The following is a 141,685-nucleotide window of genomic DNA, read 5'->3' on the forward strand; positions in this document are numbered from 1 at the left end:
CTACTACCGGTATATGAAATTTAAGTATAAAAGGTTTGTGTCCTGTTCTGTTGGATAAAACACTCTTGTGTTTGGAAGTGTCTCAGATTTAACAGGATGTGATTTTAGATGGGACCGTCTTTTCCTGTCAGGCCTGATAACCCTGATGGGGGCAGAGAACAGACAGGCAGACAGCAGGAAATCAATAGAGGCCCAGCTGAGCAGACTCACGTAGCCATGTAGCAAGAGGAGTGACTTAAATCAGCAATAAGGAGTTCTGTTTCAAAACTACCAAGCTAACCGCTTAAAAGGCATGCAAAAATGTTGCAAACACCACCAACGGCCCAATTGACACTGATAGAAGCTTGCCAACACACTAACTGGTGTCTTTTGGCAGTGTAGCTGGCATTGTTTTCTTCCATTTTTAGCAAGGTGTTCCAGCCAGGAAACACAGAATTACATGCATATCCTGGATGGCTAGTGGGAAAGACTCAGGTGTTTAGCAGTCCTTCACATGACATGCTATCAAAATGAATTTCAGGATGGCACCAAAACTAGTTGCCATATCTCAAAAAGTGTCAAATTGTTGCATAGTGTAACTTGACTCCATGATGGAATATTCAAGGAATGGAAGGATGTTAGATAAGCTTAGAAAATTGGGTCCCCACTGTGAGCAAAGTTTGTAGCTTTCTGTTGTGTTGGTATTTCATTTTTTCAGCACAAACATCTGACACAGTGGTTTGTTGAATACAAAAAGTAAAATGGATATCTCTGGATGAAATGATTTAGTGAGACGGCACTTTCTTCAGAAAGGAATTTAGATGATCAGCCAGTCACAATTCTGTTGTTGTTCTGCTGTCCTTTGTAGGATCCGACATCAGGATGAATGGAGATTCAGGTGCAGGGGTGGTGACGGCCCCCCCGCCCACCAACCCTCCCCACAAGGAGCGCTACTTCGACCGCGTTGATGAGAGCAACCCAGAGTATCAGCGCGAGAGGAACATGGCACCTGACCTACGGCAGGACTTCAACATGATGGAGCAGAGGAAGAGGGTTTCCATGATTCTGCAGAGTCCGGTAGGTTACACACATACTCACACACACACACACACACACACACACACATACCTGTACAAACAAGCCCACAGTCCTCTTGTCTCTCGTAGACAGAATTGATGGATATAGATAGGGCTGTCAAAAAATGAATCTAATTAGTTATATGGTTTGTGCATTTTATCTAAATTAATCGCATGTATCAATTTGCCGTGAGAAGCATTTAAAGGTCTGTCAGATTTGCCATTGAAGTGCCAAAGTAAATAAGTAGGGGCGGTGTGGTGTGTTCACCACACAGAAATGGTGAAATAAGTAGGGGCAGTTTGGTATGATCACCACACAGAAATGGCAAACAACCGATACTTCAATTGACACATTTTCTTTATTACTGATTAACTAATCTCATACTTTGTCTAAAACAAGCGAGCTAACTAATTTAAGTAACGTCAGACTGCACTAAAAAAAACAAAGCACTGATCGAAACTTGCTAGCTTGTTACCTTAAACCAGTGGTTCTCAAAGTGGGGGGCGCGCCCCCCTGGGGGGGCGCGAACACTCTCCAGGGGGGGCGCGATGTCTCAGACGGAGAAAAAAAAAAACTAAGTCCGACCTGTCACTGGTTAGTGAAAGCTCCCTCAGTGGCGAAATGCAAGGGGCTGGACTGACCCAAACAAATCAAATACGGTTTTGCTCCTGATCCACCAATCAAAACGGAGTTTTATCATTTGAACGCGAGTTGCACCTAAGTTTCCGAGTATAAAAAAAAACCGCAGGCATTGGTAAGCGCTCACCCTGAGACGACTCTGCAGTTTGTTCAATTTCTCTTGTTTCCTGTATCATTCAGATATTCATTGCTTTATAAACAGTCTTTTTAAAGACTCACTCCTTCCTTAGTAATACCTTACTGCGCTTGCAGTAGGTCTATTCGTAGCCTATTCTAAGGAGTAATTTGCTCCAGTCTTTTGAAAAAGCTCGTAGCCCCGAGAGCTAGCCTAGCTAGCTACCTTTTTCCAACTGCAGCTAGCCCTTTTCTCCTTAACACCTACCTTTACATTTTTGTATCATCCACCGTGTTGCAACAAATAAAACACCAGCACTTGAATACTATTTTGTGCTGTCCCTGTCTACATTGTGTACAGTTAGTTTTGTTTGGAATCATTGCCTAGCACAGCCTTATCCTTATCCATGTCGTTCACAACCACACATACAAGAACACGACGTTGAAATTAGAACCTTATTAACTTCACACACACTGTATCAGCAAACAAACACAACTATGGACACGTTTCTGATTCGTAAAAGTCAGAAAGAGAAGCCTGTGGACTTCTTTAAACATGAACGTGATGGCCTCCAGCAACAACGAACCACCATCTCCAAGCAGTGTCTGGAGGCATCTTATGTAGTTGCTCATAGAATTGCTAAGCTTGGCCAACCCCATACAATTGCCGAAACACGGATTTTGCCGGCCGCGCAAGACGTGTAGAATAGGAGCTAAACTCAGCGCAATACTTATGTCAAATGACATTGTATCACCCCGAATATCAGAAATCAGTTTGGGTCCTATTTCAAAGAGGACTACCGTTCATTCGCCTAAGTTCGGGATCCATTTCTCTGCTCAGCAGACGAGCTGTCAATAGACATGAAAGAGCAGCTGAAGAGTGACAGTAGACTTAAGCATCTCCCCTATTTCGTCATTCTGGATAGCAATGATCAGCTTTGCGACATAGCCTTAAAAATGCGCCTCCTTTTCGCGTCGACATATTTGTGCCAGGCAGGCTTTTCAAGACTGACTGCGCTCAAAACTAAATACCGCAACCGCGGACAGATCGAGGATGACCTGAGGATATGTTTGTCAAACATTGCCCCAAGATTTGAGAACCTTTGCAGTGCAAAGCAGGCTCATGTCTCACATTGACAGACCTGTAGGATTTTTTTTGTAAAGATCACAAGAGGCCCATAATAATAACAGTATCCAAATGATAGCAATAATAACACTAATTATTATTATGATAATAATACAATAATAATAATTGGTCGATAATCATTAATTATAATAATAATAACATAATGATGGTGATAATAATGAATAGCCTACTAATAGGCCTACTATTACTGATGATAATAATAATAATAATAATAATAATAATAATAATAATAATAATAATAAATAGTTGAATATAATATAAAAATAATAATTTTCTGTATGGGCCTAACAATAGCCTAACCTTGACATGTCAGGCCTATCAATAACAATATGCTATCTATCTATCTATCTATCTATCTATCTATCTATCTATCTATCTATCTATCTATCTATCTATATATGGTGGTGTAGTTGAGGGTGGTGGCGGCGGGCCGCGCGCTGGGGGGGCCCCAACTACCCCTAACCAGCTTTGGGGGGGCCCAGCTTGCAAAAGTTTGAGAACCCCTGCCTTAAACCAAAAAATCCACACCTATATCCACAGAAATTGCAAATGACCTTATTCACATATAGGGTCAGGGGGGCATCATAGAGTGTGACTAATCTGCATAAATACATCTTTCATGCATTAGTTTGATGCTTTTTACATTTGTTATATATTTGAGCATTATATTTAAGATTTTTCCACTGTGGAAATTTTAGAAAATAAAACCTCAAGATGTTTTTTTTTCTTTCGTTTTTTAGTCGCTGTATCTGGCACAAATCTCCAAAAAAAGTGTCAAATCTGGCAGATGCTTGTACACAAAGTGCCCCCTCCCCCTTCTCTAAAAGTGGCTGTAATAAGAGTAGAATCCCAGATGGCTGTAATATTTGGGATTTCTCCATCGTGTATGTAAGCCTTTCAACAAGAAAACGTGAATAAAATAAAGATTTGAGGTTGATTTGACACTAGGGTATTTTGCTCTAATGTCAAATTAAAAACTAAGTTTAGATTTAGTACAAATCTAGACTTACTAGATATACGTATATAACACAGCCCCCACAGTAAGAACTCCGTAATGAAAGGTGTACTGACTTTTTGAGATTCAAATCTTTTTATATATTTTCAATACTTCGTATGCCCACCTTCACCCCTATTTTTGATGGCGGACTAAATCTTGCATAGAGGATACCAGTGTTGCACAGATTTCTGCCATTATGAGACTATTTCTTTCAGCTGCTCTTTGCAGTCATCAAATGCCATCATGGGGCTTGTCTGTTTATTGTGTGTGCTGCTCATTTACTGAGTATGCAGCTCGTCTCTTCATTAGTTTCCTCCCAGAACCCCAGCCTTCACAGTGTCTCCATTGATCAGAGACATGCTCGACCTGTTAGTGGCAGACACTGTTTAAACTATGGATAAGAAGCCCCCGGCAGCAAACACTGTGGTCCGTGTCATGCATGCACTGCTCTCTGCTTTAGCACACTTAATGTGTGTATGGAACCACAGCATTGCAGTCAATCAGCCCAGTACAATGATACACTGAAACAGTCTGTGGTATAATCTGACAGAAAGAGGGCAGATGAGGTGCTGTACTGATGTATCTCTCTCACATGGCTACCTGCATGCTGTACCATCTTACAATTATTTCAGCTCATTAGGAACATGGATTTGAGAGACAGTGTTCTTAAAGAAAATAAATTAGGTCATGTCAAAGGAATTGGCCATGTCACAGTGGGTGGAACACAAGGGTGGCCCAGCTGGGAGACACCCAATCTGCTGCAGCTCAGACCCCTCCTTCCACACATCTGCTCCCTCCACACAGCAGTCTTGAGACCAGACCTGGTCCCTATCAGGGATGATGGCCTTTGCAGAGTATTGCTTGAGGTATTAGAGGCTCTATCTATGAGAGTCTTTGCCATGCCCCCTGCAGGAGCGTTATCAAACTGTCCTTAAAGCCCCCAGCCCTCCAGTCTCAGATTGCATGGTATAAGGCTGATGCTGTTCATGTGATTAGGAAAGAGGGAGAAATGAAGAGCTTTGATTTCATCCAGTGTGTAGCCCTATTCTCAGTATCCATGGTAATGTGGAGTGTGGAGTGTGCCATTGGCAGAATCACAAGATGGCGAATTATTAGTGGTGGCCAGGAGAGGTGAAAGAATCCAACTTTTCTCATGTCCACATTTCTAAAGAGGCTTACATTTAAAAAAAAAAACAATTGTCTGAAATATATTTTTAAATCTAATTATACTATTCACAGAAATACTTTAAAAGAATTTAATCGGCAACAAAATATCGTAGTAATATTGAATCGAGAGGTCTCTAGACATTTTTCTTCCCCTAGTGGCCAGTCCACCCCCAAACAGACCAATTCCCACAGGGATAAGCATTTTCATTTTAAAGGAAAACATCAGGGTTAAGTCCAATACCAGTTGATCTTAATCATCACAGTACTGATTAAATGTGGCCAAAAAAACTGCAGCTGCTAAGGCCTACAACAGCCCATTCTAAAAAAGTGTGGACAATCATGGCCTATATACCCTGCAACAATTGACATTTTAGTAAGATGAAGTATCTTAAATCAAGGCAATATATGCTTGTTTTTAGTTTGGCCAGCCTAGTTTTAAGATATATTTGGATTTTCTTTATTTTTTTTTTATAAATCTTGGTAAGTCAAATGTTCCTGTTCTGTTGACAGATCATTTTGCTCAATTTAAGTAATACATCCCCAATTTTATTAATGTTTTCCATTTCTCTGTTATTTTGGACAAACTGACTTAGTCCTCAGTGGGCCTCGGGCATTTGGGAGGGTTTAGTGTTTGTGCCAATTGAACCTTGGGACAAACACATGCACCCACTCCTGATACTCTATTCTCTTTAGTCACTGATTCACCAACAAGGATGCAAACTGAAACTGGTTGGTTACTGTTACTGTAACTGGCCTTGCCCCTTGAACTCCTTATATTTCTGCAGGCCTTTTGTGATGAGTTGGAGACAATGATCCAGGACCAGCTGAAGAAGGGGAAGACACCCACCAGTCTGCTGGCACTGCAGCAGATCGCTGATTTCATGACGACCAGCGTGCCCACCATGTATCCAGCTGCGCCACAGGGCGGCATGGCTGCCCTCAACATGAGTAAGTTCAACCCTAGTACTTCTGCCCCATTTCAGTGACCATTGCTTCTCCAACTATTGTTGTCTCCAAAGACCCTGTCAAAGTAAAACTCCACAAAATCTCCTAGTTCCCTGTGTGAGTGCCACTAGTAAGTATTAGGCCTGGTCAGCATTAATACTTCCACACTGATCCTGCAAATGCTTCGGCGCTGTCCTTCAGTGTGACCTCATAACGGCTCATAACATGTGACTGGATTAGGCCGTCATCTCAGGGCAGGGGACTGATACAGCCCCAGCTCAGTCACATAACACAAAGAATGAGTCCTATTATCTGTTTAATATCAAACCACTCACAACCTGATTTCTTAACACAAATCAGCCTGTCATAGAGGTTCTACACAACTGCACTAAACTATGATTGCTAGATGTTAGGAAGAGTGAGAGAAACACACAGGTTTTGGTCAAGAGCAGAATTCATATTTATTTTGGAGAATTTATATTTGTTTATTTTGCACATACATTTAATGAGATTTACTGTACAGGCAGGGAATGCAATTATTATTATTATTATTATTATTATTATTATTATTATTATTATTATTATATGTGCCTCTTGGGAAACAAACCTACAATCTTGGTATTATTAATACTTAATTTGACCATGTAATGTACATGAACATGCTGTTTACGACGTTGAACGTTGAAACATACTGTATGTATTCTCTTGCCCACCCTTTCTGCTGCAGAGAAACGATGCATTATTCTCATAATCTTTTTTACCAGGTCCACAGCAGTAGTCTTCGAATGTTTGGGAAATAGTTTTCATTGATAATATGATTAAAGTTTGTGTAATTGCTTAGTAATCGTGAGTATGACCTTTGTGTGTAGGCCTGGAGATGGTGACTCATGTGTGTGATGTGTGTGTAGGTCTGGGGATGGTGACTCCAGTGAATGACCTGTGTGTGTGTGTATGTGTGTGTAGGTCTGGGGATGGTGACTCCAGTGAATGACCTGTGTATGTGTGTGTAGGTCTGGGGATGGTGACTCCAGTGAATGACCTGCGGGGCTCAGACTCCATCGCCTATGAGAAAGGGGAGAAGCTCCTGCGCTGTAAGCTGGCAGCTTTCTACCGGCTGGCTGACCTGTTTGGATGGTCTCAGCTCATCTATAACCACTTGACTGTGAGTACCATGAGGAAATCAGCCCAACGGCCTCGTATGACCTATACATAAACATATCTATACATATACATATCTATACATGAAGCATGGAGATAGCATACAGATCTGAGACCAGTTATTCTTCCGTCGTTGGACAAATATGCAACAAGATTACTAATTCTTCTAATTCTGAAAATAAACCTCATGTTGTTTGATTAAGGTCATATGTATTGAGATGTGGAACTGATAACGGTAAGATGTGAATAGGGCCCTGGAGGGAATGAGTTAGACTTGAATTAGACATTTGCCCTAATAGTCATTGATCACTTATGACTAGGGCCTATTTTGACAGCCAAAATGGCTGGTGGAAACGGTCCAGAAACCATGGTGATATTGGCATCTTCTTGCGTTCTTGCGATCACACCTTTAGAGTGCGCATGCGCTGCCGTTTCCACCAGCCGCTTTCACTGTCAAAATAAGGCCCTTGGAGAACAGAACAAAAAATACCAGTCTCATACCTGAGACATACATGTCTTTTGACTGGTCTACAACTGGCAACAAATATCCTGTCACATGAAAAATTACTAAATTCTGCAGACAAAAAGACCCTTACAAGGAATTTAATTATAGTATTTGACCAGAGGAGAGAGCCCAGCTGACACTAACTAGCCAAACCCTACTGGCCCTACTCCCTTGAGTAGGGTAAACCTGACAGTACTTGTCCTATTCCCTTGAGTAGGGTGGTACCTGTGACAGTCATGCCTGTATCCCTACTCATCCTACTCCCATGAGTAGGGTAAACCTGTGACAGTCAAACCCTACTCATACCTGTATCGATGGTATCCTGGAGACACCTCTACTGTTGCAGATTTTAGAATTTTGCCAAGGGCATTCAGTGAGACATCCTACTAGGTATCTTTGAGCTCCTGAGTGAGTCAGCAGTCATATGTTGCTTGTATAGCTGGATGTGCAGAGTAGACACTTGACTTTTGCAGTTATACATTTCTTGAATGCAGAAGATGCAGTGAAGAACATTTAACTGAAGGATTAACTTTAGTGTTTGGCTCCCCATGTCGGTGCTGTCTAGGTGTGGTGTTCTCTCTGTCTCACTGCTCGGCTCTTGTCCCACAGGTCCGGCTGAATTCGGATCAGGAGCGGTTTCTGATTGTCCCATTTGGGCTTCTGTACAGTGAGGTGTCAGCCTCCAGTCTGGTAAGAGCGATCTTCCTCATTTATTTCTTTTAGCAGACAGCTGTTAAATATTTCACCTTGAATCACTACCACAAGTTGTTAACATTTATTTTTATCTTATGTTTATTTTTATGTTTAGCAAAAAAGTTGTATTTTTCAGCCACTACTCTTGTTTAATTGTTAGATCACAAGCTTAATATTCGAAATGTCCACCTAAATCACAACTGAATAGTTGAACAAACTAAATATTCAAATAGCCTTAAAGCTTATAGAAGCATTTTTGACATATTTTAAACTCCAGTTAAAGTATTAAAAATGGCCCATACTGAGTTCTTGTCATAATGTATTGATTTTTAGACTCTAAAATTCACTTGTATGTGTGCATCCACCAATATAATGTGACGGTCCCTGGGCTACTCAGTCATAAATTCAAATTATGGAGTGAAATAGTAGAGAAATAGGTAGTCTTTGTTTTCAAATGTAAGGCCAGCCATGTGTCAAAAACTGACTAAATATACATTTTGCCAATATGAACAAATCCGATGCCTTCTGCTGTGTCATCCTGTTGTCTCTGTAACCCCTACACAGGTCAAGATCAACATACAGGGGGAGATTGTGGACAGAGGAAGCACCAACCTTGGAGTGAACCAGGCTGGGTTCATGCTCCACTCTGCCATCTATGCTGCGCGACCCGATATCAAGTGCATTGTGCACATCCACACGCCCGCTGGAGCCGCTGTACGCATCGCACTCCACACTCCCCTTTCCTCCACTGTTTACTAAAACACTTAATGTTCATGACCATTGTTAATATCTGACTAGAAGTGGTTGCCCCCACTGTAGAGTTCACTGTCAGATATGGCAGCTTGTGAGATGTAACATGTAGTATGGAGAATCATGTCCCTGAGAGAAGTCCAAGCCCCTTCTGTCTGCTGTCCTCTAGGTGTCGGCCATGAAGTGTGGCCTGTTGCCCATATCTCCCGAGGCACTGGCCCTGGGGGAGGTCACCTACCATGACTACCATGGGATCCTGGTGGATGAGGAGGAGAACGTCCTCATTCAGAAGAACTTGGGTCCCACAAGCAAGGTACTGGTCAGAGCGCACACCTTTCTGCTGCCATCAAGTTGATATCCACCGACGGTGAAATCCATAATCGAGTATAAACCTTTAGCACAGACCACAGAGAAAGGGCAGGGCAAAGATAATCCTGCGTAGGAAAACTTTGGAAGATGTCTGTGGGTGAGGAAAAGAAGCTTGCATGAGGTCTGGTAACGGGGAGACACAATGGCGCTTTCATGACTAGTAACCACTTTGGGTTTTCTCTACTTGGTTGAACTTGGGTATTCATATTTTTGAAAGACTACCGGTAAAAGCTGTGCTGTGCTGTTTCTCTATCATAGGTGTTAATCCTTAGAAACCATGGGCTGGTAACTGTTGGAGAAACTGTCGAAGAAGCCTTTTACTATATTCACAACCTGGTAACAGCTTGTGAAATTCAGGTATGTTGGTAGACTGTGTGTGTGTGTGTGTGTGTGTGTGAGAAAGAGAGAGAAACTGACTGTATGTGTCATGGAACACGGTACATTTGTTGTTGTGTCACCCAGCTTTTGTCTCTTGTCATAGGTGCGTACTCTGGCTAGCGCAGGAGGGCCTGATAACCTCGTGATGTTGGATCCGGCGAAGTACAAGGCCCGACCCCGGCACCTGGAGCCAGCCTCTGACAGTGCCAGCACACACCCCAAGTGGCTGGTCGGGGAGCAGGAGTTTGAGGCACTTATGCGGATGCTGGATAATCTGGTAGGATGAGCATGTCTCTGTTCTGATGCGCGGTTGGGAATCATTCAGTAGCAGGGGATTTATCTGGGCTGGGACTTTGAGGGTGACGGATTTTCATTTCGCACAGAGAATTTGTATGATTATTTTTGTTCTCTTTCATCAGTTCTCACATATGAACTCTTTGTCTCCCTATTTCCCTCTGTCCATCGCACTGTGCATCTCTCTCTCTGTCTCTCTCTCCTCTCCTCTCCTTCATCCCCTCCTGTTTACCTCCACAGGGCTACCGAACTGGTTACCCGTACCGCTGCCCGTCACTGCGTGACAAAACCAAAAAGTACAGTGACGTAGAGATCCCCCCCTCTGCCACGGGCTACTCGTACGCTGAGGACAGTGACTCGGGGGCGCGCTCTCCCCTCAAGCACAGCTTTCAGCGGCAGCAGCGGGACAAAACCCGCTGGCTGAGCTCCAGCCGGCCTGACGAAGCCTGCGAAGATGGGCCGGATGGCGGAAGCCCAAAGGCGAAGACTAAGGTGTGGACGAACATTTCACACGATCACGTCAAACCCTTGCTGCAGTCTCTCTCGTCCGGTGTCTGCGTGCCAAGCTGTATTACCAACTGCTTGGTCTGTGCCTACCTTACTGTTCATAGTTAGATGTACTGCTACTATTCAGACAGCTGGCGGGCACCACGAGGCCATATTGATCTGATGTACTGTCCTCTTCTCCTCTTCTCCTCTCCCCTGTGTCTCCTTCACTAGAGATGTGCGGGCCTCTGGTCTCAAAGCATACCCATTTCTCCCACTAGTGTGTAAGAATAAGGCTGAGGTGGATTACAGATTTCAGTGTATATTCTAACATGTAGGCCTTTGGCACAGAGTTTTTTAGATGAAATTCCTATGGTGATTCATCCAATGATTACATGAAATCTGCAATCTAATCTGTTTCCCTCTGTGTCTCTGCTTCCTTTGACCTCCTTCAGGCAGCTTGTTCTGTCTGATCCCACCCTCTAGAGCCTTAACAACCCTGACACAGTTAGTGACCTCATGGTGCCCCCCAGCTGCCTAATGCATGCTGTGTTGCATGGATATTCAGATGCGTTGTGGGTAGCATCCTGGAGGGCCGACAGGTTGTCGCATGTGCCTGTTTGGACATGGCTGGATGGTGTTGCTAACCACTGCTGCTTTTTACAGATTCCCTCTTCTTTCAGTTGATGGTGTGTGTTTGTTTTCGGGGTTGTTTTGTTTTGTGTTTACTCCGTGTGACTGACGTTTCTAACACTCGATGGTTCCCTCAAAGGGTTGGTGGAGAGTTCTGACTCCAGTGTTCTAGGTGTTTCCATCATGTGTATGGAACTCATCTGATAGGAGCTGTGGAACAGTGTCTCTGAATTCCCAGGAAGCACTCATCCAAAGGGGGCATTGAGCATTTATTACACATGATGAAAAAAGATGCTCATAAACCCCACAAATTTCAGCATGCAATTATGTTTTGGAATCTAGGAATGACCAGAAAGTCCTCCATAGTTGTAGTAATTCCAGTCTCCTGCCCTGGGTAGTGTAAAGGAATTAAGTTTAAGTGTAAGGACTCGGTGTTCCAAATGATCTAGCTTCGTGACTCAAAGCCCTTAAAAGCAAGAAAAGCATGCTTTTAGTCCAAAGCTTAACTGACTCCAGGAGGTAGCTGGCTGTCTTTGCAGCTGGTCCTTCTGCCCCTGAGCTCTGAAGCTTTAACTATAAAGCCACAGAGTAAAGGTAGGCGTGAAAGTCTCCAGAGGTTCTGCTAGAGGGTATGAACTGAAGTTCTAGGAGTCACTGCCTGCTTTCTACTGACTATAGGGTTGTTCCCCAGTCTACCCTCCTGTTTCCCTACCTCTCTTGTGTTCTTTATCAATTTCATTGGCAAGTTGTGTTGACTTATTTTGGTGGTTATATATTTTTTTCTTTGGTTGAACGAAGATTTTTTTTATCACTGGAGTGTTCTCGAGCATGAGTGTTTTGTTGAAATTTAGGGGAAAGAAACAGCGAAAACCAAAACATCTGTCCCTTAACTCTATTCAAACTTTATTCAAATGACTATCTCTAGTGGGAGAGTGCGAGTGTTGTGTTGTGAGACTCGTGAGCAGTGAGTATTTCATGTTTACCTGTTCATTCCATCCAAAGCCCCTTCCATAGACACCTATTCATTGAGTTCAAATGCCAAATGCCAAGTGACAGATAATACACCATACTCATGCTTAGCTCTTACCCCACCCTCTGCTAGCTTTATAATTCAGACCGCATATTCAAATAGCGCTTACATGCATGACGGGTGATGCTAGACGCACATGCGGTTCATTCCCTCATTTGAACAATAAAATGTTTGTTGAGCATTATGTCGTTTCACTAAGAGGAGTATTCCATGGAATGAGAGAATTCCAAGGATAACATCTGTCCCCTGGATAACATCAGTCATAATGGAATGGTTCGGAAGGACTCCCATTCACTTTTATTGTTTCAGTAGGAGTACATTTGCTCTAGGTAGCAGTACATTTTAGACAGATCATGAAGGCTGAGTTGACATGAATCTCCTAGTTCTGTCCTCTGCCTGCTGAGCAGCCTCTAGGACAGTCAACAAAGGGAGCCTGTGTGTATCTGTTTCACTGTGTGTGTGTGTGTGTGTGTGTGTGTGTTTGTTTCACTGTGTGTGTATCTGTTTCACTGTGTGTGTGTGTGTGTGTGTGTGTGTGTGTGTGTCTGATGTCTGATGTATGGTGATGTCCACTTTAATGCCACGCGCCACTCAGCTTCAACACTCCGCTTCGTAAGGCAGCCATCATTGTCTCACTCACCACCTCTCTCACCCCTCCTCCTCCTCCTCCTCCTCCTCCTCCTCCTCCTCCTCCCCTCACGCTTTCTCATCCTGTGATGCCTTCAGTTCCTCCTCTTGTCTTTCTGTTACCTTATGGTCTACAGCACGAGTATCAATGATGATGACGATGAGGAGGGGAAAGCGATAACGCCTCACTAAGTTGCTTTGTCATTTTCAGTCTATTAAATACACTAGGACTGCCCTCCTGTAGCATACAGAACTCCGTAGAGATTGCAACTGATTTCTCACGTACTGTCAGTCCATCAGGAGATGGTGAACGAATGATAATGATGTGGATAGTGTAGCACCAGAAGTTTAGCCCATGCCGAATGGGAATGAGATTATACACTGAAATGTCATTAGATCGTATTTGAAACAGTAGACAGGAAGGCAAGGTACAGCTCTGTTCTGTTGTACTCTGTCCCACTCCAGGGATATTTCCTGACTAACTGTATCACTTGGTACCAGACTATTTGAGTGTCTGATTAAACAACAGACTGCCAACACGTTGGATTTAGGGGTTTTAATAACTGCATCATCATTGGTTCACTGCTCTATGATGTGTTTTTAGATGTTTTAAATATTTTGGTTCTGTTATTTTTATTATTATTATTATTATTATTATTATGAGAAGCATGCTGTTAGATCTTTATTTCTCTGCGTGTTTTTTTTGTTCTTTTGTAAGACTGGGGTGTTTATCAGTTAATTTTAATGTTTAATTTGAACCTTACAGTGGACCAAGGAGGAAGGGCTTCGGCAGGCTGCAGTGGCCAATCAGTTTGTCCCGATGAACACAAATCCCAAAGAAGTCCAGGAGATGCGTAACAAGGTATGGAATCCACGAGACGCAGCCACTCGGCTATTCACAATGAAGTAGATATGTCCCCGTTGCTACTTGGCTCGGGTAATACTGTGGGTTTGGACTGCAAATGGATTTAAACAAATCTGATTAAAGCAATTTGTATAGTATCTCCAACTCAAAAATCTTTAGAGCCTAGTTTATCTGTAAGAAGATTCTAACTTGATTGTAGTTTGAGGCTCGTTGATGGAAACTGTGTTTGTCAGCTCAGTGCATTACTAAATTGATCTTGTCATGTGGTCTGTGCAGATCCGGGATCAGAATCTACAGGACATAAAGACAGCCGGACCGCAGTCGCAGGTGCTGACTGGATCTGTAATGGACCGCTCCTTTACCCAGGTTAGTGTGCAGTCATCCGTATCCCATTCTCCCTGTGTTGTGCCTCTCTCCCTTACTGCCTATGCCTCCAGCCAGTGGGTGATGTTTAACTGTGACGTTATTTTCTGATCACAGAGGGTGACTCTCTGGCAGGTAAGTACAGGCGGAGGTGACCCACAGCTCCCTTCAGACTGAGGGGTTGTGCTCATGGCCGCTGAGTCAGCTTTCGTTTGGTTTTGTTTGCTGTGATTTTTACCCTTTGAGTTTTCGTTTGACTTTAATCGGCTTGAGGGCAACTCAAGCGTCTTACGTTAGCACAGATCACCTCCATGTCTCCGTGTAAGATGAGTTTGCATGGCTCTCAGGGAGCTGTTTCCGCTCCTCTGTTCTCTGTCTTGTGTGTGGCCTCCATGTTTGAGTTCAGCCCAGTGAGAGTAGTTTTGTAGGGCAGTGGTTGGACCAGTGTTCAATCATGTAGCACATTTACTGAAAAGGGTTCACTTGCCCTACTTGTGCAACATACCTTTTGGTTCGTCCACTACTGCTATACTGTTTAGTAGCCTGATTTGTCTTGCCCATGGACAAATGTTAGTAAGATAAAATTACCTCAAAATTATTCTATTATTATAGATAGTCTGTTAGCATGTTGGTCTAGACCTTAGCTCAATATTCAGGGATTATACACATTATTCACATTCACACACATTGTGGTAAAAGAGGTTATTTAGCTATATATTGTCATAAATTATGAATTATATATTGGTTGAATGTATGCGTATGTAGGGGCGATAGTGGTTCTGGAGGTAGAGGGGTGGAGCAATCAGAGGGTTGCTAGTTTGATCCTGACTCCTCCTCACCAAGTGTCGGAGTGTCCTTAAGCAAGACACTGAACCCCAAACCACTCCCGATGTGCCGGTTGGCAACTTAGTAGTAGTAGAATAGTAGCCTCAGCCATCGGTGTGTGAATGGGTAGATGTCTGAGGCATTTATCTGTAAAGCGCTTTGAGTGCACTATGAGTAGAAAAGCACCATAAATGCAGTCCATATGTATGCTTCTTTTAAAATGGCTCTATTGTGGATAAGCGGTTCATGAGTTGGTAATTATGGTAGCAATAATAATAATACAAATAATAATAATAATAATAATAATATTAAATCTATCCTCAGTCCTCAAAAAACAGTCCTCAAAATGTTACTCATTGGAAAAATAACAAAGATTCAAAAGGTGTATAAAATACAAGACAATATGCTGTGTCAAGCTGTAGTGCATGATGCAGAACTAATCATTTCCTTGCCTGTGATGCTCAAGTTCGTTCCATTCGCTTATCTGCAGCATGCCCCTTTGACTGTGTGAGTGTGTGTTTGTGTGTGTGTGTGCGTGGTGGCATGCTTGTGTGTTCAATTGTTGGTTATTTAGGGTCTGTAATGTGTACAAAATCCTCTGCTTGGATGGTGTGTGAGTGTGAGCTAGTATGATTGCATGCGTGCATGTTTGAGCACCAGTGACTATTGGATGGTCTGGGGGTGAATATCACTGTGTGTGTGTGTGTGTGTGTGTGTGTGTGTGTGTGTGTGTGTGTGTGTGTGTGTGTGTGTGTGTGTGTGTGTGTGTGTGTGTGTGTGTGTGTGTGTGTGTGTGTGTGTGTGTGTGTGTGTGTGTGTGTGTGTGTGTGTGTGTGTGTGTGTGTGTGTGTGTGTGTGTGTGTGTGTGTGTGTGGAAAGGGGAGGGAGAGTACGTCCGGTGGGAATATCACAGTGTGTGTGGAGAGGAGAGGGAGAGTATGTCTGGGGTGAACATCACAGTGTGTGTGTGGAGAGGGGAGGGAGAGTACGTCCGGTGGGAATATCACAGTGTGTGTGTGGAAAGGAGAGGGAGAGTACGTCCGGTGGGAATATCACAGTGTGTGTGTGGAGAGGGGAGGGAGACTACGTCCGGAGTGCTTGTGTGCTGAGATGCCGGGTGATTGGGTTCTGTACTCCTCACCCGGTTTACTGTTGCAGGACGCCCCTCTGTCTGACTGTACGGACTCAATCGATGGCCTTGATCTGCCTGAGCAGGTCTATAGCCCTGCTAGGTCTATTAGAAAGGTACAGAAACAGACATAACTAGCTGCTAACCCACACTGTGTTTGCCTCCTTCTTCGCTACTTTTGTCTTGTCTTCTCTGATTTTTTTTCTATGCAGGGTGACCACTCAACAAGCTACACACTCATTATCGATGCATATACTTATTGATTATTGATTGATTGATTGATTGCTTGTATGTTGTTTTGGTACTCTATGCTAACTTTCAAATGGTTGCATCTAGAGTTAAATATCATCCATTATATCCATCATGGTGACTCCTGATATGAATGCTGACTCTGTTGACTGAGGGAAGCACTGTTTAGTGACTGTAATTGCTTTTTGCAGGACTTAAATTCACAAGGATTTTATCTTAGAATCAGAAGTCAGAATATCTCGGTCCGTAACTTCATAAATACATCAACTGACCTAGTTGGTCCTCACACAAACATCATTGTTGCATGGAGGATTTTGTACGGATTACATTCTTATTGGTTATAAAACATCTCCATCTGTTATTCTGGCCATAGTCATATGTGGACTGGACAGCACTGATCCTCAAGAGCATGAGCTTTGTATCTTAAAGATTTTTTGTGAATTTCTTTTCTAATGGTGAAGATTTCACAAAGAGTCTCCAATTTATTCCATATGTTCATATTTGAAATGTCCAGATTTAGTTTAGTGATAAATTGAATAATGTTATGATAATGATATAATGATAATGTTAAATTGAGCATACACAGAAGAAATGCTATTAAAGATTTTGCTCTACCAGAAAGAAGAAGGCTAATTGTTGTCCTCTGGCTTTAAGTCTGTATTTGTGAGGTGAATGTGGACAGTGGCTTTCCATGTTCACTTGAAAGTGACACTGTGTCACGCTCTGTTCTACACTTTTGTTCTCTGTCTTGAGACTTTGCTTCCTTTCTGCCTCTGCTTGTCTGTGTAGGGGGAACTGGTGACTGCTTCCAAAGCCATTATTGAGAAGGAGTACCAGCCACGAGTTATCGTCAGCAAGACTGGACCCAACCCATTCACCAAGCAGACAGACCAGGAGTTGGATGAATACCGCAAGGAGGTGGAGCTCAAGCAGAAAGCAGAAGGTAGGGCTGTGTAATGAAGAAAGTTCGTGTTTTTTTTTTTCTCCCCCTGATGAAAACACCAGCAATAGCACAAGAGCTAAAATGGACGATTTAAGTGATTCTTTTTCCAGGACCATAGGAAAAGATATTAAAAATAAGTAAATAGACCAATTTAATGGTGCTTTCTTTTGATGTGTTGCCGTGAGCTGTTTCCCTTCCTCTCCTAATGTTTTGGTCCTGCCACACCAGCACCTTGCACTTGTAATCTCATCACAGAGCTTTGGGAGAACCTGTTGTGTTGCATCCAGTACAGGTTGAGAGTGGGAGTCCTTCCCAGCCCAGGCTCCCTGGAGAGAGGAGTCCCTTACCTCCCCCTGCTGGGGACAGCTTGAGCTTGTCCCTCAGTGAGGCAGGGGCAGATGAAGAGTGCCAGGAGTCCGCCATCTTAGCTGCCCCGCCCTGCTCCTTCGCTCCCAGCCGAGACAGGGACCGGAGCTCAGACTCCACTGAGAGGACCGGCCCCTCCCCAGGGGCCACAGCAGCGTCCCCACACTCCCCCCACAAGGACTTTCACTATGCTGTGCTGCGAGCGCTGTGCACCAAGACACAGGTGGAGGTTGAGAGTGAGTCTCCAGGTACTGGGGAGCTCCGTCTGCCTGCCTGCCTCATCTCCGTCCTGCCCCCACTGGAGCCACTGTCTGTGGGCCCTGAGTCTGCTCTTCTCCCCTCCCTCCCCCTTCCTCCTCTGTCTGTCCTCCCCAGTAATCCAGTGCCCTCCTCTCCCCCAAACCCCAACCCAAACCCAACCCAACCTGGATCATCTCTTTCCCCACTCCCTTTCCCGCCTCTTTAAAATAATTATGCTTTGCGATGATTAGCTATGAATTATTATCATCCATGGGCTCTCTGATCTCACTCTTTATTGTGGTCTACACGGAGGACTCTGACAATGATGCAGTCTTTTGGCATTTGAGGCAAAGTGGGCAAAGGGACTCCTCTTCTAACCTGGATTTGTCGTGTGCTCGGGTTTCGTTGTTTTTGTGGCATTTGTACTAATAAAAGCAACTTGTGGCGTAATGGGCCCTGGGCCCATGCTGGAGATGGTGGTGTTCTGTGAGGTGGAGGTGTGAGGGTCTACTCCGCTGGGTTCTCCTGTGGGTGGATTCCTTTGACTCTTCTGCTCATCCCGCTCTAATCATTCCCTGCATTCCTTTCTGGTTGGTGTGCTCATGTCAGTGTTTTTGATTCTAGAGCGATTTATGGCCGTAGCAACTGATGATGAAATGTCCCTGGCATGAAAATGAGGCAATGCCAAATTGTTCTTGATGGTTTCAATATCTTAGTAATGCACAATTTTTTAAGTGGTGACATTTAATCAACATTTTGAAGTGATTTGTTGACTGAATTGAAGAAATGACTTACAACACAAATGATTGCTGATTTCTCTGGAATAACAAAACAATGTAAGCCTGTAAACCATAAGGTACCTACATTGACTGAAATGTTGCTAAGCACTACAAATCCAACCAGTAGATGATGTATACTTAAAAACTTTTCTGTCGGTCCTCAGACGTGCCACTGGAGCCCGAGGAGGGAGAGGTGAAAGAGCAGAGCCCCACCTGCACCCCCCCCAGTACCCCAGTCCAGCCAGAAGAAGGTGGGTTTCCCCAGACAGGCGGCTCACTTCCAAGCATGGCTTCTCCCGAGTTGTGTTTATTGTGTGTCTCAGGGATGCAAGGAATGCTTTCAAACTCGTCTTTGTCTTTTACATGTATGTTCTTAACCATAGGTGTATATTACTGTTTCATATTGGTAATAACAGACCAAGAGGTTTGCTGCATACCAGAAATAATGAATACTTTTAGACAATAATGAGTTGATAATATATCAGTTTCAATCATTATAAAGGTATGTTAAAAGCAAGGGATTAACTAAACTATGAAGAGCAGTGGTCCTTAGAGTAATTTCAACAGGGTCTTCACCTCATACAAATTATTGACTAGATACAGAACTTCCGGTTCACCTTCAGGCCTGTTGTTAACTGTTTTATTCAATGCAGAGAAACAGTGTTTGTCTTTCTTTGCATTGAATAAAATGCTAATGTGAATTCTCTTTCTCTCCAAGTAAATCGATTTAACTGTTTGAAACGAGGCATGACTAAGCCATTTTAGTCATCTTGATTGGCCTAATAGCATCTCTGTAGCACTGCTCAGGCTAACTACAGTACTGCATTTAAAAATCGTCAGCCTCAGGCACTGATGAAAGGCTATGGAAGTTAACTATGGAAGTTAACTATGGAACCAGGTTAAAGAATTCATTTTACATACATTACATAGTGTGCCACAGACCTTGATATTAACTGAAATAAGATAAAGTTATGTTGAATAAGAAATGAGTCAATCAGTTAAACTTAGAAACTAAGAATACAATAATTCATACTTTTCTTGAACTCCAGATGTTTATATCTACCTTCCTTTTTCTTTTTGATTTGTTTTATTTCTCCTCTTGGTCTTTATTACCTTTGGATTACACATATACCTGTTACTGTTTCCCATGGATCCTGAAATAACAATTACAACAGATTGACAAATTAGTCATTTTGTGAAATAGTACCGGTAGTATCTTTTGTAATATGGATAGCTAGCTATTTGTGAGAGGGGATTTAGAAATAAAGAAGAGATATGGATTCTATAAGAATTCCCCTGAGCTGTTTTCACATGCCCTCTAAGGCTGACAGCTGACTGACTCAGTGGTCCTCTGACTGTCACTGGGCTTCTACACATTTTAAACAAGTGCAATTTCCAATTAGATTAACGAAATGAAATTAATGTTTTAACGAAGCCCGTTAAAGGACCACTCAAAGATATTATTCAAATCAGCTTGCTGTATTTGACAGGTATAATCTAATCCACTGCTGTTCAAGGATGTGCCACTTGTCTGTAAACCTTCCACATCCATCTTTTCATACTCATCTTTCTGGGGTCTTGTAAGAATGGCTTCTGTCCATTCTTTTTTTCCCTGGTGGTCTGTGTTTTTGTATTTCATTTAACTCTTTTTGTTTTAACACGGTGGCTGTGGTTTTGACTTGCATAGACATGGTTTTCCACTTGTGCTCTTTCTTCTTTGTGGCTGCGTTACAATCAGGAGAAGGAAATGCAAAAGAATACCTGTTGCCCTAGTAAGTATGGTTCCCCAGTCCCCCCATGCTTGTGCTCTGGTTGTAACCTCTCTTTGCATGGCTTCATTCACATACCTCTCTGTGGTCTTACTCATCCGCTGGGATTGATTCTCTCCTTTTTACACTTTCTCCTGCTCTTTCTTTCTTTCTTTCTCTCTCTCTCCCTCACTCTGGTCCTTGACCCTCTATGTTTCTATATTTCCTGATGTTGACTGGTGTCACTCTAGAAGCCCTCTAAATCAGTCAGTTTGTATTTTGTTGTTTGTAGTTGTCCTCAACACATGGACTTGTATGAACAGGTAACTGAAGTTCCATAAACATGAGCATTAGCATCATTAGCTAGCAGCCAGTGAAAGCAAAAGCCTGCTTGTTAAACTGACTAGAGTGCTTGAAGATGGACCCAGCAACATTTTTCCTATAAACTTTTAGATTTTACCTCCTGACCTTTTCCTCTTGAGTTACATTGTTGTGATCTTAAAGAAAACACTTGTAGTATGCTGAGTAAAGGTGTCTAATTTGAATTTGAAAAGAACTGTCATGACCCAGGTAATGTAAGTGGTCGATGTTGTTATGTTTCTGTTCCAGACAAGGCATCCTTCAGGTACATGGTTTCCTTTTCTTGCTGGAGTGTAGCCATTTCCTAGTGCATAGGCCTTTGCTTTGCAGCGTGTGAAGTTTTGAGCACTGCATAACATTTGTATTTCACAGTATTGATCAGGAAAGCTTGTTTGCTACACATCTTGATATAATAGGAGCTCCCAGTTTAGCATCAGTTTCAAATAATAGATGTCAGACTAAATATCAGATTCTACTTGATCATCCATCTCTAAACAGAGCTAAAGGGTGATGGCAGCCATTTATCTGCAATGTGGCTGGTTGCACAGCTACAGCTGAATGAATGATTGCCATGTTTAATTGTTTATATTCTGACATAAAGCACAGTACATTCAAGAAATGTAGCTACACCACGCTGCGTTGTGTTGAATGTCTAGCATATAAATAGAATGAGGAACTGAATATATTAATATATTCCAAACAACTTTGAGAGCATATGCTGCATTCTGTTCATGCACAAGACTGATGCAGTTAAGATCCTTCTTTTAAATGACAAGATTAGCTACTGTGAGTCTAGTCTTCTAATGTAATTCTGGCCTCTTACAACTTTCTCCAATTATTCTAAAGGGGAAAGTAGGGCATAGAAAATTGTTTCTTTTTGTAGTCTGTTTCCCAGGCAACATGGCAAATAAGCTAATTTTAAGATTACTCTGAGAAATTATTTATTTTGGTATAGGGTCAAATACCTCTGCGCTGCTTGTTTTTCCATAGTGAAGTAGCTTGCTATTCATAAATGGTTGTGTGTGGAAATTTCACGAGTAAGTCTTCAACTTGGATTGGTAGTAGGTCCCGAAGGCTGCACAGCGTGTGCCTTGTCTAAGATCCACTCTCTCTTCCCCCAACCCCCCAGAGTCCCAGCTAGATCAGACCTTTAAGGACGAGAGTGACGCCGCCACACTGAGACAGACCCTCCCTGACCTGACCCCAGATGACCCCTCCGAAGCTCCCCCACTTCCAGCCGAAGACTCCGGCCCAGCCCAGGCAGACCTTACTCCACAGACAGAGGGGGAGGAGCCAGGTGGCCCTGATGATGCCGCAGACCAAGGCAGCGACGAGTCCCCCAGCAAATCCCCCTCCAAGAAAAAGAAGAAGTTTCGAACCCCATCCTTCCTGAAGAAAAACAAAAAGAAGACAGAGACCTAGATGTCTGGTTTGGGGAAAAGGCCTCATCTTTCCTTTGTTTTAGTTGAATCTTTTATATGTCTGTTCAACATATTTTGTGTTCACCTACAGTACAGTGTGTGTGCCAATTCTTCTTTTTTAGAACAAAGGGTCAAAATGGCTTTAGGTTCGTTCGTTAGCAGCTTTTATTGATGAATGACCATTACGTCTGGTCCAGTATGGTTGTGTGGCTTCCTTTGCATGTTTGTTTTGGCCCACGTGTTTATAATATTATATATACACAATATTTTTAAGAAAAGATGGCTGAACCCAGTTAATCACTAGAATGTATTGGGATTGTATGAACTTGTACTCAAGTGTCTTTAAAAAAAAATGAATGCAAAATTGAGCTTTTAATCATGGTAGATATGGTATAAAATAACCATCACCAGACTACTAACTGCACGGTGCTAAATTAAGATGTCTATTACATACAGTTCTGTCAGTCTTAGCCATTTGCATTGTCTGATGAGGCACCTGCTTCTTGACTGCTTGTAAGTGACAAATATAATCACAATCTCAACAATACATTATGGAAAAAGGACACAAGAATGGCAGAAGTCATGCTCAAGTGTATTGGGCCTTTACAGGCTTTCATACTAAAATGGGAACCATGAAAATGCAGTCGTCATAGTACTTTTACTGGTCTGAAGTTTAAAGGATACTAGTTTAAAGTAAGGTTTTATCACAGCTCTGTTTTAATTATTGAAACATGGCTACCGTTTGTAGTTAGTAACCTTTGAGTAAACGATATGCAGTTCTTTCTATTTTTTATTTTATTTTATTTTTTTATTTGTCAAATTATTCTTGCATTTCCTGAATGAAACCATCAGGCCCATCTCATCATAAGACATGTCTGGTGTTAGGCTTACCAAGGACAATGAAGTCCTCAAGACACCAAATCTAACTCTACCAAAAGAATCTTACACTGTTGAGAAATCACTTTGTCAGTAATGGACAAATACTCATGAATTATCATTTTACACTTGGAGTTTTGATTTGGGCCCACTTTTGACATATATTACACTCACACTGTAGGAAGAAATGTGTAGGCTAGCTATATTCCCTGTAAGAATTCAGTTAATGTACTGGAGCGTCAAACGAGCGTGGATCAGACAGGAGAACTGAACAGCCACTCATGTCCTCAGTCCTCCCACTCTTCCCTCTTGTGTTCTATTCCACTCAAACAAATGATCTGGGAATGTGTCAGATTTGAGGATAAGAATATTAAAACAGAACCACCAGACCTGGATTTTTGTGTGCTTTTCAAAAGAATAAGCATCTGAGCCATTCTTCGACCGCATTATGTGTGCAAAAACCACTGTGAAAACCCTCAGAGAACCACTGCCTGACACTTCTCAGAGCTCTGTGGCTTCCCTCTCAACAGGCAGGAGTGTTTGTGTAGTACCACTCTCGTGTTTTATGTTCAGGGCAAAACAAAAGATAATTAGGACACCATGGTACCGTGGCAATTGTAAGTAGGGTACTTGATGCAAACTGACATTTTGGCTTGAATGTAGGTTGGCTGAGAGACTGGACCAATTATTATCACACTAATAAGGCTTGGTTAGACCACTTTTAAATCAGTATGTGTTTTGTGCAAACTGACAACATAGGTGTTTTTAAAAGGACTGCATGGCATTAAAAGCTTAAGCCTGTATTGTTTATCCTCTGTACATTTAACGCTGTATCACGTTTCCTTCATAATGTGCCCAACTGGCATTTTACATTATAACAGTACTAAGTTAGTTATGGAATTTGTTTTGAGCCTTTACAATTACGTTGTTCTATTATAAACATGCAGCTATGTTAAACCTGCCGTGTTCTGGTTTATTTCAGTGTTGTACCATTTTGAGAGAACATCTCCGTTTCCATGGAACTGTTTAATTTGTATCCATGATTAAAACGTCCTCCTAGCAATCCCACTTTTTTGAAAATGTGCATGGACTGGTATATTAATTAAATAACATTCCCAATCACACCTGAGTAGGTTATATCCCCTACTTCTATCTAAATAGTGCTATGGCCCTGGTTTCAAAAGGGGTAGCTTACATATGAGCTAGTTGGGATCTCATAATTATGTTGTAGCCACATATATAATAATTATCTTTAGGGGCAGACATCTGGGCACACAAATGTTAGCACGCCTACATCCCATGTCTACATATCATAATTTCTATAGCAACCAAAGGATGCGTGCCAAATGATACTGCCAGCAGCAAAGAGAATTCCCTCATACCAGGAAAGGAAGTGGGCTCCATCAATCTGATGCTGGCTGGGGTCAGGTAGGAACATGAAGGGCAGAGTTTGGGACAGAGAATAAGTAAACAAAGGAGAGAGCAGGTAGAAAGAGAAACATGTCTGCGTGTTATGCTACGAGTCCATGTTAAACGATTTATAAGTAGAGCTTAATCTGTTCAGAACGATTTATCAGTGCACAGGAGGACCATCACTAGATGGCGACAAAGGAAATGTATCCACCTCGTTATTCACTGCCCTCTCACCTTCAGCCTTCGACCTGTTTACTACACAGAGGTAGCAACGTGGGTGAAGACTGATCAGTGCGCTGATCCAAACTAGCTAATTGAACAGTCCATCAACCACTATAAGAGTATTTCTCCGTCCTGATGACATAACCGGTAAATTGTTACAAAATCTCGCCTATGTTTTAGCATTTTAACAGATTGGAATTGTCATGTATTGGGTTACATTTGCAACTAACTAAAGCTAAGCTAACGCCAGTGCTATGAGTTTAACTAATACAATGTATCGCTGTAAAATCAACGAGATGTTTTAATGCACCAACCACATGAACATGGATATTCGGCTTTAGACGATCTTACTGTTTGACTGTAATTCAGATAAGACGTTACATTTGAATGTTCACAAGAGTGTTTGGGTTCAATGCTGCCTCTCATCCCTGTGCATTTATAGCGTGAAGATGGGTAAACCACAGAAGAAAAAGAATGTCGCGGATAAAGTCCGCAAGACCAAAACATCAACAGAGATCAAGAACAACCCGTTCGAAGTAAAAGTCAATAGGAAAAAGTTTGACATCCTCGGCAGGAAGGGTAAACATGATGTTGGACTCCCTGGTGTGTCCAGATCCAAGGCTATCAATAAAGTACGTTAAGAGATCATATTGCCCGTTAATGAATGCATGCATTCACACAGTTGTTCTCTACATTGTAGAATTTGCTGAAATGTTCAACCCGTGATGAATCAACATTTCAGTACTGCCTGGATTTTCATTTCTCCATGAACTTTTTTTCAGCGCAAAAATACACTCCTGAAGGAGTATAAACAGAAAGGTAAGGCAAACAAGTTTATCGACAGACGATTTGGTGAATATGACACCAAGATGGCACCGGAGGACAAAATTCTACAGAGATTTTCAATGGAGAGACAGGTATGCTACCTATCTTTGCTAGAATGTTTAGTTTTTGCTCCTGCTGAAAGATGTAAGCCAGTTAATGCAGCTGCATATGAGCAAGCGGACAATGCCATAAGACGTACTGTATGTGTGTGAAATTCTTTCTTGGCTTAACACATGTGTGGTCCTGTGTGATGTTGTCATCTTGTAGCGGACTCTGGAAAAGAAGGACATGTATAACCTGAACGAGGATGAGGAGCTGACTCACTATGGCCAATCTTTGGCTGAGATGGAGAAGCTCAATGACATTGTGGACAGTGACAGTGACTCAGAGGAGAAAGGACTGTTGTCTGGTATGAATTGCATTCAGATCAAACATCAATTGTCTTTAGAATTGCGAAGAATATTTTTTTCCAACAGAGCACACTTGTAAATTTCTTTCCAGCTCAGACGCACTGTTGTTTATCAACAAAATAATTTGGCAGACTGACTCTGGATCTATGTATCGATGTATTTGGATCTATGTAAATGAAAAAAAAAAAAAACATTTACTTGTGAGACAATAAATTTGCCTGTGTGGTAGAAACGTTTTCATGGAATAATTGTGCGTTCTCTTTGGGATTTGTGCCTGTCACCTCTGCGTTCCACTCCAGCGGAACTCACGGCCTCACATTTTGGAGGGGGTGGTGGTCTCCTACGAAAGAAGGGCCCGGGCGAGAAAGGGGACAAAGGAAGATCCCGCCAGGAACTTATTGATGAGCTCATCATCAAGTCCAAACAGGAGAAGGTTAGTTCCTGCTTCTCTATGAGAGTGATTGTATTGATCCCTGTCTTTATTAGAATTGCTGTGTCTGCATCTGTGGAGTATCTATAATATGGATTTCTTACTGTGCTTATTTCCATAAATGCATTGAAAATATAAAAGCAGAGATCCCTCAGTCAGCTTTTCAGTTGGTTATTTTTTGCAGTGTGTAAGACCTGTTGTCTTCATTTGTTTTGCTTAGAGAGAGCGTCAGACTCAGAAAGAAGAGTCCCATGTTCTGACGGAGAAGCTGGACCAGGAGTGGAAGTCCATCCAAGGTCTGCTGTCCCACAAAGGCTCCAGAGCCCAAAGCCAGGACCAGACGGAAAAGCCTAAGGTGGAGCTCAACCAGATTCATTTGTGTCGATAGACTACTAACATTGATGGAGAGGTTTGCTTCTGGAGAAGTTGAGATTGCATTCCTCAATGCACATAAGTATTATTAAGCTGCCTTCGGAAGTCGCTTGGGATAAAAGTATCTGCTAAATTCCAGACATTTACCTTTACCGTGACCATATTACTGTAGTCTTTTGTGTCATTTGATGTCTTTTTGGTCTCTCCTTGCTTTCTGCAATGTCCCGAAAGCTTGACTGATGTGTGTGTGTGTGTGTGTGTGTGTGTGTGTGTGTGTGTGTGTCCTACAGCTGGATGATTATGATATGATGGTGAGGGAGCTTGGCTTTGAGATGAAGGCTCAGCCGTCAGAGAAGCTGAAGAGTGAAGAGGAGCTGGCCCGGGAGGAGCGCGAGAGGCTGCAGAACCTGGAGGTACGTGAACCCCCTCAGCGTCTCCTTTTCTTCAGTGCAGCGGTCCTGTAAGGGCACAGTTCTACTGAACTCCAAAGAAAGGCGATGTTGAGCGTGATCTGTGTCTGTTCCATAAAGGCAGACAGATTACGCAGGATGAGAGGCGAGGCGGCAGAGTCGTCCAAGAAAAAAGCGGTTCACTTCTCTGCCGATGACCTGAATGACGGCTTCATTTTGGACAAAGAGGACAAGAAGATGCTTGCTTATAAGGTAACAATGCAACACAGCATTCCTTCTGTTTTTCTGAAGACGGAGTTCCTTCTGTCACAAATACTTATTTCAAATATTTCTTTACTTCTACACTTGATTCATAGGATGGAAAGTGGAGTGTGGGAGAAGAAAAGGAGGAGAAGGAGGATGTTGAAGGTGAAGAGGGAGAAAGTGGAGAAGAGGAGGAGGTGGAGGAGGATGATGAAGAGGCAGAGGAAGATTCCGAGGATGGTGATGACAGTGACGACGACGAAGAGGACAGCGACGAAGATGCTCACTCAGACCTGGAATCAGAGCAGGGCAGCGCACGGGAGGAAGAAGAGCTGGAAAAAGATGAAGAGGAATTACCCGCAGCGAGCGCTTCATGCCAGCTCAGTGAGGAAGAGCTCAAAGCTCAGCAGGAGGCTGCAAAGGCCGAGCTCCCCTACACCTTCAAAGGTAAACCTCCCAGCATGCTGCTAGATGCTATCACTCTCACGTAACCAGATGCGTTTTAACATAATACATCTGCAGACAACCATACTGAAATATGGACTACATGTCTGTTGGGAAGGATTACAACAACAACAGCATTTGGAATTTCTTAAGACTCAAAAGCCTGCAGAAAGGGTGATTGGAAGTGTGTGCTAAAAGAAAATGGAGATGGAGAGGTTAGGGGTGTCTTACTGCGTGGATAAGCCAGTAGCCTGGTTTGCATAGACCACAGGCTGTCTCCAGACACTGTGAAGTACCTAAGACCCACCTGGCACTTAAAGACCTGGCATGACTAACACCAGGTGTTCAAAAGTACAGTTCACTGAAAAGGAAGTCATGAGTATCATTGCCCTCTTTATTTCCTGGTCTCTCTGTCTCCCTCTCTCAGCCCCAGACAACACAGAGGAGCTGAAGGACATGCTGCAGGGCCACTCCCCACTGATACAGCGCCTCATACTGGAGAGGACTCTGAAGTCTAACCACCCAAGTTTAGCCGTGGGCAACAAACTGAAACTGCAGGTGAGTGTGTGAGAGCACAGGGTTAATCACTCATGCATGCAGTGATATTTGACTGCACATATGACCAATTGTACATATACAGTATATACCTTACATATAACTTTATGTATGCACTCCCTACTTCTTCAAATTCTGTCCACTACACCTCTTTGTATAAAATATATAATGTATCTTAATATAACTTGCATATTATATGTCGCACTCCACTGTTCACAACACATTGTAGGTATTGTAAGATATAGCATCACATATACTGTAACACTTACTCATACCTGCAGTCATCTGTAAGTAACACTTTTGCACTTCTGGTTAGATGCAAACTGTAAGCCACTTCATTGGCTTTTCATCTGTACTGTAGAACAATGAAGATTAATTTAATCTAATCTAAAATGATGCAACTGTGATTAATCCCTCCTAGAAAATGTTTGGTTTTCTGCTGGAGTACATGGGAGAGCTGGCCAGCAGTAAGCCTCCGGAGCTGAACACCGTAAACATTCTCACTCCGTAAGTTGGGAACAGGGGGAGGGTGGGGGGTGCACACTGCACTCTTGTGATCAGAATTTAAAAATACTTGCCTTTGGAAGCAGTCACCTGAACCTGCTGCTGCAGCCACCCTTTTATTTTAATTGACCTGACTCACTCACTCTCTCTCTCTCTCTCTCTCTCTCTCTCTCTCTCTCTCTCTCTCTCTCTCTCTCTCTCTCTCTTTCTCCCCTCTCTCAGGCAGCTCTATGGACTCTGTCAGCTCTTTCCGGCTGCAGCCTGCAAGGCCATGCAGACGTTGCTTGGTGACAGCGCGCATGGCATTGAAGAAACAGTCGAGGTTACAGGACGCGCTCCCTTTCCTGGATTAGACACGGTACTTGACTTTGAGCCCACGTTTTGATTTTGTTTATATGATTGACTTGTAGTAGGTCACGAAACTGACAATGCATGTACATATCCTTTCATGTATATTATTGTGAGGGTGAGTTCACATGGCCTGCATGAGAAGGGAGTTGTTGTGATGAGCAGCTTTGTGGAATTGACATTTTGGGTGAATTTAAACCAATGTTTGACGTTTTTGTACTGTTTTCATTTCAGCTCATTTATCTGAAGATAACAGCCCTGCTGTTCCCCACCTCTGATTTTAGACACCCTGTCACCATACCAGCATTCCTCTGCATCAGCCAGGCCCTTACCCAGGTGTGTGTGTGTGTGTGTGTTTATTTTTTATTTTTGTATGTATTTTTTTTTCTTCCTCCACTTTTGTTTGTGCGTGTGGCCACACTTGTGCGCGTACTCGTGGCCGTTTGTGGGTTCATGTACGTTCATTGATGTGCTTATTATGTGAGTCTTGGTTGGTATGGAAATGACCCAGATACTTGTGTGTGTGTGTGTGGGGTGGGGTGGGGGGTGCAGTGTATGCCAGAAAAAAAAGCTATCTTCAATCACTTTGTTTATGTGGATGGGCGGACAGCCAGATGTAAACACTTATTTTAGGCAGAGTAGCTGTGGGGTAGCTCTGCTTCAACATGTTCAACAACTGTGTTTGTGTGTGTATGTGCACGCTTCTCTGCTCAAATACAAGCGGGGTTGTCAAAGCAAAGCGATTCCCATCTAGGGAGGGGAAAAAATGATCCGTCACCTTACGTAACACAACCACTCAAAACAGTGTAATGAGTTTGTAACCATGAGGAAGGTGCTTGAAGGTCATGGCGTTTATATATGTGGTGTGGCTAATGATATTTACGTTGTTGCTCAATGCATGAGAACGGAAACTCAACACTGGGTGTGTAGGAAAAATTGACAACGCAAGCCCTGGAGGTATTAAGTGTATTTGAGTGTATTTGAGTGTGTTTGAGATTTCCTTGTGTGTGTGCATTGCAAAACTGACCTTTTGATGTCGCGTTTTTTGTGTCCAATGTATATGTGTGTGTATGTGTTTAAATAGGCATTTGTTAACCTTAGCCTTCTGCCCTGTGCCCCAGTGTCCAGTGACTTCTCTCCAGGATGTGACATGTGGCTTGGTCCTGTGCTGCCTGGCTCTGGAGTATGTGACCCTTTCTCGCCGCCTCTTCCCTGAGGTCGTCAACTTTCTGTTGGGCGTGCTACATCTCGCCGTGCCTGACAAGACAACCCTCGGTACGGTGCAGATTCCACTCCCTGCTTGTCATTGGCTCCTCTCTGTCAAGAGTACATTTGTATGAAGTGCCTGTAGGGGGCAGTCATGTAGTATGAATGAATCCACAGACTGTCAGGGACGAATTAGTTTCCCAAACTTTTTCACTAGTGTTTCATGATGGAGTGTTCCTACTGTTTGAAGTACTTCTAGTAAAGATGAAGGCTGTTTATAAATGTTTTGCTTTTAGCTTAAATACTCTCCAGCACCTAGACTGCCCCATAACTAGAACAGCTGTTTAGTCGTGTGTGGTTATTCTCCATTGTGTCATTCATGGATATTATATATTGAAGTCAATTAATCGCATGGGGAAATGGTGTAAAAAGTTTACTTTTTGTCAACTCACATTCCATCAGGTTGAAAGCCGGCTACTATGTGAGGAAAAGGTTTATGTGCATGACCTTATGTTTGAGGAACTAGCTATGCATCAATAGTCTTCGCTAATATATTCTCCCTGTCAGACTCTGAAACCAGTCCAACTTGATGGTGTTTGTCGGCAGTTATATTGTCATCCCAAGAAAGTGCTAGTTTTGGTTGCTTGTTGAAAGATCAGTAGTTCTAGAGTTAGTCCTCTTGATGTTTGTCTAATGTGAACTGTGATATTTACGGCTGTGTTGTGGCCAGGACAATTGAAATGGGATTGTTGAAGCAGTTTGGTCATTTAGTGCTATCCTCATTGACGTAGTGTTTATTGCCTCATTGACTGCTGCCAGCTTGGTGTGTGAGTATGTGAGAGAGAGGGAGGGAGAGAGAGAGTACACCAAGCCCCAACCATTAGCAGTCTCACCAGTCACACACTCGGGGGAAATACCTTCTCTGCCCTGTCAACGGCCTTTGCTGAATGCAGTAGCGCTGGGGCTGTTAGGCGTAAAACCTGCAGGGAGGGCTGCCTATGCCACGAGCCGCACAGCCTGTGTGGAGGACAAGAATGCAAGGCGTGGGCAGGCGTGTCAGATATGCTCGTGCTTCATCATGACTTTCTCAAGTTTTTTGATGTTGATGAAATTTCACATGGGTGACTAATGGAGATATAAATAGGGATTTCAGCTGTGATGAAGGCATGCATATCTCTGTTGTTACGCTCATTTTGTTAACCGTTATGCCACTCCTGTTTTTGTTCTGTAATGACCTTCCCTGCCTGAACTGTTTCACTTATTCCTGAAATTGTAATCTTAGCTGTGTATATTCTGTCCTATCTGCGTCTACTCTGATCTGGGTGCACCCATTCCAGGCAGATTCCTATCCGTTCTCTCCCATGCCAGATCTGGATGTGTGTGCTCTGTTTCATCTTCGGCCATTTTGGGCCCGTCTTTACTCGTCTGTGTTCATGTTCTATTGTTCTCCCTTCTAGTCCTTCCTCCAGCTGCTCTAACGTTACCTTTCTAGTTTGGCTTGTTTTGACCTGCCTTTTCCTGTTTCTGCCCTTCTCACATTTCCTGATATAATTCCCGCCTGTGGCTCCCGTTAGCCGTTAACGTGTCCCCTGTGTGCTCTTCTGTAGGGTTCTCAGTGGTGTCGCCATTCAAGCAGGTGGGGCGGAACGCTGAGCTGCTGGTGCTCAACACCCCTGAGGCCACGGAGGGCTGGAGCAGAACGCCCCTGCGTCTGTCAGCAGTCCAAGGGCTCCAGCTCCACAGCGACCTGGAGAAGGATCACTACAGGTGAGACTGGTCGAGTGGCCCCGTGGCCCCGGGGGAGGAGAAGGGGGCAAGAGCACCAGATTTTCCACGTTAGTATGGTGCCTGCTGATATGCTAGTCACTGGAGAATTCACCTTATAGGTAACCGTGCTGTCAGTAAAGTAGGATATGCCGAATGGGTTAATTGGTTGTGCAGTGTGAAATGCTGCCGAACCAGTTTGTTCAAACCATTTATTACTTCTTTCTTCAGCTACTAAGGGTGGAGCGTACCACGTCCATTTTGATTGCAGTGTTTACTTTTGGGGATGAGCGTTTTATTGACTTTTGATTTCACCAGCATTATTATCCCCAACACAGTGGATGAAATTAAGGGACCTTGTGCTGCATCACACAGACACACACACAGACACACAGACACACACACACACACAGACACAAACACCCACCTCTTGTAAGTGCTGCCAGGGAGGTGATGTGGGTTATAGTATGGCGCATGCTCAGTATTAGTCAGCTGATACTTCACACAGCATCTGATGTGTGGGCAACACTTAGTCAGATGGAATTCATTAGGCGGGCCTTGGCTTTAAAATGACATGATTTACACAGACGTGTTGCCTTCATATTCATCCACCCTGGGTGTGTGTGTGTGTGTGTGTGTGTGTGTGTGTGTGTGTGTGTGTGTGTGTGTGTGTGTGTGTGTGTGTGTGTGTAAAGGAAAGGTGTACAGCTACTGTCTAACTTGCATGTGAGGGTCAAGGGTTCCCCCGCTCTGCTGGTGAGGGGAGTCTGCTGGTGAGGGAGTTATTACTTTCATGAGGAGACGCCAAAGCTGTAGGCTCCGTTTTCACGGTGCCACCGCCCCATTCTCAGATCTGCTGTAATGCTCTCCCATTACAGCCCTTCATCATCACTGTGTCACAGAGCCTGACCTCAGGGCAGTACTGATGAGTTTAATTAGATGGCCAGAGACATAGTGGGATCACAATTACATGACTGTCATCTCTACTCTCGTCATTCGTATGTGGAAGATGTATGTGTCAGTAGTTTGAAATGGATGTGTGTCGATGTTTTGTGTATACAACTTTGCGTCTGTTTTAGAACGGAAGAAAAAGACGGTCCAATCAGCAAATCTGTGACCGATGCTTTGACCGCACACGTCTGCCCAGTGCAGTTGTAGTCACGTAGCATCAATAACATTAGCATCAATAGCATTGTCTCAAGGCGCCTTACAGCAAACAAGGTCTAAATCTCTCAAGAGCAGGCTCTTGGCAACAGGACACGGAAAATCTTTGAACAGGAAGTTACTTCAAGCGCTGTGTGTGTATCTGTAGTGTCGTCACTAGCCTCTTTGACGAGTTCCTGTGGGATAAATTACCTGTAACCCAGCTAGACCTAACGTTTCATTCCAGTATGATCACAGTTGTGAGGAATGGCTTTGGGTCTTCACATATAGGTGTGCAGTCTCATCCTAATTGCTCAGATTTTTCAGGGGCTTACAAAGACGGATGCAGAGCAGCGTGTGTGTGCAAAGTGTCCCACCGTAGCGATAATGATCCCACCCGAGCTGGCCTCAGGGGAGAGGGCCACAATGCTCCGGGCCGTGGGCTTGTGTCTGTAGAGCCACTTACTGGGCTTGTGTCTGTAGAGCCACTTACTGGGCTTGTGTCTGTAGAGCCACTTACTGGGCTTGTGTCTGTAGACCCACTTACTGGGCTTGTGTCTGTAGAGCCACTTACTGGGCTTGTGTCTGTAGACCCACTTACTGGGCTTGTGTCTGTAGAGCCACTTACTGGGCTTGTGTCTGTAGACCCACTTACTGGGCTTGTGTCTGTAGGCCCACTTACTGGGCTTGTGTCTGTAGAGCCACTTACTGGGCTTGTGTCTGTAGAGCCACTTACTGGGCTTGTGTCTGTAGAGCCACTTACTGGGCTTGTGTCTGTAGAGCCACTTACTGGGCTTGTGTCTGTAGACCCACTTACTGGGCTTGTGTCTGTAGACCCACTTACTGGGCTTGTGTCTGTAGAGCCACTTACTGGGCTTGTCTGTAGAGCCACTTACTGGGCTTGTGTCTGTAGAGCCACTTACTGAGCTTGTGTCTGTAGAGCCACTTACTGTAAAAGCCTACATTTACGTTTTACATTTAGTCATTTAGCAGACGCGTAAAAAGGAGAAATGTTTGATGCAGAAGTCCCACTGATCATGACTGTATTCTCATTATTAGATTGTAATGTGATTGTGTAATGAAGTGTTTGCTGCCGTGGAGCCCTGTGTCTTGGCTCTCTGGGCCCTGTGTCATTCCACACAGTGCAAGAACGGAATGACACTTTTGGCAGCTGATTTGATTGAGCTTTGTTTTGCAATTATTGTGTTTGTTTGGAAGTTTGTTAATTACTTTAAGTCATAGCATTATTATGGTAAGACTGTGGTTGTTAGGATTTTGTTGCCTATTGTGTTTGCCAGTACTGCCGAAATGCCTGGGTTTTGTTATTATTTCTGTTAGTGCATATGTAACGGTGAAAATATCTGGGGGCATCCAACATATACTTGACACGGAGCTTAGTTTTATTCACAGGCTTGCAAGTTCATTGAGCACTTCAACTAACAACTAACCCTCTATCTCCCTCCCTGTCTCTCAGAAGCTCTGCTTCTCTGTGTCTCAAACCCCCATTTCAAAATAAAAGTCACTTTCACTAAACATATAATATGCCTTTCAAGCTGAGAGTCATTTTTGACAGGCTTTGATGGTTTTATTAGAAATCTATAGTTCACCGGAGGGTATCTATGCAAAAGATGCTATTGAACAATAGCATTTCAATTTACATATACTTCCTTTGTGTTGATTCTTCATCAATTCTGTGATTTTACATTTAAATAGCTTCAGCTTCAGTCGTAAAAAGAAAAAAAACGATTAATCGTGATTATCACAGCAAATTGTGTGATTAATTATTAATAATTAATTTATTATATATAATATATTATCTAGTATAAACATAGGGAGAGAAACATGAGATTTACACAATGCTCCATTCACCTCAGGTAGTCAGGAACAGGTCATGCTTCATACCCCAGTGTTTTATTAAATGTATGATTTCCGTGTTAAATTAAGGGTAAGCCTTTCAGCAGTATGCTTTTGAGCACTTACTCAATTAATATTTAGTTTCATCAGTCTGACTTGAATTCACACTCTGCTATATAATTCCTTTTATCTTTGCAGACTGTCTTTGCTGAACACCTGTTTAGACCTTGTGAAGAGGTGTGCAGTTTTATATAAGGACACCACTTCCATCTTCCACATCTTTCAGCCAATCAGGGCTGCACTGGCCCACCTCCCTCTGAAGAACTACCCCGCCCCCTTACAGGTGAGTTTGAGTCTGGCTGTACATGATCCGGCCCCATTCCACTCAGTTGAGTCTGGCTGTACATGATCTGGCCCCATTCCACTCAGTTGGAATTTGCTCCCCAGGTGAAAACAAAGATACATAAAAAATAAAATAAAATAAATCAAATGTGGCTGTTTCAGCCCAGCCCCCTTCTTTTGCTCACTGAAGACTGGCGCAGGACACCTGGACGTGATCACATTATTGTTTCAAATGTATCAGTTTAATCATAGATATTTCTCCTCAGTCTCCCACAGCCTTGTTGATTTGGTTAGGATTAGCATCGCCAATGTCACGAAACATTAGCCCAAATTCTGCAAGTGCCAATAGAAGTACAGAAGGCTTGTTCTCGGAATAGGCAACCAACTCTCCTTTGTACCAAACTGGAGGAGGAATGCACTATAAAATAGCACTGTGGAGGAATGCACTATAACCTCCTATAACCTCCTGTCCACTTGCCTCCTCTGCAGGAGCTTCACAGGGAGGTTCTGGAGGCTCTACCAGAAACTCCTGCACAGCAACTGCCCCTTGTTTTTGACAAGAAGAAGCCCATTCCTCTCAAACTTCTTACACCCAAAATTGTTCAAGTGTAAGTCTGTGTTTCATGACATACAAACATGATGTTAGACATTGCAGTTCATTTCAAATTGAAATCCAACTCCAAATGAATTTCAGAATGTTCTGTGTTCCCCATCCCACTGTCCATGTCTTCCTCTCACGTGTAGGCTGGACTATGGCAAGAAGCGAGGCAACACCAAGGAGCAGCGTGAGCAGGAGCGCTTGAAACACAAGTACAAGAAAGAGTTCAAGGGCGCTCTGAGAGAGATCAGGAAGGACACGCGCTTCCTGGCAAGGGAGAAGCTGTCTGATGTCATGAAAAGGTTTGTTACTGCGGCTCCAGTTGGTCCTCTGTTCTACATCCACAGGGCGGTACCAGAAGACACAGCAGCTTTTGTAATATATGTGAATCTGGATAGACTGTTAGCATCTTCATTATCAGGTTTTTTTTTGGGGGGGGTTGATTTTGTTTGTTTTTCGATGAAAATATTTACTAGAGAGAACATCCATACAGCTGTATGCCTTTTTTAATGCTGTGTGTTTTGCATGTTCCAGGGATTCAGAGAGGAAGAGGAAGGTGAAGGAACTCATGGGCAGTTTATCCACTCAGGAGGGAGAGTGGAAGGCCCTAAAGAAAATGAAGAGGAAGTGAGCAGGAATGGGAACTTTTTTTCCCTCATCCTATGCCCTGTACATGGAACACAGATTAGCGAGCGCCATAGAACACGAGCTCCATAGAACACTGTTCTTCATTGCCATGACGCCGGTGTAACTATGGAACTAAGCACCTTCATTTCATATGGTGTCATGAAGCTGGATGCTGGCTCACAAAACAGCTTCAGACACATACAGCTATGTGGGTGGACTGAGAGTTTTTATGGCTGAGATAATATCTGGACACTGGGTCATTTAATTATAACTGGCCATCTAGTCTGGCCGTGTGTGTGTTCAAATGTTTTCATTATTTTATATATGTATGTTTTGTGAAGAATGCTTTTTTTCTGAAATATATGAAATGAAAAATTCTTATGTGTTGAAGGTATTGCTTCTAGTAAAGTCGAGTAGACTGGTGTAACCTAGCCTCTCAAGGCTTCAGCACTTTGTGCCAAGAGTTCACTGTCTGAAAGCAACTCTGTGCAGCTTCACACTTGAAGCATGTCAAAAACAAACAGTAAGCCACCTATGGCTTACAGCTTTCCCTGTAAATCCTACCTTTATCTTCGTCATTTTCCTGTATGTTTAGACAAAGACATTCCAACCTCCTTCAAACTCTGCTTTCAGGAGGAATTTTGATGGGTTCTGAAATTTCAAATGCCAGTATTTTCTTGAATTGCTTTCACACACATTTAGTCCACATGTTATCACAGAGAGACTAGACGGACGTTCGTAAGACCAGTGAGGTGGGATCAGTTGGTACGCTATCAGCTGAGAGCTTTTCAGATATTTTAGCAATAATAGGCATGGTCTTATCTTTACTGAATTATACTGCTCTTCAGAATGTTCCAAAAAGTTCCGTTGATTTGAATGGGCCACCCCAACGTTCGCAAGTCTGTTATTTCTGTATAATGACCGCTGCGAAAAATGTATGACCACTGTCATTGGCAACGGGTTTTGTGCTTCTAATTCAAATCTTTCATATCATTCCGCAAGTAGTCAGGTCATTTAACGTAACGGAAAGTCATTGTAAAGCTTAATTTATGGTCAGCCTTTTACGCAGACACGCAAGAGCCCCTTGCGTCGTTGCGAACCCCCTCCAAGCACCTCTTGAGTGCTTGCGTGCTTCCAAATTTTGTAACTATCCAACAAGGCTACGCAAGCCGCAGGGCTGTGATTGGTCCAACCCATTGCTGTTTACCTAGTTGGCAGTAGCATGCTAACATTAGATAGCTGGCTCAGACACCTCGCAAATCCCCTCAGATGTATTTTTCAGTTACAATAACAGGGTTTTTACATTGCACAGTGTATTTCTCGGTAACTTAAAAAAAATCTAAGGAAAAAAAAGTCAAACAAACAACTTTTAAATCGCTGTTTACCTTGTGGGTAGTAGCATGCTAACATTAGATAACTGGCTCAGATACATCGCAAATCCCCTCAGATGTATTTTTCAGTTACAATAATGGGGTTTTTACATTGCACAACCGTCGGAGAACCATAAAGGTTCACAAGTCCGTCGATGCAACTGTGTGGCCATGCTGTCGCAGAAGCATATATCGGCCTTCACTTGAAGTCAGCTACGCAACACCTGGAACTTTAAAGTTCTATTTGCGTGAAGAACAATTTTTTCTCAGCGGAGATCTCGAAACTGCAACAAAATCATTATAAAGAGGTATTTTGGAGGAATGTCTTCTATCATTTTGGCAAGCAACCGTATAATAAGTGGGATAAATGTATAGTCCGACGGTCATTATCGAAAAACAAATCCCTTCAGGACGAAACCAGACCCCTGTGCTGCGCATTAGGGTCCGGTTCGTCCCGTCAGGATTTATTTTTCGATAATGACCACCGGACTATACATTATCCCTTACTTGAGTTTCTGTTTGCTGTATAGTGTCAGCAAGTTCTACTGTGCAATACCAATAATTGTATGCAAATCCAGTTTAGACATGGTTGCAGAGGGATATGTTGATTGTGTTCAGAAGTTAATTTGAAATATGTGAAAGTGACTGCAGATCCACTAAATCAGCAACCCTGCTATAATGTCCTGTTTGTCCTGCGACACCCAAGCACGAAAACACTGTAGAAACTGTAGGAGTGCACTCAAGTCCAGCTTTATTTTAAGTAGCACCTGGGAACACCTTCACATCAAACTCATCTTAGCTGTTACACAAAATGGCGTAAGGAATGTGGGTTCCCCAGACGGGTGAGTTAGCCAGGGCATAGCAGGACATGGGTGCGGTGCAGTGTTGGGTCTCTGGGAATGACAGACAGGCATGGAGTGTCCTGGGAGGGGTGGAGGTCCTTAGGCTCATTCTTGGATGGCTGGGTGGCTCCCGCCTGTGGAGGCAATAAGCACAGTAGCATTATTATTTCATGCCATGCTGATTCTAATCATGTCTGGAGCACAACAGAAGTGGTAATGGGAAAGACTGTCCTCTGCACAATTCACTTTGAATATAGGTGACCAAAAGAGTAAATTGGTTCTGTGGCCATTCAAAATAGCTTTTCCAGAGGAGTTCTGGTTTGAAGCTGTAGCTCAGTTCAGGTCGTCAAAAATATTTGTCCATTATATGGGAGTGGGAAAATGGTAAGATCCTAAAATACAGACCCTAAGCATGGAAGTCAAAAATGCTTCTATGCCAAACAGTAATGTTGGATGTAGTTAAGTATGGGTGCCTTACCTTCTGTAGAGATTCCCAGTCTCTTCTCCTCGCTTTCCAGCAGCTTCCTGTAGGTGGCGATCTCAGCATCGAGCTTCAGCTTGATGTGCAGCAGCTCTTGATAGTCCTGCATGTATTTGCTCATCTCCATCTTGGTCTCACAGAGCTGGTTCTCCAGTTGATCAATGATGTCCTCCAGTCCTGCCACCTTGTCTTGGTGATTTGCCTCCATGTCTTCCAGCTGTGCTTCCAGAGCAGAATTACTGGCTCTCAGGCCATCAATCTGATTCTGCAGTTCAGTCACCTGACTGTGGAAGGTGGTGATCTCGTCCTTCATGGTCTTCATCTGGTCCTCATGTTTGCCAGCTGTTTGTTTCAGTGTGTCGAATTTGCCCTTGTACCACTTCTCTGCTTCCTGGACATTGCGAGCAGCCACTGCCTCAATCTCAGCACGCATGTTGCGCAGGTAGGCAGCCAGGTCAGGCCGGTCTGAGTCTAGCTCCACAGTGACCTTGGATTCCTCAATCTGCTTCATGAGATAAGCCACCTCTTCATCATGCAGCTTCTTCAATAACTCAATCTCGGCCAGCAGCTGTTCCACACACCTCTCCAGGTCGGCTTTCTGCAGCGTGGCATTATCCACATCCTGACGGAACTCTAGCAGGATCATCTCTGCCTCCTCTGGAATTACAGATTGGGTAAGAGATAGTCAGCATTGCACTGCATTGTTGTAGGGCTGGCAACTCTAGACACTAGAGGAGCTATAAGACCTCACATCTTAGTTGCTCTTGGCTTACTACCTCGTAATATCACTTGAACTATTGCTTCATTGTTTTCTAGTTGTAGCAGCCAAAGACCAAAGTATATACTGAATGGTGCTAGGTAACAGTATTGATGGGTATGACCCATTTGCTATAATACTGATTAATAAACCAGCAAGGTTCTAGTTCTAGCTCATCCCTCTCAGCTTACCTTTGAGGGCCATCTCCTCCTCCAGTTTGAGCCTCCACACGTCTATCTCCTCCTCGATGTAACCCCTCTCAATGTCAGCTGCGCCCTTTTGTGCAGTCAGGGCCTCAATCAGGTCCCTCATCTCCTTGAATTTGATCTCATACTCTTCTCCGAGACCACCAGGGCCTCCCTTGAAGCGGCCCTGCAGTGCGGCCAGCTCTGCCTGCAGCTGGGCATTCCTCAGTTCCAGGGCCTGCACCTTCCCAATGTAACCGGCAAAGCGAACATTCACCTCATGCATTTCCTCCTTCTCGTTTGCATGCTGCTGGATCTCTGTGCCAACCTCAACAGCAGACAGACCACCCTGGTACCCATTACGACCGCGGCTGTAGGAGGATCCCTTACAGCGGGAAGGAGATGGACTTTGCACCCGCACCCTGCTGGAGTTGCTCACCGATAGGGACTTCTGGGAGTATGAGGAGCCTCTCATGTTTCTGCCTTTTGTGTTGCTTGCTAGATAGTAGTTCCACCACAGAGAGAAGGGCCTCTTCTTTGCGTGTTCCCCAGGAGCTGGCCGACCTTGCTACTGACAGTCATGGTGCTGGATTCTTGGCTTATATAGGGCCACTAAGAATCTAACACCCCTCTTTGAACCCCTCACAGGGTTTTGACATGTTTTAATCTGTAGTTCACAGGAGGGTATCAAAGTATCATTGAAAAATAGCATTTTAATGTATATATACTTTGTGCTCATTTTTCTACACCTTGTTGCCACAGGGCTTTTGTATCAGTCTATTTTTTACCACTATGCACAATTGCAGTATAGTGAAAGACGGGCTAAACATGACATTTACACAATACTCCATTCACCTCAGGTACAGTCATCTTTACAGTGTGTGTTTCGTACACCAGTGTTTCATGAAAATGTATGATTTCCTTGTTGAATTTTTATAAAGGGTAAGCTTTTCAGTATTATGGTTTTTAATCACTTAACCAACTAATTATTTAGTTTCATCAGTTTGATTGATTTCTTTGAATCCATATTCTGCTATATTTTTCCTTTTGTCTTTGCTGGACACCTGTTTAAACCTCGTGAAGAGGTGTGCAGTTTTTTATAAGGACACCTCTTCACATCTTTCAGCCAATTAGGGATGCACTGAACCATCTCCCTCTGAAGAACTACTATAAATAAAAAATAAAATATGGCTGTTTCAGCCCAACCCTTCTTTTGTTCTGCCGCTCTGAAGACTGAGAATACTAGCAGCTGTGGGTGTGTGAGTGATAGCCACATAAAGAAGCCATGTCCTTGTCACAGTAGTCAATCTACATCTCGTCACTAGAGTCACTATTGGTTTCTCGGCCTCTGTGAATGTAGTAAGTGCATATTTTACTTATTGCATAGGTCCCCTCCATCAGTCATATGCAGGTTTTCCTTCTTCACACTCGAACGGCCAATTCAGATCTTCAGACTTGCACACTCAGGGGACCTCACATGTTTGTTGTTATTAAGTCTGAGACTTCTTTCATCATTATATTTGACCAATGTTGAAATTGACAAACACACTATAGGTCTAGCCTGAACACGTCTGCAGATGATTCAACAGTACTTTTATGGATCGCTTACATCATACTTGAGATGAGGAGTTAAGGAGTTGAGGCCTTGGCCTCAGTGTTCGGCCTATGACGGAATACTGGATGCCATAACGGCAGCAATCAGTATGTATGTTCATAAACTTTAGGCTATATGTCTATACAGTGGTTCTGTAGGCCAAGGGTTCGATGGATGCTGGCTCACAAAACAGCTTCAGACACATCTATACAGCTATGTGGGTGGACTTAGACATGAAGAGTTTTTTTGGCTGAGATAACTGGACACTTGTTTAGCTGGGTGTGTTTGAAAAGTTTATTATGTTTTGTGAAGAACGAAATTTTCTGAAATATATCGTGAAGGAACGAGGCGGCCACCCCACATTTTTTTGGGATGTGGCGACTGGACTTGGTGGTGAAGAACGTGCAGGAGATGGTGCCTTCTTTTATACAAAAAATATTCTTTTTATTTAACAGGGGGACTCAAGTATCGGCCCCCAAACATGTGTCCACAAAATAAACCGACATAAATCACAACGACAAACGCCCTTGAAGTGCTACATTCAACTAGGCACAATTCTACTGAACACATTTCTCTAAGCACAGATTCACTATGCACAGATTCACAAGTCACAGATTCGCTTTGCACAGATTCACTAAGCACACAAACTGGGCACACAAACCGGGCACACAAACCGGGCACACAGTGTTCATGCATCTAAACACTGTCTTTCACTTCACCTTGCAACAGGTAAGTGTTTTCTATGTGTATGCTTTCTCCAAACTCTCTCAAAAGCTCTCTCTTAATCCTTGCATGAGTCACTCTGTAAATAGGCTGGCCACTTGGCTAAATTGGTCCAATTAGCTCCACTTGGAGCCAACCACTGTTGTGGGCAGCCCGGACCCAACCATTGTGGTGGGGGAGTTCACCCCACATAAGGGCCAAACTCCTCACCAGTGCGTCACGGTGAGAAGGGGGGAAATTCACCTTCTCACATATATCAAATGAAAAATGTGTGTGTTGAAGGTATTGCTTCTAGCATGACAAATTAGTAGACTGGTGTAACCTGGTCTCTCAGGGCTTCAGCACTTTGTGCCAAGAGTTCACAGTCTGAAAGCAACTCAGTGCAGCTGCACACTAAAAGCATGTCAAATGGATCGCTTACGTTTTGACAGAATACTGGATGCCACAACAGCAGCAATCGGCATGTATGTTCATAAACTTTAGGCTATATGTTTATACAGTGGTTCTGTAGGCCAAGGGTTCGATGCCCAGGGAGCACACATGCTAGTGAAAAGGTACATCTGTATCATATCGTAAGTTGCTTTGAATTAAAGTGTCTGATAAATGAATAAACCCACATTTCAGTTCTCGACGATGAATCTTTCAAGGTGCAGGAGACCTAATTGTGATCACATTGTTGTTTCAGATGTACCAATTTAATCACAGATTTTTCTCCTAAAACAGTTTCACACAGAAATGAGATTATGAATGAGGCAGGTAAATGCACTTTATTGTGAAAATGTGTGCCTCATCCCCAAACACCAGGGTTTTCTTGAGAGAGACAGAAGAGGTAATATTGAGATGTTTAAACATTTAGTAAAAACTGAGCATGATTTGTGACCCTGTTGAGATCTCTCCTTCAACACCAAAGAAGATATTTGGTCCATATAGAAATCTGAAAAGCAGGGTATTTAAGCCTAAATCTCACGTTTAATCCCATTGATTTCTAGCAGATCTAAGGAGATGAAGACATCTCTCATTTCTTATGGGTATGTAAATATAATTCAAGCTTTTTGAGGCTGAAGCTGGTCGGATCCACAATAATGACCGATCTGAAGTGAGCGATTTAACAAGTGCAGCCCACAGTCTTGTTGATTTTGGTTAGGACTAGCATCTCCGATGTCACCAGACACAAGTACAGAAAGCTTATTTTTGGAATAGAAAACCAACTCTCCCTTGTACCAAACTGGAGGATGAATGCACTATAACCTCCTATAACCTCCTGTCCACTGAACACAGGGAGGTCCTGGAGGCTCTACCAGAGACGCCTGCACAGCAGCTGCCCCTTGTTTTTGAGAAGAAGAAGCCCATTCCTCTCAAACTTCTTACGCTCAAAATTGTAAGTCTGACATCATGTGTGTATGTCATGAAACACAGACATTGCAGTTAATTTCAAATCCAACTCCAAATACATTTCAGAATGTTCTGTGTTCCCCATCCCACTGTCCATGTCTTCCTCTCACGCCAGGCAACACCAAGGAGCTGCGTGAGCAGGAGCGCTTGAAACGCAAGTACAAGAAAGAGTTTAAGGACATGCTCTTCCTGAAGCAGGAGATGTCTGACGTCAAGAAAAGTTGTGTTAGTACGGCTCAAATCGGTTCTGTTCTATATCCACAGGGTGGTACCAGAACACACAGCAGCTTTTGTAATAGATGTGAATCTGGATACACTGGAGAGTTTGTCTGTTTTTAAAAAAAAATATTTACTAGAGCCTTTTTTAATGCTGTGTGTTTTGCAAGCTAGGCCTGAGAGCTTTTCCTTTAAAACCTACCCTTATCCTCTGCATTTCCCTGTATGTTTAGCCAAAGACATTCCAACCTCCTTCAAGGTCTGCTTTCAGGAGGAATTTTGATTGGTTCAGAAATGTCAAATGCCAGTATTTCCTGTAATTGCTCCCACACACATTTTGTCCACATGTTATCACAGAGAGACACATGTTCGCAAGACCAGTGAGTTGGTGGTACACTAGCAACTGAGTGGAGAGCTTTTCAGATATTTTAACAATAATAGGCATGGTCTTATCTTTCCTTTGAGTTTGTGTTTGCTGTGCAATACCAATAATTGTATGCAATTCCAGTTTAGACATGGTTGCAGAGGGATTTGTTAACTGTGTTCAGAAGTTCATTTTAAATATGTGGAAGTGGCCACAGATGCACTAAATCAGCAACCCTGGTATAATGTCCTGTTTGTCCTGCGACACCCAAATCACACACGAAAACACTGTAGAAACTGTAGGAGTGCACTCAAGTCCAGCTTTATTTTAAGTAGCACCTGGGAACACCTTCACATCAAACTCATCTTAGCTGTTACACAAAATGGCGTAAGGAATGTGGGTTCCCCAGACGGGTGAGTTAGCCAGGGCATAGCAGGACATGGGTGCGCTGCAGTGTTGGGTCTCTGGGAATGACAGACAGGCATGGAGTGTCCTGGGAGGGGTGGAGGTCCTTAGGCAGATTCCTGGATGGCTGGGTGGCTCTCGCCTGTGGAGGCAATAAGCACGGTAACATTATTATTTCATGCTTTGCTGATTCTAATCATGTCTGGAGCACAACAGAAGTGGTAATGGGAAAGACTGTCCTCTGCACAATTCACTTTGAATATAGGTGACCAAAAGAGTAAATTGGTTCTGTGGCCATTCAAAATAGCTTTTCCAGAGGAGTTCTGGTTTGAAGCTGTAGCTCAGTTCAGGTCATCAAAAATATTTGTCCCTTATATGTTAGAGTGGGAAATTGGTAAGATCCTAAGATACAGACGCTAAGAGTGGAACTCAAAAATGCTTCTATGCCAAACAGTAATGTTGGATGTAGTTAAGTATGGGTGCCTTACCTTCTGTAGAGATTCCCAGTCTCTTCTCTTCGCTTTCCAGCAGCTTCCTGTAGGTGGCGATCTCAGCATCGAGCTTCAGCTTGATGTGTAGCAGCTCTTGATAGTCCTGCATGTATTTGCTCATCTCCATCTTGGTCTCACAGAGCTGGTTCTCCAGTTGATCAATGATGTCCTCCAGTCCTGCCACCTTGTCTTGGTGATTTGCCTCCATGTCTTCCAGCTGCTGTTCCAGAGCAGAATTACTGGCTCTCAGGCCATCAATCTGATTCTGCAGTTCAGTCACTTGATTGTGGAAGGTGGTGATCTCGTCCTTCATGGTCTTCATCTGGTCCTCATGTTTGCCGGCTGTTTGTTTCAGTGTGTCGAATTTGCCCTTGTACCACTTCTCTGCCTCCTGGACATTGCGAGCAGCCACTGCCTCAATCTCAGCACGCATGTTGCGCAGGTAGGCCGCCAGGTCAGGCCGGTCTGAGTCCAGCTCCACAGTGACCTTGGAATCCTCAATCTGCTGCATGAGATAAGCCACCTCTTCATCATGCAGCTTCTTCAATAACTCAATCTCGGCCAGCAGCTGTTCCACACACCTCTCCAGGTCGGCTTTCTGCAGCGTGGCATTATCCACATCCTGACGGAACTCTAGCAGGATCATCTCAGCTGCCTCTGGAATTACAGATTGGGTAAGAGATAGTCAGCATTGCACTGCATTGTTGTAGGGTTGGCAACTCTAGACACTAGAAGAGCTAGTAGAACACCTCACATCTTAGTTGCTCTTGGCTCACCACCTCGTCTATCACTTGAACTATTGCTTCATTGTTTTCTAGTTGTAGCAACCAAAGACCAAAGTACTATATACTGAATGATGCTAGGTAACAGTATTGATGGGTATGACTCATTTGCTATAATACTTAAGCAATATAGTACGAGTGCGAGTGGGGTAGGTAAGGGATATTCCCACGGGTGGTGTTCGGCCGTAGCCACGAGGCCGGAGGCCGAGTGGCGCAGGCAACAACACCCGTGGGAATATCCCTTACCTACCCCACTCGCACGAGTACTATATTGCTTTTATAAAACAATTTTATAGTCAACCAATTAACATTTAAACACGAAGTTATTGATTAAAACATGTTTATTTCGCCATTGTTTCTCCGCAACAAAAAAATAGTTCCATTGTCAACGTCTTTTGGAATTATAAGAACTTTGAATTAACGGTTATCGCTTAATTGTATCAACGTGCTATAGAATGTTTCATCGCGGAGTGATTTATTATTAGCTGTGAAAAGTCCGAGTTGGGATGTCCTGGGATATTCCAACTCATGGAACGTCTCTCGTCCAATCAGAAACAGCTAAATAATTCAATAGAACCCAATTGTTTTATAATGATTAATAAACCAGCAAGGTTCTAGTTCTAACTCATCCCTCTCAGCTTACCTTTGAGGGCCATCTCCTCCTCCAGTTTGAGCCTCCACACGTCTATCTCCTCCTTGATGTAACCCCTCTCAATGTCAGCTGCGCCCTTTTGTGCAGTCAGGGCCTCAATCAGATCCCTCATCTCCTTGAACTTGAGCTCATACTCTTCTCCGAGCCCACCAGGACCTCCCTTGAAGCGGCCCTGCAGTGCGGCCAGCTCTGCCTGCAGCTGGGCATTCCTCAGTTCCAGGGCCTGCACCTTCCCAATGTAACCGGCAAAGCGTACATTCACTTCATGCATTTCCTCCTTCTCGTTTGCATGCTGCTGGTGGATCTCTGTGCCAACCTCAACAGCAGAGACACCACCCTGGTACCCATTACGACCGCGGCTGTAGGAGGATCCCTTACAGCGGGAAGGAGATGGACTTTGCACCCGCACACTGCTGGAGTTGCTCACCGATAGGGACTTCTGGGAGTGTGAGGAGCCTCTCATGTTTCTGACTGTTCCCGGGCCTTTTGTGTTGCTTGCTAGATAGTAGTTCCACCACAGAGAGAAGGGCCTCTTCTTTGCGTGTTTCCCAGGAGCTGGCCGACCTTGCTACTGACAGTCCTGGTGCCTGATCCTTGGCTTATATAGGGCCACTAAGAATCTCACACCCCTCTTTGAACCCCTCGCAGGGTTTTGACATTGTTGATTCTTCTACACCTTGTTGCCACAGGGCTTTTGTATCAATCTATTTTTACCACCATGCTTAATTGCAGTATAGCTAGAGACGGGCTAAACATGACATTTACACAATACTCCATTCACCTCAGGTACAGTCATCTTTACAGTGTGTGTTTCGTACACCAGTGTTTCATGAAAATGTATGATTTCCTTGTTGAATTTTATAAAGGGTAAGCTTTTCAGCATTATGGTTTTTAATCACTTAACCAATTAATTATTTAGTTTTATCAATCTGACTTATTTCTTTGAATCCATATTCTGCTATATGTTTCCTTTTATCTTTGCAGACTGTCTTTGTTGGACACCTGTTTAAACCTCATGAAGAGATGTGCAGTTTTATGTAAGGACACCTAATCCACATATTTCAGCCAATCAGGGTTGCACTGGATCATCTCCCTCTGAAGAACTATTATGAATAAAAAATAAAATGTGGTTGTTTCATCCCAGCCCCCTTCTTTTGCTCTGCTAGCAGCTGTGGGTGTGTGAGTGATAGCCACATGAAGAAGCCATGTCCTTGTCACAATAGTCAATCTACATCTCGTCATTAGAGTCACTATTGGTTTCTCGGCCTCTGTGAATGCAGTCCGTGCATATTTTACTTATTGGATAGGCTCCCTCCATCAGTCATATGCAGATTTTCCTTCTTCACACTCGAACAGCCAATTCAGATCTTCAGACTTGCACACTCAGGGGACCTCACATGTTTGTTGTTATTAAGTCTGAGACTTCTTACATCATTATATTTGACCAATGTTGAAATTGACAAACACACTATAGGTCTAGCCTGAACACGTCTGCAGATGATTCAACAGTACTTTTATGGATCGCTTACATCATACCTGAGAGGAGGAGTTAAGGAGTTGAAGGCCTTGGCCTCAGTGTTAGGCGTTTGACAGAATACTGGATGCCATAACAGCAGCAATCAGTATGTATGTTCATAAACTTTAGGCTATATGCCTAGACAGTGGTTCTGTAGGCCAAGGGTATGATGCCCAGGGAGCACACATGTCAGTGAAAATGAACATCTGTATCCTGCTGTAAGTTGCTTTGAATTAAAGTGTCTGATAAATGAATAAACCCACATTTCAGTTCTCTGATGGATCTTTCAAGGCGGAGGAGACCTAGTTGTGATCACATTGTTGTTTCAGATATGTACCAATTTAATCACAGATATTTCTCCTAAAACAGTTTCACACAGAAATGAGATTATGAATGAGGCAGGTAAATGCACTTTATTGTGAAAATATGTGCCTCATCCCCAAACACCAGGGTTTTCATGAGAGAGACAGAAGAGGTAATATTGAGATGTTTAAACATTTAGTAAAAACTGAGCATGATTTGTGACCCTGTTGAGATCTCGCCTTCAACACCACAGGAGATGTTTGGTCCGTATAGAAATCTGAAAAGCAGGAGATTTAAGCCTAAATCTCACGTTTAATTCCATTGATTTCTAGCAGAAACTAAGGAGATGAAGACATCTCTCATTTCTTATGGGTATGTAAATATAATTCAAGCTTTTTGAGGATGAATCTGTTAGCAGTCAAATCCACGATAACGACTGATCTGAAGTTTGCCATTTAACAAGTGCAGCCCACAGTCTTCTGGATTTGGTTAGGATTAGTGTTATGTTCACATAAATATCTACTATGGGAACTACTTTTAGTTAAAGTTATAGGAACGTCTCGGTTACTTACGTAACCTCGGTTCCTTAAGCAGGAACCAGATATAACACAATGGTACATGACGAATGTCATGGCTACAAATCGAAGCATTTATCTATTCACGCCTGAAAGGCCGCGAGATCTGTCAGCGCGCGCTCCTGGCCCCGCCTGCCAGGAGTACTATAATACCATTACGCGCGCCCAGATCTGCCTTGGAAAGAAACTGAGCAAGACAATCAGTCCAAGGTAACACTGTACACGCCAACCTTGTTATATCTGGTTCCTGCTTAAGGAACCGAGGTTACGTAAGTAACCGAGACGTTCCTTATCGCAGTTCACTGCGATATAACACAATGGGACCCTATACATTCCCGCGTGATAATACAGTGGCAGCCAATTACACACACCAGCTCTACTGAAGCCTTTGCCCTCATAGAGGTTCATACGGCCGCTGGCGGTGAACATATTAACAGGGCAACCTTTGTCATAGGCGGCAAGGATCGCGATCCTGCGCCTGTAGGAAACCACCCTGGAGTGTTTCATGTGCAACAAACATGTAGACACCGATGAACACACTTATCATATACATCGTTCTCAGGTCAGGGGATTCAGAGATCGCTCGCCTGCAGAACACCAAGAATTTAACAGGGCCACCTTTATCATAGGCGACAGGGATCCGTGATCCTGCGCCCGTAAGAAAACCCTGGGATGTTTCATGTGCAACATAACATGTAGACACTAATGAACACACTTATCATATCTATCGTTCTCAGGCCAAGGGATTCAGAGATCGCTTGCCCGCAGAACGCTATGAAGAAAACTAGGTTCAGCCACATCTAACATATAGAATCTAATGAAAGTGTGGCGAGAACTCCAGCTTGCAGCTTTGCAAATATCTTCCACTGAGACGCCCTTTAGTAAGGCCCAGGAAGACGAGACCCCCCGCGTAGAGTGCGCATGCAACTTCTCCGGGGGATCTAAAGACAAGCTCTTATAAGACAACACGATAGCCTCTACTATCCAACGGGAGAGGCTCGGTTTTGATAGAGGTCTGCCTTTTGCGCGTGCACCGAAGCACACGAATAGCTGATCTGACTGTCTGAAAGCTCTAGTGCGCTCTGCGTAACAGCGGAGAGCGCGCACTGGACAGAGTTTATTCAAACGTTCCTCCTCTGCTGACGCAAAAGGAGGAGGCGAGAAAACTGCTAATTCAATCACCTGATTGCGGAATGGGGTTACCACCACTTTAGGTGTGTAAGCAGCATTAGGTCGCATAACCACTCTGTCACCAGCGATCGAGAACTGAAGGCACGATGGACTGACTGACAGGGCTTGCATGTCACCAACGCGTTTTGCTGACGTTAACGCCAGCAGCAGCGCGGTCTTTAAAGAGACAAACTTTATGTCCACTGTCTCCAGGGGCTCGAACGGAGGCCCTGTGAGAGCACGTAACACCACTAGCAGATCCCAAGAGGGTATGAGGTGTCTCTCTGGCACCCTGAGCCGTCTCACCCCCGCCATAAAGCGTGACGCTAGCGGGTGACTGCCAGGAGAACTGCCATTAATGCCTGCGTGGCAGGCTGAAATGGCAGCCATGTACACTTTGAGAGTAGAAGCCGCCTTCCCCTCATCAAACAACTGCTGTAGGAATTCGAGAATAACGCCCAGCGCGCAGTTAACGGGGTCGTGCTGACGCGCAGCACACCACTGCTCAAAACTGCGCCACTTCAGCGTATACAGAGCCCGTGTTGATACAGCTCGGGCACTCTGTATTGTAGCCACCACCGCGTCCGACAAGCCTGACGCTATGAGCCTGCACCTTTCAGGTGCCAGGCTTTGAGACGCCACCACTCCGGATGGGGGTGCCACACCGTCCTGTGCGCCTGCGTTAGGAGGTCTCTCCGTAGAGGCAGCTCCCAAGGCTGCTGCACTGACATATTGACCAGATCTGCCACCCACGGCTGGTTGGGCCAGTGGGGGGCTATCAATATCAATTCCCTGCCCTCGCCCGCAATCCTGCACAGCACCTGCTGGAGGAGCGGGATCGGGGGAAAAGCATATAGGGGTAGGGCTGGCCACTGGTGGCCCAGCGCGTCTATGCCTAGTGGGGGATCGTCGCCCCCTAGCGAGAACCAGAGCGGGCAGCAGGTGTTCTGCCTGTTCGCGAACAGGTCCACCTGCGCCTTGAAAAAACGCACCCAGATCTGACCTATCACTTGTGGGTGAAGGCACCAGTCTGCTGCTCGAGGATCGCCCCTCGATAACAGGTCTGCACCGTAGTTGAGGTGGCCTGGTATATGAACTGCCCTGAGGGACAGGACGTGTCTCGCTGCCCACAGGAGCAGGCGAGTCGCCCAATGGTGTAATGACGGGGAGCGCACTCCGCCCTGGCGATTTATATATGCCAAGGTCGCAGTGTTGTCCGTCCTCACTAGTACATGCTGATCACTCTGTCACAGACCAGAGACCGTTCACGCCTCTCCCTTCGCAGACCGCTCCCCAGCCTTTGGTGGAAGCCTCTGTGGTCACCACCACGCGACGCGACACTATGCCCATAGTGCCTGACGCGGCGAGAAACCAGGGGGTTCTCCAGATCGCCAGGGCTTTCCTGCATCTGGAGGACACCACTACTCTGCGATGCCTGTCTGTGACTGCGTTGAGCTTCAGACAGGTACCATATTTGGAATGGCCGCATACGCAACATCCCTAACGGGAGCGCTATAGCGGCCGACGCCATCATTCCTAACAGGCGTTGGCAGCGCAGCGACGAGACTGACTGTCCCCGTCGGAACTGGCGCACGCATGCTTTGATGGCACTTATCCGTTCTTGAGACAGCCTGACCTCCATGGAGGTGGAGTCTAAGATCATACCCAGAAAATGCGTAACTTGCCTGGGGCAGAGAACGCTTTTCTCTCTGTTTACAACAAAACCCAGTCGATACAGGTGCGCCGCCACTAGATGGCCATCCTGCACCGCTGCAGCTTTTGAATGGGAAGCAATTAACCAGTCGTCCAAATAGTTGTACACGCGTAAGCCGCGTAGACGTAATGGGGCGATAGCTGCCTCTACGCACTTTGTGAATACCCTCGGCGCTAGGGACAGGCCGAATGGGAGTAATAATAATAATAATAATAATACATTTTATTTCACAGCGCCTTTCAAGTCACTCAAGGACGCTTTACAATTTAAAACAGGAGCAAACAAATAACAAAACAATTAAAATTAAAAGTGCAAGTAAAAACAGCATGGCAACTACAGTGAAAATGCAATCCTGAAAAGGTGGGTTTTGAGAGAGGATTTGAACTGAGGGAGGGAGTCAATGTTTCGGATGTCAGGTGGGAGTGAGTTCCAGAGTTTGGGAGCAGAGCGGCTGAAAGCTCTGCTCCCCATGGTGGTTAGCCGGGCAGAGGGGACAGTTAGGTGGATGGAAGAGGAGGATCTGAGGGAGCGGGTGGAGGTGGCAGTGTGAAGGAGGTCAGACAGGTAAGGAGGGGCAAGGTTGTGGATGGCTTTAAAAGTATGAAGAAGAATTTTAAAGTTGATACGGAAGTGAATTGGAAGCCAGTGGAGTTGCTGTAGGATGGGGGTGATGTGGTGGAAAGAGGGGGTGAGGGAGATGATACGGGCAGCTGAGTTCTGGACCAGTTGGAGCTTATGGAGGGATTTCTGGGGGAGACCAAAGAGGAGAGAATTACAGTAGTCGATACGGGAGGTGACAAGGCTATGTACAAGAATAGAGGTGGTGTGGGGGGTGAGGGAGGGACGGAGGCGATTTATGTTACGGAGATGGAAGTAGGCGGTGCGGGTGGTGATGTTGATATGAGATTTGAAGGAGAGTGAGCCGTCGACGATGACACCCAGACTCTTTACCTGGGGGGAGGGGGAAACTATGGAGCTGTCAATTGAGAGGGAAAAACTGTCAACTTTGAGTAGAGTGGATTTAGTACCGACTAAAAGGATTTCGGTTTTATCACTGTTAAGTTTGAGGAAGTTTGAGGTGAACCAGGTATGAAGTGCAGAAAGGCAATCTGTCAAGGATGAGGGAGGAAGAATGGAGTTGGGCTTGGTGGAGAGGTAGAGCTGGGTGTCATCCGCATAGCAATGAAAAAGAATATTGAATTTACGGAAAATAAGGCCAAGGGGAAGGAGGTAAGTAATGAAAAGGAGGGGACCCAGGACAGAGCCCTGGGGGACACCAGAGGAGACAGGGGACGGTTGGGAACGGAAGGATTTGAGTTGGATGAACTGAGTGCGGTCTGAGAGATAGGAGTGGAACCAGTCAAGGGGGATGCCAGTGATGCCGATGGAGGATAATCTGTTGAGGAGGATGGTGTGGGAGATTGTGTCGAAGGCCGCACTCAGGTCAAGGAGGATGAGGAGTGCGTTGAATTGGTACGCTATTCCTCCGAACGCAAACCTCAGATATTTCCGATGTCTGTGGTGGATCGGAATGTGGAAATAAGCGTCTTTTAAGTCTATCGTGATAAACCAATCGTTTGGCCTTATAAACTGCACAAGCCTGCGTGGGGTCAACATTCTGAACCGCAGCGGCATGAGTGCTTTGTTTAACACACGTAGATCTAATATAGGCCGATAATTCCCGTCTCTTTTGGGTACGAGGAAGTAACGGCTGTAGAAGTCTGCATTCCTTTCTTTGAAAGGAACTCTGCTTATGGCATTTTTTCTGAGCAGGGAGATAATCTCTTCCCGTAGGAAGTGAGACTGTTCTCGCTGTATTACAGACTGTATTACTCTGCTGAAAGGCGGAGGGGAACGGGCGAACTGCAGAACGTAACCCTTTGAGACCGTCTTTAGCACCCATGGTGACACTGCGCATGCGCGCCAACTTTCTGCACAACCGGGGAGGTTGTGCTCTGAGTTGAATTTGTCGGGGACTAACCCGCTCATGGTCAATGGGTCTAAGCCTAGATCTACACCCACTCCGCCTAGGGAGGGGGACGAGATCTGGGGCTGCCCCCTCATGTTTTCGAAAAAAAATTGGGGGTGCGATCGCACTGTGTGCATCGCGGGGGGAGTTGCACAAGCATGCCTGGGCACTGCGCCATCTGGGACAGGAGTTAGGACATATGATTGTGGTGCTTGTGAAAACCTGCTTACCGTGCTGGACATGATTTCCACATGTGAGCAACGGGCTGATTTCTTTGGAGGTGGTGTGGGCTCCACCGCTCCCCCCTGTGTGACGAGTGGCTGACTGTCACGGTCAGGGAGCCTGAGGTCTCCCTCTGCCTCGCCCGCGGCGAGCGGAGTGCTGCCGCGGAGCCTGGGCTGCGCCCTGGGCAGGGCGCGCAGCTGGTTGTTGTGCTGCAGGCTGCGCTGGAGGGCGGAAGGGTTGTCTCTGCCAGCCTCGCCCGGTGGATACCTTTGCTGGAGGCGCTGGCGAGCGGAACCCGCTTCTCTTCCGGCCCGGTGCGGGTGTGGTGTGTCCTGAGGAGGACGTCTCACCCGCGCCACTAGAGCGAGGCATCCAAGCCTGGAATACCTCTCTGCTCTTCTGCTGTTCTTCGAACTTGGCAGCCATTGTGACCACTGCTTCCCCGAAGGCGCCCTGAACAGAGACCGGGGCGTCGAGGAGTGGTGCTTTTTCTCTGTCTGACAGCTTAGCCAGTGATAGCCACAGAGACCTCTGGGTAGCCACCGCGGCACCCATCACCCTCCCCAGTGCCTGTGCCGTGCACCGAGTTAGTCTGAGCGACAGATCCGTCGCGCGACGGAGTTCTGCCACAGACGGGTGATCTTCCCCCAGCGACAAGGCAAGCTCAGTCAGGAGCTTTGCCTGGTAGCGCTGTAGCAATGCAGCCGTATTGGTCGTGCAGGCAGCCTGCCCTGCAGCCAAGTAGGACTTCTCTGCCAGCTGAGCCTGGTGTCTGCTCACCCGCGTGGGCAGGAGAGGCTTCTGGCCGAGACGCATCGTGGGGGATGCGGGCGAGAGGTAGCCCGCTACTGCATCCTCCACCTGAGGAAAGGAGAGGTAGCCCCTCTCCTTAGCCATGTGGAGCTGCATGTAGGGCGCGAACCCCGGCACCGGGGCTCGGCCCGAGTAGGGTATCGCCCATGTCGCCTGCAGTTCCTCGTGCACCTCCTCAAAGAAGGGGATGCTGGAGGGAACTGACGTGGCGGGGCCAGCATAGAACTCCCCGTCCAGCAGCGAGGACCGCACACTGGGAGGGGGAGGGAGAGGGAGCCCGAGGCAGCTGGCTGCTGTCAGCGCAACCTCGTGGAGTTGCTGGCCCAGGAGCCGAGACGAGGTAGGAGGTGTCTCCACCCGCAACCTGACGTCATGGCTCGTCTGCATTGCTTCCGCGATTGAGCTGTGCCCATCGGAGAAGTCTAGCAGACTATCATCATCCAGGCTGATGTCCAGCTCGAGCGCCTCGTGGGGGATTGCCTGGACACCGCTTGGTTGAAGCTCCTCCGCCTCGCTGCCCGCAGCCCCAGGGCTGACAGGCGGCGGAGACGGGGAGAGACCCGGGAGCGGAGCTGCCGCCGCAAGGCGACTGCTCACGCTCACCAAGTCCAAGGCTGAAGACGCACTCATTCTTACGGGGGCGTCAGCCCCGGATGGAACTAGTGCAGTCTCCTCGGCGTCCTTGCGCTTCCAGAACGCAAGGCGCCTGGTAGCCTTAGCTAGCGGGAGGCTAGCACAGATGGGACAGACAGGGGCTTCGCCTGAGAAGGCGCCCTCCGCGTGGTCCCTGCCTAGGCAGGTCACGCACCGACGGTGGCGGTCGCCCTTGGGACGGACGTGACCGCAGTCGGGGTAGTGTCTGGCCATCTTTATCAATCTGAAAGTAGAGAAGAATGTTAAACACAAGCACACTATCTGCAACGAACACGTTGTTAGCAAGCCAGCAGGCTAGTCAGAGACTTAGCCAGCCAGGCAGCAAGGATAGCAGCAACTACTTTCGAATGAAATTAAGCCAATGAATTAAGCCAATGAATTTCGTGGCGCCCTGAGCTAGTGAGGGTTAAGGAACCCGATAACTCACCAACCCGTAGAGAGCGAAAGCACACAAACTCTTTTGACTGTGGTAAGCGTTTGAGATATACTCAGAGATGTTCACTCCGTCTTGCGAAGTTTCAAAAGAGGCAGATCTGGGCGCGCGTAATGGTATTATAGTACTCCTGGCAGGCGGGGCCAGGAGCGCGCGCTGACAGATCTCGCGGCCTTTCAGGCGTGAATAGATAAATGCTTCGATTTGTAGCCATGACATTCGTCATGTACCATTGTGTTATATCGCAGTGAACTGCGATAAGGAACTACTTTTCTGTCATGTGATACCATTGATGTAATACTGAGAGGCGCATTGATACAGTGAACTAGAGCAGAAGGTTCATGCTTGTAAAGTGTTAAAAGAAATCCAGTAAAGACATCGTTAACTTTACTCCGGTGTTTATTTAATGTATGTTGTGCAAGTGCAAATACACAACAGAATTGGCGACGAGGATTCTAAAGAAAGACATTGCGTGTGCAGAAGCTTTAATGGAAATTTCCCGTCTGCAAATTTGTGCCTTGTCGAATGCTAGCAAGCTAGCTCCCCCTTGCAACAGTGAAACGGGTGGAACAACGGTCTCGTGAGTAACAAAAACAACTTAAGAGAGAGGAAAAGAGACTGAAATCAAAACGAAATTATGGTTGGTGTTATTGGAGGTGTGGATGCTTTTGACAGTAATGTGGAGGAATGGGACAATTCTATTGAGAGACTGGAACAATATTGCTTTGTTAACCGAATTGAAAATGACAGGAAAATGACAGTTTTGCTAATTGTAATGGGCGCTAAAACCTACCATCTGCTAAGAAGTTTAACAGCACCACAAAAGCCAGCCACTAAATCGTTTAAGAACATAACTAAACTGCTACAGGATCACTTTATCCCAAAACCCCTCTTCAGTGCGGAGAGATTCAGATTTCATAACCAAAACCAGCAAAAGAATGAGTCACTCCGAGATAGGCTTGTGTGCGGCATGCATAATGAAGGCATACAAAGACGGCTCCTGACCGAGAAAGACTTGACATTAGCAAAGGCATTGGAAAATGCCCTAGCAATGGAAACTGTGTCAAGGGATGCCATAGAATTGCAAAAGAAAGTTGCATATCAATGTAATGTCAACAAATTCACAACTTAATACCCAGTGTACTTCATACACCAAGCTGTCAGGAAGCTAAATTCTCTCCCCTCACTCCCCCCAGCCATATCCATATCCTCCAGTCTGACAGGAAGCTGAAATCCCCCCCCCCTCCCCTAAAAATCACTCAGGACTCTGCACTTTTATCACTTGTATTACGTTTAAGATTGTATTACGTATTTATAACCACTCTACGTGAATGTTTATGTTTACTTAGTATTAGGAAATGTCTTGTCCTATCTGTTGTGCCTGTTGATATAGACATGTGAAGTAATTGACAATAAAGCTACTTTGACTTTGAAAGGAGCTGCATGCTCTAGATGTGGAAAAAGCTCTCATGACCAAGCAGACTGTTGGTTTCGTGATAAGAACTGTAGACTGTGCAATCGAAAAGGACACATACAGAGAATGTGTAAAATGAAACAGAATGAGGAAAAGCACAGAGATAGGAGAAAGGATAAAAGAGTTAATGAAATGAATGACACGAAATGAATGAAGTGGATCAAAATCGGATGATGTTGACACAAGTCTGGCATACATAGAACTCCACTCCATAGCAGACAGTGACAAACAAATGATATGGTTGACCCCAGAGATTGAAGGGAAGAACTTAAAAATGGAACTTGATACTGGGTCTGCGCTTTCACTGATATCATTGAAAGATTACAAAGAAAATTTGCAAATCTGAAACTGAAACGCACCCCAGTGTTACTGAAAACATATACAGGAGAAAAAGTGGCGCAACTAGGAAAACTCAAGGTGAAGGTGAAATATGAAAACAAAAAGAAAATTCTGGATTTGTATGTGCTACCACGTGGAAGAGTACTGTTATTTGGACGTGATTGGCTGCAAATGATTCAGCTTAACTGGCAGTCCATTAAGGCAATGCAGGTCAGTCAGAATGAAAGCAGTGTAGCTACACAGGAAAAGTTGAACCTGCTATTACCACAGGCAGCGCCAGTGTTCCAAGAGGGCATTGGAACCCTCAAACAAATTAAAGCACACGAGTGGATGAACATGCATCGCCCAAGTTCATGAAAGCACTTCCTGTCCCCTATAAGACCAAGGCATTCTGACGAAAGTTGAATGGTCGGACTGGGCAACACCAATTGTACCCGTAGTCAAGAAAAATGGTGCAATACGGCTATGCAGTGACTTCAAACTTACTGTCAACCCAGTTTTACATGCAGACCAATATCCGTTGCCACGCATAGAAGACATTTTTGCATCTTTAGCTGGTGGGCAAAAATGTTCAAAGAATGACTTGGAAATGGATGATGCATCGAAGAAGTATATCAATACTCTCAAAGGTCTTTTTCGGTACAATAGGCTAGTTTTTGGCATTGTGTCTGCCCCTGCAGTGTGGCAGCGTGCTATTGATCAGGTTCTCCAGGGCATTCCCGGCACACAGTGCTACTTAGATGATATTATTGTGACAGGCCATGACGAAAGCTCTCATCTTGCTAATCTGGAAGCAGTCCTAACCAGGGATGGATTAACGAACGGGCCTACCGGGCCCAGGCCCAGGGGCCCATGAGCTCAGGGGGCCCCTGGGCTAGAGCCTCTGTGTGAAGTCGCTGTTATGTATCTCTTATTTGTGGTTGAAAAAGGTGTATTTTATTCATTTGCTAATGGCTTTAATTGAGTGTACCTGTGCTGTGCTAGAAAAAGCTAGTTTAATGCGACAGTGATCAAGCATGACTTTTTTGGGACCACTGAGGATACCTTATGCTATTTATCCCCTCAAAATGGCAAACCTGTCTCTGTCATGGTTTTCATCATTTTTAGGGGGAAATCGTCAGTAGCAATCTATAACAAAATGATATAGAAACTATTAAAAAACCGATTCAATTAAATGAATAATTTCTTATTTTCTTTGTTATTTTTGTCATATACAGATATGCAATGATGATTGCTGGGTAATATGTATCTTGTTGTCCAATGTCAAGTCTCTATTTGATCATGTGATGAGACGATACGATATAGCTAGTTTAGGCGCAGAATCTGAAAGTCAAGACCTACAAGCAGGCACAGTAGGCTACACCTGCCGAACGACGCCTTTCAAACATAAAAGTGGTGATGCATGATTTGATTTTTCAGTGGACAGGATAGCCAGCCCATTCAGCCTCTCCTGCCCCATGCTGTCCCTCAGGTAGGTCTTAATCAGTTTCAATTTGGAAAAGAATCACTCGGCTGTTGCCCTGTCACATGTAATGTCAGAAACAATAGCAGGGCAGTGCACACCTCACCGAAGGTGGATGTTACGGAGTAAACTTTTACCTGTTACAGTACAATAGCCAAAGTATCTATGTAGTTCGACCGTAAAATCCAACACATTGGTTGTGTTTGTGTGTGCGTGTGCGTGCGTGCGTGTTTTGCGGGCGCACACATTTTTTTCCGCGGAGGGTGGGGGGGGGGGGCCCTTCAACATGTCAAGGCCCAGGGGCCCGTGGTTTCTTAATCCGTCCATGGTCCTAACAAGACTAGTTGAATGTGGACTCAGAGCCAATAAGGACAAATGTGAGTTTTTCAAAGACTCCATTGAGTACTGTGGACACAGAATAGATAGAGAGGGCCTCCACAAATCACAGGACAAAATTGACGCTGTTCTGAAAGCACCTAAGCCCTGTAACGTCACCCAGGTTCGTTCCTTATTGGGTCTGATAAATTATTATCATAAATTCCTGCCAAATATAGCGACAGTACTCCATCCATTGAACAACCTCCTGCAAGCGAAGGCAACCTGGAATTGGACTAAACACTGTGACCTGGCATTCAAGACAGCAAAAGAACTGATAACGTCAGAAAAGGTCTTGACTCACTACAACCCAGACTTACCTCTTCGCTAGGCATGCGATGCATTGCCATATGGCATCGGTGCTGTCCTCTCCCACAAAATGCCAGACGGCTCAGAACGTTCTGTAACGAACCCAGCTCACGGGCACGAAACATAAAGGGGAGGCCACGCAGAATTTATGATATAATAATAATAAGTTATTTATTAAGGGTTACAAGTATATATTTATCTAATAATTATAGGAAAACGTGTGGTGAATGTCAGGGTTGTGGAGAGAAACAAAAGATGTAATGTAAAGTCAGCTAAATGGTAATATAAACAAACGACGACGATAATCCAAAACCAACGACACTCCAAAACCAACGACAATCCAAAACCAATCTCTATTCAAACACCAACGACCAATCCAACGCTCTCCCGACTGCCATCGGATCAAGGCTTTTGTAGCCATCCAATCATGGGGTACACCTGTTGTACACCTGCTCCCCATTTCCTGCTGAGGAGACAGAACAGGCATGCAAATATCATGGGGCGGGGCCTAGATCCGCCAGGGTCGTAACAGTTCTATAGCCTTGCCTCTAGGTCTTTAAGTGCTGCCGAAAAGAATTATGCACAAATTGATAGAGAGGGATTGAGCCTTGTATGGGATGTGAAGAAATTCAACCAATATTTGTATGGGAAATGCTTCACCTTGATTACAGATCACCAACCCCTAGTGGGCATTTTTAACCCAAGGAAATCCATTCCGGTTATGACTGCTGCACGCTTACAAAGATGGTCATTGTTCTTATGTGGACATGACTATGTGATAGAGTACAAGGGAACGACACAGCATGGAAATGCTGATGGACTCTCGCGCTTGCCATGTGAACCAGAGGACGATACATCTTCAGATCCAGCCGAGATGTTTCATTTGACCCATATGGAGAACTTACCTGTTACCAGTGCACAGATCAAACGAGACAAGCAGAAATCCAACTATAGCAAAGGTCCTTGAGCTAACGATGAAGGGGTGGCCTGCCAAAAACACAGTGGGCTTACCTGAATACTTCAGTCGAGGTGAGCAGCTATCTGTGTGTCATGGGTGCATCATGTGGGGCACCAGAGCCATAGTGCCACCCAAGCTGCGCTCCAGAGTCCCTGAAGCACTTCATGAAGGACATATGGGTGTTGTAAAGATGAAGAGCCTTTCCAGGAGCTACATATGGCGGCCAGGCATTGATCACCAGATTGAAGATTTAGCCAAGACATGCTCTGGATGTCAGCTGAAACAAAAGCAGCCTCCACTTGCCCCTGTCCACAGCCGGGAGTGGCCAACTGCTCCATGGCAAAGGATCCATGTAGACCAGTCGTTCTCAAAGTGTGGTCCGCGGACCACTGGTGGTCCGCAAGTGCCCCGTAGTGGTCCGCGACGGCCACAAGTAAATTATTGCGACATTTCTAACATGCAACTCAGAACGAAGAGAACACAGTCAGTAGAAGCCTAATCTATTAAAGAGTAGCCTAATCTATTAAGAAGGTCATGGATCGGTGGCTTAAGACAGGCACAATGAAAAGAAAATTAAATGAGAATGCCTCTGACATAGACAAGGAGAAGGGTCACTCCCGCTGCGGAGCTGCATTCAAACAGCATTTTTTTTCTCCCGCTGCTTGGTAGTGAATTACTGCGTTCGCGTGGTCGGTATGCGCATCGTTGTGTTTATTGGTGTTTAGTGATACATTGGCGTGTCTGAGTGTGTGATGGGAGAATGAGGCTGTGAGCGAACTATAGTTTGTAACTTAACCAAGTCACGCATGGAGCAGGGTTCCAGATTCTTTGCCTAGCGCATTGTCATATCTATAACTAGCCTACCGATAAAAAAAGGAGTGCCCACCCGCGAAAATCATGTGCCGCTAACAATTGTCTGGTGCCAGGTCTGGGTAGGAGGCCTGTTGTTCCGGGGATATACTATTTAGTTAGATGGTCCGCGAGTTTTTTTTTATTGGCTAAGTGGTCCTTGGCCTGAAAAAGTTTGAGAAACACTGATGTAGACTATGCAGGGCCTTTCCTGGACCGTATGTTTCTTGTTGTCGTTGATGCGTATTCAAAGTGGTCAGAAGTCTTCATAGTGAAAAATGCCACATCCACAAAAACAGTAGAAGTTCTCCGCACACTCTTTGCAAGAACAGGATTGCCTGAGCGACTCGTCAGTGACAATGGTCAATTCACATCAGAAGAGTTCCAGTCATTGGTCCGGTAAAATGGTATCAAACATACCACCACTGTACCTTACCATCCTGCTACTAACGGGCTTGCTGAGCGCTTTGTCCAGTCGTTTAAGCAGTCAATGAAAACAATGGGCAATACTCAGGTGTCACTGCCTGAGAAGATGGCAAAGTTCCTACATGCGTACAGAAACACTGACCATGCTAAAACAGGTCAAGCTCCAGCTGTATGGTTCATGGGAAGGCGACTGAGGTCACGTCTAGATTTGCTGAAACTTGACCTACGCAGAGATGTGACGCTGACAGTCCATCAAAGCTGGACCACTACATGTCAGAAACGTTGTAATTGGACAACAAGTGTTGGCAAGGGATTACCGACAGTCCAAGCAGAAATGGCAGCGTGGTGAGATCCTGTCCAAGACAGGGCCTCTGACATACACCGTGAAGATCGGACGTGGGGTCATCTGACGACGCCATGTTGATCAATTGCTGGATGCAACAACTCACCATGCGACCAACAAAAACACAGAGGATGACACTCCTGTTCCTGAGGATTCGGATGAATTCATGTTCCCGGATTCAGAGACTCCTCCTGATGATGGCAACAACAAACCTGACACACTTGTCAATGCGAATGGCCCCGAGGTTCCTGTTCAGGACCCATAGCCTCAAGAGAGACGCTATCCTGAAAGAGCTCACCGTCCTCAAAGGCTGGAATTATAAAAAAAAAAAAAGAGCCATGCATTGTCAATGTCTCATGTTTAATGTTTAATGTTTAATGTTTGTGTGTTAGCTTAGTGTTTTAAGTGTTCAACACATGTTAAGATGTATGTGTAACATTGGCAGTGTTTAATTGGCAGTAATGGATATGAGGTTTCCATTATATAGATACAGTGGTGGAGGAAGTACTGCAGTTTAGTACTTAAGTAAAAGTACAAGTACCCAGGAAGATAAAAGTAAAAGTAAAAGTACTACATCAACAATCCTACTTAAGTAAAAGTAAAAAGTACTTACTTTTAAATTTACTTTAAGTATTAAAAGTAAAAGTACTCACGCAATGGGTTGTCTCTCAATGTCTAGGCTGTGCCATTTTGATAAAGAAATAGCTACTGGTAATAAATGCCTCTACAGATGTCACTACTAGTACAAGCAACAACATTTGTTAATTGGAAAGGTTGGTGTACTTATTGTGCCTACCATCTGTAATACTGTTCACACTATATCTTACAATTCTGCGGATGACAAGTTATCTACCAGGGATTATTTGCAAAGTTAATACCATTAAGACAAACCAATAAAGACACCATGTGATATCTTTAAATCTTTTAATTAATTGTAAAGGTGTAAAGCAGGGAAACATGGAACATGAAAAACAAATGGACAGAACAAGGCACGCTAGCTTGACATACCTAACCTACCAGCTTTATCTTACCACTACGTTAAATATATAATGAAGGTCCAATCATGTTTTTTTGATGCTATTGCTGTATGTCAACATGCATTTCGCTAGATAACATTATAATATCATGTCAGTAAACGAATTAAATACATTTATCAATATTCAATAGTCAGGGACATTAACTTAGCATAGCAATCACTCTGCTTACCTCGATATGCTACTTTAAATTTGAGGGCGAATTATTGAAGGCTAGCAACTCCTTTTTTTGAGGGAGACAGGAAAGGCATTGAAACCTCCAGGAGTCATTCTTGGGGCCTTTGAACTCGAACATATCTTTTAAATAGGGCCAAGGGTGGCTCATATCAGAGGGCTCAGTTCAGGCCGACTCTGGATCCATGTTGAATAGGCAGTAATCAGGCTGAATGTTCAACTATAACAGGCAAAGCTACCGCTAGTGCTGCTGCCAAACGCGCACTCTGATAGCATTGGAGTTGATAGAGCCACCTGATTGGTTTAAACTTCCAAAACAGCAACGCAATCCATAGTTTTGTGTAGGCAACATTTTGGCGAAACTATGTTCATAAAATGTAACGAGTAACAGCACATATTGTAGAAATGTAGCGGAGTAAAAGTATAGATAATAGCAAAAAAATGTAATGGAGTAAAAGTAAAAAGTATGCACTATTATTTTTACTTAAGTAAAGTACAGATACGTACAAATGTACTTAAGTAAAGTAACGAAGTAAAAATACTTCGTTACATTCCACCACTGTATAGATATGGATATGATTTTTCTGTTACGGTGCAAACTAGGGATGGGCATTCGATTAAATTGTCTTAATCGATCGTCGGGAGAATTAACGATCGATTTTCGATTAATCATTAATATTTTTATATTAAAATTCACTATTTATAGGCTATATTAAAATGCAGTGAAAATAGAAAAAACACAGCGTGTTTCCTCATTGAGATCTTTATTACAAGATGAACAACTCTTGTGGCAGTTAAACTTACAAGATGGACAACTCTTGTGGCAGTTAAACGGGATCCGTTCAATGGTTACACTTGAAAATATGCACTGCTGTACTCTTAAGCAGCGGAGCCGACAGCTAGAAGCCGGTGCTCATAAACACAACTTTTTTTTTCTCTCTAACTAATTAATCTCACATTTTGAAATTCATTCATCTAGATTCATCGTGATTAAAAGTTTGTTTTATTCTAAAGACTAAATCTTATAAATTAACGAGTAATCACTTCAGACCGTGTATTTTAGACACTGTTTAATTGTATTTTTTTCGTGCTCTCTCGCCGTCATACAAGGAATGTATGCGAGACACAATGGTGCCCCTCGACGGTAAATCGTAAGAATTGTCCCCTGAAGCAATTCGAATCACCTCAGTCAGCCCACCGTCTTCAACTATGTTGATGGGCCGACAGTCACCGGCAACCTAAACTGCTACAGCGTTGGTAACCTTTTCACGGACTGGTCTAGTTCATTTCCTAGAGAAGTCGTGGAGTGTGCGTTGGCGACCAGCTAACCTGGGACTGCTTTCTGTCGGGTGCTTTGCATTAGGGTGATAACTTAAAGACGAGCTGCTTCTGTGATAGCTACATTCAGCTTGACAAATGCTACATACAACTTTAGTTTTGTCGATTGTTCTGTCATTTTGCCTCTTAAACAGAAACTTTCCGCCCAACAATCCCTCAGCTCTCTCCATCTTCAACTACCGTCTCGGTCTCTTCTATCTAACTGACTGCAGACACGCGGCGGTTTCGTGCCATGGGTCAACGCGCACCGGAAGTAAACAAAGTTGCATTCAAATATTTTATTGCATTAGTCTCGGCCAAAATAATCTCATAGAATAACGCGTTAACTTTGACAGCCCTAAAATAAATAAATTACACGCACACTACGCAACAGAACATGCATTCGTTTTAATCGATGAAAAAATAATTTCATAGAGGAAATTCTTAATGATCAATTAATCGATCGTCGATTAATTATGCCCATCCCTAGTGCAAACTAGAGCTGCAACGATTAGTCGACGAAATCGACGATGTCGATTGTGAAAAATTGTCGACGATGATTTTTATTGTCGACGCTTCATAAAATATATAAAAAATAAAAATATATATATTTTTTAATTTATTTATTTATTTATTTTTTTTGGCAGACGCTAGCAGAGCTACCGGTAATTTTCATTCGGCATTGCAATGCACTATAGGAAGTGCGAAATAGTGCATCTTTAACTAATAATAATTGACCATCATTGAGAAAAATTGAACATAATCTGCAAATAGCCTAGCATACAAATCATGCACCGTTTTCTTTGCCCTCCGTTCTCGTACCTTCATGTGCTGCATATCAGAAATGGCCGACAGAAAAGCGAATTATTCTGAGACTGCTCATGTTACCATGGAAACAATACACAAAGCTAGCTTTAGTAGCTGCTGCATATGAGATATGGCTAACAGAAAAGTTGTCATTTTTCTCAATGATGGTCAATTATTAGTAGTTAAAGAAGCACTATTCCAGTATTTCAAAGAGAATGAGCTGTGGGAGCACAAGAACAGTGAGTGTCTAGCAGAAATTACCATAGACATATATGATATATCTATAACTTATAGTAAGGTTTAACTAAGCTTACATATTGGAAAACAGAACGTCTCATGGAGGATGCTTGCTAACGCTATTTTAGTTATGTTAAGTGCAATGTAGTAAATCAGTGAATTATCAGAGTAGCCTGTATTTTCGTTTGTTCTGAATAGTTAACCTCCTCCACTTAGCATTCTTCAAACAAAAGATTGTGGGAAAAAAATATATTTCATAAGTTGAATTTGAATGTCACTTGCAGCCCAGTTATTCTTGCGTTATTTTGCACTTGCAGAGGCTTGATTGCTAATTTGAGTTACTTTTAAAACTTTATTTGCACTTTCTCTTTAGTTTTAAATGCATATTTGCACTTTAATTTGTATTACTATTTAATTTATGTATTATGATGATTACATTTGTTACTCCAACATTTTGAGTCGTTATTTTAATTTGCTATGGGAAATAATCATTAGATTAGTCGATTAATCGAAAAAATAGTCGATAGATTAATCGATTACTAAAATAATCGTTAGTTGCAGCCCTAGTGCAAACCCATGACAGCGTAGCGTTGGAATTCTAAATCCCATGCATTTCAACAGGAGGCAATCCGTTGTGACGTAGACCACCATTTTGGCCGAAGCGAGCGAAAAAAGTTGGAAAAAGTTTAATCCTATGCAAATGAGGAGCGATTAACACCACGCCCACTCAAAGCATTGGAAGCGTATCGTTACGCTGTCATGGGTTTGCACCGTTAGGCCTATATGCTATGAGATGGACATCAATGCTGCAAAGGAGGAAATGTTATGTTCACATAAATATCTATTATGGGAACTACTTTTAGTTAAAGTTATAGGAACTACTTTTCTGTTATGTGATACCATTGATGTAGTACTGAGTGGCGCACTGAACTAGAGCAGAAGGTTCATGCTTGTAACGTGTAAAGGCATTGTTAACTTTACTCTGGTGTTTATTTAATGTATGTTGTGCAAGTGCAAATACACAACAATTAGCACCTCCAATGTCACCAGACATTAGCCGAAATTCTGCAAGAGCCAACAAAAGTACAGAAGGCTTGGTTTCGGAAAAGGCAACCAACTCTCCTTTATACCAAACTGGAGGAGGAATGCACTATAAAATAGCACTGTGGAGGAATGCACTATAACCTCCTATAACCTCCTATCCACTTGCCTCCTCTGCAGGAGCTTCACAGGGAGGTTCTGGAGGCTCTACCAGAGACTCCTGCACAGCAGCTGCCCCTTGTTTTTGACAAGAAGAAGCCCATTCCTCTCAAACTTCTTACGCTCAAAATTGTTCAAGTGTAAGTCGGACATCATTTGTGTATGTCATGAAACACAGACATTGCTGCTTATTTTAAATTGAAATCCAACTCCAAATGAATTTCAGAATGTTCTGTGTTCCCCATCCCACTGTCCATGTCTTCCTCTCACGTGTAGGCTGGACTATGGCAAAAAGCGAGGCAACACCAAGGAGCAGCGTGAGCAGGAGCGTTTGAACCACAAGTACAAGAAAGAGTTCAAGGGCGCTCTGAGAGAGATCAGGAAGGACATGCACTTCCTGGCACAGGAGATGTCTGACGTCAAGAAAAGGTGTGTACGGCTCTGTCATGGACAGAAAGTTCCGCCCTGCCAGAAGTTCCGGATGACGCAACGGATGACGTTATGATCAGCTGTTTTTTGCTTTTTTACGTGAATGATGTATAATCTTCATGGCACACCGAACATTACTATGGAATTACGGCGATAAATACGATAAACATGATCAAATAATTTAATATCACCAATTCTATTTATTTAAAGCTAGCTTTGGATGTCTGGAACTTAATTTTGTATGCCATCAGTTAGCTGCACTCTTGGCACTCAGGTATAGCTAGGTGCTACTGCTAACTAAAGGTGGGGAATTGCTACGTGCCTTCTCAACTTGTAATACAGCAATTAAATATCACCGCGGTTGTTTTGAGATACTTTGTGATGTTTCTTATTAACCGAGCAGTACAAATGCATATGAAAAGTAATTGAAGTAGTGCTAAACAATGTTCAAATACAGCTAGCTTTAACCGTCTCTGCTCTGGATCTTCCAGAAGTAATAACAATTTAGCTTTCTGTTCACAACAACCTTTAAGAACCACGTCGGTATTTCATGAAAATTGTATCTATCTAATCAGAAAAAAATGGTATTGTGAACATTGTTTAGCATTACTTCAATTGCTTTTCATATGCATTTGTACTGCCGGGCTAATAAGAAACATCACAAAGTATCTCAAAACAACCGCGGTGATATTTAATTGCTGTATTACAAGTTGAAACGGCATCACAAAGTATCTCAAAATAACCGCTGTGATATTTAATTGCTGTTTTACAAGTTGAGAAGGCACGTAGCAAGTCCCCACCTCTAGTTAGCAGTAGCACCTAGATATGAAGATTCTAGCTATATCATTCACGTGAAAAAGCGAAAAACAGCTGATTGTAACGTCATCCGTTGCGTCATCCGGAACTTCTGGCAAGCCGGAACTTTCTGTCCATGACAGCTCCAATTGGTCCTCTGTTCTACATTACTTAGATTACTAAGTTGAATCCTATGCAAATGAGAAGCGATTTTTCCCGGCAGCAGCCAATCAGATTGCTAACTAGCTCACTAGTCCATGCCATGTCATGCTATTTCCACACGCTACAACACGCCCACTCAAAGCGATGGAAGAGTATCGCGTCGCTGTCATGGGTTTGCACCGTAAGTGCAAGTTAAGTACTAGTAGAAGTGCAAGTTAGGAAGGGAGGTGCTCTCTGAAGAGTTGGGTCTTCAAGAGCTTCTTAAAGGTAGAGAGGGACGCCCCTGCTCTGGTAGTGCTAGGTAGCTCGTTCCACCAACGTGGAGCTACAAATGAGCATAGCCTAGATTGCCGTACACAGCCGGCAGTGCTAAACGACGCTCATCATTAGACGAGCGCAGCATCCTGGGGGCAACATTTGCCCTTACAAGAGCTTTTAAGTAGATGGGAGCAGAACCAGCAATCGCTCTGTAGGCGAGCATAAGTGTGTGTGCCCTCTTGGGTTGGTTGTTCTTTACTAGAGAGAACATCCATACCTTTGCCTTTTTTAATGCTGTGTGTTTTGCAAGCTAGGCCGGAGAGCTTTTCCTTTAAAACCTACCCTTATCCTCTGCATTTCCCTGTATGTTTAGCCAAAGACATTCCAACCTCCTTCAAGGTCTGCTTTCAGGAGGAATTTTGATTGGTTCAGAAATTTTAAATACAGGTATTTTCTGTAATTGCTCCCGCACACATTTTGTCCACATGTTATGTGACCAGTGAGGTGGTATCAGTTGGTACGCTAGCAACTGAGTGGAGAGCTTTTCAGATATTTTAACAATAATAGGCATGGTTTTATCTTTCCTTTGAGTTTGTGTTTGCTGTACAGTTCCAGCCAGTTGTACTGTGCAATACCAATAATTGTATGCAATTCCAGTTTAGACATGGTTGCAGAAGGACATGTTGACTGTGGTGTGTTTAGAAGTTCATTTGAAATATGTGGAAGTGGCTGCAGATGCACTAAATCAGCACCCTGGTATAATGTCCTGTTTGTCCTGCGAAACCCAAATCACACACATACACCCAAGCACGAAAACACTGTAGAAACTGTAAGAGTGAACTCAAGTCCAGCTTTATTTTAAGTAGCACCTGGGAACACCTTCACATCAAACTCATCTTAGCTGTTACTCAAAATGGCGTAAGGAATGTGGGTTCCCCAGACGGGCAAGTTAGCCAGGGCATAGCAGGACGAGGGTGCAGTGCAGTGTTGGGTCTCTGGGAATGACAGACAGGCATGGAGTGTCCTGGGAGGGGTGGAGGTCCTTAGGCAGATTCCTGGATGGCTGGGTGGCTCTCGCCTGTGGAGGCAATAAGCACGGTAACATTATTATTTCATGCTTTGCTGATTCTAATCATGTCTGGAGCACAACAGAAGTGGTAATGGGAAAGACTGTCCTCTGCTCAATTCACTTTGAATATAGGTGACCAAAAGAGTAAATTGGTTCTGTGGCCATTCAAAATAGCTTTTCCAGAGGAGTTCTGGTTTGAAGCTCTAACTCAGTTCAGGTCATCAAAAATATGTGTGCATTATATATTGGAGTGGGAAAATGGTAAGATCCTAAGATACAGACGGTAAGCATGGAACTCAAAAAAGCTTCTGTGCCAAACAGTAATGTTGGATGTAGTTAAGTATGGGTGCCTTACCTTCTGTAGAGATTCCCAGTCTCTTCTCCTCGCTTTCCAGCAGTTTCCTGTAGGTGGCGATCTCAGCATCGAGCTTCAGCTTGATGTGTAGCAGCTCTTGGTAGTCCTGCATGTATTTGCTCATCTCCATCTTGGTCTCACAGAGCTGGTTCTCCAGTTGATCAATGATGTCCTCCAGTCCTGCCACCTTGTCTTGGTGAGCTGCCTCCATGCCTTCCAGCTGCGCTTCCAGAGCAGAATTACTGGCTCTCAGGCCATCAATCTGATTCTGCAGTTCAGTCACCTGACTGTGGAAGGTGGTGATCTCGTCCTTCATGGTCTTCATCTGGTCCTCATGTTTGCCGGCTGTTTGTTTCAGTGTGTCGAATTTGCCCTTGTACCACTTCTCTGCCTCCTGGACATTGCGAGCAGCCACGGCCTCAATCTCAGCACGCATGTTGCGCAGGTAGGCAGCCAGGTCAGGCCGGTCTGAGTCCAGCTCCACAGTGACCTTGGAATCCTCAATCTGCTTCATGAGAAGAGCAACCTCTTCATCATGCAGCTTCTTCAAGAACTCAATCTCGGCCAGCAGCTGTTCCACACACCTCTCCAGGTCGGCTTTCTGCAGCGTGGCATTATCCACATCCTGACGGAACTCTAGCAGGATCATCTCTGCCTCCTCTGGAATTACAGATTGGGTAAGAGATAGTCAGCATTGCACTGCATTGTTGTAGAGTTGGCAACTCTAGACATTAGAAGAGCTATAAGACCTCACATCTTAGTTGCTCTTGGCTTACCACCTCGTAATATCACTTGAACTATTGCTTCATTGTTTTCTAGTTGTAGCAGCCAAAGACCAAAGTATATGTTGAATGGTGCTAGGTAACAGTATTGATGGGTATGACCTATTTGCTATAACACTGATTAATAAACCAGCAAGGTTCTAGTTCTAACTCATCCATCTCAGCTTACCTTTGAGGGCCATCTCCTCCTCCAGTTTGAGCCTCCACACGTCTATCTCCTCCTCGATGTAACCCCTCTCAATGTCAGCTGCGCCCTTTTGTGCAGTCAGGGCCTCGATCAGATCCCTCATCTCCTTGAACTTGATCTCATACTCTTCTCCGAGCCCACCAGGGCCTCCCTTGAAGCGGCCCTGCAGTGCGTTCAGCTCTGCCTGCAGCTGGGCATTCCTCAGTTCCAGGGCCTGCACCTTCCCAATGTAACCGGCAAAGCGAACATTCACTTCATGCATTTCCTCCTTCTCGTTTGCATGCTGCTGGTGGATCTCTGTGCCAACCTCAACAGCAGACACACCACCATGGTACCCATTACGACCGCGGCTGTAGGAGGATCCCTTACAGCGGGAAGGAGATGGACTTTGCACCCGCACACTGCTGGAGTTGCTCACCGATAGGGACTTCTGGGAGTGTGAGGAGCCTCTCATGTTTCTGACTGTTCCCGGGCCTTTTGTGTTGCTTGCTAGATAGTAGTTCCACCACAGAGAGAAGGGCCTCTTCTTTGCGTGTTTCCCAGGAGCTGGCCGACCTTGCTACTGACAGTCCTGGTGCCTGATCCTTGGCTTATATAGGGCCTCTAAGAATCTCACGCCCCTCTTTGAAACCCTGGCAAGGTTTTGACATGTTTTAGACCCTGTTTACTACCGGCTCACACGATTGCGATGGAATGCGTTGATCCGTCGAGGTTGACTTTTTTTTTGCTTAGATTTTTTTTAAGTTACCGAGAAATAGAAACTGTACAATGTAGGGCTGTCAAAATTGCTCAAAAATGAAGTTCGAATATTCCCTTTTAAAAAAACACATATATTCGAACATATTCGAATATCTGGTTGTGCATTAAGGCACGTGAATAACAGTTTTAACATATTTAACAACATATTACCTACACAAAAATAAGTAAATGAACTAATGGCCAAGACCGCAGACCTTGGCCTCTCGCTCGCACACACGCACTCTTTCTTTCTCTCTCTCTCTCTCATCGTCGGGCTCTCTGAGCATATCGGTTTAAATGAACAACAACAATAAACAAATGCTGAGTGCTGATCAAGAGTTTCGTGCAAGCAATTTAAGGTTGCGATTCTTGTCCCAAATATGGCAGGCTTCATTCAGTGATCGAAACAAATATTATTAACATTAATTGAAGTTTTACAGTATAGAACCGACATTAAATGCTCCGAGCGAGCTGGGCTGTGGTAAACATGAAGCTTTTCTTTGGCATGAAACGGCAAATAATCAAACCAGTGCATGAAGCTGTTTTAGTCAGTACAGTAGCGACTAGCCCACACTAGTAATGTTTCTGTTAACGTAAAATAAAATGAGGCACACACTGTTATACAATTCTACGATTCTATTGGTGACGGATGGGAAACGGTACCTCGGTTCCAGTGCTTCACAGAACTCCCTGAAGCCTATCCCATCCACCACACTGATCGGCCTCATGTCCTTGCATATGAACAAAATACATTTTTGCGTGCAGGCCTCGTGGCTGTTTCGCTGAAGTTCCACATATTATGACATATTCACTTGGGTGCACATTTTGGAGATGTAGCCTGATAGGTGAAAATTCACCCTAGTTATCTCAGGACTCCGGAGCTGCATATAAGTACATTTATTAGACAAACAACAATTGCAATTGGGCTCACTCACAAAACAAGTATGAAAGTGAAGCCCTGATAAACACATCGCACAAGGTTTATATAGACAGAAGTTTAGCGTTCAGCGAGATAAACACCTGGTGGATTTCTGATATCCGAGGCAAGGATGGAAGTTTTGCAAGGTCGGAAGAAGCACAGTTCGAACCTTCTTATCACTTCTGGTCTAAACATGCTCTTGTACATGTACAGACTAAGTGGCACCTAATATTCTAAGTTACACACACGCAGAAACACAGAAAAGCCATGTTCCTGCTTACATAAGTACATGATTCATATAAGGTAATTAATAATACAAGGCACTTGATTATTATATTCTTAAGTCATTAACAGTGTTTGGAAATTATCTCCATCATAGCCTCAAGTTGCTAGTTGTTGAATGGTTAGCTAACTCTAGCTTGACTTAGCTTACACACTAGTTTAGCTGTAGGCTCAACAAGTTTACAATCAACTGACCAAAATCCGAAACATTTCCAGACATAACTCTTTTTAATTTTTGGGGGTTACAATCACTTTCTCTGCTGCGGTCAAGCTGGGTTCTGCACCTTACACGCAAGTCAACTGTTGCTGTGCCAGACAGTGCGACTCCTGTGACCTGTCCCTTACCTCAGGCGCGCGCCCACTTGCAAAGCAGACAGTTGCGTCGCTGCTGCCGCTGTTGTGTTTTTTAAATTAATTTTCACATTCGAAATTCAGTTTTTAATAACTATTCGAATATATATTCGAATTTAGAATATTCGTTGACAGCCCTACTACAATGTAAAAACCCCATTATTGTAACTGAAAAATACGCCTCAGAGGATTTGCGAGGTGTCTGAGCCACCTATCTAATGTTAGCATGCTACTACCCACAAGGTAATTGGAAGCTTGCTAGCAGCGTGATTGGTTTGTTGACTTGTCAATCTCACTATAACGTCTCCGTTATCAACACAACCCCATGCGCCAGACTCCTCCTCCGTCATCCGTTGGATCAACGCATTGCAACGCAATCGTCTGAGTGAACATTACGCGAACCCTAGATTGCTTGAATCCGGAGAGAAATGTGTCCAGATCGACCTTTCGTTTACACAAACCGGACAGATTGGGTCACTGAATCCGCATACTTTTGAATCGGGTCTCCAAAGTGAGTAGATTTGAATCCGCCAGTGGATTGGTGTTTGTGTAAACCCCGATCCGCACACTTTCTAACCCGATGATGTAATTGCCCCACGTGAGCACCTCGCAACCTCAGCCTGAACCCTTATTAACCCCGCTGCATCACTTCATAACAGCAACAACATAAACTAAATCGATGTTGTTTCGAAACTGGTTAGGAAATGGATGACATTAACAAGCGATACTTTAATCACTGTTTAATTTATTTGCATCAGACCATTGTTCAAAACCGGTTTTTAAAAGTGTCAGCAATAGCCTATATGAGCAAATCTGACGTGAAAAGATTTTTTATCATAGACGGAAGTTTCAAAACGATAACATACAGTGTAAGATGTACGATTCCCAGACGAGAAAACTGTCATGAATGCCAGAATTGTACCGCGAACTTCGTAAACGGAAATGTCTTCTTAGCTGCCCTCGAGAATGAGGTCCATTATTATTGCAATATACAACTATACAATAGTTATGAATACATTTTTGATTTACTATATCAGTAGGCTACTTTTTATGCACTAATTTCCCAATAGGCTACCGAGGCAAATTATATAGGTAGGCTACCCTCAAGGTCTGAAATGTACATCTGCCAAGCGCCAAATGCGTGTAGATTTTGCATTTGATGTGTAGGTTTCGGAAGCCACCCAACACTCTGACGGGTGACTTTTTTGCAATAAAATATCAGCATTGATGGCTTAGCGCTAGTAAGATGAATGTTACGTTAGCTCTAGTCCTGTCAGGCAACGATAGCTGCTTGTGTAGCCTACTAGCTAGCGTTAACGTTACTTCAGAGGTACAGTACGTGAAGGACAAAGCCCTCAACAATAGCCTACATTTGTTGTTAGTAATACAACCATGAAATTGGAAGCACTTGTAAACAATGAAACATCCAGGATACACACCACTTGCATTGTGGTCTCTCGTCCTCAAGCTCAGCTTCTCCATAAAGCACAGGCATTTAAACAACTCACAGACATGTCATGTTGCACTTTGATACACATTGCTTTGTTGCACTGTTCTATACTTGTTATTATCAATACAAAATACAATTATTTTTCGCTTAACCTACAGTCTCTGACGACTGATTTTATTAGCCACCACAATGCGTTTTCTTCAGTTGTCTGTAGCACCGTTAAAGCGCCACCAACAGGCCTGGGAGATATACTATAGTGGATTCATCCGCTACGTTTGTGTAAATGCAAATTTTCCTTGACACGGCTTTGTGTATACACGATAAAAAAAAGGTCCCAGATCCAAAAATTTGCCGGATTCAGGCAATCTAGGCTTCGTGTAAACGTGGCCTTAAGCTGTAGTTCACAGAAATCTGTATTTCACAGGAGGGTATCAAAATTCAGAAGATGCTATTGAACAATAGCAATTTAATTTACATATACTTCCTTAGTGTTGATTCTTCTACACCTTGTTGCCACAGGGCTTTTGTATCAATCTATTTTTACCACCATGCTTAATTGCAGGATAGCTACAGACCATCTTTTATCTTTGCAGACTGTCTTTGCTGGACAGCTGTTTAAACGAGATGTGCAGTTTTATATAAGGACAGCTCTTCCACATATTTCAGCCAATCAGGATTGCACTGGACCATCTCCCTCTGAAGAACTACTATAAATAAAAAATCAAATATGGTTGTTTCTGCCCAGCCCCCTTCTTTTGCTCTACCGCTCTGAAGACTGAGAATAATAACAGCTGTGGGTGTGTGAGTGATGGACACGAGAAGAAACCATGTCCTTGTCACAGTAATCTACATCTCGTCACTAGAGTCACTAATGGTTTCTCGGCCTCTGTGAATGCAGTCAGTGCATATTTTACTTATTGCATAAGTTCCCTCCGTCAGTCATATGCAGGTTTTCCTTCTTCACACTCGAACGGCCAATTCAGATCTACAGACTTGCACACTCAGGGGACCTCACATGTTTGTTGTTATTAAGTCTGAGACTTCTTACATCATTATATTTGACCAATGTTGAAATTGACAAACACACTATAGGTCTAGCCTGAACACGTCTGCAGATGATTCAACAGTACTTTTATGGATCGCTTACGTCATACCTGAGAGGAGGAGTTAAGGAGTTGAGGCCTTGGCCTCAGTGTTCAGCCTATGACGGAATACCGGATGCCATAACAGCAGCAATGAGTATGTATGTTCATAAACTTTAGGCTATATGCCTAGACAGTGGTTTTGTAGGACAAGGGCTCGATGGATGCTGGCTCACAAAACAGCTTCAGACACATACAGCTATACAGCTATGTGGGTGGACTTAGACATGAAGAGTTTTTTATGGTTGAGATGATAACTGGACACTGGGCCATCTAGTTTGGCTGGGTGTGTTGAAACGTTTTCATTATTTTTCACTATGTATTGTGGAGAACGCAATTTTCTGAAATATATTGTGAGGGACCGAGGCGGCCACCCACTTTTTTGGGGGATGTGGTGACTGGACTTGGTGGTGAAGATGGGGAAGAACGTGCACGAGATGGTGGCTTCTTATATACAAAAATATTTCTTTTTATTTAACAGGGGGACTCCAGTATTATATGCCCCAAACATATGCCCACAAAAAAAAAAAAACATAAATCACAACGACAAACACCCTTGAAGTGCTACATTCAACCAGGCACAATTCTACTGGGCACATATCTCTAGTCACAGATTCACTAAGCACAGATTCACTATGCACAGATTCACTAGTCACAGATTCACTAAGCACAGATGCACTATGCACAGATTCACTACGCACAGATTCACTAGTCACAGTACTCTCTCTTAGGCCAGGTTTACACAAACCCTAGATTGCCTGAATCCGGATTCATTTTTTATCGCGTATACACGGAGCCGTGTCAAGGAAAATTTGCGTTTACACAAACTTAGCGGATTGAATGAATCCACTGTAGTATATCTCCCAGGCCTGTTGGTGGCGCTGTAACGGTGCTACAGACAACTGAAGAAAACGGAGAAGAAGACATGGAGCATGCGTATAAAGTGACACAAGACAGAAGTCAAGATCCAACTAGCAACGTATCATACATAGCCTACATTTAATCTGCATAATAACGCATTATGGTGGTTAATAAAATCAGTCGTCAGAGACTGTAGGTTAAATTATTGTATTTTGTATTGATAATAACGAGTATAGAACAGTGCAAACAAAGCAATGTGCAACAAAGTGCAACATGACATGTCTGTGAGTCATGGACGGATTAAGAAACCACGGGCCCCTGGGCCTGGATATTTTGAAGCCCCCCCCCCCCGCGAAAAAAAAATTGTGCGCCCGCAAAACACGCACGCACGCACACGCACACACAAACACAACCAATGTGTTGGATTTTACGGTCGAATTAGATACTTTGGCTATTGTATTGGGAAAGTAAACAGGTCAAAGTTTACTCTGTAACATCCACCTTCGGTGAGGTGTGCACTGCCCTGCTATTGTTTCTGACATTACATGTGACAGGGCAACAGCCGAGTGATTCTTTTCCAACTTGAAACGGATTAAGACCTACCTGAGGGGCAGCCTGGGGCAGGAGAGGCTGAATGGGCTGGCTATCCTTTCCATTGAAAAATCAAATCATGCATCACCACTTTTATGTTTGAAAGGCGTCGTCCGGCAGGTGTAGCCTACTGTGCCTGCTTGTAGGTCTTGACTTTCAGATTCTGCGCCTAAACTAGCTATATCGTATCGTCTCATCACATGATCAAATAGAGACTTGACATTGGACAACAAGATACATATTACCCAGCAATCATCATTGCATATCTGTATATGACAAAAATAACAAAGAAAATAAGAAATTATTAATTTAATTGAATCGTTTTTTAATAGTTTCTATAGTGTATGTAAGATAAGCATACAGTATAATTTTGTTATAGATTGCTACTGACGATTCCCCCTAAAAATGATGAAAACCATGGCAGAGACAGGTTTGCCATTTTGAGGGGATATATAACATAAGGTATCCTGAGCAGTCCCAAAAAGTTATGCTTGATCACTGTCGCATTAATCTAGCTTTTTCTAACACAGCACAGGTACACTCAATTAAAGCGATTAGCAAATGAATAAAATACACCTTTTTCAACCACAAATAAGAGATACATAACAGCGACTTCACGCAGAGGCTCTGGCCTAGGGGCCCCCTGAGCTCATGGGCCCCTGGGCCTGGGCCCGGTAGGCCCGTTCGTTAATCCATCCCTGCTGTGAGTTATTTAAATGCCTGTGCTTTATGGCGAGGCTGAGCTTGAGCACAAGAGACCAAAATGCAAGTGGTGTGTATCCTGTTCATGGTTTACAATTTCTTCCAATTTCATGGTTTTATTACTAAAAACAAATGTAGGCTATTGTTGAGGGCTTTGTCCCTCACGTACTGTACCTCTGAAGTAACGTTAACGCTAGCTAGTAGGCTACACAAGCAGCTATAGTTGTCTGACAGGACTAGAGCTAACGTAACATTCATCTTACTAGCGCTAAGCCATCAATGCTGATATTTTATTGCAAAAAAGTCACCCGTCAGAGTGTTGGGTGGCTTCCGAAACCTACACATCAAATGCAAAATCTACACGCATTTGGCGCTTGGCAGATGTACATTTCAGACCTTGAGGATAGCCTACCTATATAATTTGCCTCGGTAGCCTATTGGGAAATTAGTGCATACAAAGTAGCCTACTGATATAGTAAATCAAAAATGTATTCATAACTATTGTATAGTTGTATATTGCAATAATAATGGACCTCATTCTCGAGGGCAACTAAGAAGACATTTCCGTTTACGAAGTTCGCGGTACAATTCTGGCATTCATGACAGTTTTCTCGTCTGGGAATCGTACATCTTACACTGTATGTTATCGTTTTGAAACTTCCGTCTATGATAAAAAATCTTTTCACGTCAGATTTGCTCATATAGGCTATTGCTGACACTTTTAAAAAACAGTTTTGAACAATGGTCTGATGCAAATAAATTAAACAGTGATTAAAGTATCGCTTGTTAATGTCATCCATTTTCTAACCAGCTTCTTAACCACATCGATTTAGTTTATGTTGTTGCTGTTATGAAGTGACGCAGTGGGGTTAATAAGGGTTCAGACTGAGTTTGCGAGGCGTTCACGTGGGGCAATTACATCATCAGTTTATATTAGATATTTGAACTTCTCTCCTCTTTCAAATTGTTGATTATAGAGCATCATTTTCAGATGTCCAGGTACTTTCTTCCATGTAATATACATGACCTTTGCTTTTTGAATAGAAAACTTAAAACCCCAGTCCACTCCCCATTGTTCTAGAACTTAAACATCTTTTTGAATCTGATCAATTATGTATGGAAAATTCCTTCCCCTCTTCCATATAACAGCATCTAGGGCCAGTGATTTTCCGTTTAAAAAAAATCCATTTTCCGTTTCACATTTGGTGAATTCCGTTTTTTTTTCCGTTTCAGCTCATTTTGTTCACCCTGAGGTAGATTGATGGTTTAAAATGAGTGAATAATATGTGCCCTTCTTAGATTGTTGTTTGCCAGCCATCAACAGAACAGAAGACTAAACATTTTTTGTTTTAAATGCGATTGGGAAGACGAGCGCGTGAATGTGACTGAATGTGACTTTAGCGGTGTGTGGGTCAACGGTTGAAAAGGGGGCGTGGCCGGAGCGGAGTTCAGGGCAGACGTGACATTTTCTCAGTGGTTTTGTTCTTTAATTAATGTTTGTTCATCGTTGCAATCGTTGTTGTGTTTATTTGAAAGAAATATAGCCTTGCAGCTCAAAATACAGGGGAATTTGGGCGATTTGTATGAACAAAATGATGTTTCCGTTTCAAAGGTGCAATTCCGTTTCAAAGTGTTCATTCCGCGAATTCCGTCCGTTTTCCGTTATCGTGGAAAATCATTGGCCCTAAGCATCATCAGCATAAAGCAGACCATCAATGTTATTCCCAAGTATATCATTAATCATTATATTAAACTAAATTGGATTCATCACACTCCCCTGGGGAACTCTCTTAATCCTTGCATGAGGCACCCTTTAAATAGGCTGGCCACTTGGCCAAATTTGTCCAATTAGCTCCACTTGGAGCCAACCACTGTTGTGGGGGAGGCCGGGCCCAACCATTGTGGTGGGGGAGTTAACCCCACATCAGGGCCAAACTCCTCACCAGTGTGTCACGTGAGAAGGGGGGAAATTCACCTTCTCACATATATCAAATGAAAAATGTGTGTGTTGAAGGTACACAAGCTATGCCTGAGAGCTTTTCCTTTAAATCCTATCCTTATCCTCTGCATTTCCCTGTATGTTTAGCCAAAGACATTCCAATCTCCTTCAAGGTCTGCGTTCAGAAGGAATTTTGATTGGTTCAGAAACTTCAAATGCCAGTATTTTCTGTAATTGCTCCCACACACATTTTGTCCACATGTTATCACAGAGAGACACACGTTCGTAAGACCAGTAAGGTGGGATCAGTTGGTACGCCAGCAACTGAGTGGAGAGCTATTCAGATATTTTAACCATATTAGGCATGGTCTTATCTGTCCTTTGAGTTTGTGTTTGCTGTACAGTTCCAGCAAGTTGTACTGTGCAATACCAGTAATTGTATGAAATTCCAGTTAAGACATGGTTGCAGAAGGACATGTTGACTGTGGTGTGTTTAGAAGTTCATTTGAAATATGTGGAAGTGGCTGCAGATGCACTAAATCAGCAACCCTGCTATAATGTCCTGTTTGTCCTGCGACACCCAAATCACACACATACACCCAAGCACGAAAACACTGTAGAAACTGTAGGAGTGCACTAACGTCCAGCTTTATTTTAAGTAGCACCTGGGAACACCTTCACATCAAACTCATCTTAGCTGTTACTCAAAATGGCGTAAGGAATGTGGGTTCCCCAGACAGTCGAGTTAGCCAGAGCATAACAGGACATGGGTGCGCTGCAGTGTTGGGTCTCTGGGAATGACAGACAGGCATGGAGTGTCCTGGGAGGGGTGGAGGTCCTTAGGCAGATTCCTGGATGGCTGGGTGGCTCTCGCCTGTGGAGGCAATAAGCACGGTAACATTATTATTTCATGCTTTGCTGATTCTAATCATGTCTGGAGCACAACAGAAGTGGTAATGGGAAAGACTGTCCTCTGCTCAATTCACTTTGAATATAGGTGACCAAAAGAGTAAATTGGTTCTGTGGCCATTCAAAATAGCTTTTCCAGAGGAGTTCTGGTTTGAAGCTGTAACTCAATTCAGGTCGTCAAAAATATTTGTCCATTATATATTGGAGTGGGAAAATGGTAAGATCCTAAAATACAGACCCTAAGCATGGAAGTCGAAAAAGCTTCTATGCCAAACAGTAATGTTGGATGTAGTTAAGTATGGGTGCCTTACCTTCTGTAGAGATTCCCAGTCTCTTCTCCTCGCTTTCCAGCAGTTTCCTGTAGGTGGCGATCTCAGCATCGAGCTTCAGCTTGATGTGCAGCAGCTCTTGGTAGTCCTGCATGTATTTGCTCATCTCCATCTTGGTCTCACAGAGCTGGTTCTCCAGTTGATCAATGATGTCCTCCAGTCCTGCCACCTTGTCTTGGTGATTTGCCTCCATGCCTTCCAGCTGCGCTTCCAGAGCAGAATTACTGGCTCTCAGGCCATCAATCTGATTCTGCAGTTCAGTCACCTGACTGTGGAAGGTGGTGATCTCGTCCTTCATGGTCTTCATCTGGTCCTCATGTTTGCCAGCTGTTTGTTTCAGTGTGTCGAATTTGCCCTTGTACAACTTCTCTGCCTCCTGGACATTGCGAGCAGCCACGGCCTCAATCTCAGCACGCATGTTGCGCAGGTAGGCAGCCAGGTCAGGCCGGTTTGAGTCCAGCTCCACAGTGACCTTGGAATCCTCAATCTGCTTCATGAGAAGAGCCACCTCTTCCTCATGCAGCTTCTTCAAGAACTCAATCTCGGCCAGCAGCTGTTCCACACACCTCTCCAGGTCGGCTTTCTGCAGCGTGGCATTATCCACATCCTGACGGAACTCTAGCAGGATCATCTCAGCCGCCTCTGGAATTACAGATTGGGTAAGAGATAGTCAGCATTGCACTGCATCGTTGTAGAGCTGGCAACTCTAGACACTAGAAAAGCTATAACACCTCACATCTTAGTTGCTCTTGGCTTACCACCTCGTAATATCACTTGGACTATTGCTTCATTGTTTTCTAATTTTAGCAGCCAAAGACCAAAGTATATACTGAATGATGCTAGGTAACAGTATTGATGGGTATGACCCATTTGCTATTATACTGATTAATAAACCAGCAAGGTTCTAGTTCTAGCTCATCCATCTCAGCTTACCTTTGAGGGCCATCTCCTCCTCCAGTTTGAGCCTCCACACGTCTATCTCCTCCTCGATGTAACCCCTCTCAATGTCAGCTGCGCCCTTTTGTGCAGTCAGGGCCTCAATCAGGTCCCTCATCTCCTTGAACTTGATCTCATACTCTTCTCCGAGACCACCAGGGCCTCCCTTGAAGCGGCCCTGCAGTGCGGCCAGCTCTGCCTGCAGCTGGCCATTCCTCAGTTCCAGGGCCTGCACCTTCCCAATGTAACCGGCAAAGCGAACATTCACCTCATGCATTTCCTCCTTCTCGTTTGCATGCTGCTGGTGGATCTCTGTGCCAACCTCAACAGCAGACACACCACCCTGGTACCCATTACGACCGCGGCTGTAGGAGGATCCCTTACAGCGGGAAGGAGATGGACTTTGCACCCGCACCCTGCTGGAGTTGCTCACCGATAGGGACTTCTGGGAGTGTGAGGAGCCTCTCATGTTACTGACTGTTCCCGGGCCTTTTCTGTTGCTTGCTAGATAGTAGTTCCACCACAGAGAGAAGGGCCTCTTCTTTGTGTGTTCCTCAGCAGCTGGCCGACCTTGCTACTGACTGTCCTGGTGCTGGATCCTTGGCTTATATAGGGCCACTAAGAATCTCACACCCCTCTTTGAAACCCTGGCAGGGTTTTGACATGTTTTAATCTGTCACAGAAATCTGTATTTCACAAGAGGCTATCAAAATTCAGAAGATGCTATTGAACAATATAATTTTAATTTACATATACTTCCTTTGTGTTGATTCTTCTACACCTTGTTGCCACAGGGCTTTTGTATCAATCTTTTTTTACCACCATGCTTAATTGCAGTATAGCTAGAGATGGGCTAAACATGACATTCACACAATACTCCATTCACCCCAGGTACAGTCATCTTTACAATGTGTGTTTCGTACACCAGTGCTTCATGAAAATGTATGATTTCCTTGTTGAATTTTTATAAAGGGTAAGCTTTTCAGCATTATGGTTTTTAATCACTTAATCAATTAATTATTTAGTTTTATCAGTTTGATTGATTTCTTTTAATCCATATTCTGCTACATTTTTCCTTTTATCTTTGCATATTGTCTTTGTTCTTTCAGCCAATCAGGGTTGCACTGGACCATCTCCTTCTGAAGAACTATTATTAAAAAAAAAAAATCAAATGTGGTTGTTTCAGCCCAACCCTTCTTTTGCTCTGCTGCTCTGAAGACTGAGAATACTAGCAGCTGTGGGTGTGTGAGTGATAGCCACATGAAGAAGCCATGTCCTTGTCACAGTAGTCAATCTACATTCTCGTCACTAGAATCACTATTGGTTTCTCGGCCTCTGTGAATGCAGTCTGTGCATATTTTACTTATTGCATAGGTCCCCTCCATCAGTCATATGCAGGTTTTCCTTCTTCACACTCGAACGGCCAATTCAGATCTTCAGACTTGCACACTCAGGGGATTTCACATGTTTGTTGTTATTAAGTCTGAGACTTCTTACATCATTATATTTGACCAATGTTGAAATTGACAAACACACTATAGGTCTAGCCTGAACACGTCTGCAGATGATTCAACAGTATTTATATGGATCGCTTACGTCATACCTGAGAGGAGGAGTTAAGGAGTTAAAGGCCTTGGCCTCAGTGTTCGGCCTATGACGGAATACTGGATGCCATAACAGCAGCAATGAGTATGTATGTTCATAAACTTTGGGCTATATGCCTAGACAGTGGTTCTGTAGGCCAAGGGTACGATGGATGCTGGCTCACAAAACAGCTATAGACACATACAGGTATACAGCTATGTGGGTGGACTAAGACAGAGTTTTTTTAAAGAGTTTTTTTGGCTGAGATGATAACTAGACACTGGGCCATCTTGTTTGGCTCGGTGTTGAAAAGTTTTCATTATTTTTCACTATGTATTGTGAAGAACGCAATTTTCTGAAATATATTGTGAGGGACCGAAGCGGCCACCCACTTTTTTGGGGGATGTGGTGACTGGACTTGGTGGTGAAGATGGGGAAGAACGTGCAGGAGATGGTGCCTTCTTTTATACAAAAATATTTCTTTTTATTTAACAGGGGGACTCCTAGCCTGGATGCCAGACGAACGTATCCCCGCCCACAACATTTTAGGTCGGGAAGTTCGGTCTGGCATTGCTCTGTTGGGGAGAAAATATGCCCGACCAAAAACTTGACCAGACCAATCAAATTGTCAGGGCGGGCTTTATACGATGATGGACAGATGATCAACAGTAACGTAATCAACCACGTCACCAAAGAGCGTTTGGGTTGAATTAGTTTTCAACAAACATGGCTACCACTGGAGAGCTGAAATGTGTAGATTAGAGTCTGTTTTAGAAGACATCTACAGCGCATTCATTTTGAAAGAGGAACAGAGAAACGCGATCAAGGCATTTGTCGATCGAAAAGATGTTTTTGCCGTCCTTCCTACGGGATCCGGTAAAAGTCAAATGTATCAGCTGGCCCCGATGGTCTACGTCATGGTCATACTGCGTTGCTCTGATTGGTTGTAGGAATATCCAATTGAGCGAAGAGGCATTTTTTTTCCTGGTTCGGTTGAAACACGCCCCATAATCACAGCCCAATGGAGCAGTATCAGACTCATATTCTGACTAGAATTATGAGTATGACATCGTCAGGCTAGGGGACTCCAGTATTAGCCCCCAAACATGTGCCCACAAAATAAACCAACATAAATCACAACGACAAACACCCTTGAAGTACTACATTCAACTAGGCACAATTCTACTGGGCACATTTCTCTAGGCACAGATGCACTAATCACGGATTCACTAGTCACACAAACCAGACACACAGTGTTCACACATCTAAACACTGTCTTTCACTTCACCTTGCAACAGGTAAGTGTTTTCTATGCTTATTCCTTCTCAATGCTCTGTCAATGCTTTCTCCAAGCTCTCTCAAAAGCTCTCTCTTAATCCTTCCTCTTCTTCTTCTTCTTTCTGGCGGGTTACAGCGATATTAGCGTATACCGCCACCTACAATACAGGAGTGTGTAAAGGGACTTATGGCAAGGCTAGACTATTATTTAAAATAAAAAAATACATTATTTTAATTTTTATTATCATCCAGAAACATAATAAAAGTTTTGCTTCCGTCTTGTTGCATACCTTGCTTTTCTAGAATATCATTTATAAGCCTACCATTTTCAGCTTCGACCTCTTGCCACTTCATTCTGAAATTATCATATTTCTTACAATTAAAAATAACATGTTCAATCTTCCTTAACATTACATTCAGCACATAAGCCATTACCCTTTCCTATCATCTTTAGTATGGAATTAAGACCTGTATGACCTCGTCTTATTCTGGTATATACCACTTCCTCTCTTCTGTTAAAACCCAATGAGGAGACTCTACCCTCTTACCTGACTCTGTACTTTATGATACTGTCTAGCATCAGATTCCCATTCATCTTGCCATCTTTGCATGGTCTCTATCTTTATTAGACTTAAATCAAGTCTATCTGCTCCCCAGTAATGACCAGTAACCATCTTCATCAGGTTAATTACCTTTTTACACTTTGTTTAAATATATTCAATATGAAATTTCCATAAAAGTTTATCATTAAAACCAAACCCCTGTATATTTGAACGTCTCTCCTCTTTCAAGTGGTTGATTATAGAGCATAATTTTCAGATTTCCAGGTACTTTCTTCCATGTGAAATACATAATAATTTTTTAATAGAAAACTTAAAACCCCAGTCCACTCCCCATTGTTTTAGAACTTGAATATTTTTTTCAAAATTCTTTCCCCTCTTCCATATAACAGCATCATCAGCATGAAGCAGACCATCAATGTTATTCCCAAGTTTCTCAAGTATATCATTAATCATTATACTAAATTGGATTTATCACACTCCCCTGGGGAACTCTCTTAATCCTTGCACGAGGCACCCTTTAAATAGGCTGGCCACTTGGCCAAATTTGTCCAAATAGCTCTACTTGGAGCCAACCACTGTTGTGGGGGCGCGCGGACCCAACCATTGTGGTGGGGGAGTTCACCCCACATAAGGGCCAAACTCCTCACTAGTGCGTCTCTGTGAGAAGGGGGGAAATTCACCTTCTCACATATATCAAATGAAAAATGTGTGTGTTGAAGGTATGCAAGCTATGCCTGAGCGCTTTTCCTTTAAAACCAACCCTTATCCTCTGCATTTCCCTGTTTGTTTAGCCAAAGACATTCCAACCTCCTTCAAAATCTGCTTTCAGGAGGAATTTTGATTGGTTCAGAAATTAAATGCCAGTATTTTCTGTAATTGCTCCCACACACATTTTGTCCACATGTTATCACAGAGAGACACAAGTTTGTAAGACCAGTGAGGTGGGATCAGTTGGTACGCTAGCAACTGAGTCGAGAGCTTTTCAGATTTTTTAACAATAATAAGTATGGTCTTATCTTTCCTTTGAGTTTGTGTTTGCTGTACAGTTCCAGCCAGTTGTACTGTGCAATACCAATAATTGTATGAATTTCCAGTTTAGACATGATTGCAGAGGGATATGTTGACTGTGTTTAGAAGTTCATTTGAAATATGTGGAAGTGGCTGCAGATGCACTAAATCAGCACCCTGGTATAATGTCCTGTTTGTCCTGCCAAACCCAAATCACACACATACACCCAAGCACGAAAACACTGTAGAAACTGTAGGATTGCACTCAAGTCCAGCTTTATTTTAAGTAGCACCTGGGAGCACCTTCACATCAAACTCATCTTAGCTGTTACTCAAAATGGCGTAAGGAATGTGGGTTCCCCAGACGGGTGAGTTAGCCAGGGCATAGCAGGACATGGGTGCGCTGCAGTGTTGGGTCTCTGGGAATGACAGACAGGCATGGAGTGTCCTGGGAGGGGTGGAGGTCCTTAGGCTCATTCCTGGATGGCTGGGTGGCTCTCGCCTGTGGAGGCAATAAGCACAGTAACATTAATATTTCATGCCATGCTGATTCTAATCATGTCTGGAGCACAACAGAATTGGTAATGGGAAAGACTGTCCTCTGCACAATTCACTTTGAATATAGGTGACCAAAAGAGTAAATTGGTTCTGTGGGCATTCAAAATAGCTTTTCCAGAGGAGTTCTGGTTTGAAGCTATAACTCAGTTCAGGTCATCAAAAATATTTGTTAAAAATATTATACATATATTATAAGATACAGACGGTAAGCATTGAACTCAAAAAAGCTTCTATGCCAGTAACGTTGGATGTAGTTAAGTATGGGTGCCTTACCTTCTGTAGAGATTCCCAGTCTCTTCTCCTCGCTTTCCAGCAGTTTCCTGTAGGTGGCGATCTCAGCATCGAGCTTCAGCTTGATGTGCAGCAGCTCTTGATAGTCCTGCATGTATTTGCTCATCTCCATCTTGGTCTCACAGAGCTGGTTCTCCAGTTGATCAATGATGTCCTCCAGTCCTGCCACCTTGTCTTGGTGATTTGCCTCCATGCCTTCCAGCTGTGCTTCCAGAGCAGAATTACTGGCTCTCAGGCCATCAATCTGATTCTGCAGTTCAGTCACTTGATTGTGGAAAGTAGTGATCTCGTCCTTCATGGTCTTCATCTGGTCCTCATGTTTGCCGGCTGTTTGTTTCAGTGTGTCGAATTTGCCCTTGTACCACTTCTCTGCCTCCTGGACATTGCGAGCAGCCACTGCCTCAATGTCAGCACGCATGTTTCGCAGGTAGGCAGCCAGGTCAGGCCGGTTTGAGTCCAGCTCCACAGTGACCTTGGAATCCTCAATCTGCTTCATGAGAAGAGCCACCTCTTCCTCATGCAGCTTCTTCAAGAACTCAATCTCGGCCAGCAGCTGTTCCACACACCTCTCCAGGTCGGCTTTCTGCAGCGTGGCATTATCCACATCCTGACGGAACTCTAGCAGGATCATCTCAGCCGCCTCTGGAATTACAGATTGGGTAAGAGATAGTCAGCATTGCACTGCATTGTTGTAGAGCTGGCAACTCTAGACACTAGAGGAGCTATAAGACCTCACATCTTAGTTGCTCTTGGCTTACCACCTCGTAATATCACTTGGACTATTGCTTCATTGTTTTCTAGTTGTAGCAACCAAAGACCAAAGTATATACTGAATGGTGCTAGGTAACAGTATTGATGGGTATGACCCATTTGCTATAATACTGATTAATAAACCAGCAAGGTTCTAGTTCTAGCTCATCCATCTCAGCTTACCTTTGAGGGCCATCTCCTCCTCCAGTTTGAGCCTCCACACGTCTATCTCCTCCTCGATGTAACCCCTCTCAATGTCAGCTGCGCCCTTTTGTGCAGTCAGGGCCTCAATCAGGTCCCTCATCTCCTTGAACTTGATCTCATACTCTTCTCCGAGCCCACCAGGGCCTCCCTTGAAACGGCCCTGCAGTGCGGCCAGCTCTGCCTGCAGCTGGGCATTCCTCAGTTCCAGGGCCTGCACCTTCCCAATGTAACCGGCAAAGCGAACATTCACCTCATGCATTTCCTCCTTCTCGTTTGCATGCTGCTGGTGGATCTCTGTGCCAACCTCAACAGCAGACACACCACCCTGGTACCCATTACGACCGCGGCTGTAGGAGGATCCCTTACAGCGGGAAGGAGATGGACTTTGCACCCGCACACTGCTGGAGTTGCTCACCGACAGGGACTTCTGGGAGTGTGAGGAGCCTCTCATGTTTCTGCCTTTTGTGTTCCTTGCTAGATAGTAGTTCCACCACAGAGAGAAGAGCCTCTTCTTTGTGTGTTCCCCAGGAGCTGGCCGACCTTGCTACTGACAGTCCTGGTGCTGGATCCTTGGCTTATATTGGGCCACTAAGAATATCACACCCCTCTTTGAAACTCTCGCAGGCTTTTGACATATTTTAATCTGTAGTTCACATGAATCTGTATTTCACAGGAGGGTAACAAAATTCAGAAGATGCTATTGAACAATAGCATTTTAATTTACATATACTTCCTTAGTGTTGATTCTTCTACACCTTGTTGCCACAGGGCTTTTGTATCAATCTATTTTTACCACCATGCTTAATTGCAGTATAGCTAGAGACGGGCTAAACATGACATTTACACAATACTCCATTCACCTCAGGTACAGTCATCTTTACAGTGTGTGTTTCGTACACCAGTGTTTCATGAAAATGTGTGATTTCCTTGTTGAATTTTATAAAGGGTAAGCTTTTCAGCATTATGGTTTTTAATCACTTAACCAATTATATATTTAGTTTCATCAGTCTATATTTCTTTGAATCCATATTCTGCTATATTTTTCCTTTTATCTTTGCAGACTGTCTTTGCTGGACACCTGTTTAAACCTCGTGAAGAGGTGTGCAGTTTTTTATAGGGACACCTCTTCACATCTTTCAGCCAATCAGGGATGCACTGAACCATCTCCCTCTGAAGAACTACTATAAATAAAAAATCAAATATGGCTGTTTCAGCCCAATCCTTCTTTTGCTCTGCCGCTCTGAAGACTGAGAATACTAGCAGCTGTGGGTGTGTGAGTGATAGCCACATGAAGAAGCCATGTCCTTGTCACAGTAGTCAATCTACATCTCGTTACTAGAGTCACTATTGGTTTCTCTGCCTCTGTGAATGCAGTCAGTGCATATTTTACTTATTGGATAGGCTCCCTCCATCAGTCATATGCAGATTTTCCTTCTTCACACTCGAACGGCCAATTCAGATCTCCAGACTTGCACACTCAGGGAACTTCACATGTCTGTTGTTGTCAGGATTTCTTGGACTGCAAACAATTTGGGGCTCTCAGGCACTACTCAGACGTGTGCGTTGCAATCCAACGGATGAGGGAGGAGGAGTCTGGCGCATGGGGTTGTGTTGATAACGGAGACGTTATAGTTAGATTGTCTGGTCAACAAACCAATCACGCCGCTAGCAAGCTGTTTACCTTGTGAGTAGTAGTATGCTAACATTATTAGGTGGCTCAGACACCTTCGAAAATACTATCAGACGTATTTTTCAGTTACAATAACAGGGTTTTTACATTGTACAGTGTCTATTTCTCTGTAACTTTAAAAAAATCTAAGCAAAAAAAAGTCAAACAAACAACTTTTAGGTACAAATACCACCATCTACGGAGTTTGGTCCGGCATCTTTTTTTTTCTTTTTAGCTTCGCGCTCTTTAGGAGTGAGCATAAACGCAATTTGATTGGCTAGCACCTGTGCTGTCAGTTATGCATGAAAGGCAATTTGATTGGCTGACGCATGCGTTGGCTCTTGAACAGTTCAAACATGTTCAACTCTTGCCGCAAGCAACGCATGCAACGCATCGCAACGAAACCCAACAGAGCCATAATTCAGTTCGGCAACGGATGACGTCACCCCATTCAAAGTGAATGGGGATCCATCAACCTTGACGGATCAACGCATTCCAACGCAACCGTGTGAGTGTGCCGTCAGTGTTCCTCTTGCTGGTCACAGGTGTTGATTCTTGTCACTAATGTCGTCATTGTGTTATTGTGTTCACCTGAGTCTTGTTTGCTTTCCTTTACAAGCCGCCTGGTATTTTGTGTGTTGCTCAGTCTTGATTTGGCACCCTGTGGTCACGTTGTGTGAGTTGGAGCTTTTGTCTTTCCTGAGAACCTTTGTTACCTGTTTCGAGTCTTTTTTCCTGAGGTCTTTGTTACCTGTTTTGTATACCTTTTGTTGGAACTATGTAACTGCCCAGCCTGTGTTTTCCTTGTCTGGATTTACATTGAATTTTTTGCTCTCAAGTAAAGACTTAAGTTTGAACTAATCTGATCGAAACTTCTCTGTCTCTGTCTCTGCAACTGAGTCTAACATCTCCATGAGTTTGAATCCAATTACAACCCTTACAGCCAGAATAATTCGCCCCTCGTCTTCCCCTGCCGGTGCCGGATAATTTTTTGTTGTGTAGAAGGACGGCATCTTCAGACCGTGTATCGATTATTGGGGCTTGAAAAAGGTCACTGTAAAGAACCGTTACCCCTTACCCTTAATGTACACTGCTTTTGAACTCCTTGACGGGGCTACGGTCTTCACCAAATTGGACCTCCGTAACGCCTACCACTTGGTCCGGATCAGGGAAGGAGACAAGTAGAAAATAGCCTTCAACACACCTGCAGGCCATTATGAATACCTCATCTTGCCATTTGGCTTAACGAATGCGCCTCTCTTCCAGGCGCTCATTAATGAGGTTCTGAGGGAGAAGTTAAATCGGTTTGTCTTTGTCTACTTGGATGACATTCGGATTTTGTCCAAGGGGAATCTCCTCATGGATCCAAAAGAAGACTCAGGCTGTCCGGGATTGGCCTCAACCCTCCTTGGTCAAGGAGGTGCAACGCTTCATTGGCTTTGCCAATTTTTATAGGAAGTTTATTAGAAACCTCAGTGCTGCTGCCACCCCCTTGGCCAATCTCACCAAGAAGAAGTCTGGTCCTTTTGTTTGGCTCCCAGAGGCAGAGCGGGCCTTCCGGGATCTAAAGGTGAGGTTTTCTTCTGCGCCTATCCTGACCTTACCTGACCCCTCTCTCCCCTTTATGGTTGAGGTTGATGCTTCAGATTTGGCAGTGGGTGCTGTGCTCTCCCAGAATCCGGCAGATGGCAAACTCCACCCTTGTGCCTTCTTCTCCGCTTGTGCGGATGTGAAATGTTTTGTTGCTGCTTGCCCTGTCTGTGTCCAGAGTAAGAGTCCCCTTACACCCCCCCGCACCCCCAATGGTTTCCTTCACCCCTTACCCATCCCCAAGCAACCCTGGTCCGACATCTATATTGGACTTTATTACAGGTCTCCCCCTCGCAGGGAAACACTGTTATTCCAGTTATTGTCGACCACTTTTCTAAGGCGTGTCTTGGTGAAATAAACCAACATAAATCACAACGACAAACGCCCTTGAAGTGCTACATTCAACTAGGCCCAATTCTACTGGGCACATTGCTCAGGGCATAGAAGCACTAAGCACAGATTCACTAGTCACAGATTCACTAAGCACACAAACTGGGTACACAATCCAGGCACACAGTGTTCACGCATCTAAGCACTGTGCCACATCAGCACAAGCCACATCAGCAGCAATCAGTATGTATATGTTTATAAACTTTAGGCTATATGTTTATACAGTGGTTCTGTAGGCCAAGGGTTCGATGCCCAGGGAGCACACATGCCAGTGAAAATGTACATCTGTATCATACTGTAAATTGCTTTGAATTAAAGTTTCTGATAAATTAATAAACCCACATTTCAGTTCTCAACGATAGATCTTTCTAGGTGCAGGAGACCTAGATGTGATCACATTGTTGTTTCAGATATGTACCAATTTAATCACAGATATTTCTCCTAAAACAGTTTCAGACAGAAATGAGATTATGAATGAGGCAGTTAAATGCACTTTATTGTGAAAATGTGTACCTCATCCAGGGTTCGTACGGTCATGAAAAACCTGGAAAAGTCATGGAATTTTAAAATGGTCATTTCCAGGCCTGGAAAAGTGCTTGAAAAAAATGTAATCCCAAAAGTTTTGGAAAAGTCATGGAAATGTGTTATATTCATATTTTCAAGGCTATTTACGCTGAGTTTTAAATAATTAATATGCTGTAGGTGAAATTGGTACCAGCCTCACATGGGAGTACCAGACTATGTAGGTAACTTACCCTGTGAGCAGGAGCCGGGTGAATGTGAGTGCAATTGTATGTAAATTGTGATACCGTCTTTGCGAGGGCCACCAAGACACACTGGTGCTGTCCTTGCAACAGCAACAATATGTTGGTAGTCTCACCCGATTGGACAGGCATCAACCATTCAACACAAAGGCAGATCAATTAAGTTGAACACCTAGGGGGCGCCACACAAAGTGTAGGGTCCTTCACGGTGGTCAAAGTAAAGATAATCCACACATCAGTCTCGTTAAATATATCAGTCTCATAAAATATATTATACTATCAATTTGGAACTCTGATTAATAATTAATAATTAATAAATAAATAAATTAATAACTACAACCAAAGTTACCTTACTAATAGTATGGTTGAAGGTCATTAGAATTCTGAATAGAAGAGGTTGGCAACGTCCATTCTTGTGTAACATTAAATAAACCAGCGTATATAAATCAAAGTATTTATTTACACAATGATAAGAAATAACACACAATATGTAATCTAGCTAAATGTAACTAACCAATGAATTGAAGGAATGTGGGGATGTGTGTGTGTGTGTGTGTGTGTGTGTGTGTGTGTGTGTGTGTGTGTGTGTGTGTGTGTGTGTAAGCCGGTGGGCTCGGGGTTGCGCTGTTAGGAGCGCGCCAGAAAGAATGTGTGTGTGTGTTCCTTTGTTTGATCACCGTAGTTCCGCGTGCATGTGTGTGCACGTACGCGAACATACATGTGATGTGAACAAGGGCGAGCCTATATGCAGCGCGAAGTTCGAGTATTCTCTTCGCGTGTGTGGCTATGTGAAGGCCAATGTATATGTAATCGTGCGCGATTAAGATGCCATGTTAGAAAAGAGGGAAATGGTTAGTGATGCATGCAAGACCCGATGTGTCTGAGAAGCAATCCTAACGATAACCCAGATGGTGTGGCGAAGCCAACTACCAACTAACAATGAAAATATATAAACAGTTACGTTCAGTAAACAAAACATATGAAACACATGAACAATGGCATGTAAACAGTCTTATGCAGGTTGTGAATAGCTAGGATAGCTAAATGCCCAGTTAATGTCAGAGTTATCAGTCCTTTATGAAAAGGGTCGTGCTGGCGAGTCCGATGTTGAAACGGCAGAGAAGAGATGATGCCGTCCGTAGCTGGAGAAAGTTGTCCTTGCTGTGATGTCTCTGTTTTACTGCAGTTTAGGTCGGAGGATTTGATCGCTCAGAACGTTGCAGTTGCCTTCTGTTCCCGTTGGGTAGAGTTAGCTAGCAGGTCTATTGTTAGCTGCTTTCGCTAAACTTACTTCGTCTCACTTAGCAGTCAGTTGACTGCGAGATCTTAGGCATGTGTCGGCCGTAAGAAGTGAGAACAAAGAGAGTTGGTTGTTCACCGGTTGACGGTGTGCTCACGCGTTGCTGGAGGTGAGGAGAGGTCAAGACGGCTTGCTCCTCGCGGACGATGCCCGGAGGGAGAGAGGTGAAGACGTGCTAGCCAGGTGGGCGCCGACAGAGAGACGGGTGCGCCTGGCTGGAAGGCCGGCGAAGAGAGAGAGAACATCTGGAAAAGACGTTCCTTTTGTTCAAGCTAAAGGGGGCGTGGTTAAAGTCGCATCAGGTTGCCTTTTTATTACAGGTAAAGCTTGACGTAACTTCCGGGTGAAATCACACGCAAGTTACTGATTGAAGTGAAACACAATGGACCATTCCAGGTGTACCTACAATGCTTTTAAAAGAAATACGCTCAAAATATTAGCAGGCATACGCTCTCATACTAACTGAAAAATTCGGTGGCCATAGCAACAGTAACTCAGGGAAGCGGACGGGATAATGCCAGGGAAGTCTAGATTTAACCATGCTTGGCTACAAATGGAAAAGTACATGTCATGGGTTAAAACAGACGAAAACCCGGGACGAGCAAAATGTAGGTTGTGTGGTGGCAAAACATTCGACATTTCAAACACGGGAGAGGCGGCATTAACCATTAACGAGCCATGCCAAAGGAAGCAAACAGAGCACTGCTACTAGCGAAGCTACAGCAACCCCTATCACAACAGCGAGGGCAACTGCTACGCCAAGCAGCATGTCTCTCTTGTCGGCTACCAAGCAGGCGTCGATAACCGATTCTGTAACGAAAAATGAAGTCCTAACTGCGGAGGTAATGTGGGCACTGAAGGTGGTCAATTCGCATTATTCTTTTGAATCATCCGAAGATGCCAGCCTGCTCTTTCGACGAATGTTCCCCGATAGCCAGATTGCAACACAATTGGGTCATTCCATGCCAAACGTCCAAATAAAAAAAAATCTCCCCACTCGACCATCTCAGATTGGCTAGAGATTCAAGGATGTTCATACACTTCTTAATAGGTATAGTCCCAAATATTAGCTCTCTACTCCCAATAGTTTTGTCACAAAATTGTTTTTTTAGCAACTATGTGCATTTTCAGACGCTTTTTTAGCAGCGTTTTCTGAAGAGCCATTTTCAAATTGCTATAACTAGAAAAGTATTTAAGCTAGCTCCTTCAAACTTTCTAGTCTTAAAATCACCATTACGATACCATTACTTGAAGAATATGGACTTCCGTGGCTTGGGTATATCATAGTATTCGGGGTGCTTGAATTTGCGCGAAAGTTTTACTCTACACTCTGTGGCAGCATCTTTGAAGGCCTGTGGAAAGCTCAATGTTAAAGCTAGAGACTTGATATTATAGGCCTACACAGACCTTGCTATGTATGCTCTGTATAAAAAACTGTCCCTATGTGATGAATGGTCTGGAAGATATTAAAGCTTGAAAATGGATGAAAACCCATTTTGTGCAATTTTTGGCATGCTAAAGCAAAAAAAAATGACAGCATCTACCAACATGAACTGTTTTGGAAAGATTAGATATTTGTTCTTAACATATCAAAAATTTGTGATGGTGTTCTGCCTCATTTTCTCAAAATTAATTTTGCCCAGCATTCAATGGCCTATGGAAGCATATTCAAATGCTAACAAAATGCACTAAGTTTATGACACAGAGCTTAAACTGCATATTTTTGTATATTGTATGCTTTGGAATTCTCATTGTTAGTTTAAATACTACATTTTATCACTTTTTCATGTATACACCGAGATTTCACAAAATGTTTGGTCATGAAAATTTGGTTTAAAGTAATGGAAAAGTCATGGAAAAGTCATGGAAATCCATTAGTCAAAATGTGTATGAACCCTTCTCATCCCCAAACACCAGGATTTTCTTGAGAGAGACAGAGGAGGTAATATTGATGTTTAAACATTTAGTAAAAACAGAGCATGATTTGTGACCCTGTTGAGATCTCTCCTTCAACACCACAGGAGATGTTTGGTCCGTATAGAAATCTGAAAAGCAGGAGATTTTAGCCTAAATCTCACGTTTAATCCCATTGAAGTCTAGCAGATCTAAGGAGATGAAGGCATCTCTAATTTCTTATGGGTATGTAAATATAATTCAAGCCTTTTGAGGCTGACCCTGGTAGCTGTCAAATCCACAATAATGACTGATCTGAAGTGTGCCATTTAACAAGAGCAGCCCACAGTCTTGTTGATTTGTTTAGGATTAGCATCTCCAATGTCACCAGACATTTCCCCAAATTCTGTAAGAGCCAACACAAGTACAGAAGGCTTGTTTTCGGAAAAGACAACCAACTCTCCTTTATTCCAAACTGGAGAAGGAATGCACTATAAAATAGCACTGTGGAGGAATGCACTATAACCTCCTATAACCTCCTACCCACTTGCCTCCTCTGCAGGAGCTTCACAGGGAGGTTCTGGAGGCTCTACCAGAGACTCCTGCACAGCAGCTGCCCCTTGTTTTTTACAAGAAGAAGCCCATTCCTCTCAAACTTCTTCAAGTGTAAGTCTGACAAAATGTGTGTATGTAATGAAACACAGACATTGCAGTTCATTTCAAACTGAAATCCAACTCCAAATGAATTTCAGAATGTTCTGTGTTCCCCATCCCACTGTCCTTTTGTTCCTCTCACGTGTAGGCTGGACTATGGCAAGAAGTGAGGCAACACCAAGGAGCAGCGTGAGCAGGAGTTCAAGGGCGCTCTGAGAGAGATCAGGAAGGACATGCACTTCCTGGCACAGGAGCTATCAGACGTCAAGAAAAGGTGTGTTACTACGGCTCCAATCGGTCCTCTGTTCTACATCCACAGGGCGGTACCAGAATACACAGCAGCTTTTGTAATATATGTGAATCTGGATACACTGGGGGGTTTGTCTGTTTTTTTTGTTTTGTTTGTTTGTTTGTTTTTCGATGAAAATATTTACTAGAGAATACATCCATACCTTTGCCTTTTTTAATGCTCTGTGTTTTGCATGTTTTGCAAGCTATGCCTGAGAGCTTTTCCTTTAAAACCCATAAAAGCTTATCATTAAAACCAAACCCCTATACATTTGAACTTTTCTCCTCTTTCAAATGGGTGATTATAGAGCATAATTTTCAGATTTCCAGGTACTTTCTTCCTAACCCTGTAAAATACATGACCCTTGATTTTTTTTATAGAAAACTTAAAACCCCAGTCCACTGGAGTTTCTAGAACACTCTTTTTGAATCTGATCAATTCTGTATGGAAAATGTCTTCCCCTCTTCTATATAACAGCATCATCAGCATAAAGCAGACCATCAATGTTATTCCCAAGTTTCTCAAGTATATCATTAATCATTATATTAAACAAAATTAGATTCATTATACTCCCCTGGGGAACTCTCTTAATCCTTGCATGAGGCACCCTTTAAATAGGCTGGCCACTTGGCTAAATTTGTCAAAATAGCTCTACTTGGAGCCAACCACTGTTGTGGGGGAGCCCGGACCCAACCATTGAGGTGGGGGAGTTCACCCCACATAAGGGCCGAACTCCTCACTAGTGCGTCTCTGTGAGAAGGGGGGAAATTCACCTTCTTACATATATCAAATGAAAAATGTGTGTGTTGAAGGTATACAAGCTATGCCTGAGAGCTTTTCCTTTAAATCCTATCCTTATCCTCTGCATTTCCCTGTATGTTTAGCCAAAGACAAGGTCTGCTTTCAGGAGAAATTTTGATTGGTTCAGAAATTTCAAATGCCAGTATTTTCTGTAATTGCTCCCACACACTTTTTGTCCACATGTTATCACAGAGAGACACACGTTCGTAAGACCAGTGAGGTGGGATCCGTTGGTACGCTAGCAACTGAGTGGAGAGCTTTTCAGATATTTTAACAATAATAGACATGGTCTTATCTTTCCTTTGAGTTTGTGTTTGCTGTACAGTTCCAGCAAGTTGTACTGTGCAATACCAATAATTGTATGCAATTCCAGTTTAGACATGGTTGCAGAGGGATATGTTGACTGTGGTGTGTTTAGAAGGTCATTGAAATATGTGGAAGTGGCTGCAGATGCACTGAATCAGCAACCCTGCTATAATGTCCTGTTTGTCCTGCGAAACCCAAATCACACACATACACCCAAGCACGAAAACACTAGAAACTGTAGGAGTGCACTCAAGTCCAGCTTTATTTGAAGTAGCACCTGGGAACACCTTCACATCGAACTCATCTTAACGGTTACTCAAAATGGCGTAAGGAATGTGGGTTCCCCAGACAGACGGGTGCAGTGCAGTGTTGGGTCTCTGGGAATGACAGACAGGCATGGAGTGTCCTGGGAGGGGTGGAGGTCCTTAGGCAGATTCCTGGATGGCTGGGTGGCTCTCGCCTGTGGAGGCAATAAGCACGGTAACATTAATATTTCATGCCATGCTGATTCTTATCATGTCTGGAGCACATCAGAATTGGTAATGGGAAAGACTGTCCTCTGCACAATTCACTTTGAATATAGGTGACCAAATGAGTAAATTGGTTCTGTGGGCATTCAAAATAGCTTTTAAAGAGGAGTTCTGGTTTGAAGCTGTAACTCAATTCAGGTCATCAAAAATATTTGTCCATTATATGTTGGAGTGGGAAAATGGTAAGATCCTAAGATACAGACGCTAAGCATTGAACTCAAAAATGCTTCTATGCCAAACAGTAATGTTGGATGTAGTTAAGTATGGGTGCCTTACCTTCTGTAGAGATTCCCAGTCTCTTCTCCTCGCTTTCCAACAGTTTCCTGTAGGTGGCGATCTCAGCATCGAGCTTCAGCTTGATGTGCAGCAGCTCTTGGTAGTCCTGCATGTATTTGCTCATCTCCATCTTGGTCTCACAGAGCTGGTTCTCCAGTTGATCAATGATGTCCTCCAGTCCTGCCACCTTGTCTTGGTGAGCTGCCTCCATGCCTTCAAGCTGCTGTTCCAGAGCAGAATTGCGAGCTCTCAGGCCATCAATCTGATTCTGCAGTTCAGTCACCTGATTGTGGAAGGTGGTGATCTCGTCTTTCATGGTCTTCATCTTTTCCTCAGTTTTGCCAGCTGTTTGTTTCAGTGTGTCGAATTTACCCTTGTACCACTTCTCTGCCTCCTGGACATTGCGAGCAGCCACGGACTCAATCTCAGCACGCATGTTGCGTAGGTAGGCAGCCAGGTCAGGCCGGTCTGAGTCCAGCTCCACAGTGACCTTGGAATCCTCAATCTGCTGCATGAGATGAGCCACCTCTTCATCATGCAGCTTCTTCAAGAACTCAATCTCGGCCAGCAGCTGTTCCACTTGCCTCTCCAGGTCGGCTTTCTGCAGCGTGGCATTATCCACATCCTGACGGAACTCTAGCAGGATCATCTCAGCCGCCTCTGGAATTACAGATTGGGTAAGAGATAGTCAGCATTGCACTGCATTGTTGTAGAGCTGGCAACTCTAGAAATTAGACTCTATAACACCTCATATCTTAGTTGCTCTTGGCTTACCACCTTGCAATATCACTTTAACTATTGCTTTATTATTTTTAGTTGTAACAACCAAAGACCAAAGTATATACTGAATGGTGCTAGGTAACAGTATTGATGGGTATGACCCATTTGCTATAGCACTGATTAATAAACCAGCAAGGTTCTAGTTCTAGCTCATCCCTCTCAGCTTACCTTTGAGGGCCATCTCCTCCTCCAGTTTGAGCCTCCACACGTCTATCTCCTCCTCGATGTAACCCCTCTCAATGTCAGCTGCGCCCTTTTGTGCAGTCAGGGCCTCAATCAGATCCCTCACCTCCTTGAATTTGATCTCATACTCTTCTCCGAGCCCACCAGGGCCTCCCTTGAAGCGGCCCTGCAGTGCGGCCAGCTCTGCCTGCAGCTGGGCATTCCTCAGTTCCAGGGCCTGCACCTTCCCAATGTAACCGGCAAAGCGAACATTCACCTCATGCATTTCCTCCTTCTCGTTTGCATGCTGCTGGTGGATCTCTGTGCCAACCTCAACAGCAGACACACCACCCTGGTACCCATTACGACCGCGGCTGTAAGAGGATCCCTTACAGCGGGAAGGAGATGGACTTTGCACCCGCACACTGCTGGAGTTGCTCACCGACAGGGACTTCTGGGAGTGTGAGGAGCCTCTCATGTTTCTGCCTTTTGTGTTGCTTGCTAGATAGTAGTTCCACCACAGAGAGAAGAGCCTCTTCTTTGCGTGTTCCCCAGGAGCTGGCCGACCTTGCTACTGACAGTCCTGGTGCTGGATCCTTGGCTTATATAGAGCCACTAAGAATCTCACACCCCTCTTTGAAACTCTTGCAGGGTTTTGACATGTTTTAAACTGTAGCTCGCAGAAATCTGTATTTCACAGGAGGGTATCAAAATTCAGAAGATGCTTTTGAATAATAGCATTGGAATTTATATATACTTCCTTTGTGTTGATTCTTCTACACCTTGTTGCCACAGGGCTTTTGTATCAATCTATTTTTACCACCATGCACAATTGTAGTATAGCTAGAGACGGGCTAAACATGACATTTACACAATACTCCATTCACCCCAGGTACAGTCAACTTTACAGGATGTGTTTCGTACACCAGTGTTTCATGAAAATGTATGATTTCCTTGTTGAATTTTATAAAGAGTAAGCTTTTCAGCATTATGGTTTTTAATCACTTAACCAATTCATTATTTAGTTTAATCAGTCTGATTTATTTCTTTGAATACATATTCTGCTATATTTTTCCTTTTATATTTGCAAACTGTCCTTGCTGGATACCTTTAAACCTTGTGAAGAGGTGTGCAGTTTTATATTAGGACACCTCTTCCACATCTTTTAGCCAATCAGGGTTGCACTGGACCATCTCCCTCTGAAGAACTACTATAAATGTGGCTGTTTCAGCCCAACCCTTCTTTTGCTCTGCCGCTCTGAAGACTGAGAATACAAACAGCTGTGTGTGTGTGAGTGATGGCCACATGAAAGAAGCCATGTCTTTGGGTACTTAGAAAAGCGCTATATAAGTTGAAAGTATTATTATTATTATTATTATTATGATTATGTCTTTGTCACAGTAGTCAATCTACATCTGGTCACTAGATTCACTATTGGTTTCTCAGCCTCTGTGAATGCAGTCTGTGCATATTTTACTTATTGCATAGGTCCCCTCCATCAGTCATATGCAGGTTTTCCTTCTTCACACTCGAACGGCCAATTCAGATCTCCAGACTTGCACACTCAGGGGATTTCACATGTTTGTTGTTATTAAGTCTGAGACTTCTTTCATCATTATATTTGACCAATGTTGAAATTGACAAACACACTATAGGTCTAGCCTGAACACGTCTGCAGATGATTCAACAGTACTTTTATGGATCGCTTACGTCATACCTGAGAGGAGGAGTTAAGGAGTTAAAGGCCTTGGCCTCAGTGTTCGGCCTATGACAGAATACTGGATAACAGCAGCAATGAGTATGTATGTTCATAAACTTTAGGCTATATGTCTATACAGTGGTTCTGTAGGCCAAGGGTTCGATGGATGCTGGCTCACAAAACAGCTTCAGACACATACAGCTATACAACTATGTGGGTGGACTTAGACATGAAGAGTTTTTTATGGCTGAGATGATAACTGAACACTGGGCTAAAGCCATCTAGTTTGGCTGGGTATGTTGAAACATTTTCATTATTTTATATAAACATAGCACAAAAAGTAAGGAAATTTGTGTTTGGTAGATTATTTATTTGTTGTAACAATGTTTCCTGGCAATAAATCTTATACCGTTGGAAAGCATGTTTATTTCCCTTTTAAATGGTGCCACATTTGTAAGGAACATGCATTTGTGGGATGAGCAACACAGCTGTTTATGTGGGTAGCCCCCAAGCAAAATGTGCCAAAATTCACTCTTGATTTGAGTTGTTTGGTAGATTGGATGATTGAACTCTCGATCAGTAACAAGGAACAAACAAGACATATTGGCAATTTTACACTTTATTCATTTAATACACCGTCAGAGAGAGAATGAAATGGAGTCCAGACCTCAACCCAATTAAACACTTGTGGGATCGGCTTGGGCGTGCTGTACATGTTAGTGACCAACACAACCACGATGGTTGACCTGAAACGACTCCTGGTTGAGGAATGGAATGCCATCCCACAGCAACGTGTGACCAGGTTGGTGACCAGCATGAGGAGGAGGTGCCAGGCTGTTGTGGCTGCGTATGGATCTTCCAACCGCTCCTGAGCCTCCTGAGGGTGTATTAAATGAATAAAGTGTTACATTTCCAATATGTCTTGTTTGTTCCTTGTTACTGATCAAGAGTTCAATCATCCAATCCACCAAACAACTCAAAACAAGAGTGAATACCAACAATGAGAATAAACTGTTTAGGATTGGCAGAGAATTTTGGCACATTTTGCTTGGGTGCTACCCAAATAAACAGCTGTGCTGCTGTAGGTACACCTGGAATGGTCCATTGTGTTTGACTTTAATCAGTAGCTTGCGTCTGATTTCAGCCGGAACCCACGTCAGACTTTACCTGTCATAAAAATGTAACCTGATGCATTTCTTAACCACGCCCACCTGAGCGTGGATAATAGCCGCATCTCCCCAGATGTGACTCTCTCTCTCTGTCGGCGCCCACCTGGCCAGGACCTCCTCTCTCCCTCCGGACATCGACCGAGGAGCAAGCCTCTTTGACCTCCTCTCACCTCAGGCATCGCCTGCACACGGTGAAGAACTACTCTCTTTGTTCTCACTTCTTACGGCCGACATACGCCTAAGATCTCAGTCAACAAACTGCTCAGTGAGACGAAGTAAGTTTAGCGAAAGCAGCTAACATTAGACCTGCTAGCTAAATTGCAGAGGAAAGCAGCTAACCACAGACCTGCTAGCTAACTCTACCCAACGGGAACCGAAGGCAACTGCAGGCACAGCAAGGACAACTTTCTCCAGCTACGGACGGCATCATATCTTCTCTGCCGTTTCAACATCGGACTCGCCAGCACGACCCTTTTCATAAAGGAGTGGTAACTCTGACATTAACTGGGCATTTAGCTATCCTAGCTATTCACAACCTGGCTAAGCATAATACTGTTTACATGCCATTGTTCATGTGTTTCATATGCTTTGTTTACTGAACGTAACTGTTTATATATTTTCATTGTTAGTTGGTAGTTGGTTTCGCCACACCATCTGGGTTATCGTTAGGATTGCTTCTCAGACACATCGGGTCTTGCATGCATCACTAACCATTTCCCTCTTTTCTAACATGGCATCTTAATCGCGCACGATTACATACACATTGGCCTTCACATAGCCACACACGCGAAGAGAATACTCGAACTTCACGCTGCATATAGACTCGCCCTTGTTCACATCACATGTATGTTCGCGTACGTGCACACACATGCACGCGGAACTACGGTGATCAAACAAAGGAACATTCTTTCGGGCGCGCTCCTAACAGCGCAACCCCGAGCTCACAAGCTCACACACATATCCCCTATTCCTTCAATTCATTGGTTAGTTACATTTAGCTAGATTACATATTGTGTGTTATTTTCTTATCATTGTGTAAATAAATACTTTGATTTATATACGCTGGTTTATTTAATGTTACACAAGAATGGACGTTGCCAACCTCTTCTATTCAGAATTCTAATGACCTTCAACCATACTATTAGTAAGGTAACTTTGGTTGTAGTTATTAATTTAATTATTAATCAGAGTTCCAAATTGATAGTATAATATATTTTATGAGACTGATATATTTAACGAGACTGATTTGTGGATTATCTTTACTTTGACCACCGTGGAGGACCCTACACTTTGTGTGGCGCCCCCTAGGTGTTCAACTTAATTGATCTGCCTTTGTGTTGAATGGTTGATGCCTGTCCAATCGGGTGAGACTACCAACATATTGTTGCTGTTGCAAGGACAGCACCAGTGTGTCTTGGTGGCCCTCGCAAAGACGGTATCACAATTTATACACAATTGCACCCACATTCACCCGGCTCCTGCTCACAGGGTAAGTTACCTACATAGTCTGGTACTCCCATGTGAGGCTGGTACCAATTTCACCTACACTGCTCATCCCACAAATGCATGTACCTTACAAATGTGGCACCATTTTAAAGGGAAATAAACAGGCTTTCCAACGGTATAATATTTATTGCCAAGAAGCATTGTTAAAACAAAGAAATAATCTACCAAACACAAATTTCCTTACTTTTTGTGCTATGTTTATGTATGTTTTGTGAAGAATGCAATTTTCTAAAATATATCAAATGAAAAATTCATGTGTGTTGAAGGTTTTGCTTCTAGTAAATTAGTAGACTGGTGTAACCTGGTCTATCAGGGCTTCAGCACTATGTGTCATGAGTTCACTGTCTGAAAGCAACTCTGTGCAACTGCAGACTAAAAGCATGTCAAATGGATATCTTACATCATACCTGAGAGGAGGAGTTAAAGGCCTTGGCCTCAGTGTTAGGCTTTTGACAGAATACCGGATGCCACAACATCAGCAATCAGTATGTATGTTCATAAACTTTAGGCTATATGTCTATACAGTGGTTCTGTAGGCCAAGGGTTCGATGCCCAGGGAGCACACATGCTAGTGAAAAGGTACATCTGTATCATATCGTAAGTTGCTTTGAATTAAAGTGTCTGATAAATGAATAAACCCACATTTCAGTTCTCAATGATGCATATTTCAAGGCGCAGGAGACCTAGTTGTGATCACATTGTTGTTTCAGATATGTACCAATTTAATCACAGATTTTTCTCCTAAAACAGTTTCACACAGAAATGAGATTATGAATGAGGCAGGTAAATGCACTTTATTGTGAAAATATGTGCCTCATCCCCAAACACCAGGGTTTTCTTGAGAGAGACAGAAGAGGTAATATTGAGATGTTTAAACATTTAGTAAAAACTGAGCATGATTTGTGACCCTGTTGAGATCTCGCCTTCAACACCACAGGAGATGTTTGGTCCATATAGAAATCTGAAAAGCAGGAGATTTAAGCCTAAATCTCACGTTTAATCCCATTGAAGTCTAGCAGAAACTAAGGAGATGAAGATATCTCTCTCTTTAGATTTTCATTTATTATGGGTATGTAAATATACGTGCCATTTAACAAGAGCAGCCCACAGTCTTGTTGATTTGTTTAAGATTAGCATCTCCAATGTCACCAGACATTAGCCGAAATTCTGCAAGAGTCAACACAAGTACAGAAGACAACCAACTCTCCTTTATTCCAAACTGGAGGAGGAATGCACTATAAAATAGCACTGTGGAGGAATGCACTATAACCTCCTATAACCTCCTACCCACTTGCCTCCTCTGCAGGAGCTTCACTGGGAGGTCCTGGAGGTTCTACCAGAAACTCCTACACAGCAGCTGCCCCTTGTTTTTGAGAAGAAAAAGCCAATTCCTCTCAAACTTCTTGCGCTCAAAATTGTTCAAGTGTAAGTCTGACATCATATGTGTACGTCATGAAACACAGATATTGCAGTTCATTTCAAACTGAAATCCAACTCCAAATGAATTTCAGAATGTTCGGTGTTCCCCATCCCACTGTCCTTTTGTTCCGCTCACATGTAGGCTGGACTATGGCAAGAAGATATAGAGAGAGAGAGATAGAATAGAATATATTTATTTGTCATTGCACAAGTACAACGAAATTAAGGTAGCAGCTCTCAGACACAAAAACAATAAAAATATAGATTGAACATATATATATACATATTTACACTATAAAAACACAAGACATATAAAACAACAGAGAGACAAATACAGGTCAGTTTTGTGCATTGTTAAGTGCTATGATTAGCCTGGATGCCAGACGAACTTAGCCACGCCCACACAAATTTTGGTCGGGAAGTTCGGTCTGGTGTCGCTCCGTTGGGGAGAAACTATCTCCTCACAAAAATCTGTGAGGAGCTAGATAGACCAATCGAATTGTCAGGGCGGGCTTTATACGATGATGGACAGATGATCAACCCTAACGTAATCAACCACGTCACCAAAGAGCTTTTGGGGTGAATTCGTTTTCAACAAACATGGCTGCCGTTGGAGAGCTGAAATGTGGAAATTCAAGTCTGTTTTAGAAGACATTGACAGCACATTCATTTTGAAAGAGGAACAGATAAACGTGATCAAGGCATTTGTCGATCGAAAATATGTTTTTGCCGTCCTTCCTACGGGATCCGGTAAAAGTTTAATGTATCAGCTGGCCCCATGGTCTACGTTATGGTCATACTACGTTGCTCTGATTGGTTCTAGATATATCCAATTGAGCGAAGAGGCATTTTTTTTCCTGGTTCGGTTGAAACACGCCCCATAATTACAGCCCAACGGAGCGGTATCAGACTCATATTCTGACTAGAATTATGAGTATGACATCGTCAGGCTATGCTATGATGGCTCTGGGATAGAAGCTGTTTCTCTGTCTGTTTTTGCTATGATGGTCCTAAAGCGTCTCCCTGAGGGCAACAGTTCAAATACCTGGTAACCAGGGTGTGTTGAGTCTCTGAGGATGCTGTGGGCTTTTCTGAGGCAGCGTGTTTTATAAATGTCCTCAAGAGGTGGAAGCCAATTACTTTTTGCGCTGTGTTAATGACCCTCTGGAGTACCTTTCTTTCTGCTGCCGTGCAGCTAGCAAACCACAGCGAGATGCCATAGCTTAACACTGACTCCACAGAGCAGCGGTAAAAGGACACTAACAGTTTCTTTTTTAATTTGTTCTTCCTGAGTAACCTCAGGAAATACAGCCTCTGTTGTGCCTTTTTCAGCAGTGCAGTGGTGTTTCTGGTCCAGGAAAGGTCCTCCTCGATGTGAGTGCCCAGGAAGCGGAAGTCTGATACCCTCTCCACTCTCTCCCCATTGATGGCAATATGCTGCATTTCCGATTTTTTCCTCCTATAGTCGACTATCAGCTCTTTTGTCTTGGAGGTGTTGAGGACAAGATTGTTCAAGGTGCACAATCAGTCTCATCTCCTCCTGAGATGAGCCCCACCACAGTTGTATCATCTGCAAACTTAATGATGGCATTGCTCGGGTGGGTGGGGGTACAGTCATGGGTATAGATGGTGTAGAGTAGGGGGCTCAACACGCAGCCCTGTGGGGAGCCGATGCTGATGCTGAGAGCTGAGGAGAGATGGGATCCTACTCTAACCCTCTGGGAGCGTTCTGTCAGGAAATTTCTGATCCAGTAGCAGATTTGCTGTGAGAGCCCTAAGTCCATCAGTTTGGTGACCAGTCTGCTTGATATGATTGTGTTGAAAGCAGAGCTGAAGTATATGAAGAGCAGCCTGGCGTAATTCCCTCTCTGTTCCACGTGTGTAAGTGTGGTGTGGAGAGCCGTGGTAATAGCATCTTCTGTAGCCCTGTTTGCTCTGTATGCAAACTGGTGGGAGTCATAAGTGGGTAGCAGGCTTGTTGTGATGTGACTCCGGACCAGTTTCTCAAAACACTTCATGATGATAGGTGTCAGTGCCACTGGTCGGTAGTCGTTAGGGGTGCTGGCAGTGGTCTTTTTTGGTAGAGGAATGATTGTGGAGGACTTCAGGCAGGGTGGAATCAAGCACTGGGATAGGGACTGATTGAATATGTTAGTGAACACACCAGCCAGTTGGTCTGCACAGTCCCTCAGCACCCTCCCAGTCACACCGTCTGGTCCAGCAGCTTTTCTTGGGTTCACTGCCCGCAGAACACGCCTTACCTCCCGTGCCTGCACTGTGAGGGTGTGGCTACAGGGGTCTAGTGGAAGTGGCGTGGTCACATCCGGTGTATCAACCTCAAAGCGTGTGAAGAAGCAGTTTAGCCCCTCAGCCAGCGAGTCATCACCGTCGGCTGCAGTTAGGTTGCTGGACCTGTAGTTGGTGATGTGTTGGACCCCTTGCCACACCTGCCGTATGTTGTTGCTGCTGAAGTGGTCCTCAATCCTCCTCTTGTATGCTGTCTTGGCCTCCCTGATGCCCCTCCTCAGGTTGGCTCTGGCAGTCCTGTTCTGTGCCTCATCCCCAGACCTGAAGGCGCCGCTCCTCTCCTTCAACAGCACTTTGACTTCTTTTGTCATCCAGGGCTTCTGGTTAGGATACACCTGGATGCGCCTGTCCACTGTGACAGTGTCGACACAGTGTTTGATGTAGCACAAAACAGTTGAGGTGTACACTTCAAGGTCCTGGTGCTTGAAAATATCCCAGTTGGTGGTTTCAAATCAGTCCTGCAGCTGCTGAGAGGCATCATCAGGCCAAGTCTTAATAGTCTTTGTTGTGGGGGCTTTTTTCTTAAGGGGGTGTATGCCGGTAAGAGTAGTAGGGACATGTGATCAGACAAGCCAAGGTGGGGTAGCTGTGTAGCCCTGTAACCATGCTTGATATTTGAGTAGGCTTCATCCAGAGTATTTTCTCCCCTGGTAGCACATTTTATGTGTTGGTAGAACTTAGGGAGCACTACCTTCAAATCAGCATGGTTGAAGTCGCCTGCTATCACGTGTACTGCCTCTGGATAGGTGTTTTGTTTAAGGCTGATGGCATTGTACAAGTGACTAAGGGCTGAGTTGGAATTAGCCAGTGGTGGAATGTAACGAAGTATTTTTACTTCGTTACTTTACTTAAGTACATTTTTACGTATCTGTACTTTACTAAAGTAAAAATAATAGTGCATACTTTTTACTTTTACTCCATCACAATTTTAGCTATTATCTATACTTTTACTCCGCTACATTTCTACAATATGTGCTGTTACTCGTTACATTTTATGAACATAGTTTCGCCAAAATGTTGCCTACACAAAACTATGGATTGCGTTGCTGTTTTGGAAGTTTAAACCAATCAGGTGGCTCTATCAACTCCAATGATATCAGAGTGCGCGTTTGGCAGCAGCACTAGCGGTAGCTTTGCCTGTTATAGATGAACATTCAGCCTGACTACTGCCTATTCAACATGGATCCAGAGTCGGCCTGAACTGAGCCCTCTGATATGAGCCACCCTTGGCCCTATTTAAAAGATATGTTCGAGTTCAAAGGCCCCAAGAATGACTCCTGGAGGTTTCAATGCCTTTCCTGTCTCCCTCAAAAAAAGGAGTTGCTAGCCTTCAATAATTCGCCCTCAAATTTAAAGTAGCATATCGAGGTAAGCAGAGTGATTGCTATGCTAAGTTAATGTCCCTGACTTTTGAATATTGATATATGTATTTAATTCGTTTACTGACATGATATTATAATGTTATCTAGCGAAATGCATGTTGACATACAGCAATAGCCTAAAAAAAACATGATTGGACCTTCATTATATATTTAACGTAGTGGTAAGATAAAGCTGGTAGGTTAGCTATGTCAAGCTAGCGTGCCTGGTTCTGTCCAGTTTTACAATCACATTTGTTTTTCATGTTCCATGTTTCCCTTTTTTACACGTTTACAATTAAATAAAAGATTTAAAGATATCACATGGTGTCTTTATTGGTTTGGCTTAATGGTATTAACTTTGCAAATAATCCCTGGTAGATAACTTGTCATCAGCAGAATTGTAAGATATAGTGTGAACAGTATTACAGATGGTAGGCACAATAAGTACACCAACCTTTCCCATTAACAAATGTTGCTTATAATTATTACTAGTAGTGACATCTGTAGAGGCATTTATTACCAGTAGCTATTTCTTTATCAAAATGGCACAGCCTAGAGATTGAGAGACAACCCATTGCGTGAGTACTTTTACTTTTAATACTTAAAGTAAATTTAAAAGTAAGTACTTTTTACTTTTACTTAAGTAGGATTGTTGATGTAGTACTTTTACTTTTACTTTTATCTTCCTGGGTACTTGTACTTTTACTTAAGTACTAAACTTCAGTACTTCCTCCACCACTGGCATTAGCATCCGGTGGTATATACACAGCAGTCACCATGACAACAGTAAACTCCCATGGGAGGTACGTGGGTCTGCATTTAACAGTTAAATACTCGATGTCTGGAGAGCAGTGGCTATCGATGATGGTGGCGTTGGTACACCAGTTGTTGTTGACATAAATGCATAGCCCCCCTCCTCTGCTCTTACCGGAGTTACTGTTCCTGTCCTGGCGATGAGCTGTGCGTCCTGCTAGCTCTATAGCCGTATCTGGAATGGAGGAGTGGAGCCAGGGGGGTATTCGTCGTAGCTCGCTAAGCGGTTTAGCAAGCTAATTTTCAGGCTAAGATAAAAAAAACGCCCCTCTTTTTGGTTCGTGGAAGCAACTTTCGATAAATCACCATAGTAACATATCAATTAGCACTAACCTGCCTCAGCGCAGACTAACTTAAGTGTAGCTGGATAAGCTTGCCACACCCCCGGAAAAAGGAGGAATCCCATTGACCAAGGACTGATATTAGATAGTTAGATTAGCGTATTCCATCATGATGAGTTATTGTATGAGCGCTACCGATTCAGCCGACAAGGAATAATTAATTTACACCACAGTCGAACATTGACTGTCTTGCGCTTTTTTGCGAGTGGTACATTTTTGTAGTGTCGGTGATGCGGAGAACAAAGCACTCCTAATTATATGAGTGTTATTAGTACACCATATCATATCATTATTGTAGAATATGATTAAGGTGGACTCATGATAAGAATAGAGAGAAATACACACAATTTATTTTCACTGCTTCAATTTATTGCATTTGTTATTAATACATTTACATTTAGTCATTTAACAGATGCTTTCATTCAAAGTGACTTACAAGGAAATGTAAAACTACACAGAGGAAGGAGGTGTGGGGATTCAAACTAGCAACCATGCAGTTTCAAACCGGTTGAAGAATCCTCTGTACCAGTTCACACTTGCCATCAGGTATTCATACATAGATATCACCCTATAAACATCCCAATACACCTTGCTCTCACAGCAGTGGCGGTGTTGAATTTTGCCATGATTATGGTCTTGTATTCTTCATAAGCGTTCATGTTCATCTCCTGCTCGCCAGCAGAGAAAAAAAGAGCCCTTTTCTTTGAGTTTAGAACCATTATACCGTTAGAAAATCATTGTTTTGGTGATCGACCTTTCCTGCCTTTTGAAGTAGGACGTGCACGCTGATAAGTTTAGCCTGGTTGAAATTAACCACATGATTTGGATGCGGATCAGCCGTTAACGAACCGATATTTGCTGTTCTCAATCAGCTCGCTAATCTTAACGGGCTAAAAGGCCAATTGATTAACTTAGCTTCAACCCTACGACGAACAGGCCCCAGGTCTCCAGATGAGATCAGGAAGGACACACGCTTCCTGGCACAGGAGATGTCTGACGTCAAGAAAAGGTGTGTGAGTACGGCTCCAATTGGTCCTCTGTTCTACATCCACAGGGCGGTACCAGAACACACAGCAGCTTTTGTAATATACTGTATGTAAATCTGGATAGACTGCCGGGTTTGTTTTGTTTCATTCATTCATTTGTTTGTTTGTTTGTTTTTCTATGAAACATGCTCAACACTCAAGTCCTTCAACCTGTCTGCCTTTTTAATGCTGTTAGTTTTGCGTGTTACAGGGATTATTCAAGCTCTGCTTTTAGGAGAAATTTTGAAGGGTTCAGACATTTCAAATTGCAGTATTTTCTGTAATTGCTCCCACACACATTTTGTCCACATGTTATCACAGAGAGACACACGTTCGTAAGACCAGTGAGGTGGGATCAGTTGGTACGCTAGCAACTGAGTGGAGAGCTTTTCAGATATTTTAACAATAATAGGCATGGACTTATCTTTCCCTTGAGTTTATGTTTGCTGTACAGTTCCAGCAAGTTGTACTGTGCAATACCAGTAATTGTATGAAATTCCAGTTTAGACATGATTGCAGAAGGACATGTTGACTGTGTTTAGAAGTTCATTTGAAATATGTGGAAGTGGCTGCAGATGAAGTTTGTCCTGCGACACCCAAATTACACAGAGACACCCAAGCACGAAAACACTGTAGAAACTGTAGGATTGCACTCAAGTCAAGCTTTATTTTAAGTAGCACCTGGGAACACCTTCACATCAAACTCATCTTAGCTGTTACTCAAAATGGCGTAAGGAATGTGGGTTCCCCAGACAGTCGAGTTAGCCAGAGCATAACAGGACATGGGTGCGCTGCAGTGTTGGGTCTCTGGGAATGACAGACAGGCATGGAGTGTCCTGGGAGGGGTGGAGTTCCTTAGGCAGATTCCTGGATGGCTGGGTGGCTCTCGCCTGTGGAGGCAATAAGCACAGTAACATTAATATTTCATGCCATTCTGATTCTAATCATGTCTGGAGCACAACAGAAGTGGCAATGGGAAAGACTGTCCTCTACACAATTGACTTTGAATATAGGTGACCAAAAGAGTAAATTGGTTCTGTGGGCATTCAAAATAGCTTTTCCAGAGGAGTTCTGGTTTGAAGCTGTAACTCAGTTCAGGTCGTCAAAAATATTTGTCCATTATATGGGAGTGGGAAAATGGTAAGATCCTAAAATACAGACCCTAAGCATGGAAGTCAAAAATGCTTCTATGCCAAACAGTAATGTTGGATGTAGTTAAGTATGGGTGCTTTTACCTTCTGTAGCGATTCCCAGTCTCTTCTCCTCGCCTTCCAGCAGTTTCCTGTAGGTGGCGATCTCAGCATCGAGCTTCAGCTTGATGTGCAGCAGCTCTTGATAGTCCTGCATGTATTTGCTCATCTCCATCTTGGTCTCACAGAGCTGGTTCTCCAGTTGATCAATGATGTCCTCCAGCCCTGCCACCTTGTCTTGGTGATTTGCCTCCATGTCTTCCAGCTGCTGTTCCAGAGCAGAATTGCGAGCTCTCACGCCATCAATCTGATTCTGCAGTTCAGTCACCTGACTGTGGAAGGTGGTGATCTCGTCCTTCATGGTCTTCATCTTTTCCTCAGTTTTGCCAGCTGTTTGTTTCAGTGTGTCGAATTTGCCCTTGTACCACTTCTCTGCCTCCTGGACATTGCGAGCAGCCACGGACTCAATCTCAGCACGCATGTTGCGCAGGTAGGCCGCCAGGTCAGGCCGGTCTGAGTCCAGCTCCACAGTGACCTTGGAATCCTCAATCTGCTTCATGAGGTCAGCAACCTCTTCATCATGCAGCTTCTTCAAAAACTCAATTTCAGCCAGCAGCTGTTCCACTTGCCTCTCCAGGTCGGCTTTCTGCAGCGTGGCATTATCCACATCCTGACGGAACTCTTGCAGGATCATCTCAGCAGCCTCTGGAATTACAGATTGGGTAAGAGATAGTCAGCATTGCACTGCATTGTTGTAGAGCTGGCAACTCTAGACACTAGAAGAGCTATAAGACCTCACATCTTAGTTGCTCTTGGCTTACCACCTTGCAATATCACTTTAACTATTGCTTCAGTATTCCTAGTTGTAACAACCAAAGACCAAAGTATATACTGAATGATGCTAGGTAACAGTATTGATGGGTATGACCCATTTGCTATAACACTGATTAATAAACCAGCAAGGTTCTAGTTCTAGCTCATCCCTCTCAGCTTACCTTTGAGGGCCATCTCCTCCTCCAGTTTGAGCCTCCACACGTCTATCTCCTCCTCGATGTAACCCCTCTCAATGTCAGCTGCGCCCTTTTGTGCAGTCAGGGCCTCAATCAGATCCCTCACCTCCTTGAATTTGATCTCATACTCTTCTCCGAGCCCACTAGGGCCTCCCTTGAAGCGGCCCTGCAGTGCGGCCAGCTCTGCCTGCAGCTGGGCATTCCTCAGTTCCAGGGCCTGCACCTTCCCAATGTAACCGGCAAAGCGAACATTCACCTCATGCATTTCCTCCTTCTCGTTTGCATGCTGCTGGTGGATCTCTGTGCCAACCTCAACAGCAGACACACCACCCTGGTACCCATTACGACCGCGGCTGTAGGAGGATCCCTTACAGCGGGAAGGAGATGGACTTTGGACCCGCACACTGCTGGAGTTGATCACCGACAGGGACTTCTGGGAGTGTGAGGAGCCTCTCATGTTTCTGCCTTTTGTGTTCCTTGCTAGATAGTAGTTCCACCACAGAGAGAAGGACCTCTTCTTTGCGTGTTCCCCAGGAGCTACTGACAGTCCTGGTGTCTGATCCTTGGCTTATATAGAGCCACTAGAAATCTCACACCCCTCTTTGAAACTCTCGCAGGGTTTTGACATGTTTTAAACTGTAGCTCGCAGAAATCTGTATTTCACAGAAGGGTATCAAAATTCAGAAGATGCTTTTGAACAATATCATTGGAATTTATATATACTTCCTTTGTGTTGATTCTTCTACACCTTGTTGCCACAGGGCTTTTGTATCAATCTATTTTTACCACCATGCCTTATTGCAGTATAGCTAGAGACGGGCTAAACATGACATTAACACAATACTCCATTCACCTCAGGTACAGTCATTTACAGGGTGTGTTTCGTACACCAGTGTTTCATGAAAATGTATGATTTCCTTGTTGAATTTTATAAAGGGTAAGCTTTTCAGCATTTTTAATCACTTAACCAATTCATTATTTAGTTTAATCAGTCTGATTTATTTCTTTGAATACATATTCTGTTATATTTTTCCTTTTATCTTTGCAGACTGTCCTTGCTGGATACCTTTAAACCTTGTGAAGAGGTGTGCAGTTTTATATTAGGACACCTCTTCCACATCTTTTAGCCAATCAGGGTTGCACTGGACCATCTCCCTCTGAAGAACTACTATAAATGTGGCTGTTTCAGCCCAACCCTTCTTTTGCTCTGCCGCTCTGAAGACTGTGAATACAAACAGCTGTGTGTGTGAGTGATGGCCACATGAAAGAAGCCATGTCTTTAGGCACCTAGAAAAGCGCTATATAAGTTGAAAGTATTATTATTATTATTATTATTATTATTATGATTATGTCACAGTAGTCAATCTACATCTGGTCACTAGATTCATAGGTCCCCTCCATCAGTCATATGCAGATTATCCTTCTTCACACTCGAACGGCCAATTCAGATCTTCAGACTTGCACACTCAGGGGATTTCACATGTTTGTTGTTATTAAGTCTGAGACTTCTTACATCATTATATTTGACCAATGTTGAAATTGACAAACACACTATAGGTCTAGCCTGAACACGTCTGCAGATGATTCAACAGTACTTTTATGGATCGCTTACATCATACCTGAGAGGAGGAGTTAAGGAGTTGAGGCCTTGGCCTCAGTGTTCGGCCTATGACAGAATACTGGATGCCATAACAGCAGCAATGAGTATGTATGTTCATAAACTTTAGGCTATATGTCTATACAGTGGTTCTGTAGGCCAAGGGTTCGATGGATGCTGGATGCTGGCTCACAAAACAGCTTCAGACACATACAGCTATACAGCTATGTGGGTGGACTTGGACATGAAGAGTTTTTTATGGTTGAGATGATAACTGGACACTGGGCTAAAGCCATCTAGTTTGGCTGGGTATGTTGAAACATTTTCATTATTTTATATAAACATAGCACAAAAAGTAAGGAAATTTGTGTTTGGTAGATTATTTCTTTGTTGTAACATTGTTTCTTGGCAATACATTTTATACCGTTGGAAAGCATGTTTATTTCCCTTTTAAATGGTGCCACATTTGTAAGGAACATGCATTTGTGGGATGAGCAACACAGCTGAGTATGTGGGTAGCACCCAAGCAAAATGTGCCAAAATTCACTCTTGATTTGAGTTGTTTGGTGGATTGGATGATTGAACTCTCGATCAGTAACAAGGAACAAACAAGACTTATTGGCAATTTTACACTTTATTCATTTAATACACCGTCAGAGAGAGAATGGAATGGAGTCCAGACCTCAACCCAATTAAACACTTGTGGGATCAGCTTGGGCGTGCTGTACGTGTTAGTGACCAACACAACCACGATGGCTGACCTGCAACGACTCCTGGTTGAGGAATGGAATGCCATCCCACAGCAACGTGTGACCAGGTTGGTGACCAGCATGAGGAGGAGGTGCCAGGCTGTTGTGGCTGTGTATAGATCTTCCACCCAATCCTGAGCCTCCTGAGGGTGTATTAAATTAATAAAGTGTTACATTTCCAATATGTCTTGTTTGTTCCTTGTTACTGATCGAGAGTTCAATCATCCAATCCACCAAACAACTCAAAACAAGAGTGAATACCAACATGAGAATAAACCGTTTAGCATTGGCAGAGAATTTTGGCAAATTTTACTTGGGTGCTACCCACATAAACAGCTGTGCTGCTCATCCCACAAATGCATGTTCCTTACAAATGTGGCACCATTTTAAAGGGAAATAAACAGGCTTTCCAACGGTATAATATTTATTGCCAAGAAGCATTGTTAAAACAAAGAAATAATCTACAAAACACAAATTTCCTTACTTTGTGTGCTATGTTTATGTATGTTTTGTGAAGAATGCAATTTTCTAAAATATATCAAATGAAAAATTCATGTGTGTTGAAGGTATTGCTTCTAGTAAATGAGTAGACTGGTGTAACCTGGTCTATCAGGGCTTCAGCGCTATGTACCAAGAGTTCACAGTCTGAAAGCAACTCAGTGCAACTGCAGACTAAAAGCATGTTAAATGGATCGCTTACGTCATACCTGAGAGGAGGAGTTAAAGGCCTTGGCCTCAGTCTTAGGCTTTTGACAGAATACTGGCTGCCATAACAGCAGCAATGAGTATGTATGTTCATAAACTTTAGGCTATATGCCTAGACAGTGGTTCTGTAGGCCAAGGGTATGATGCCCAGGGAGCACACATGCTAGTGAAAAGGTACATCTGTATCCTACTGTAAGTTGCTTTGAATTAAAGTGTCTGATAAATGAATAAACCCACATTTCAGTTCTCGATGGATCTTTCAAGGCGCAGGAGACCTAGTTGTGATCACATTGTTGTTTCAGATATGTACCAATTTAATCACAGATATTTCTCCTAAAACAGTTTCACACAGAAATGAGATTATGAATGAGGCAGGTAAATGCACTTTATTGTGAAAATATGTGCCTCATCCCCAAACACCAGGGTTTTCTTGAGAGAGACAGAAGAGGTAATATTGAGATGTTTAAACATTTAGTAAAAACTGAGCATGATTTGTGACCCTGTTGAGATCTCTCCTTCAACACCACAGGAGATGTTTGGTCCATATAGAAATCTGAAAAGCAGGAGATTTAAGCCTAAATCTCACTTTTAATCCCATTGATTTCTAGCAGAAACTAAGGAGATGAAGATATCGCTCTCTTTAGATTTTCATTTATTATGGGTATGTAAATATAATTCATGCTTTTTGAGGCTGACCCTGGTAGCGGTCAAATCCAATACAATAATGACCGATCTGAAGTGTGCCATTTAACAAGAGCAGCCCACAGTCTTGTTGATTTGGTTAGGATTAGCATCTCCAGTGGAGAGCTTTTCAGATATTTTAACAATAATAGGCATGGTCTTATCTTTCCTTTGAGTTTGTGTTTGCTGTACAGTTCCAGCAAGTTGTACTGTGCAATACCGATAATTGTACGCAATTCCAGTTTAGACATGATTGCAGAAGGACATGTTGACTGTGTTCAGAAGTTCATTTGAAATATGTGGAAGTGGCTGCAGATGAAGTTTGTCCTGCGACACCCAAATCATACACAGACACCCAAGCACGAAAACACTGTAGAAACTGTAGGAGTGCACTCAAGTCAAGCTTTATTTTAAGTAGCACCTGGAAACACCTTCACATCAAACTCATCTTAGCTGTTACTCAAAATGGCGTAAGGAATGTGGGTTCCCCAGACAGTCGAGTTAGCCAGAGCATAACAGGACATGGGTGCGCTGCAGTGTTGGGTCTCTGGGAATGACAGACAGGCATGGAGTGTCCTGGGAGGGGTGGAGTTCCTTAGGCTCATTCCTGGATGGCTGGGTGGCTCTCGCCTGTGGAGGCAATAAGCACGGTAACATTAATATTTCATGCCATGCTGATTCTAATCATGTCTGGAGCACAACAGAAGTGGTAATGGGAAAGACTGTCCTCTGCACAATTCACTTTGAATATAGGTGACCAAAAGAGTAATGGAAAGGCAAGATGCTAAGCTACAGATGCTAACCATGGAACTCAAAAAAGCTTCTATGCCAAACAGTAATGTTGGATGTAGTTAAGTGTGGGTGCCTTACCTTCTGTAGCGATTCCCAGTCTCTTCTCCTCGCCTTCCAGCAGTTTCCTGTAGGTGGCGATCTCAGCATCGAGCTTCAGCTTGATGTGCAGCAGCTCTTGATAGTCCTGCATGTATTTGCTCATCTCCATCTTGGTCTCACAGAGCTGGTTCTCCAGTTGAGCGATGATGTCCTCCAGCCCTCCCACCTTGTCTTGGTGATTTGCCTCCATGTCTTCCAGCTGCTGTTCCAGAGCAGAATTGCGAGCTCTCACGCCATCAATCTGATTCTGCAGTTCAGTCACCTGACTGTGGAAGGTGGTGATCTCGTCCTTCATGGTCTTCATCTTTTCCTCAGTTTTGCCAGCTGTTTGTTTCAGTGTGTCGAATTTGCCCTTGTACCACTTCTCTGCCTCCTGGACATTGCGAGCAGCCACGGACTCAATCTCAGCACGCATGTTTCGCAGGTAGGCAGCCAGGTCAGGCCGGTCTGAGTCCAGCTCCACAGTGACCTTGGAATCCTCAATCTGCTTCAGGAGGTCAGCAACCTCTTCATCATGCAGCTTCTTCAAAAACTCAATCTCGGCAACCAGCTGTTCCACTTGCCTCTCCAGGTCGGCTTTCTGCAGTGTGGCATTATCCACATCCTGACGGAACTCTCGCAGGATCATCTCAGCCTCCGCTGGAATTATAGATTGGGTAAGAGATAGTCAGCATTGCACATCATTGTTGTAGAGCTGGCAACTTTAGACATTAGAAGAGCTATAAGACCTAGCATCTTAGTTGCTCTTGGCTTGCCACCTTGCAATATTACTTCAACTATTGCTTCATTGTTTCTAGTTTTAGCAACCAAAGACCAAAGTATATACTGAATGATTTCAGGTAACAGTATTGATGCGTATGACCCATTTGCTACAACACTCCCTCTCAGCTTACCTTTGAGGGCCATCTCCTCCTCCAGTTTGAGCCTCCACACTTCCACCTCCTCCTCGATGTAACCCCTCTCAATGTCAGCTGCGCCCTTTTCTGCAGTCAGGGCCTCAATCAGATCCCTCATCTCCTTGAACTTGATCTCATACTCTTCTCCGAGACCACTAGGGCCTCCCTTGAAGCGGCCCTGCAGTGCGGCCAGCTCTGCCTGCAGCTGGGCATTCCTCAGTTCCAGGGCCTGCACCTTCTCAATGTAACCGGCAAAGCGAACATTCAGCTCCTGCATTGCCTCCTTCTCGTTTGCATGCTGCTGGTGGATCTCTGTGCCAACCTCAACAGCAGACACACCACCCTGGTACCCATTACGACCGCGGCTGTAGGAGGATCCCTTACAGCGGGAAGGAGATGGACTTTGCACCCGCACCCTGCTGGAGTTGCTCACCGATAGGGACTTCTGGGAGTATGAGGAGCCTCTCATGTTTCTGCCTTTTGTGTTGCTTGCTAGATAGTAGTTCCACCACAGAGAGAAGAGCCTCTTCTTTGCGTGTTCCCCAGGAGCTGGCTGACCTTGCTACTGACAGTCCTGGTGCTGGATCTTTGGCTTATATAAGGCCACTAAGAATCTCACACCCCTCTTTGAAACTCTCGCAGGGTTTTGACATGTTTTAAATGTGGATCATGACACCCCATTGGAGGGCCTGGGCTGCACATCTCATTAGCTTGCACTGCATTGTTAGTGGCACGGCACGCGAAGCCTGCGCAGCCTTCACGACCTGATGCCACATAGCAATGTCAGTGCGTGTGCCCACCATTTTACACTCTCGTCTCACTCAGAGCAGCCACTGGGATGCCAGGGCATCTTCCTACAGCACTGGGAAACAGTGACGTGCCTCGACCACGAACCCTGATCTCAATACACATCTCTGACCTTCCAACACGAGCAGAGCATTCCCCCTTCCATCGAAATAATCAAGATGTCAGACAGTATTTCTAAAAATATCTGTGTTTGCATGATAACACTGACAATTTTAACTTGGGGAGACTAATGGGTTTTTTACACTCAATCAGCTGTGTGTATGTTTTATTTTGTTTTATATTGTATATTGTGCTTTCTTAATCTTCAAACAACTTTCATTAATGTCTACTTCCGTAACAGTCATAATACAGAAATAAAATGTATTTCATCTTGTAATTTATTTAAATGTAAATGATAATTTTGACAAGAAACATTTCGATGTCATTATGTGTTGAGTCATTCTAGTCGTTTCTTAGGCTGACTATTTCAATTTTGCAGGCATTGTCTTGAAACACCAATAGCATAAGTGTCCCTACTCTAGCAAAAGTGTTTGTTGGTCTCATTTATGATCTCTCTATGTTTATGGATTTACCAGATTAAAAACAAAAAGGAAGCAATCCATGGCAGTTATATAAATTGATGTATTAGAATTTATTCATGAATGATCATTCATTCCACATCTCCAATATTTTTGCAAAAGAAAATATCTGTTTTTGTGTATAAACAATGAAACAGCCCTTCACTTCAATCTTCTTAGTCCTATACTGTGTGTTAGCTTTGGTCCTCTGGGTGCTTCTTGGGGCAGGGCTGATACAATCTCTAGAGCGCATGCTAATTGCCATGGGGGCCTATGCTGTCACCGGTGTCATGGCGACCACCATCCACAATGCAACTGCACCACATCTCCTGAGATCAGGCACGGAGAAGCACAGTGGTTATTACCAGGGTCTGCCTATCAGCCATTTTAAAAGACGGAATATATAAACTTTTGGCTTTACTGCCTTGACTGTACTGCTTAGGTTTTGGTTAGGCTGAGCAGTGCATTCAAACATTGGTGATTGCTTAGTTTTTATATGAAAAATTGTAGCCATATCTTCACAATTTAATACAGACTTCGCAAGATAGCAGTAAAGTTCAGTGTGAGCTGCCATATGATCATGATTTAATCAATCCACTGCACTTTGCTCAAAAACTTTAAACCCACACTTGGCCCTTCTGTGTATGCAAAGTGTTTATTTGCAGTATGGTTAGTTCATGTTTTCAACATATTGTATGTGTGAATGGTTATGTGTATCATTATCAGATCATTCAAAAATAGCAATATTTCATGAGTTCAACAGTATTTTATGTAGAAAGAGTAACGGTACTGGGAAATCTTCAAGTTGATATCGCATTGACAGATTCTATACTGTATTAACTGCTGATACTGACACCATCAGGTACTGATGGACCTCATGTCGTGTTCCTCATAATGTGTCTTCGCTGCAAAGTTAACAAATGAGATGAGAAACATTTCAGTATCGTTCTTAATAAAACATTTCCACAGGGACTTATTACTAGCTCTATTTCCATTCTGGACACTAAGACACTTGGTTCCCCCTGGGTCTCTGTGTTCCTACAGACAGGCTGCCTACACATGCTGAATATGTGTTTACTGTGTTAATGGTCTTATTCGCTTACACATCCTTTCAATGACCAAAGAACATTCTTTTCAGGTGCTTTACTAGACTTAAACAACTCAATGCAAAGCGGCATGGCCCGGAAAACTCCCTTTTGACAGGATGACACCTAGCTCATGTGGGCGTTTCCTAAGAACGGGAGATGAAATACCTCAAATGCCAAAGATATGATAAAGGTCTCCAATAATATGGTCCACAGTATATCCAAAATATGGGTTGTAATTAAGAAACAATGTGACACAGCTATAGTTATATCACAATTAAATTGATAATGAAACAATGACATTTGACCACCGTCACGTTATTCATTCATTCATTACTTTATTCCAGTCTGTACTGAGTACAGGGCAAGTCTTGATATTTGTAATTATATATTTATTTAAACATCCAACATTTTAAATAATATGACAGGCAAATGACGTTATTTACTCCATGCCAGTTGTATCAGATTCCATGTACTATACACCCACATTGGAAACATAGAAAATACATAAAAGTACCTCAGCACTATGTAGCACACAAAAATAGAATATATTGAAAAGTAATTTCATGTCATCCATAATAATAGACACTTAGGTGTAGGTTGCCATCTATTTTATATGTACCTTGTATTTTCAATTCACTTCAATGCAGCCCACTGCAGTGAAAATCAGCCTGTAAGTTGCACTCAAGTTGCAAGGAGCATCAGCGGTGGATTAGCATTAGCAGACTGACATTTGTATATTTTGTTTTAATCCCAGAGCAACAATTTCCACAGAACAAATACTCTCCTCTGACCAGTCACATAAGATAGCGCCTGGTTCAGGGACACAAACACACAAACACACACACACACACACACACACACACACACCTCTACATGTACACATGTGCCATCCTCAGAGCTAACACAGAACATGGACGAACACCCACAAATGCACTCCCACACGTACAAGGATTATTTTCACTTGCACACATAGACACACACTGAATCAACTCCATAGAGAACCACGACAAGGCAAAAGGGAACTTGGCAGAGTAACATGGAATGTTCTGGTCACTGAACTCTTGACTCCAACGAAGAAGCACAAGGCAGATCACTGAATGTCCTGAGAGATACAAAAAAAATGTGTCAGGAAAATCTGTAGTTTAAGGATTTGATTTCAGGGTATGATATAATATTCATAACATATCAAAAGAAACAAGAAAATTAAAGTATAACACATTTCATTAAAGACTAAAAAATAAATAAATGGATACCTCAGTGGCATTGTCACAGCTGTTGTCAGCCTCAACCTGAGACTCCCCTGCATTCTCTACTGGCACCTGCTTGGCCTCTTCATCCTGTGTGGACACAAGTACAGCCTTCACTTGATGTCCACCATAGCATTCAGATAATGAAAGGTGCACTATAGTGATCCAAGGTGGACAAGGGGGGATCCCTTGATTTCTTTTGAACACATAACTGCATGTTTGTATACATGGAAAGAAGTGCATTTGTTTTGTTGAAAAATAGCATCATGTTGTTAAGAGGTTTGTGGATTTCTTGAGCTGATTACCAAGAGATGAAGAGCTTATAATCCAAACTGGGGGCAGCCAAGACAAGACACACACTGCGAAAATGAGGCCTTGATTAGCATTTGGCATTGAGATGACCTTTTCTAATGAGGCACAGGCAGGTGTGGGTCTCACCATCTTCAGTGAAATGGGTGCAGATGAGAAATCTGTATGTTCCATTTTCAGAGATGTAAGTGACCCTTTTTTCCTTGTGAGCTGCTCGATATCTTCAGTAAAGCCCTGTCCTACGGTATATTTATATATACATAAATGTGAGTGACACACTTCCCTGCTATTTATGGAAAACTGTTTTGTGAGGGCTTGCTTGCTTGGGCATGTGTGTGTGTGTGTAGGTTAAATCACAAACAGCACATGGTTAATGTGCAGCTTCTCCTGCTTCTCCATTTAACACCGCCTACTGCTTCACCATCTGTTCACGGAGGGGAGCCTGAGAGCCTGTCTCACCACAGCACCAGGCCCTCACTGTTCCATCCTCCTGCCTCTTTTACACAAGGAGGACGGCTGTCTAGACTGGGGCACCGTTCATCGGACTTTACATAAACACTGATCGTCTATGTAAAACAACTTGACAAACTACATACCTTCACACAGATTCTCTGTCAGAGCTCATTTTTTTGTACTGGTAATCTGCTATATTTTAAGATGGAATGAATCACCTTCGAAGCCGTTCTTACTTTTTTTTTTTGTTACAAGAGAAGCCACTACACTACAGCAGAGAGGCCATATCTCATGTTTCAAATCTATTCAACCCTCCTTCCTGCTTCCTCCTATCTTCCGCATGACACATCATCTCTCACTCTCTCCATTAGATGGCATGTGTTGACAGACAGATGGAAGGAAGGATTGATTGATTTGTGCAGCATTTCCACCTGCTGTTTGTTGTGAAATTACTTCTCTTCCCCAAATAAAACAGAAGGAAATATTTCCTCCTAAAACCCTTCCCCTCCTCTGCAAGCCAACTTACTCACTGCTGACAACATCTGTGGCCATTTTACTGAACCACCTGAACACAGACCCAATGACGAAGTCTATTCAACTTTCCAAACTCTGAAATATAACTATGGTGAACATAATGGCTTGGTTTGACAATAGCTCGTAACCTGAAACAAAAATGTCTCCTGTTACCCGAGAGCCTAGCCATGCCCTAACACAACAGAACTAAACCAACACCACCTCTGGATGATGTAATCTATATCAGAGCTTTTGTCACTGAGAAAAGAAATAGGGGCATTCCCAGGACTGTGAAAGCAATGAAACAGAATATCTTCCTCACTGGTTTTGGTGTGTCCATCTTGACCAGTCCTGAATCAGAATATCTTACTCACTGGTTTTGGTGTGTCCTTCTTGACCAGTCCTGTTGCAGCAACGATGTTCCCAGCACCTTCCACTGTTTTTTGGGCAACAGCTGTGACTCCATCCACCATGGCACCACCCACATGTGACACCCCAGAAACAGTCTTCCCAGCCACTGGGAGGCAGACACAGATACATTATCACAGAGCCCAAGCAGACTACAGCAGAAATCTAAAGTGAATTCATTGTTGTAAGTGTTTTAGAATGGATTTATACATCATAGTTCTGAAACACTTCTGTACATCACATCTGCTTTTTTTACATTCACTTTGGAAAAATGATTTGCTTTCTAAAGCCATTTCACCCTTATTAAAATACTACAAACTTTATGCTTTGGTAAACACGAGTTTGAGAGTACCATAGCCAAACCTCTACAAAATAATTTGAAGATACAGGGCCCCTATCTATCTATCTATCTATCAACCTGTCTACACAGTGACATTCTGCTTGTTGATTTGGTGATAGAATTATATTTTAGGGGACTATATTTGTATCACGTGTAGAAGTACTACATGGATGTATTCTGTGATTATGAAATAGATTATGCATAAATGTGATTTTATGTTATCACAATAGCACACTTAAAGAAAACAGGCACCTTCATACCTAATGAGGCAAGACAAAACAGCTGGCACCTCCAGCATGCCATTGAGCCTGTGTCACTCTACAAGATTAGTTAACATTCCAGATCTAACATTGGAAGGTGGCAAATGAATGACTTCTGCAGAGTTCTCTGAAGGATTGGCATTTGTCACAAGTCATATGTAGGCCTACCTGTTGTGACTCCATCCACTGTTTTAGTGCCTATTAAAAAAAGGAAAAACATTAAAACATAAAACCATCATCTCGCTCTTTAACAAACCAAACAAAGGATAAAAACAGCAAATTTAAGTGAATTGTTTTGGGAATGCCCGAGCATTCAATGGCCACTGACTAGAGAACATGACACTTGGTTAACTACATGGATCTGGTATCCTACATCAGGGCATTCAGACAGGATCCGGTCATTGAAATTTCAAATCGTGCCTAGAGAGTGGCTTAATCACTCAACTATGACTCAATAAATCAGGTATCTTAATTCCATTAAAAACAAACATTTGATAGTCACTGCAGAATTAAATCAGTTGATTAAAGGCAGATATTAGACCTTTCGCGGCTGATTTTCACGTACCAACAAAAATGACCCCATCTTTAGTCATTCCAGCTGCTCCTGTCACTCCCTGTTTGGTCTTCTCTGCCGCAAACACAACCCCATCCTTGGCTTTCGAAAATCCTTTCTTAAACACGTCCATGACGAGTCCAAATGGACCACGAACTGCTTAGAAGATGACACAACGTGTGCAATTAGTAATGGTAAGTTTGAAGCTTCATCATACGGAGAGTCCCCGCCCGATGTCACCGCCTACTCATTCTCTCTAATCCAGTTTACCTTGTAGAACTCGTTATCAAATCTCCACGTCGTGCACCTGTTTGAATTGCTCTGTGTTAAGCCTAACCTGCACAGCTGCAGACAATTACTTGTTTGTTCCTGTTAATGCATTAGAAGAGACACACAGATGTTAAATAGGGGCTATACCTCGACCCACTTTAAATGTTTAAAATCAAAGAATGTAAACTTATTTTTCTTTATTACATGCTGTAAGCTTCCATTATGTCTAACATTGGAATTGCTCCTGTGTTTCAATTTAGCCTGTCGAGGAGTTTAAAGCCTCCCACTACAATCGTTAATAATTACTGACATGGTAATACTTAGTGACATAGTAGACTCCTCACCCACCTGTTCGCTTCTTTCCTCGAGATGAATGAATGTAGTATAATGTGACGTTGCACCTCGATGCGTCTAAATGTATTATTCCACGTTTAACGGCCGCGCGGTATTGATTATGTCTTAGCGTATGTCCCCTGTATCAAACTGGTCCTTTGGTGTCCACGCTGTGAGCGCGTGATCGACGGATGGTGCTGATGCGAGCTTGACAAGCAATGGCTGTAGCCTGATGGTTGTGCCTCACATGGCCGTGTCGCTCTCAGACAAGCACAAGCGTGTGTGTGTGTGTGTGTGCGTGTGCGTGTCTGTGTGTGTCTGTGCGCGGGTTTCAGTACCACTATCAATATTTTTGTAAATTACTTCGCTGCTAACCCATTTAACAATCCCTCTTCAGCAGCCATCATGACAGCTAGAGGCCTATGTTTTATTTATACTTAGCAACGCAAAGGTCCAACTGACATCACTTGAAAAACACAAAACCTTTTGTTAATTATTATTGTTTGATTTACAGTAATGTTATTGTGAGGAATGTGAGCAGCACAATTACGCATATCCTCCTTGGAACCATGATAAATTAACAGAATAGCTCAAAATAGTAAGAGAGTATGCATGAAAAACATATGTCAACTATAGAGGACAAAAGTCTATGGGTTGGTTGTCAGGTTACAGCCGGAGGTTACAGATGAGAACAATGAGTCATTAATTGTGATGTTAATTGTGCTTGTTCCTAATTGAGGTACCCTCCATGTTGTCTGTCAGTTTGTCCTTGGGAGACATATTTGATGGAAACTCATTATCTGCAAATGCTACTCTCTCCCAAGCTTGATTTCATTACATTCGTCTTCTGTACACACTGATCTTATTACTCATTTGAGAAATAAATAAATGGGCCTGTAATGTGGGTGCAATAAAAGTTAATTTGTGGTACGCTATGGTGTGTAAAAAACAGAACCATGTTTGTCCTTGCAAGGGTCCAGTGTGGTCTGGCAAATGTACACAGTGTAGTAGGATACCTATTTCTCAAGGCTGAAGTCATGGCTTGCAGTCACTGAAGTGTATTAAAAAAATTGTCACCTCATTGTGGCTGAGACACAAACATTGAATGGTTGTATTAATTGCTCCTGATAGAGGGCTTGCTTTCAATGGGTATTGCACTATTTACTTTCAGGAAATGAGTTTGTTGGTTGATCTGATTGCTTTCCATATTCCCCCGCCCCCCTGTGTCATTTTCTCTCTCCTCTGTGAAATCACCTCCTACACTGTACGTCTCAAATCCTTTTCTGTCTCAGACATCACATGCTCAAGGTCTTCCTCTCCTTCATGGCCCTGTGTGCGTTTCAATTGGTGCACATTCTTGAGCATGAGTTTGTTCTTCTCTTTGTCTTGTCTAGAGGATGCTGTCATGGAAACCGGGTTCATTTCTTTGCTCTTATATTATGATGTTTCCCATTTTAGAATGTGACTGTCAACACTGATGTTATCTTTATGTTAAAGACTACAAAAGCACAACAATATATAGTGATCAGATCATTAGTGCTTCCCAGTCAGTAATGATAATGATGATGGTGATGATCATTATTATTATCAAAGTGTAATTTAAGAATAACTTCATGTTATTCTTTTGGTGTTATTCTAGTGGTGTACTTTTGTTTGGCACACCTATTTGGGACTTGATATCACTACGAATCCACACATACATTCTAAGAGTTCCCAATGCTATTTCTATTCTGATACTGTTTCAGATAGTTGCCGAGGCTAGCAGTAACCTGTCCTTCTTCGGCTCATCCCATGGACCTTAGTTCTTGGTTTTACATTATTATTTTATTTGTATGTCACTTGTAACTATGCCACATGTAATAATAAACGGGGAAAAACTGACTTCAAAACCTGTTGACGTTCTGGTGCTTTTCATTTGTGTTGTGAGTGCCTAACATCACAGCTGTGGAACATGAGCATCTTCAGTGTTGATTGTGGCACTTATGTTCGGATATAGGATGATTATTTGTTGAAATGAGAGATTAGGCCTGTGATGTTTCAAATTGATCATCACGGCCACCTACCCACTAAAACATTGCTGCTACACGTCCTTTGATTTGTGAAGCAGCCACTTCCATGTCATTAATTAAATACCCAAAAGTGTTTTTTAGCAGGAAAAACTCTAAATAGACTGGTCACAGTACTACTGCTTTAACAGCAGCAAAGGTGCTTATTTCTATCGTCTGTGGAGATAGTGTGGAATCTTGTGCTGAGAAAAGAAAGGGGAGGACACGAAACGACAGAGGATATTAAAGGGCATAGAAGGGAAAGTAATAGATAAAAGAGAAGAGCCGTGGAGGAAGGTGCACAGAAGTGCAGACATAAAACAATCGGAAAACATAAGAAAAGAGACAGAAGCAATAGAGAAAGTTGGAGAGGTGAAATGAGTAGAACAGGAGACGAGTAGTTATTCTCTGTCTTTCTGCCAACAACAGAGGGAAAATTGACAACATCATCATTTATCAGTGTCTGTTGGGTCTTTTGTGTGAACTGGTGTCATCAGTCAGAGGAGGATAGTGCCAAGTCTGCTCCGTGCTGCATAGTCTTTTTGAAAACATAGCTCTTGCTTGGTGTACGGACCTGGACCTCCAGGGTCCAGGATACACAAGAGACACAAGACTCTGAAAAGGAATTTGTACTGATTATTTACAGTCATATACATTTACTCATGAATGGTCATTATGCCATTGGTTATTGATAACATGACTCTAATAACATGGAGATGATGGACGGGTTCAATCCTGCTATGCTCATGTACATGTTTTTCTGTGCAACTTTGTGTCTCCAAGCCATCATCCAAACATCCTCACTCTCATGTATGGGAGGATAAGGAGATTGTCACAGAAGCAGCATGAACCGATACAATCAATCAGGTGAACATAGTGTAGGGAGTTATCCGAAGGGTTGACATTTATTTGTGTGGGTCAACTGAAACTACACTGGAAAATAAAGGTTTAGCAATATCCCAGTAGGCTATTTATTCTTTTGAGCACAATAATAAAGGGAAATTCATTTTCTCAGGGTTACGACTTTGCAGGACTTCTGATAACAGACAAAACATCCTTGCAAGGCCTCTGACTGGGGAACTGGAAAGCCTTAGAGTTTATCACACAGGAATTCACTGTGAGGCTGACATTTTACAAAGGTGCAGTAACTCCCACGTATCCTTTACGGAGATGAAAGACAGGACGAGGTTGTCCTGAGCAATGATGTCCTAAGCCAAATGCTATGGGGGAAGAGGAAACCTGTGGATAAAGAACATACTAGTATGATCAAGAATGTCCACCCAGTTGTGAATGACCTTTAATGGGTTTGGGGTGTGAATCAGTAGGATTTATGCAAAAGGTTGTCAATGTCTGGCCCATGCTAGGGACTATGCCAGAATTCCTATAATGGAGACAAGGACTATGCAACAACACTGTGCAAACCAGCCAGCAGAGGTCTATCCACTGAGTATTGACCAAGAGTGGTTTGGATAGGACAGACTATACTGCACACTGAGCAGTACAATGAAAGAATGCATTATCCTGTGGCTAGACTTGATGATCTGATGTATGTCATTTTGACTATACTGTACATGGTGTCTGGTTAAAAAACATGAACGACCGGAAATGCTGGGGGGGAAGGTCAGTTAAAGTTACAATCTACAATTCTGGTGAAAGTTTGTTGATATTTGAGATGAATATTCAATCAAATGACAGCCTTCCTCTCTGTGCTCCCATCGCAACATGTTTATTGGCTGGAATCGTATATAGCACTTTGTTTATCTCCCATCTACAGAGCCAAGACGGTGTACGAACACCGTGAGGAGTGATTCACTGAATTTGACAAAAAGTGTATTAGATTAGAATCGCGGACTGTACATTTAGAATGATACCAATAATGAAAAACCACTGACTGGAACGTGTTGACTATACGTGTTGAAACTGCACGGGACAACATAATGTAGAGTGTGGTAAATAAATACGGAAACAGTTACTCTAGTCTCTACATTACTCTATTACATTATGAAATCCATGAAATGACCAAGTACTATAATACAGTTGCTTAGAGTACTAAAGGGAATGACACTTGAGGATTTATATGAATGATGAACAAAAAATATTTAAATATTGTGTATTACAAAAAAATATTAATGGGCAACATTGTGTTCTCTTTCCACACCAGTCAGAGACCTGAGACAGATAGGCTGTTTTTTTTAAGCACAAGTGAAAACAAAACTTCATTATGCAATTGTAACAAAAGACTCATGTGATGTCCACCAGATATATATAATTCCCATTAAAAATGACTTTTAACAACTTATCTCTTTTGAAACACTGCCACCTACTGGAAATTATATCCACACAAAAACAGAGTAGTAATGCAACACTATACTTACTACACTACACTTACTTACTTTTGTTAGTATCATTCTACAATTCTAATTAAAGTTTCTTTGAAAAGAAACATCTGATAAAAAACTAAACCTAATTCAACTATGATTAATGATTATACTTGAAAGAATACGCAAAGTAGTTTTGTGTGTTGCTCATCTCAAAATAACGTACAGCAGGTCACTATAGATTACATTCAGGTAAGAGTATTTTAAAAGACTAGTATTTATCTGAGGATTACTTTTCTTGCTCCATGGGCAGTCTCTCTTTTTTTGAGAAAGCAAAACAGACAGAAGAGCAGTAGTTGGCTGGATGAGTTGAGCTGGATGTGTTTTTGCTGGGTAACCTCAGGTTCATGCTCAGACACCAGCCTTCTCGACCACAAGATACTCTGTTCTTAGGGCCGTGTTGGCCAGCACAGATAGCATGTGTTCATTGTGCCTGGCTAAGACCTGTGTAGTCTTGCCTGTAATCCAATTTACAAAAAGCAAGTGATTTTGCAGTTTCTCTTCAACAAAATATACCTCAGAATTTTGTTATCTGCTATTCTGACACCTTCAGGCATTTCAACAGTGCCCTCCAAAATGATTGGCATCCTTAATTTGTGGAGGGGAAAATTTAACTGTTTACCAAATGTTGTCTTTACTTAGCAATGAAAGAAAAGATATCAATTCCCATTTCAATTTTAAATGAACCCATTACCACAAGATACATGTCACAGGTGATCACAAACGAAATCTTATTCTGAATAACATGTGTGTAATTATTTGCATCCCCTCATTGAGTATTTTGTGCAACCCCCTTTTGCCAACAGAACAGCACTGAGTCTTCTCTTGTAATGTCTTATAAGACTTGAGAATGCAGAAGAGGGGATTTCCAACCATTCCTCAACGCAGAATCTCTCCAGATCTTGCAGAGTTTTGGGTCTTCCCCTGTGCATTCTCTTCTTGAACGCAGCCCACAGGTTTTCAGTTGGATTTAGGTCAGGGGACTGGGATGGCCATGGCAAAAGCTTGATTTTGTGTTCATTTAACCACTTTTGAGTGGATTTTGATGTGGATTTTTGGATCGTGGTCCTGCTGGAAGATCCAACCATGACCAACAGCGAATACTACAACACTCAACCTAAAAAAATGTATAAAGGGAGACAAAAAATGTCATGGCATCCTTCTCAATCTTTTTGTTAATGACAAAAATGTAGAAGACTGACATAACGTCACAAACAAACTGAATATGTTTTACAAATACCCTGCAATTTGCAAACAAACAGAATGTGATTTATAAATGCCCCACGATTTGCAAATATGCACACCATGCTTTACCAATACAAAACGCACATCTCAAACAATCATAGTGCACTTTGCAAATACAAGAAACAATGTGTTTTGCAAATAAAAATGCCACGAGCAAACAAACAAAGGACAGGTTCCACAAATGTAACAAAAAAGTAGCATTTTTATTTGCAAAACACATTGTATTTTTGTATTGTATAAACAAATCATATAATAATTTATACCCAGGTTCAACACCAGATTATGCATTATACTTACAGTCCTTAAGTGGTAAACTGTTGATGACAGCAATGTCCACAATGTGGAGGTAAAACGTTTTCTACTATTTTTGTATTTTCTTTTTAGGTTTCTTCTAAGTATTTAATATTTCTTCTTATGTGTCAATGCCCCAATGTACTTACTATAACCTTTAATCACAATGTACTTACTATAACCTTTAATCACAATGTACATAGGTATAATACCCTCCTCATATCCCTCTCAATCCTATCAGCAATAAGCTGTACCTTCTTCATAACAATGTAAGAAGGTAAGACTCATTTTCCAAATCCTAGGGAAGCTTATCAACTTCCTACTCTAACAAAGGGTGCCTCGAAAATACTTTGGTAGAATCATTGACATTTTCAACAGTAACACCAACCTGCCCTGGATCACCTCCAATCCCCCCCCCCCCCCCCCCCCCCCCCCCCCCCAGTGAAAAAGGAAATCATTGACTGCTTAAATTTCCCATTTCTTGCACTTCCTAAACACTTAGGCCAACTTAAAATGAGTTACACATGGGGTCATGCTTCATGTATCGTTCCTGAATTCAAATTTCTTGGGGTGCCAATAATTATGACAGGCGATTTATTTAAACATTTCACTAATGGTTGTTTTATTCTCAGACTGAAATAAACAGACTATGATTTTCTATTTTCAATATAAAATCAAGATTAATAAGATTCAATAATCTTTAGAAGATAATACACCTCTCTGTGATCCAAACACCTGCACTTAGATTTGTCTGTCTATGTAACATTTTTTAAATAATCTTCCAACTAGTATCTGTTTTCTTTTGCCCATGTTAGTCTCGGATATGGCTTTTTCTGAAACTCTCCCTAAAACACCAGCATTCCAGAGCCCCTTCACTGTTGGAGATAAAACTTGTGTTTTTAAACGTGTGTTTTCTGGGTACTTTCTAATAAAGACACCAGCTGAGAACCTGTGAGGCATCTGTTTTTATCCACTTGCACAGTTCGAGAATCCCACTTCTCTTTGTATCCTGGTTAGAGATATCCTTAGTTTTTTTTTGCCAATTTCTTGCATGGAATGGCCTTCATTTCTTACAATTATCACAGATTGACTAATTCCTGAAGAAAGTTCTTTCTGTCTGATACATTTTAGGTTATTTGTATTAAAAACAAAGAAAAAAAGAACCAAATTTCCAAGTGATTCAACAGTTGTACCACTAGAGGGCGCCCAGAGACTTAAAATAGTTCCCATCTCTCACCACCATCCAGTCCTTTCACAGGCTAATGGCAGAAAGGGCTGCATTTTTCCTCTGCTTAACGCTGTCACCAATAAAGACAAATATTGGTATTTATATAAAGTATAAATCATCAGTAGTCATTATCATTTCAAACTACGTTTCTGCTGCTCACTCACAGTGAAAAGGATGAAAGGTAACACCCGTAATAAGTTAGTGTGTACCCATGATTATTTTACACAGTCATACTCCTGATCCTGATCCTCATCTTGTCAGTCACTTTACGCTCTACTTAAAGTATAAAATGAATAAACATTATATTATCATTAGTAGTTGTTGTAATGGCAATATTATTATTGTGACAATTAGTTAGATTAGTAGTCAGGTCTGTAGTCTCTAGTAGCTGTAGGATTCCCAGGAACAGGATGCAAAAACCTGACATTAACTGTAACAACCGCAATGTGTGATTACTTCAACGTGTCTAAATTCCTTTGTAGACCGTCATGATTAAGACACAGGAAAGAGGCATTCACACCTTGCAACATATTAACAGTTATCACTGAAAAAAAGGTGTGTGTGCTTCTCCTAAACAAACACTCACAGGATCCCATTGTGGGTTGGATTCACAGTGTCATGACCCCCTGCTTCACTTTCACAGCCAGCTCAGATGGACTGTTACAAAAGGAAACAATTGAAATTGAAATACAACAAAATAACTCTGAGAACACAGACATCTGAGCATATGTTACATTAACTGATCTTATAAATGTGTGTGTGTGTGTGTGTGTGTGTGTGTGTGTGTGTGTGTGTGTGTGTGTGTGTGTGTGTGTGTGTGTGTGTGTGTGTGTGTGTGTGTGTGTAATTCAATTCTTGTCAAGTGAGATTCTTGAAGACAGTCCTTGAGGTGGGATCTTTGAGGTGGCATCCAAAAGAGAAAACCTACCGTGGCCAAGATAGTTGAACCTCAATTATATTCACGTATAATATTCAGTTATATTCACGTATAATATTCAGTTATATTCATGCATAATATTCAGGTGCTCTGAGATGTTAGAAATATATTATAACATCCAGTACTTCTGGATTCTCAACTCCAATTTGAAATACATGAAATGAACATACAGAGACTCTGTAGCAAGACTCAAAAACAGATCGTGGACGACAGCGTAAGACTGACCATGCAGAGAAGTCAACGCCACAATTGTCAGAATGACAATGCAACGAATCAATAATCTGCATGGAACTCTATGAGCCCATATCTGATCAAACAAACGTGGGAGCAGGTCACAGCAAGTTCTCCAGGCCCTTCCCAGAATCCTCGGGCAGGCTGATACTGTATGTCTAAGTGACTCATTATTCTGAATCACCCAAGGCAAAAAAATGAACCTTACATAAAGATATTTGTTGAAATGTAAATATTTTCTCCCTTATAGGTAGAAATACAACTTTATGTAAATGCATTTCTCACATTTAAGGCTATTTCTGAACACTCCTTGACCCTTGCAGAAGTTAGTGCTCTTAGTTCTTCTACACTACTGGCCTGTGTCTTGGTCTGCCACATTAAGACAGAATTCTATATTGTGAATCTCAGATGTCTCACTGCAGTAAAGGCCTTTGGTATAGACTATGGAGATGATGAGCTGCAGTAAAGGCCTCTGGTTTAGACTATGGAGATGATGAGCTCCCAGCAGTTGGGAGCTTAGTACCAAGGCTCGAACCTCTGTGAAGTGAAACGTCCAGTAAGAACTACAGACTCATTTCTAAGTGAGATGTGGGAATAAAGTCATCACTGGAATATGTCTTGTTTCATGTGTAAAAGATCACATTGCAGTGCATGTATAAAATCTTCCTCTGACTTTCTACCGAAGGTCCATGCAGAAGACAATCACACACACACACACATGCACACAAAACCTTAAAATCTTTCCACATTGTCTTTAAAAATCTCTCCCCAGTAAAAAACTACCATCCAACCCCATCTTGTACAGCTTTCAGATTTTACATGACTCCCTGGGAACCTCAGATGTCTATTTAATGTCATGGTAACATGCATCTCTCTTTGCTGTTCATTAATGGCTGTGAAGCCCTACTCGATGTGCCAGACACAATTGAAACCAAATGACCTGTTAGAGGCCCGCATGTGCAGTGATGGGTACGCTGGTATGCTCTTGCATTGCGGAGGCTTGACACAGAGCAGATCAGCTCTGCATGCTGCCAGAGGTATGCGAGTGAAACCGTGCCCTGGGCCTGTGGTCTGAATGCTTCTCAAATGCTCTGTGAAAAATACTGCAGAATGCTAACTGGATAGGAACATTGGCGCAGGGCTGAGGTATTTCCACTTCTGGTCCAAAGTGTATTGTAGAAAATCTCTCAAGGACATGCTATTGTGTTTTCTGAAAAAAAAAGTGAGGTAAAGTGAGGAAAAACAAATCGAAAGAAACTAAATTATTCAACCTTTTTACATTTCCATCTAAACAGATGTGCATATTTGTCTTTTGATACGATATTAATATTATGATATTAATATTAGCATTATTTACATCCATTATTTATATCAGTGAAGCCTAAAAAAATTGTTCTAGATTATTCCCTTTTCTGCACACTGCTGCAGATTTATGTCCGTGCTTGGAGGGGCCAGCATTTACACCCAAAAAGCATGACATCACAAGTGCACAACATAGAAAAGAGTGTAGTATTGCTGTTGGAGGCCAGCCAGACATGCAGATGGTGCTTGTTTGTCTTCTCCGAGAGTGCTTCAGAGCCTCACACTTCCTTGGTGACCATGACGATCCGCTGCACTTCGGGGTCAGAGAGTGCTGTGTGCAGACATTTGTCAAGAAGTGTGGTTATTCCCCCAATAACAACAGCCTTTCCAGGGGCAGTTCTTTCCCCCGTTTAAAAGCACTCTTCAACCAAACATAAATGGGAGCGGGGAGAAATGGGCCGAGAAGAAAGGGAGAGGGATTGTGTATGTGCGTCACAGCCCGTCGTGGTGCATTAGCAGTGGTGATGAGCAGATGAGCAGAGGGAGTGTACACCTGCCTGCTGCACTATAGCAACAACAACAACAGGGAACCCCCAACCTGGGAATCCTCTGCTCTGGAATGCTGCACTCGAGGCGGCCCTCCAGTCGGCACAGATGTTTGTGTCTGGTATGAGGTTGCCACGGCAACGCGAGGCCATGCGAGGAAAGCCCCTTATCTGCTGATGCTGCTGTCTTAGTCGTCACAGAGCAAAGGCCGACAGGTAACTGCCAACCGCTCCCTGTGTGGCAAGACTCCACCGTTGTCATGGGGATACTCTACTGTTTGGCCGGAAGAGGACCATAATAAGCCCGTGGAAGAGTTATTTTAAAGGTACAGTAAAAAGTTGGGCGTCCACTGGCTGTGTGTCAAAGCTGAGGCACGCACGCACGCACTTTCACACACGTTACGTGCAGACCTACTTTTCATGAATGGGCCACAGACTGTTTATCTTTGTGAAGGTGTGGTGGAGTGGAGGAAGGGTGAACCCAAACCCAGAGAGAGAACAGCAGTAGATTGTGCAAGGCTGATAGGTTTGTCTCTTTAATGCGTCATGTTACACTGATTGTGGATTCATTTCACTTTCTTGGTCTTGTTTCAAATGCCATATTTTTCCATGCAAAAGCCATGTAAGACAACTGTGGCCAATATGATATTTTAACAAATTCCTAAACACCTAGTGGTAAAGAAGCGGACATTTAAACATGTGTGTCTACTAATATAATGATGCACACATGTGAGCAAAATAAATTATTAAGTGTCAATTTTCCCAAATCCCCATTTTTATTTGATTGTGTCACTAGTGCTCTGGCAACATTTACTAATACGCTAACTACATGCTTTATATGTTAACATAAACATTTCTGTTCACTATACTGTACATGATGGCAATTCAAAACCATATTGAATTGAACAAAAATTGATGGTTTTATATTGAAGCCCATATAAGAAAAACTTCTATGGGAAACAAGCAGTGAGATGAGATGAGATATGGCTCCTCATCATCTTCATCAGCTTGACTCTTGAAAAACATATGCAATGCAAAGAAGACCTATTGTCAAGACTTTTATTTTATGCATTGCATAATACTCAATGCTCCCACTGAAACTGAATCTGGACATTGAAAAGTTGAGTAGTTTTCCATCCGAATATGCCTAATATGGTACAAAAATCAGGCAGGAGTTCGGCGTCATCAATCTAAGAACCTAATCTGTGATACACAAATCTCACACAGACATCTTCCTTCAGCAGATCTCACCCTCCCCTTATTCTGTCTGGCCAGAGAGCGGAAGTGGCATAGGCTCAGTCAATGCAATCCTGGGATGGGACAGTCACTGAGTCACACAGGGCAGTATTTCATGCGTTATGTTGTAATCAAGTGTGTTACAATCTATTGTGTGTATATGTCTATCTAGGGTTTGACGTGTAGTTTTTTATATAACAACAACATAGCGTTTTTATAACAATAACAGATTTGTAATCTGCTGACAGGTTGTTTTTCCCTTTGCTTTGGTTACTGCCTAGAGGATTGTTAAACAATGATCTGAAGGCAGGATATGATGTGTCTGATGTTTAATCTGTCAGGAGAAGTTGTTAATGTGAGAGGTAGTCACTCACTGTACCTTTCCTGACTCCAGCTCACCTAAGCTGATATAATCACAGTTTAATCGCACGGTGAGTATTCTCCGTTGTGCCGTTCAGTGGTAGGTTGGATTGCAGCTGTCCCAGAAGACGAATGGCCCTGTATATGTTGTTACCGTATGCCAACATTGTATTTGACTGGCCCTGTATATGTTGTTGCTGTATGCCAACATTGTATTTGACTGGCCTTGTGGGAATGAAACAAGTAGACTTGCCTGGGTCTGAGAGGGGCTTCATGTGGTGCCTACAATGGAAATCACATGCTGATTTGTTGTGGAGATGGATGTCTAGACTACATCCATAGCCGCCATTGCTGTCAAATGTATTTCTGTTACATGCATTTGACTAGTTTTGATAGATCTTGCAAATCTTGCAACTGTGGACAATTGCAAAAAGCATAAGTATACCACTGCTATGGGCTTGTACTATATCTAACTTAGCAGTTAGTGCAGAATTATGAACATTCTACCATTGTAGGTTCATGGGGAAACTTTAAGCTTTCATTGAAACGTTTTCATGAAGTAACACAGTTACAAGCTCAAATAAACAAAGATAACAAAAACACATCTCATTGACTAGATTTACAAAGTGGTATTTTGACAGAGTGGCTTTAATTTGTGTGTTTTTTTTGTATGTTCTGTAACAAGACATTTGATCCATGCTGTGCAGCACATGAATACTGGCCTGATGTTTAACTCAATGAAACGGATTGTTAAGCCCAGTCAGACGCATGTGTGTGCACAGGCTCATGTCGTTTTAGAGAAAGACTGCAGTCAACATACCGAGAGAGCCCTTTGAAGACCCATGTGAGAGTGTCCACCACATTTGTTTTGGAGTTTGTCCCAAAATGCTTTGGCAAATTTGAGCTTTTTGCATCAAAAATATGCAATTTGGGAAAGGAGAGTGAAAGTAAAAGTGAAAACGTGGAAGTAGATCTATGAGAAACCTCTTCCTGCTGAGAAGTGGAGAACAGATGCGGTTTCTCTTCCTTACATACCGATAAGGCTCTCTGGCAGGAGCACCCCACAAGTCATGGAGACAATTGGGTTCAGTTTTACAGGCGTGACTCTTTTCATCTCTTTTCATCCTTCGCTGACGCTGTTTGCTTTTGTTATGTTATTTGGCTCTTTGTGTAGTTTTAGGAGGTCAGAGTTACTGCATGTCTCATTGAAAAATATATTAGGAAAAAGGACAACTATTGTAACAATACTTACATTTATAAAGGCAAACAAGAATGTAACAATACTTACATTTATAAAGGCAAACCAAATATTTCCCTATGTTGTTCTTCACCATTTACCCATGAATCTAGACTGTAATGACTTCTGCATGTAAATGTTCCCATTTGGTTTGTTTTCTGTAAATAGCTTGTAATGCTGCATCTGAAGTAGGGCTCATTGTAAGGCCGAAAGGTCTCTTATTTTATGATCAGAGTCATTTCATCTTTCTGTTTTGATCTTAAGGTTATGTCGACTTTGTGTTTTTGGAATTACTTCCCGATGCCCACATCAAAAATGCCTCCGGATGGTAGGGCCTTGTTAGATCTGCTTTAAATCAGATGGAGATGACAATTTAACCCTACCTGACTGCTTCTTTGATGCTGTGAATGTAGGGAGATCTGAACTTTTGTTTAAGGTTATCAAGCTATTTCCTTAATGTTAATATATTCAGAACCATAAAACATTAATTAGAATAATTAAATATCCATCCTGGGGGCACATAATCCCTCAGAGCGACCGGTCACAACACAAAATCCCCAGGACATTGAAATTGCAAAGTCGAGTGGAACATTTAATAAAATATCAATCAATAAATCAAAGCAACCTTTAACAGCCTTTCTTAATCTTTAATCAAATACAAAATCATTTCGACATACTTAAAAAAAAATCCTTATTGTGTGAAAGAGGTTGTAGTAAATAACCTATTTCACCCAAATCCCTGACACTAAACCGCACAACAATCACACATAAGGTTTACATGCTTAGGTATGTTTTTATTTTTATGTATCTAGAACATAATTACACATTGCCCCTCTATCTATATTTGTTTAAGATGCTGTGTGATATTTAGGCCCTCTGTAACCAAAACATACTTACACCTATAGGACTACTCAGTGAAGTCAATACAGTAAGAGAATATACCATCTCAGTTACTTTCATGTTCACATGCTGTAGTTCTCTAAATGACAATGTACATATGCAGTAGGTTCTATCAATTAAACTGTCAGTTAAAGACCACTCTAGTATTGAATGTGAACATTTGCAGGCAACAAATAGCCAAACAAAAATCCTGTCCAGTCCTGTCTCAAATTTATATTAAAGGTACAGTCGTCAATCCAGGTGGAAGATTGTTTATATTTGAACTCAACAGCCAATCAAATATACCCCTGCCTTCAGTGCCCCCGAGGCTACATTGTTGATTGGCTGGAATAGTGTATTGCTCTGTCTGAGCAACTTTGTTACTTCCCTATTGAAGGAGCTAGGACTGTGCACGAACACTGGAGTTGCTATGGAGCACACACACACACAGCACAGTCAGCTAGAGGACCATGAGGAGAAATTCACTGAATTTGGAAAAAGGTGTATTGGGCTACAATCGAGGACAGCACCTTTACCATTCTCCAGCTAGAGAGTCTAGCTGCTGTTTACCAGAACTGTGGAGTACACCTTTAAGACTGGGACACGCAGGCTGTGGCAGTGAAGGATATCGCTTCTTGTGCTAAACAAGCAAATCT

At 43.1% G+C, this 141,685-nt stretch overlaps 11 protein-coding genes across 24 annotated transcripts; 2 read left to right on the top strand and 9 right to left on the bottom strand.

Moving 5' to 3' along the window:
• Positions 1-823: 823 nt before the first annotated feature.
• On the top strand, positions 824-22,549 carry add1 (adducin 1 (alpha)). Of its 11 annotated transcripts, none has more exons than XM_031578386.2 (20): positions 824-1,056; positions 5,906-6,068; positions 7,076-7,227; positions 8,338-8,418; positions 8,986-9,135; positions 9,341-9,484; positions 9,799-9,897; positions 10,022-10,195; positions 10,453-10,797; positions 13,755-13,850; positions 14,130-14,219; positions 14,334-14,351; positions 16,200-16,286; positions 17,209-17,362; positions 17,650-17,976; positions 18,912-18,998; positions 20,486-20,519; positions 20,788-20,818; positions 21,105-21,120; positions 21,985-22,549. In XM_031578386.2, the coding sequence occupies exons 1-20, from the start codon at positions 862-864 to the stop codon at positions 22,275-22,277; spliced, it is 2,736 nt and encodes a 911-aa protein (XP_031434246.1). In that variant the 5' UTR covers positions 824-861; the 3' UTR covers positions 22,278-22,549. The 11 variants fall into 11 exon arrangements, with proteins under 11 accessions (XP_031434246.1, XP_031434248.1, XP_031434252.1 ...); XM_031578388.2 differs by having other exon boundaries at positions 10,453-10,704; XM_031578392.2 differs by lacking the exon at positions 17,650-17,976.
• A 354-nt stretch (positions 22,550-22,903) lies between these two features.
• On the top strand, positions 22,904-37,240 carry nop14 (NOP14 nucleolar protein homolog (yeast)). Its single transcript, XM_012840310.2, has 19 exons — positions 22,904-24,934; positions 25,230-25,419; positions 25,570-25,704; positions 25,880-26,021; positions 26,322-26,455; positions 26,673-26,807; positions 27,115-27,237; positions 27,355-27,486; positions 27,591-27,924; positions 28,349-28,479; positions 28,898-28,983; positions 29,203-29,338; positions 29,563-29,664; positions 30,450-30,603; positions 32,142-32,301; positions 35,494-35,638; positions 36,127-36,245; positions 36,382-36,537; positions 36,770-37,240. The coding sequence occupies exons 2-19, from the start codon at positions 25,237-25,239 to the stop codon at positions 36,864-36,866; spliced, it is 2,604 nt and encodes an 867-aa protein (XP_012695764.2). The 5' UTR covers positions 22,904-24,934; positions 25,230-25,236; the 3' UTR covers positions 36,867-37,240.
• Positions 37,241-39,179: 1,939 nt separating this feature from the next.
• Positions 39,180-41,038, bottom strand: LOC105911470 (vimentin-like). Its single transcript, XM_012840268.2, has 3 exons — positions 40,504-41,038; positions 39,553-40,212; positions 39,180-39,208 (listed from the first exon to the last, which is right to left on the bottom strand). Exons 1-3 carry the CDS (start codon positions 40,970-40,972, stop codon positions 39,180-39,182), a joined length of 1,158 nt encoding a protein of 385 aa, XP_012695722.2. The 5' UTR covers positions 40,973-41,038.
• Positions 41,039-45,097: 4,059 nt separating this feature from the next.
• Positions 45,098-48,028, bottom strand: LOC116222854 (vimentin-like). The gene is made up of 2 exons (XM_042709442.1): positions 47,108-48,028; positions 45,098-46,339 (listed from the first exon to the last, which is right to left on the bottom strand). The coding sequence occupies exons 1-2, from the start codon at positions 47,577-47,579 to the stop codon at positions 45,633-45,635; spliced, it is 1,179 nt and encodes a 392-aa protein (XP_042565376.1). The 5' UTR covers positions 47,580-48,028; the 3' UTR covers positions 45,098-45,632.
• Positions 48,029-62,706: 14,678 nt separating this feature from the next.
• LOC105905633 (vimentin-like) lies at positions 62,707-72,290 on the bottom strand. The gene is made up of 3 exons (XM_042709443.1): positions 71,812-72,290; positions 70,861-71,520; positions 62,707-63,208 (listed from the first exon to the last, which is right to left on the bottom strand). The coding sequence occupies exons 1-3, from the start codon at positions 72,281-72,283 to the stop codon at positions 63,126-63,128; spliced, it is 1,215 nt and encodes a 404-aa protein (XP_042565377.1). The 5' UTR covers positions 72,284-72,290; the 3' UTR covers positions 62,707-63,125.
• Positions 72,291-81,643: 9,353 nt separating this feature from the next.
• LOC116222855 (glial fibrillary acidic protein-like) lies at positions 81,644-83,879 on the bottom strand. The gene is made up of 4 exons (XM_031577869.1): positions 83,865-83,879; positions 82,976-83,552; positions 82,025-82,684; positions 81,644-81,678 (listed from the first exon to the last, which is right to left on the bottom strand). Exons 1-4 carry the CDS (start codon positions 83,877-83,879, stop codon positions 81,644-81,646), a joined length of 1,287 nt encoding a protein of 428 aa, XP_031433729.1.
• Positions 83,880-87,884: 4,005 nt separating this feature from the next.
• LOC116222856 (vimentin-like) lies at positions 87,885-89,665 on the bottom strand. Its single transcript, XM_042709415.1, has 3 exons — positions 89,194-89,665; positions 88,243-88,902; positions 87,885-87,913 (listed from the first exon to the last, which is right to left on the bottom strand). The coding sequence occupies exons 1-3, from the start codon at positions 89,663-89,665 to the stop codon at positions 87,885-87,887; spliced, it is 1,161 nt and encodes a 386-aa protein (XP_042565349.1).
• A 9,630-nt stretch (positions 89,666-99,295) lies between these two features.
• LOC105905643 (vimentin-like) lies at positions 99,296-101,096 on the bottom strand. Its single transcript, XM_031577872.1, has 3 exons — positions 100,625-101,096; positions 99,677-100,336; positions 99,296-99,330 (listed from the first exon to the last, which is right to left on the bottom strand). The coding sequence occupies exons 1-3, from the start codon at positions 101,094-101,096 to the stop codon at positions 99,296-99,298; spliced, it is 1,167 nt and encodes a 388-aa protein (XP_031433732.1).
• Positions 101,097-113,121: 12,025 nt separating this feature from the next.
• LOC116222857 (vimentin-like) lies at positions 113,122-114,915 on the bottom strand. The gene is made up of 2 exons (XM_031577873.2): positions 114,444-114,915; positions 113,122-114,153 (listed from the first exon to the last, which is right to left on the bottom strand). The coding sequence occupies exons 1-2, from the start codon at positions 114,913-114,915 to the stop codon at positions 113,474-113,476; spliced, it is 1,152 nt and encodes a 383-aa protein (XP_031433733.2). The 3' UTR covers positions 113,122-113,473.
• Positions 114,916-118,791: 3,876 nt separating this feature from the next.
• On the bottom strand, positions 118,792-120,546 carry LOC105905621 (vimentin-like). Its single transcript, XM_031577874.1, has 3 exons — positions 119,975-120,546; positions 119,061-119,720; positions 118,792-118,820 (listed from the first exon to the last, which is right to left on the bottom strand). Exons 1-3 carry the CDS (start codon positions 120,444-120,446, stop codon positions 118,792-118,794), a joined length of 1,161 nt encoding a protein of 386 aa, XP_031433734.1. The 5' UTR covers positions 120,447-120,546.
• A 2,255-nt stretch (positions 120,547-122,801) lies between these two features.
• LOC105905654 (alpha-synuclein-like) lies at positions 122,802-127,350 on the bottom strand. 4 transcript variants are annotated; one of them, XM_031578311.2, is made up of 6 exons: positions 127,131-127,350; positions 126,525-126,668; positions 126,128-126,157; positions 125,326-125,468; positions 123,683-123,766; positions 122,802-123,531 (listed from the first exon to the last, which is right to left on the bottom strand). In XM_031578311.2, exons 2-6 carry the CDS (start codon positions 126,643-126,645, stop codon positions 123,520-123,522), a joined length of 390 nt encoding a protein of 129 aa, XP_031434171.1. In that variant the 5' UTR covers positions 126,646-126,668; positions 127,131-127,350; the 3' UTR covers positions 122,802-123,519. The 4 variants fall into 4 exon arrangements, with proteins under 4 accessions (XP_031434171.1, XP_031434170.1, XP_031434172.1 ...); XM_031578310.2 differs by having other exon boundaries at positions 126,525-126,671; XM_031578312.1 differs by lacking the exon at positions 127,131-127,350 and adding an exon at positions 126,783-126,803 and having other exon boundaries at positions 126,525-126,671.
• Positions 127,351-141,685: the final 14,335 nt, after the last annotated feature.

This window comes from Clupea harengus, chromosome 12, assembly GCF_900700415.2.
Source record: "Clupea harengus chromosome 12, Ch_v2.0.2, whole genome shotgun sequence".
NCBI classification, from domain to species: Eukaryota; Metazoa; Chordata; class Actinopteri; order Clupeiformes; family Clupeidae; genus Clupea; species Clupea harengus.

Excerpts from the sequence above, each read along its gene's own strand:
- add1 (XM_031578386.2), top strand. The coding sequence starts at position 862 with ATGAATGGAGATTCAGGTGCAGGGGTGGTGACGGCCCCCCCGCCCACC. Across the intron at positions 13,851-14,129 it reads TCCAGGAGATGCGTAACAAG|ATCCGGGATCAGAATCTACA; the intron begins GTATGGAATCCA and ends TGGTCTGTGCAG. Across the intron at positions 17,363-17,649 it reads GCTCAAGCAGAAAGCAGAAG|TACAGGTTGAGAGTGGGAGT; the intron begins GTAGGGCTGTGT and ends TGTTGCATCCAG.
- nop14 (XM_012840310.2), top strand. The coding sequence starts at position 25,237 with ATGGGTAAACCACAGAAGAAAAAGAATGTCGCGGATAAAGTCCGCAAG. Across the intron at positions 27,487-27,590 it reads AGAAGATGCTTGCTTATAAG|GATGGAAAGTGGAGTGTGGG; the intron begins GTAACAATGCAA and ends CTTGATTCATAG. Across the intron at positions 32,302-35,493 it reads CTGGAGAAGGATCACTACAG|ACTGTCTTTGCTGAACACCT; the intron begins GTGAGACTGGTC and ends TTATCTTTGCAG.
- LOC105911470 (XM_012840268.2), bottom strand. The coding sequence starts at position 40,972 with ATGAGAGGCTCCTCATACTCCCAGAAGTCCCTATCGGTGAGCAACTCC. Across the intron at positions 40,213-40,503 it reads GGAGGAGATGGCCCTCAAAG|AGGAGGCAGAGATGATCCTG; the intron begins GTAAGCTGAGAG and ends CTGTAATTCCAG. Across the intron at positions 39,209-39,552 it reads ACTGGGAATCTCTACAGAAG|GCGGGAGCCACCCAGCCATC; the intron begins GTAAGGCACCCA and ends TTGCCTCCACAG.
- LOC116222854 (XM_042709442.1), bottom strand. The coding sequence starts at position 47,579 with ATGAGAGGCTCCTCACACTCCCAGAAGTCCCTATCGGTGAGCAACTCC. Across the intron at positions 46,340-47,107 it reads GGAGGAGATGGCCCTCAAAG|AGGCAGCTGAGATGATCCTG; the intron begins GTAAGCTGAGAG and ends CTGTAATTCCAG.
- LOC105905633 (XM_042709443.1), bottom strand. The coding sequence starts at position 72,283 with ATGAGAGGCTCCTCACACTCCCAGAAGTCCCTATCGGTGAGCAACTCC. Across the intron at positions 71,521-71,811 it reads GGAGGAGATGGCCCTCAAAG|AGGAGGCAGAGATGATCCTG; the intron begins GTAAGCTGAGAT and ends CTGTAATTCCAG. Across the intron at positions 63,209-70,860 it reads ACTGGGAATCTCTACAGAAG|TCTCTGAATCCGGGAACATG; the intron begins GTAAGGCACCCA and ends CATCAGGAGGAG.
- LOC116222855 (XM_031577869.1), bottom strand. Across the intron at positions 82,685-82,975 it reads GGAGGAGATGGCCCTCAAAG|AGGCGGCTGAGATGATCCTG; the intron begins GTAAGCTGAGAT and ends CTGTAATTCCAG. Across the intron at positions 81,679-82,024 it reads ACTGGGAATCTCTACAGAAG|GCGAGAGCCACCCAGCCATC; the intron begins GTAAGGCACCCA and ends TTGCCTCCACAG.
- LOC116222856 (XM_042709415.1), bottom strand. The coding sequence starts at position 89,665 with ATGAGAGGCTCCTCACACTCCCAGAAGTCCCTGTCGGTGAGCAACTCC. Across the intron at positions 88,903-89,193 it reads GGAGGAGATGGCCCTCAAAG|AGGCGGCTGAGATGATCCTG; the intron begins GTAAGCTGAGAT and ends CTGTAATTCCAG. Across the intron at positions 87,914-88,242 it reads ACTGGGAATCTCTACAGAAG|GCGAGAGCCACCCAGCCATC; the intron begins GTAAGGCACCCA and ends TTGCCTCCACAG.
- LOC105905643 (XM_031577872.1), bottom strand. The coding sequence starts at position 101,096 with ATGAGAGGCTCCTCACACTCCCAGAAGTCCCTGTCGGTGAGCAACTCC. Across the intron at positions 100,337-100,624 it reads GGAGGAGATGGCCCTCAAAG|AGGCGGCTGAGATGATCCTG; the intron begins GTAAGCTGAGAG and ends CTGTAATTCCAG. Across the intron at positions 99,331-99,676 it reads ACTGGGAATCTCTACAGAAG|GCGAGAGCCACCCAGCCATC; the intron begins GTAAGGCACCCA and ends TTGCCTCCACAG.
- LOC116222857 (XM_031577873.2), bottom strand. The coding sequence starts at position 114,915 with ATGAGAGGCTCCTCACACTCCCAGAAGTCCCTGTCGGTGATCAACTCC. Across the intron at positions 114,154-114,443 it reads GGAGGAGATGGCCCTCAAAG|AGGCTGCTGAGATGATCCTG; the intron begins GTAAGCTGAGAG and ends CTGTAATTCCAG.
- LOC105905621 (XM_031577874.1), bottom strand. The coding sequence starts at position 120,446 with ATGAGAGGCTCCTCATACTCCCAGAAGTCCCTATCGGTGAGCAACTCC. Across the intron at positions 119,721-119,974 it reads GGAGGAGATGGCCCTCAAAG|CGGAGGCTGAGATGATCCTG; the intron begins GTAAGCTGAGAG and ends CTATAATTCCAG. Across the intron at positions 118,821-119,060 it reads ACTGGGAATCGCTACAGAAG|GCGAGAGCCACCCAGCCATC; the intron begins GTAAGGCACCCA and ends TTGCCTCCACAG.
- LOC105905654 (XM_031578311.2), bottom strand. The coding sequence starts at position 126,645 with ATGGACGTGTTTAAGAAAGGATTTTCGAAAGCCAAGGATGGGGTTGTG. Across the intron at positions 126,158-126,524 it reads AGATGGGGTCATTTTTGTTG|GCACTAAAACAGTGGATGGA; the intron begins GTACGTGAAAAT and ends TTTTTTTAATAG. Across the intron at positions 123,767-125,325 it reads AGAAGGACACACCAAAACCA|GATGAAGAGGCCAAGCAGGT; the intron begins GTGAGTAAGATA and ends GTGTCCACACAG.